Genomic DNA, 144,179 nt, shown 5'->3' on the forward strand with positions numbered 1-144,179 from the left:
AAATTGAGCCCTGTTTTATAAACACAATTGGGACATAAACCCAAAACCTTAAGAATATCAGGATTTGCCCTTAAAATGTTCCAGTTCTTGTTAAAAATTTCCCTGACCTTCCCCAGATGTGTACCATACTGCAATACAACAGCCCTCTAGAATTTACATAGACTCCTTCTGGGTGTTAAGGGAGCTACCCAATAGTGGTTTATAATGATAACCCCCATTGGGAAGTAAACAATCCCTTAATTTCCTGCATACGAGAATCAGGATACCCTCTTTGTGAGAACATATGGCCAATAACATCCATCTCTATACTCATGTCTTCAAATGTAGACGTCATTCTGGCTGCTCTAACCATTTGTCCTTTGATTATACTTTTTTTCTGTTTGAAAGAATGGCAACTAGAAAATTCCAAGTAAGAATTGCTAAAGGTGGGTTTCCTATATATGTTTGACTTAAAATCTTTCCCTGCATTTTTAAAGTATCCATAAAACTAATACCACCGAGATTGCTTTCATATGTAAATTTCATAAAAGAGATGGTCTGATGTAAATAATCCATAACGCACTTTATATCTTGTTCCATACCTCTCCGCAAAAGAAAAATATCGTCCAAAAATCTAAGGTAAAGGTGAATGCTTTCTTTATATGGGCCATTAAACACAAATGAATTCTCCAAGTCAAAAAGAACCATATTTGAAAAAACTGAGGCACAAGAAGCACCCATAGAGAATCCTTTCACCTGCTTATAATATTCGCCTTCAAAAAAATATGAAGTTAGTGTCCAAAATCAGACTCATAAATTCAACAATAAGGTTGATCCAATCATTTTAAAAACCAAAGTAACAGGTGATACTATTATAAAACATATCCAAACCCTCACTACTTGGGTATACACGTGTATAAATCAACGATATCTACTGTCAAAAAAATTAAGTCTTTGTTCCAAATATCAGTTTTTAAACAACTCAAGAAATCCCAAGAATCAATCAACAAATTTGCACCATCTAGCTATCACCACCCCAAAGTGGTACATTTTGGAACCACTCCCTGAAACAATAGGGTGAAATGGTGGATTCACTACCTGCTTGTCTATTTTAGGAATCCCAAATATGGTAATCATAACAGGTTTTTCCACCCTAAGGAGTCCATAAATAAACCTGTCTATCCTCCCATCAATAAGATATTCCTCAATATATGAGTCAACACATTGGTATGCAATATTAATTTCATTAAAGGAAACTGGGAAGTAAGTTTCAGTATCTGCTAGTATCCCCAGCATGATACCATAATAGTCCAACGTATTAAATAGGACTATTCCTCCCACTTCATCAGGTTGCATAATCCTTATAGTCTTGTCATTGCTTAATTTTTGAAGAAGGCTTTATTCCACCTTATTCAAATTAAACTTAGGTCCCCTACTATTTTTAAGCTGGACCTGTAACTGATAAAGATCTTCTACAATTGCCTCCTCAACAACAGACAAAATAGGGTGGAAAGGTGGATTAAAAATACTCTTCGTTCTTAGTTGGTTACCTACTTCTTGCCCTAAAAAGTTATCATCTTTGTTAAAGTATATTGCCAAATTCAATTTCCTAAAATATAATTTTGTCCCTATCAATGTATCAATCAAATCAAAAGTTTTAATAGAGATAAACTTCATTCCCTTACTAAACAAAGAAAAATGTTCCTTGGTTATATTGTAATTAGTGTAACTATATATGTTAAATCCCTTATATGTGTACACATACTTATTAGTAACCATCAATTCATCTTGCTTCATCTGGGCCACCTTACTCCCCCCTGATGATACTGGTGATTTTGAAAATAACTTCTCTGACCTGAGTCCATTGAGTGCCCAGCCCAATGATTGTACCCCTTCTGATTCCATTTGGGAAAATTTTCACTATGATTTGTTTGTCTCGACTGGCCTTTATTATTGTAACCCCCGAGTCTCCGCACCCTATTATTTCCATTGTATTTCAAGTATTCACCCTCATTCTTATACTTTTTCCATGGGTATAGTTGCTTTATTCTTATACTGATTTGTGTCTCTCTCTATCTTCCTACTCTTCTTTGTATATAATTTACCACATTTCTTACTCACAATGTCAAAGTATTTAATATAAAATTATTACCATTGTGCAAACAAGAAATCCCCCTAATGTTCCCATCAGTCTTCTCTGCTTCATTAAGCAATAAACTTATTTTCCTATCATTATGTTTAATCAGCAGTTTCATAAATTCAAAACCACACTTATCAAAAAATAATGAAAATTTGTTAGTCACACAATCATTGATATCTAATCCCAAGGGCATCTTAAAAAAGTGCAAGCCCTTGGGTACTATTTGTAATTCTATATATTTGTTTAGATATGCATTATAAACTTGCAATGATTTTATTTTAAATCATGTTTTACTAAATAAACAGGCCTTCTTAACCCATAATCAACATCACTGGTGCAGTCATTACTAAAAATAAATCCTTCTGAGACAAATTTTTCAAAATTATTCAATCCGGTAGTCAATTTCTCAAGTCTACCCTCCGGATTTTTTATTTCATTACTAATATATCTCTTCTGTCCTGAATTATCCATTAAAACATCCCCATTATTTCTTGTACCTTTATTGGAAGTTCCAACAGCTGCATATGTATTTTTAACTTTGGGTCTGACTTTCGTCACTATAAAACATTTCCAAATCAGTATTCATAATGTTGGAAGCAGTTTGCATTGAATTATTTGTTGAAAAGGCATCACATTACTGAAGAACACTGAGTCCACCTTAGATTTACACATGGATATATGTTTGTGTTCAAGCTGGGTAAGCTACAAAATAATGTTTGGGTTTGCCACAGCTATTGTAAACTTATATCTGCAAAAGGCTGTGCAACATAACTTTACAAGATAAACTTTACAACTAACTATACAGCAGATAAGCAGATACATACAAAGTGAAAATGATTCATACAAAAACACCAGACTGTGCTTACCCATGCATAGGCTGGCCACTTTGTGCATCAGACATAGGTTACCCAAGTAATAATATAAAAATGGGGAGGGCACAGTTTTCATAATTTTCTCAGGTGGAGAAGGAGTATAGGAGTGCATATCTTTCACAGGAAAGTGGGAGTGTGTGTGTGTGCGTGTGTGTGTGTGTGTGTGTGTGTGTGTGTGTGTGTGTGTGTGTGTAAAACTACACAACCTTAGAACATCTGTGCCCCAGCCTGCCAGAGATGCCTCCATACCTCATGCTCTACCTGCATCATCTGTGTCAGGTAACCCTACACCAGAGACTAGTACACTGATACTCACCAATAACAGTGCAAGTGGAATGACAATTATGTCACCTGCCAAGAACTGGCAGGTCTTGTGGGGGTAATCCTGAACAGGGTTGATGCCCTCATTGGCCATACAGAGGGCATGTTCCAGGCACTCATTAAGTCTTGCCCCTGTCCAATGCTACTACCAGGTGCTGAAATAGGATCCAATGATGTCGACTCTCAGGGTGAGGAGTAATCTCCTAATGTGTCAAAGGTGTCAGAGACTGTATCTCTGAACACCCACTTTTACTGCCAAAAGCAGCATTCCCCTCCTGGTTATGCCTATGCCCACCCCTGTCCGATATACAGTTCTCTCCTTACCATTATCTTCCCTCTGTTGGCCTGAGGTCTCCTTCATCACTGTGTTCCATTTCCCTTATTGAATTAACCCACACCATATCAATCATGTCTGTCTTCCATTGCGACCTGCCTTTTCCCTCATACCCAATTCTGACTTTGCTAATATCCTTCCCCAACTTTCCTCTTAAATAAATAAATAAATAAATACATAAATAAATAAATAAATAAATAAATAAAAAGGGCACCTGTCCCACAAAAATTACTCCCACCCATATCTCTCAAATTCTCAGACCTATAACTAACATATAAATAATGGATCCAGTAGTTTATCATAGAAACAGTTGTTATCTGAGGAATCAGTAAATAATTAACTATCTTATTGTACTTCACTAAGATCAGTCCTTAGAACTCTATTAGATCTTGCCATTGGTCATGCAAGTGAACTTAGCATGCATGCATACTGTATAGGCCACCATACCATACTAAAATACAGTAGAGTTAATACTTTCCCTTTAAAGGCCTCTGTGGCTCAATCTGTTCATGATATGATGACTCTGTTCTCAGCACACTGGGTGCAGTATTTTAATCCCTTGAAGGTGGGGCATTGTCATACAATGTTATGTTGTTAGCATAAAACTGTGAGCAATCCTGTGCAATGTTTTAAGTTATTTTTAATGCCTTTCCTATAAGTGCATCAATGGATCAGGAGCTATAAGTAGCACAGGCAGAGTTCATATATGGTCAGGTGTATTTCTGTTTCATTTCTATCTTATGTTAACATGATACACATTTTTAACAACATTTTCCCTGTATGTGATTCTGCAGTATACCTTGTCAATGCTCTGTTTTGGAGAATGTGAGTGACACAGGGATGGGTTTAAAGCCATGCAGGTGTAATCATTTTGTTATGCTAATTATGTGCACCTTTCCCCTGAAGTGAAACATGTATCATCATTGTATACATTCTGTCATGGAATTTTGTACTGTTGAACAAAACTGCAAGTACAGAGTCATCTATCATTGTTGAGTTGAAAAGTTGATAGATATGCTCCTAGCCCAAATCCATCCTTCTCAGTCCTTAGTAGCTCAGCTGTTGTGCTACTCTCTTTGTCCTTCCTCTTTTAAGGTCAGTTCTATATTCCAGCATCCTACATGGTTCAATAACAAATACAACACAGAAAAATAACCAAACTACAGTTATGTGAAGGGCTGTTAAACAATAACTCAGCAAATGTGCTACGTCACATATGTTAAACAATAACTTAGCAAATGTGCTACATGTCACATGTGTGTGTATTTTTAATGACTCACTAACACTCATGCTGCTTCATTGGCTGTCCTTAATAATTCATTGCTACCTTATGTGTCATATCAATGTGAAAATCAGTGATTTATAGCTATTGATGTCTACCATCTTCCTCACCCATCTCCATCCTTACTCAGTCATTATCTCCTCACCTTTTGTCATCCAGTGTACTTGCTGCTCATTTCACATGTATTCTATACCCTTTCAGCCTTTAGTTTTACCAAAAACACATTATCTCACCAGATGCATGGCCAGACAAAAAGTGCTCATAAAACAGGAAAACTAATCTGTCTGTGGTATACATTGCATGATAGTTGACAGAAAGCAACTTGGATGTCCATATTTAAGTGCTGAGAAATGACACTTCTCATCCAATATCAAAAACTGAGAAAAATCCTTTGAACATGCTAAGACTTTGGCATATGTTGCACAACTGAGCTTAACATTAATGTGAGACATCGGGCAACACAGACATAAGGTGACATTAATAGTTATATTGTAACAATTTCCATGTCTGTTTGTAAGTCATAACATGATGTGCACATTGACAATAAATTAGGGGGAAGATTGTAATTCCCTGAACGTTACATGTTGTGTACCAGTATTCAATGTTTTATTCTTACACAGTGCTCTGACATTCCCTTGTAATTTATTTTTTCATACAAGTTTATCGTATGCTCTTCTTTGGAGTCACTTGCTAATGTGCTGGTCTGCAGCATTCTGGTTAGGCAGACAGGGATTCAAATCCATTGCAGACTAAGTTGTATCAGTCTGATAAACAATCTCTACCTTGCAGTAAGTATTTGCAATGTATCTATGGAATACAGGCAAGCATAATACATGCATTTAGCAGGTTGTCATTGATGTATAAATTGTCAAAACAGTAGGAGGTTGAACACATCACTGACAACTTTTTACAAATGTACACTGCATTTACCCTTATTACAAATATTCATTGTAAGCACATCTGTGGTACACATTGCATGGCAGTTGACAGAAAGCAACTTGCTGTCCATTTTTAAGTACTGACTACAGATAACTACTGTTTTTAATATGATGTTCTGGAGAATATAGCCTCCAAAAAGGCAAAAAAAAAGTGACAATGTGTACATCATGTTATGACTTACAAAGAGTCAGATTGTTGTATGTTGGCTCGCATTGATCATTTTTTGGTCTTCTACAGTGTTCTAGTAGTTCTTTGAAATGTGTATTCTTATTACAACCTTACCATGAATTCCTCTGTGGTGTAATTTGTTAAAAAGTGGGTCTATAGAATATTAGCTAAACAGGCAAGGGTTCACATCCATTGCGGTGTAAATTGTAGCAGCTTGACAAATGAGCCTTTCCTTACAGTAAGGGTTTACAGTGCATATGTGCAATATGGACAAATGTAGTGCATGCTTGTAAACAGTTGTCAGTGATGTGTTCATGTCAGTACAGTAGAGGGTGGGTTATGATTCCCTGATTTTTATATGTTGATTACCACTGTTCATTTCATTTTTCCACAGTGTTTTAACTTTTCCTTGAAGTTTGTGTGTTTGATCGCTTGCTTTAAACTTCTTCTGTGAATTCATTTGATAATGCAACCATCTAGGGAGTATTAGCTAGACAAGCCAAGGTACAAATCCATAGAGGTGTACTTTATAGCATGCTGATGAAAAAAAAAAACTTTATAATGTGCCCTGCAAGTATAAAATTAAGTGGGAATATGCATGTGAAAGCTTCCATGGCTCTGCTCAGTCTTCTCATACTGTGATGAGTACAGTGGCATATGCACTTTAATTCTCTGTTGGTTGGTATGATGTTTTCACTGTTCAATTTTTGGTTTTCAACACTATTCTAACAGTTCCCTGAAATGAGAATAATCAGATCCTATCCATGTATGTTGTTCTGTGGCTTCACTTGCTATTGCCCTAGTCTATGGTATATTTTGCCAAAATCAGGGGGTTTGAACCCAGGTAGGTGAATTTATTTTTGTTGCCCTGCTGCTGTTTGTTCTTTTCCCCCTGAAATGTATTTTACAGTCACCTTTTCGAGTGGTTTCATAACATGCCTTTCTAATATGGTGTTCTAGAGAATATATCCCTCCAAAAAGACAGATGTTCAAGCCTTGTAAGGAATATTTTTTTTCCTGCTATTATGTGTTCTGGTCCCCTGAAATGTGTTTTACAGTCATTTGTTCTGCCAGTGCTTGTATAGCATTCCTTGTTAATACCCTTGTCTCAGGTATATTAGTGGCATAGGCAGGGGTTCAGTTCCAATTATGAATGCTTCTCTTTTTATGCTGTCATATGTTCAAGTCCCCTGACAGTAAACAATCCTATCATATATGTGTACATTATGAGAAGGATGTTGGCAGTTTCTGACATGGTATATTTACAGATTATTCTGCCATTGTTGAGCTAGGAAGCTGAGAGATATGGGCTCCTATCCTACCTCCAGTCTGTTAATTTACTCACCTTGTATTATACCCTCTGTTTGCTTCATTTTTCCTTCTCAGTTTGTTCTGCACTCCCAAACTATGTTATAGTGAAAAACAGACACATCACACAGTTGCCAGAATGAGCATATAATTCAAAGTCATCTTTCTGTAGTCATACTTTGCATGAAAGTCAGCATTGAGCAACGTCAGTAGTCTGCAGTAATTACAGAGAAATGGCATTCCACATAGCAAAAAGGAAGGAAAATCGCATACACTTTAGTCTTGCAAATGAGCTAAGCTTTGCTGCACATTCCCTTTTGAAAAAGTACAGCTATTGCTATTATTCACAGTCCTTTGGTAGCTCAGTGTTCTTCTGCAATGATTGTTACCATATCCCTATACTTGTTTGGGGCTTCATATCCCCCTGGATGGTATGCTATTTCATAACATTTCTGTTTGCAGTCTGTACTTGAACTATATTTTCAAGATGTGTGTGATTCAGGGTCGATATTATGTGATCGAACGTTTAGTTAGTCGAATAACTAAGCATTGATTGCTAAACGTACAATGCCGTTGTCCTACATTAAAAAGAAACAATGAAAACAAATGAAGTGTGAGGCTTCATCCCCCACCCCTCCACCCCAACTAAATATACCAAACTCCAAGATTGCTCCACATTGAAAAAAAAGGACAAAATCCATGTAACGGACAAATGACTTGTTTCCCTGAGTGGAAACTGCCCTTCACGGTTTTGGGTCTTCGATGTTTAGTGATCAATGTTTAGTTAATCGATTAACTAAATGTTCAGTCATGTAATACAGACCCATGATTCATGACCCCTTTCACTCTGATTGCAATAGTGGCTTCCCTTGCTAATGCAATGTTGTAGAACACTCAAGTATGGAAGTCATGGGTACGATTCTCTTAAAGACTATTTTTTGGCGGTCCATCTGCAAATCTACTACATTTCTGAAATATATGTGCTTTACAACCTTTGCACTCTGACTGCTCCCCTTGCTAGTATACTGCGGATATACTAGCATGTGGACTGAATTGCTGGAGTGACTCTCCTCAGGTGACATATATTCCCTTTCCAATGGCATTCTCACTATAGCACAGGTCCACTGCTGACATTCTGATGTTGTAAGGACTAGTGCACTTCCATTAGTGGTACTTTCTTTTCCATTGCCCATTTCTCTTTCTATATATTTGCTGCCAGTAATTGCATCAACATTATACAACTATGTGTACACTCATTTCCACTACTGGGGGTGCTGATGCGCTGACATTGTTTTCCTTAACTGTTTGTATTTCAATGTGCTTGCGGGATGGTTTACCATGATCTAGCCATGGGTCTGTGTTATGGATTTAACAATAGGCTCCTCATTGTGCACACTGGCCTGGTCACATGCATATATGATTAGCATTGCTGCTTGATGAACTTTTACTGTAAATGGTGTAGACTTGGTCACAATTGTGGATGCTGCATTTGTGAATCCCCGTGTATGTTTTCAATAAAAGTAATGTCATATGAAAAAATACTTTAAAGGAATCCTTTGTGTCAAAGATGTGAACATGTGTTGAATGTATAACTGCTGGTTGATCTTTTTTTGGTATTTCCTTTTGGTCTTTCCATATCAGTGGTACTATCAAGTCCTGGGACCCCACTTGTACCAACCATATGCCCATTTATATCACAATTATCATCCTCTCTGGGGTTAAAAACTGTTACATAATAAGAGCCATTACATTATGTATGCTAAGTGTGGATTTTTTTATATATCCTCTATCATTTCCCTAATACTATGGCACATACTCATGTATACTCTGCAGGATTAAGATATCTGGTGGAAATGCTGAAGTGATAATCCTTATGTACTTGAACCTCAAGCCTCCAGCAAGACATATTAATGGAGGAGACAGAGGCAAAGAGAGAGAGAGAGAGAGAGAGAGAGACCTAAAATCATCTATTCAGCAGTCTCTCAGTTCTCCCTTTCTGGCTAACCATCCAGAACCTGATATGGGAATTGACTCTAGGCTACTGACAACACTGTGAGATATGTTATTCATTGCTGAGTAGACAAGTGCACAAGAAATATGTCAAGCTTTAAGACCACACCTCAAGGATATGCCTCATTCAGGTTGTGGTGATAATTTACAAAAGTTGATTTCCTGCTTAACACTTCATTGAAGAAGTAGTGAGGAACGTATGAAGCAGACAATGAATTTCAGTTAAAGATTGGTACATTACTATAGGTTTATAGTTTTATAGGTTTATAAGTGAGTACTAGGCTAGCTATCATTGTGAGCCATTTTAAGCCTGGCCAATATCTTTGTTGGTGTTTGAATTAACCTATCCCATTTTGTGTTAGATTGGCCTTACCCATCTCATGGTTTATAATTATATATTATCCCTAATGAGAATAACTCGGTTTATACCATTGGTAATTTGAGGAGACCCATGCATGGGATAAAGCATTTAGGAGCTGCAGATGTTCATTAGCAGTACAGAGGGCAGTTCTGGGATAAATTTTATGTTTCCCATCCATAGATCCAACTTGCTCTTGAATCAAGGCTATATAGTCCACCGGAGTTCAATTAAATGAAATGTTTAAGTTGAGCACCAGGACAGTATCCAAAACCTGTCCTTGTCATTCTGGTTATGAATGGATTCTTTTTTAATGTCAACCCAGAGCTAACACTAAACATGAGGGTCGGGGACAGGATATGGCATTACACAGCTGTAACCCTAATCCTAATTGCCATATTACTTTTAGGGATAGGGTTGTAGTTAGGGTTTAATTTGGCTTGAGGATATGGTCAGATTAAGACTAAGGTGTAATATGCACATAACCATCAGGGATAAAACAAAGCTGTTTAGTTTTGGATTGCTGAGAATCTGGGGTCAAATATAACCCTAACACAGGTGCTGTGAGAATTAAGATTTATTTTTAATTTTTTTTCAGTGAACGAAACAGTTCATCTGCTTAACTATGCCTAAAAAGATGTATGGTTATTTTACACAATCTATAATAGTGCCATCTTTTTTAACCACTGAAATCACTGCACTAAAGGGCTGTGTCATTTGTAAAATGCTGTTAAACAGTCTCAGAAGGTTGTTAACCAATCTCAGATTTTGTTCACTTCCATTCAAACATAGAAAAAAACGAATAAAATTTCAGACAAACATATAAACAGCACTAACAGCCTGATATACGTCACTTATATATCAGTAATGATAGATCACACAGTGCCAACACCCTAACTTACGTCAGTTATATATCACTAAGGACAGGCCTCACAGCATCAAAAGCTTGACTTATGTCATTTATATATCAGTAATGACAGACCTCACAGCACAGACAGCATGACTTATATAAGTTATATATCAGTAACAACAAACCTCACTGCACCAACAACATGACTTATCTAAGTTATATATCGGCAATGATAGACCTCACTATGCCAACAGCATGACTTATGTAAGTTATATATCAGTAATGACAGGCCTCACAGTGCCAAAAACATGATGTTTGTAAGTTATATATCGGTAATGACAGACCTCACTGTGCTAACAGGATGACTTATGTAAGTTATATATCAGTAATGACAGACCTCACAGCACCAACAGGATAACTTATGTAAGTTATATATCAGTAATAAAACCAGTTAGCAAAAACGCTGCAGTACCAGATGAATACCAATCCTTGTTGAAGTCCCAAATGACCACAGCTTGAACAAGCGGTTGTAAATAAACTTTAATCCACACGAATACTGGAACACAAACTGTATTTCACAGGTTTACACAGTCTTAAAACAGCCTTTGAACAGCCTTTAAACAACATGTAGTTCCTCCCTGGTTAAGCGCTTTCATCTGCTACAAAGACAGATTTCATCAGAACCACAAACCTAGTACTCAATAGCTTTTTGTAGTTGTTTTTTGGCGCCAAAAATTCATTAAATATTCATTAATTAAACCTGCATCCCTAACCAATCAATTCTGTAATCTAAAATGATTGATTCTAAATACTCTAAAAATTACTCTAAAAATACATATCTTGTAAATATCATGAAATTGTCTCAAGGAATTGCATAATTAATCAATATGTACATAAAAATGATTAATAAATATATGAATAAATATAGATATAAATATATGTACATAAAGAAGTAATTTAAAAATTATACCTAAAAATATTTATTTATAAAAAATTTTATAAAAAAGGAAAATATATAGAGAGATATATATAAAAAAATATATATGGAAAGATATATATAAAAAATGTATACAAACATACATAGGGAATGTACATAATTCAAAATGTAAGTCCTACAAGTACCTGTACATACTTGCAAAACTGAAAGACTAAATTCATTCCATTAATAAAAATGGTTTGATACTAATATGGTCGTTTAATCCAGGACTACTAGTGGCATCGCAAAACATTTGCCATTTGCTTTCTAATAGTCCCAGAAAACTTTCAGTTACCCTCACAGTTTTGAAATCAATGTGATCTATAATACTAAAGACAAAAGTGTGTTCCTGCCTTTTTCAAAAACATGTTTACTAAAGCTTGTTACAATCTTGTTTTTGATCTTGTAATAGTGCTCATAAATCCTAGTCTTTAATTTTCTTTCAGTCTTCCCAATGTAGTATGCGCTGCAAACAGTGCATAGGGCGATGTAAACTACCCTAGTGGTGTTACAATTTCCTTCTAAACTAACCAATCTGGTCCTACAGGTGTTGTCCAACTTTATTATTGAAGTTTCATTGATAAATTTGCACTGGTTGCATGCCCCACATTTCTTTGTTCCTTTTTTATCCCTTTCTTTTATTTTCCTGACTTTTTTCCTATCCAACATGTTTTTGATGTTACCCGATGTCTTGTAAACATATTTTGGAATAGTTCCCACAATCTTCCCTACATCTTCAGATACAGTTAGAATATTCCAATGTTTCATTAAAATTTCTTTAATTACACTAGTATAAGGACTATACATAATAACACAAATGCTTTTATTGTTGTAATTTGCTTTCTTGTTATTGATAAAAGGTTTTCCTAGCAAAGGTGGATACTTTTTTCCCCATTCTTTTTTAACTAATTTAGTTATGGGAACTAACATAGAAACTGGGTATCCATTGACTATTTAAATAACACCACCAGCTTTTTAAAATTTACTTATAAAGTAGAAAAGGAAGGAATTTCGTATTTAGACACCTATGTTGGTAACAGTAACAATGGTTTTGAATCTAGAATCTTTAGAAAAAACACGTTTTCCAATGATTACTTGTTTTTATGGGAGTAACCACCCACCCCATGTTTTTAAAAATATTTTTAAAGGTCAATGCATACGCGCTGCGCATATGTCTTCCAACAAGACAATTATGGAAAAGGAGTTGGAAAATATTTTTCAAATGTTTGAAATGAGGGGATACCCAGTTTCTATGTTAGTTCCCATAACTAAATTAGTTAAAAAAGAATGGGGAAAAAAGTATCCACCTTTGCTAGGAAAACCTTTTATCAATAACAAGAAAGCAAATTACAACAATAAAAGCATTTGTGTGATTATGTATAGTCCTTATACTAGTGTAATTAAAGAAATTTTAATGAAACATTGGAATATTCTAACTGTATCTGAAGATGTAGGGAAGATTGTGGGAACTATTCCAAAATATGTTTACAAGACATCGGGTAACATCAAAAACATGTTGGATAGGAAAAAAGTCAGGAAAATAAAAGAAAGGGATAAAAAAGGAACAAAGAAATGTGGGGCATGCAACCAGTGCAAATTTATCAATGAAACTTCAATAATAAAGTTGGACAACACCTGTAGGACCAGATTGGTTAGTTTAGAAGGAAATTGTAACACCACTAGGGTAGTTTACATCGCCCTATGCACTGTTTGCAGCGCATACTACATTGGGAAGACTGAAAGAAAATTAAAGACTAGGATTTATGAGCACTATTACAAGATCAAAAAACAAGATTGTAACAACGCGCTTAGTAAACATGTTTTTGAAAAAGGGCAGGAACACACTTTTGTCTTTAGTATTATAGATCACATTGATTTCAAAAACTGTGAGGGTAACTGGAAAGTTTTTCTGGGACTATTAGAAAGCAAATGGCAAATGTTTTGCGATGCCACTAGTAGTCCTGGATTAAACGACCATATTAGTATCAAACCATTTTTATTAATGGAATGAATTTAGTCTCTCAGTTTTGCAAGTATGTACAGGCACTTGTAGGACTTACATTTTGAATCATGTACATTCCCTATGTATGTTTGTATACATTTTTTATATATATCTTTCCATATATATTTTTTTATATATATCTCTCTATATATTTTCCTTTTTTTAAAAATTTTTTTATAAATAAATATTTTTAGGTACAATTTTTAAATCACTTCTTTATGTACATATATTTATATCTATATTTATTCATATATTTATTAATCATTTTTATGTACATATTGATTAATTATGCAATTCCTTGAGACAATTTCATGATATTTACAAGATATGTATTTTTAGAGTAATTTTTAGAGTATTTAGAATCAATCATTTTAGATTACAGAATTGATTGGTTAGGGACGCAGGTTTAATTAATGAATATTTAATGAATTTTTGGCGCCAAAAAACAACTACAAAAAGCTATTGAGTACTAGGTTTGTGGTTCTGATGAAATCTGTCTTTGTAGCAGATGAAAGCGCTTAACCAGGGAGGAACTACATGTTGTTTAAAGGCTGTTCAAAGGCTGTTTTAAGACTGTGTAAACCTGTGAAATACAGTTTGTGTTCCAGTATTCGTGTGGATTAAAGTTTATTTACAACCGCTTGTTCAAGCTGTGGTCATTTGGGACTTCAACAAGGATTGGTATTCATCTGGTATATATCAGTAATGACAGACCTCAGTGCCAACAGCCTGACTTATAAAAGTTATATATGTGTAATTACAGACCTCACAGCATGAGCAGCATGACTAAAATAAGTTATATATCAGTAACGAAAACCTCACAGCACCAACAACATGACTTATGTAAGTTATATATCAGCAATGTCAGAATAACAGTAAAGACAAACTTCACAGCACCATCAGCATGACTTAAGTAAGTTATATATCAGCAATAGCAGACCTCACAGTGCCAACAGGATAACTTATGTAAGTTATATATCAGTAATGACAGACCTCACTGTGCCAACAGGATGACTTATGTAAGTTATATATCAGCAAAGTCAGAATAACAGTAAAAACAAACCTCACAGGAACAGATGCTTGGTGCCAGAGCCATGGGCTCAAGCTCAATGCCAAGAAAAGTTTTGTTATCCCCTTTGGGAAAAAACATGTATCCATGAATTACCATATAGGTGGCAGTACACTAAACACAGAAAGTGTGATAAGAGACTTAGGGACACAGGTGGACAGTGGTCTCACCTTCGATAACCACATCGCCACAACAGTCAGGAAATCCTTCTATGTGGCACACCTCATCACGAAGGGCTTTTCATCCAGAAAAAAGGAGGTCATTGTCCCACTGTACTCATCCCTCATTAGACCCATTATAGAATACAACGCCCCATTTGGTATGTACCTCTCAAGACATCTGCAACAACTGGAAAGGCCTCAGAAATACCTCACTAAAAGAATCACAGGCCTAAAGCAGATGACCTACGCTGACCGCCTTAAAAACTCCAGTTATACTCTGTCGCATATCGCCTACTCAGAGGCGATCTCTGCTTAACATACAAGGCCATGTCAAACCCAGAGCTGTTGGACATGCTACACTTAAAGAAATCCCAATCCCTCAGAGCTACACGCTCCAGGGATCTAAACCTTGTCATTACAATAAACAAAACATGCTGGAGGGATAGGTTCCTGACCCAGAGACTCCCCAGACTCTGGAATAGATTGCCCATACATGTCAAGCAGAGTGCCTCTTTGGACCTCTTCAAGAGGAACCTTGACGATTGGATGGGAGAAAGGAAATTCACCCCAGGGATCACGTCAGTCACCCTGCTAGACAGGGGTCCAGGAAAGTAAATAATGTGGAAAGAAATAGCCAGGGAATTGTTATGGCTAGGCTTGTATAGGCCCTAGGGCTGATAGCCTAGTACCAACCTATGAACCTATGAACCTATTAAGTAAGTTATGTATCAGCAATAGCAGACCTCACAGTGCCAACAGGATAACTTATGTAAGTTATATATCAGTAATGACAGACCTCACAGTACCAACAACATGATGTGTGTAAGTTATATATCAGTAATGACAGACCTCACAGCACCAACAGGATGACTTATGTAAGTTATATATCAGTAATGACAGACCTCAGTGCCAACAGCCTGACTTATAAAAGTTATATATGTGTAATTACAGACCTCACAGCATGAGCAGCATGACCAAAATAAGTTATATATCAGTAACAAAAACCTCACGGCACCAACAACATGACTTATGTAAGTTATATATCAGCAATGTCAGAATAACAGTAAAGATAAACCTCACAGCACCAAAAGCATGACTTAAGTAAGTTATATATCAGCAATAACAGACCTCACAGTGCCAACAAGATAACTTATGTAAGTTATATATCAGTAATGACAGACCTCACTGTGCCAACAGGATGACTTATGTAAGTTATATATCAGCAAAGTCAGAATAACAGTAAAGACAAACCTCACAGCGCCACCAGCATGACTTAAGTAAGTTATATATCAGCAATAACAGACCTCACAGTGCCAACAGGATAACTTATGAAAGTTATATATCAGTAATGACAGACCTCACAGCACCAACAGGATAACTTATGTAAGTTATATATCAGTAATGACAGACATCAGTGCCAAGAGCCTGACTTATAAAAGTTATATATGTGTAATGACAGACCTCACAGCATGAGTAGCATGACTAAAATAAGTTATATATCAGTACCAAAAACCTCACAGCACCAACAACATGACTTATGTAAGTTATATATCAGCAATGTCAGAATAACAGTAAAGACAAACCTCACAGCGCCAACAGCATGACTTAAGTAAGTTATATATCAGCAATAGCAGACCTCATAGTGCCAATAGGATAACTTATGTAAGTTATATATCAGTAATGTCAGGCCTCACAGTGCCAACAACATAATGTGTGTAAGTTATATATCGGTAATGACAGACCTCACTGTGCCAACAGCATGACTTATGTAAGTTATATATCAGTAACGACAGACCTCAGTGCCAACAGCCTGACTTATAAAAGTTATATATGTGTAATTACAGACCTCACAGCACGAGTAGCATGACTAAAATAAGTTATACATCAGTAACAAAAACCTCACAGCACCAACAACATGACTTATGTAAGTTATATATCAGCAATGTCAGAATAACAGTAAAGACAAACCTCACAGCGCCAACAGCATGACTTAAGTAAGTTATATATCAGCAATAGCAGACCTCACAGTGCCAATAGGATAACTTATGTAAGCTATATATCAGTAATGACAGGCCTCACAGTACCAACAACATGATGTGTGTAAGTTATATATCGGTAACGACAGACCTCACTGTGCCAACAGGATGACTTATGTAAGTTATATATCAGTAATGACAGACCTCAGTGCCAACAGCCAGACTTACAAAAGTTATATATGTGTAATTACAGACCTCACAGCACGAGCAGCATGATTAAAATAAGTTATATATCAGTAACGAAAACCTCATAGCACTAATAACATGACTTATGTAAGTTATATATTAGCAATGTCAGAATAACAGTAAAGACAAACTTCACAGCACCAACAGCATGACTTAAGTAAGTTATATATCAACAATAACAGACCTCACAGCACTAGCAACCTGACTTACGTAAGTTATACATCAGTAATGACAGACCTCACAGCACCAAAAGAATGACTTATGCAAGTTATATATCAGTAATTACAAACCTCACAGTGCCAACAGCATGACTTCTGTAAGTTATATATCAGTAATGACAGGCCTCAGAGCACCAGCAAGATGACTTATATAAGTTATGTATCAGTAATGACAGAATAATAGTAATGGCAGGCCTCACAGCACCCACAACATGACTTATGTAAGTTATATATCAGCAATAACAGACTTCACAGCGCTAGCAGCCTGACTTACGTAAGTTATATATCAGTAATGACAGACCTCACAGCACCAACAGGATGACTTATGTAAGTGATATATCAGTAATGACAGGCCTCACATCACCAACAGGATGACTTGACTTATATCAGTAATGACAGGCCTCACATCACCAACAGGATGACTTTTGTAAGTTATATATCAGTAATGACAGGCCTCACATCACCAACAGCATGACTTATGCGTTATATATCTGCAATAACAGACCTCACAGCGATAGTAACCTGACTTATGTAAGTTATATATCAGCAATGCCAGACCTCACAGCACCAACAGGATGACTTATGTAAGTTATATATCAGTAATGACAGGCCTCACATCACCAACAGGATGACTTATGTAAGTTATATATCAGTAATGACAGACCTCACAGCACCAACAACATGACTTATGTAAGTTATGTATCAGTAATGACAGACCTCACAGCGTCAACAGCCTGATTTGTGTAAGTTATGTATTAGTAATAACAAACCTGACCTCACAAACAGCCTGGTTAATCTAAGTCATATATCAGTAATGACAGTCTTCACAGCAGCAACAACATGACTATGTAAGTTATATATCAGTAATGACAGGCCTCACATCACCAACAGAATGACTTATGTAAGTTATATATCAGTAATGATAGGCCTCACAGCACTAACAGGATGACTTATGTAAGTTATATATCAGTAATGACAGACCTCACAGTACCAACAGCATGACTTATGTAAGTTATATATCAGTAATGACAGGCCTCACAGCATCAAAAGCTTGACTTATGTTAGTTATATATCAGTAATGACAGACCTCACAGCACCAACAGAATGACTTATGTAAGTTATATATCAGTAATAACAGACCTCACAACACCAACAGCATGACCTATGTAAGTTATATATCAGTATTAACAGGCCTCACAGCACCAACAGAATGACTTATGTAAATTATATATCAGTAATAACAGACCTCACAGCAACAACAGCATGACTTATGTAAGTTATATATCAGTAATGTCAGAATAACAGTAAAGACAAACCCCAGAGCACCAACGGCTTGACTTAAGTAAGTTATATATCAGCAATAACAGACCTCACAGCGATAGCAGTCTGACTTACGTAAGTTATATATCAGTAATGACAGACCTCACAGCACCAACAGGATGACTTACATAAGTTATATATCAGTAATGACAGAATAACAGCAATGACAGGCCTCACAGCACCAAAAACATGACTTATGTAAGTTATATATCAGCAATAACAGATCCCACAGCACTAGCAGCCTGACTTACATGTTATATATCAGTAATGACAGACCTCACAGCATCAACAGGATGACTTATGTAAGTTATATATCAGTAATGACAGACCTCACAGCACCAACAGGATGACTTATGTAAGTTATATATCAGTAATAACAGACCTCACAGCACCAACAGGATGACTTATAAAAGTTATATATCAGTAATGACAGACCTCAAAGTGCCAACAGCATGAAGTACTTAAGTTATATATCAGTAATATCAGACCTCACAGTGCCAACAGCATGACTTAAGTAAGTTATATATCAGTAATGTCAGAATAACAGTAAAGACAAACCTCACAGCGCCAAAAACATGACATGTAAATTATATATCAGCAATAACAGACCTCACAGCGCTAGCAGCCTGACTTATGTAAGTTATGTATCAGTAATGACAGACCTCACAGCACCAAGAGAATGATGTATGTAAGTTATATATCAGTAATGACAGACTTCACACTGACAAGAGGATGACTTTTGTAAGTTATATATCAATTAGAGAAATCACAGTGCCAACAGCATGACTTATTTAAGTTATATATTAGTAACGATAAACCTCACAGCACCAACAACATGACTTACGTAAGTTATATGTCAGTAATGACAGACCTCAAAGTGCCAACAGCATGAAGTGTGTTAAGTTCTATATCAGTAATATCAGACCTCACAGCACCAACAGGATGACTTATGTAAGTTATATATCAGTGATGACAGACCTCACAGTGCCAACAGCATGACTTATGTGAGTTATATATCAGTAATGACAGACCTCACAGTGCCAACAGCATGACTTATGTAAGTTATATATCAGTAATAACAGACCTCACAGCACCAAGAGGATGACTTATGTAAGTTATATATCAGTAATGACAGCCCTCACATCAACAACAGGATGAATTATGTAAGTTATATATCAGTAATGACAGACCTCACATCACCAACAGCATGACCTATGTAAGTTATATATCAGTAATGACAGGCCTCACATCACCAACAGGATGACTTATGTACATTATATATCAGTAATGACAGACCTCACAGTGCCAACAGCATGACTTATGTAAGTTGTATATCAGTAATGACAAACCTTACCTCACCAACAGGATGACTTATGTAAGTTATATATCAGTAATGACAGACCTCAAAGTGCCAACAGCATGAAGTATTTAAGTTATATATCAGTAATATCAGACCTCACAGCGGCGACAGCCTGAATTATGTAAGTTATATATCAGTAATGACAGGCCCCACAGCACCAACAGGATGACTTATGTAAGTTATGTATCAGTAATGACAGACCTCACAGCGTCATCAGCCTGATTTGTATAAGTTATGTATCAATAATGACAAACATCACCTCACAAACAGCCTGGGTTATCTAAGTCATATATCAGTAATAACAGACCTCACCACAATAACAGCACAACTTTTGTAAGTTATATATCAGTAATGATAGACTTCACAGCGAGAACAGCATGTCTTATGTTAGTTCTGTATCAGTAATGACAGACATCACAGCACCAACAACATGACGTGTGTAAGTTATATATCAGTAATGACAGACCTCAGAGTCCCAAAAGCATGACGTATTTAAGTTATTTATAAGTAATATCAGACCTCACAGTGGTTACAGCATGACTTATTTGAGTTATATATCAGTAATGACAGGCCTCACTGTGCCAGCAGCATGACTTATGTAAGTTAGATATCAGTAATGCCAGAATAACAGTAAAGACAAACCTCACAACACCATCTACATGACTTATGTAAGTTATATATCAGCAATAGCAGACCTCACAGCACTAGCAGCCTGACTTACGTAAGTTATATATCAGTAATGACAGACCTCACAGTACCAACAGGATGACTTATGTAAGTTATATATTAGTAATGATAAACCTCACAGCACCAGCAACATGACTTATGTAAGTTATATGTCAGCAATAACAGACTTCACAGCACTAGCAGCCTGACTTATGTAACTTATATATCAGTAATGACAGGCATCACAGTGCCAACAACATGATGTGTGTAAGTTATATATCAGTAATGACAAGCCTCACAGTGCTGACAGCATGACTCATGTAAGTTATATATCTGTAATGACAGACCTCGGAGTGCCAACAGCATGAAGTATTTAAGTTATGTATCAGTAATATCAGACCTTACAGTGGTGACAGCATGACTTATGTAAGATATATATCAGTAAAGAAAGGCCTCACAGTGCCAACAGTATGAAGTATGTAAGTTATATATCAGTAATGACAGAATATCAGTAATGACAGGCCTCACAGCACCAACAGCATGAACTATGTAAGTTATATGTCAGTAATGACAGACCTCGTAGTGCCAACAGCATGACTTAAGTTATATATCAGTAATGACAGAATATCATTAATGACAGGCCTCAGAGCACCAACAGCATGACCTATGTAAGTTAGATATCAGTAATGACAGACCTCGTAGTGCCAACAGCATGACTTAAGTGATATATCAGTAATGACAAAATATCAGTAATGACAGGCCTCACAGCAGCGACAGCATGACGTGTGTAAGTTATATATCAGTAATATCAGACCTCACAGCATGACTTATGTAAGTTATATATAAGTAATGACAGACCTCAGAGTGTCAATAGCATGAAGTATTTAAGTTATATATCAGTAATATCAAACCTCATAGCGGCGACAGCATGACTTATATAAGTTATATGTTAGTTATGACAGACCTCACCACACCAACAACGTGACTTATGTAAGTTGTATATCAGTAATGACAGCCCTCACTTCACCAGCAGCATGATTTTTGTAAGTTAGATATCAGTAATGACAGGCCTCACAGCATCAACAGCATGAAGTATGTAAGTTATGTATCAGTAATGACAGGCCTCACATCACCAACAGGATGACTTATGTACGTGATATATCAGTAATGACAGACCTCACAGTGCCAACAGCATGACTTATGTAAGTTATATATCAGTAATGACGGACTTCACAGTGCCAACAGGATGACTTATGTAAGTTAGATATCAGTAATGCCTGAATAACAGTAAAGACAAACCTCACAGCGCCAACAACATGACTTATGTAAGTTATATATCAGCAATAACAGACCTCACAGCGCTAGCAGCCTGACTTATATAAGTTATGTATCAGTACTGACAGACCTCACTGCACCAAGAGAATGATGTATGTAAGTTATATATCAGTAATGACAGACTTCACACTGACAAGAGGATGACTTTTGTAAGTTATATATCATTAATTACAGAAATCACAGTGCCAAAAGCATGACTTATGTAAATTATATATCAGTAACGATATACCTCACAGCACCAATAACATGACTTATGTAAGTTATATGTCAGTAATGTCAGACCTCAAAGTGCCAACAGCATGAAGTGTGTAAGTTCTATATTAGTAATATCAGACCTCACAGCACCAACAGGGTGACTTATGTAAGTTATGTATCAGTAATGACAGACCTCACAGCACTAAGAGAATGATGTATGTAAGTTATATATCAGTAATGACATACTTCACATTGACAAGAGGATGACTTTTGTAAGTTATAAATCAATTACAGAAATCACAGTGCCAACAACATGACTTATGTAAGTTATATGTCAGTAATGACAGACCTCAAAGTGCCAACAGCATGAAGTGTGTTAAGTTCTATATCAGTACTATCAGACCTCACAGAACCAACAGGATGACTTATGTAAGTTGTATATCAGTAATGACAGACCTCAAAGTGCCAACAGCATGAAGTATTTAAGTTATATATCAGTAATATCAGACCTCACAGCACTGACAGGATGACTTATGTAAGTTATATATCAGTGATGACAGACCTCACAGTGCCAACAGCATGACTTATGTAAGTTATATATCAGTAAGGACAGACCTCACAGTGCCAACAGCATGACTTATGGAAGTTATATATCAGTAATAACAGACCTCACAGCACCAACAGGATGACTTATGTAAGTTATATATCAGTAATGACAGGCCTCATATCAACAACAGGATGAATTATGTAAGTTATATATCAGTAATGACAGGCCTCACATCACCAACAGCATGACTTATGTAAGTTATATATCAGTAATGACAGGCATCACATTACCAACAGGATGACTTATGTACGTGATATATCAGTAATGACAGACCTCACAGTGCCAACAGCATGACTTATGTAAGTTATATATCAGTAATGACAAACCTTACCTCACCAACATGATGACTTATGTAAGTTATATATCAGTAATGACAGACCTCAAAGTGCCAACAGCATGAAGTATTTAAGTTATATATCAGTGATATCAGACCTAACAGTGGTGACAGCATGAATTATGTAAGTTATATATCAGTAATGACAGGCCCCACAGCACCAACAGGATGACTTATGTAAGTTATATATCAGTAATGACAGGCCTCACTGCGTCAACAGCCTGATTTGTATAAGTTATGTATCAGCAATGACAAACCTCACCTCACAAACAGCCTGGGTTGTCTAAGTCATATATCAGTAATAACAAACCTCACCAAAATTATAAGCACAACTTTTGTAAGTTATATATCAGTAATGATAGACTTCACAGCGAGAATAGCATGTCTTATGTTAGTTCTGTATCAGTAATGACAGACATCACAGCACCAACAACATGACGTGTGTAAGTTATATATCAGTAATGACAGACCTCAGAGTGCCAACAGCATGACGTATTTAAGTTATATATAAGTAATATCAGACCTCACAGTGGTGACAGCATGACTTATTTGAGTTATATATCAGTAATGACAGGCCTCACTGTACCAGCAGCCTGACTTATGTAAGTTAGATATCAGTAATGCCAGAATAACAGTAAAGACAAACCTCACAGCACCAACAACATGACTTATGTAAGTTATATATCAGCAATAACAGATCTCACAGCACTAGCAACCTGACTTACGTAACTTATATATCAGTAATGACAGGCATCACAGTGCCAACAACATGATGTGTGTAAGTTATATATCAGTAATGACAAGCCTTACAGTGCTGACAGCATGACTCATGTAAGTTATATATCTGTAATGACAGACCTCGGAGTGCCAACAGCATGAAGTATTTAAGTTAGATATCAGTAATATCAGACCTTACAGTGGTGACAGCATGACTTATGTAAGATATATATCGGTAAAGAAAGGCCTCACAGTGCCAACAGTATGAAGTATGTAAGTTATATATCAGTAATGACAGAATATCAGTAATGGCAGGCCTCACAGCACCAACAGCATGAATTATGTAAGTTATATATCAGTAATGACAGACCTCGTAGTGCCAACAGCATGACTTAAGTTATATATCAGTAATGACAGAATATCGGTAATGACAGGCCTCAGAGCACCAACAGCATGACCTATATAAGTTAGATATCAGTAATGACAGACCTCGTAGTGCCAACAGCATGACTTAAATGATATATCAGTAATGACAAAATATCAGTAATGACAGGCCTCACAGCAGCAACAGCATGATGTGTGCAAGTTATATATCAGTAATATCAGACCTCACATCATGACTTATGTAAGTTATATATCAGTAATGACAGACCTCAGGGTGTCAATAGCATGAAGTATTTAAGTTATATATCTGTAATATCAGACCTCACAGCGGCGACAGCATGACTTATGTAAGTTATATGTTAGTAATGACAGACCTCACCACACCAACAGCGTGAGTTATGTAAGTTGTATATCAGTAATGACAGTCCTCACTTCACCAGCAGCATTACTTTTGTAAGTTAGATATCAGTAATGACAGACCTTACAGCACCAACAGCATGAAGTATGTAAGTTATATATCAGTAATGACAGACTTCACAGTGCCAACAGGATGACTTATGTAAGTTAGATATCAGTAATGATAGACCTCACAACACCAACAGCGTGACTTACGTAAGTAATGACAGACCTCACCCTGCCAACAGCATGACTTATGTAAGTTGTATATTATTAATGACAGCCCTCACCTCACCAGCAGTATGACTTATGCAAGTTATGTATCAGTAATGTCAGACATCATAGCGCCGAAGGCATGACTTATGTAAATTATATATTAGTAATGACAGATCTCACCACACTAACAGTGTGACTTATGTAAGTTATATATCAGTAATGACAGACCTCACAGTGCCAGCAACATGACTTATGTTAGTTATATATCAGTAATGACAGACCTTTCAGCACCAATAGAAGAAGGAGCAATGCAGAGGGTAAGGGCTCCCTTTTTACTCCAGCTGGAGTAATATTACTGAAACACCTGTAAAATAAGGCCATTGATTTCTCTTTGCCTATGACAGCAAGCAGTGACTTCCTAGTCATGCAGTCTGAAGACTACCTCTGTGGTTACCTTAAAGTATGAAGCAGGTATAAATCTAGGAACTGAGCCATAATGCAAGGTACTGATATATGTACATGTACACAATTTGATCAGAATTCTGGTCTGTGTTCACCAGTTTGTCTGCAGGACATTCAGTGTGGATGTCACTGTTGACACATAAGCATAATTGGAGGTACTTTATCCTGATGTATATCTATAAGATCAGAGGAAATCCCAGGCTGAGCCTCACAGCCAAATAGCTTATCTGTTCTGTAATCTCCTTCAAGGCTGTAGAAGAACCCTGATATTCACAGATATAGCTGTGTACAATAGTCCTACCCATGTCCTTCAATGATGCACAGAATCACATAGTACAACAATGTGCCCTATATGCTTTTTTGCTGCAAATGGGAGTACAGTGCTTCACAGTATAGCAGAGGAAAGGCAGCTTAGTAAGGTATACTATACATATATAGCTACATAGTAAGGTATCATCATCATCATTATCATCACCAGCCCCCTTTTTCCCTTTTTTTTTCTACATGGGGTCAGGGTATTGTGTTAACTGTTGCCAACTCTCTCAGTTCAGTGCAACACTCCTGCCTTCTTCAGCACTCATGCCTGACTGTCTCAGATCTTCTTTCACACAATCCATCCACCAATTTGCTGGATGTCCTCACTTCCTCTTACCTTCTTCCCGTGTGTTCCAAATTTTCCTCACCAGATTGTCTTCTGCTTTTCTGTACATGTCCAAACTACTGTAATCTGTTCTCTTTGATCTTTTCTGCAATTGGAGATACTTTGGCTTATGCTCTGATGTCCTCATTTCTTCATCTGTCCCATAGTGTGCATCCTACCACTCTTCTCAGGCACTTCATTTCCATCACCTCTAGCTTCTTCAACTGTTCTGTCTTTACTGCCCAGCTTCTTTGGCATTCTTCTGTCATAGACTACACCTTACACTCTTTGCCAGTTGGCTGTGATTCCTCTGATTCTAGCTTTGACCTCTTTATTCAGACTACTTTTCTCCTCAACCACCCCTCCCAGATACTTGAAGCTGTTTACCTATTCCACTATCTTCCCTTCTATCTTTATTCTCAGCTTCTTCTGATTTCCCCAATTTGCTGCCATTACCACTGTCTTATATGTGCTTAGTTTCATCCCATGTACCTTCAGTTTTGCATTCCATTCTCCTATCCTTTGCTGAAGTTCTTGTTCAGAGTCTGCCTGTAATGCCACATCGTCTGCATACAGCAACTTTGTTGATCTGTCCCCTCTGATCCTTTTGCTAATGTAGTCCATCACGAGTATGAACAGCAGTGGGCTCAGAGCTGAGCCCTGGTGTACACCCACTCCCACTGGGAACCCTTCTGTGAGGCCGAACACTGTTCATACTTGAGTCATTGGGTCCTTGTACATAGCCTGCACTAATTCTACCAATGTTTCTGGGACTTCAAATCACCACACTAATGTCTCAATAAGGGAAAGAATTTCCCCCAAGGATGGTTAATCCATGTTTTAGAAGCAATTCTCAGCTCTTTGACTGTAATTTCCAGTAGCACTGTTTCTTCCAACAATTTCAAGAATTGTTCAATAGTGGGTTCATGTGATGACTTCCATTTTATTGTTACACACTTCCTTGCTACTGCCATAATCCAAAGAAGATGTAAATCTTTTTTATTCATTTCTATGTTATCATTAACATTCTAAAAAATTAAAGATTTAGTTAGTCGAAAGGAATCAATAAAAATAGCTTGAAGAAATTTATTGATTTCTTCCCCAAATTGTTTGATGTTAACACATTCATATATAATATGTATTCAGTCAGCTTTGCGTCTCAATAAACATCCCCAACAAATAATATCATTAGATGAATTGATTTTGGCTAATTTGTCAGGAGTAATAAATGCTCTATGCAGAAATTTCCATGTGTATATCTTCCATACTTGTGGATTAGATGTTAATTTAATAGAATACAAAATATTAGTTTTACTTTCAATTGATAAATTTGTTGACTGTCCTTTTGTGATGAATTTCCAAAAATTTTGATTGGATTTAGTTTTGCAATTCATTAAAATTTTATATAAATTTGATGTTTGATTTGTCCAATTGTAATTATTATATATAATTTCAAATATAAACTTTATAAGTTTAGGACTAGTTTTAAAGGAAGAACTATTAATTATACTGCATAGATCTTGTGTGCATGATATTATGCTCTGGAGCAGTAACCAATCTGTGTCTGAGATATCATATATAGTTTGTAACTATTGACAGTGTAGTACTCTTTGATTCTTTATAAAATGATGCCAACAAGTAATTTTTTTTGTTTCCCAGTTAGTAAGAGTATTTTTATGAATCTTATTAAAGAAATGTTTTGTAGAGCTAAAAGGCACTAATAGTTCTATCCATAACTTCATATCTGTGTTAGTGTGAATGAATCTTCTGAATAGATTGTAAATGTAATTAATATAATTTAAATTAGTTCGGTTTGTTATATTGTATTAAAGTTGACAGTTAATATATGCTACAGTATATTATTTTGTTCATTTAACATGAGATTTTTTATTAGTTTATTTTCATTTAAAAAAATAATAGTATGAAAAGTTTTTCAGGAAGATGAATAACTGGGATCTTTCCAATTTTAAATGTTCTAAAAATAGAAGCTTTTATGTATGTCTCTATACCTGGAAAGTTTGTTCCTCCCATTTCCCAGAGCCTAATGTGAAGTGTGTAAGCTATCCTATTTCATTTTGGAAAATAAAGAAATTTTAAAAGAATATTATTTATCTCATTTAAAAAAAATATTTGGTATCATAGGAATAGCCTGTGCTATGTAATTTATTTTTGGAAGAAGGATCATTTTATTAATTGCAATTTATCTTCAAATTTCAGGTGCATTTTGTTCCATTTTACTGTTTGTGCTTTTATGGTATTTACAATATTATTATAATTTATGGTTAAAGTTGAATCCAAATTTTCACATAGGGTTACTCCTAGATATTTTATTGAGGGAAACTGTTTACTAATTATATGATTTGTATTTGACAAGTCCCCCTTCCTGTTCAAGAACATGAAATTGGACTTTGTTAAAACAAAGGCCGGAAAAAATAAAACTTATCCACTAGCTTGTCTAATTCTTGTAAAGATTCTTCTGAAACAGATAGGGTGAGTAAAAAGTTATCAGCAAATAACATAATTTTTGAATTAAGTTGTGCATATATATTAATACCTTTTATTTTAGTGTCACTACATATTAATTAATGAACCAAATAACTGCATCGCTAGTGCAAATAAAATGGGAGACATTGGGCAGCCTTGCTTTGTACCTTTAGTTATCTCAATGGCTTCTGAAATAAATGGCCCAAGTTTTATGGAAGCACAATCATCTTTATATATGTTTTTATCAGTGTAATGAAGTGTTGGGGAAATTCATATAATTCTAATGCTCTGAAAAGATAATCCCATCTAAGTGCATCAAAAGCTTTTTCTATGTCTAACTATAAGAGCTTCTTGATTATCTCTATTTAAGAAGTCTATAAGAGATAAAATTCTTTGAATATTATCATGGGTATGTCTATTGTGTATGAAACCTATTTATTTTCATTTATGATATGTGTTAAGGACATTTCAATTCTGTTGACTAATATGGACATAAATATTTTATAATCATTGTTAAGTAATGAAATTGGCCTATAGGAATTACATTGTTTAGGGTCCTTATTTTCCTTTACGATGGGTGTGATTAGAGAATATCTCCATGAAGGTGGTATTATGCTTTGTGATTGCGTTTCATTCAATGCTCAATGAAATAATGATATTGCTGAAGTTGGGAATATTTTATATATTTCATTTATTATTATTCCATCAATTCCTGGGGCCTTATTGCTTTTACTTTTCAATTACTTCATTTTGGGATATTTGTTTTTGAATATCTAATTTTAATTTTTCTGGTATTGCTTTTATTTTGGCAAAATTTGAGTCCATATCTAAGAGATTAAATTGGGTCTTATTATCCCTATAATGTTCAGTGCAATGATATTTAAAAGTATCAAGAATGTCACTTATGTCTGATACTTTTTTATTTTTTAATTTCCCTTCATGTATGATATTTGTGATATTGCTTTCAATAGTTTGCCTTTTAATTCTAATTGCTAAATTATGCATATGTTTAGATGAGGTAGCATAAGAATTAAGTTTCAATTTCTCTATTGCTAACTTAGTTTTATGTGTTAGAATTTCATTATATTTTTTTGTTTAATTCCTCGTTTTTTTATTTGTTGATATTCTGGATTCATTGTTATTTAGTTTTGTGATTTGTTTTTGGATGTAATGTAATTCTTATTCTCATTCTTTTGTTTTGTTCTTAAACCAAGAAAGGATTTTCCCATTCAAGTATGCTTTCAAAGTATCCCATAAAATAATTATGTTTGATTCTTCAGTGTGATTTGTATCTAAAAAATTGAATTTCTGAATCTAGCCAAGGTTTGAATTGCTTTATTTTTGTAATATATGCTGGTATTCTTGTCATAAAGGATAGCTTCTTATAATCCGTTTGTAATTTAAGAATTAATGAGTTGCGATCTGAAATAAGGCATGGAGTTATGGAAAAATCCATTATTTTTGTATTCATTTCCTGGGATATAAATATTTTGTCTATTCTTGTTTGAGTACCATATCTGTAGTCTTGATGAGAGAATAATAATGAATTATTCTCTTTGAATTTATATGCATCAATTACATTTAGATTTTTAGTCCAATTTAAAAGAGCTTTCCCTACAGGGCTAATACAAAGACTTCTTTTGTTTGCGGTCTCTGAATTATCCAAGATACAATTAAAATCCCCTCCTACTATCAGGTATCTCTTATATACTCTGGTGATTAGATCTAAATGTTTTTAACTGTCCCCACCCCTTTTCCTGGAAACCAGTACACATTTGCCAGTGTCCATATTCTATTGTTAAGTTTCATTATTACAATTGCTAAAAGTCCTTCCTCATCTTCATATGTGTATAATATTTGACAGCTAGTTACATTTTTTCTTCATAAGATTAGTGTTCCTCTTGTCTTTTTTTATATAATGAGTGTGATAATATTATGTATTCATTAGGATTCCATATATAATTATTGTTTGTTCTAAAATGGGTTTCTTGAAGGAAATATTACTTGTGCTTTATTTAAGTTCAGATAGCTCAAAAGATTTTACCTTTTCCTTGGGTTATTTAATCCACTGATATTTAGGGTATGGTTGAGTCCATTCCTTTTGATTGTATTTATAAGAAGTTTAGAATTTCATATATGTTTAATACTGTTTTGTGACTTGGAAATTGTGTAACATCTCTGTTGATTTTATTTGTTGTAGAGAGACTGTCTTTTCCAGTTAAAAACATAGTTTATGTCTAAGATCAGGGCAATAAAAAAAAGAAGAAATAAATGATTCAAGAATATATACATAAAACAACCAGGTAATCGAACATTTTGATAATCCCAACCAAAACCATGAAGTGATATAGACTTCTAATCTAATAGACAAAAAATATTCTATCAGATTAACCCTCATATCTACAACAATAAAAAAAAGAATTTGCCATTCTCTGAGCTCCAAATTAAATTTTCTGGAGATATATTAGTTTCAAGTAAAAGTAGCAATGTTTAGATTAGAGTAAGTCGCAAGTTATCTATTATTAAATATAACCAAAGTAAGGAGATTGTATATCTTTTCAAGTGTAATTATTAACTCTTTACAAGTGATGTGCTTCCCCACCTCCTCTCCTCTAAATGTGTCATGATTGACACGCACATCTGGTGGCTTGATTATTTTTATGTTGACTGTGTTATGTGTACTACTGCATAAAGTACATGCCAGTTTTCAGTATTTTTCAGGTAGTATTTTAACCACTATTTTGTGTTGTATAGCTCAGTTTATATATATATATATATATATATATATATATATATATATATATATATATAAGTAGCATTCTGTTTTCCAGTCCACAATATTTATGCAACCACATAACTTCCCTACTCTGTTTTAGATATCAAGCATTTTAGGTAACCTTACAAAAAAAAAATCAAAAACAATTTTTTTTTTCTCATTAATATTTCCTTCCTTCCTGCTTCTTTCACTTTTGTTTTTAGTTTTTTTATTATTTTAAACTATTCATTATCAGCTGTCCTTTTGATCTATGTGATGTTCAACTTGTATTAGTTGAAGTACTTCATATTGTTAGATTCCCTTTAGACATTTTCATTGTTTAATAGCACTCTCCCCATATGACTTTTCTTTTAATTGAAAAAATATTTACATCACCTGACTAAAAGTTACCTATGAAAATCCTTCATTCTATACTTTACCTTGACTATTGACAATTCTGTGTAAAGAAAATGGAGAGTAGAAAAAATATTATTAAAATGAGAAGTTAGTTTTATGTGTTAGAATTTCATTATATTTTTGTTCAGTTCCTCATTTTTTTATTAGTTGAGAGTCTAGATTCATTGTTATTTAGTTTTGTGATTTGTTTTTGGATATTATGTAATTCTGATTTCCATTCTTTCATTTTGTTCTTAAACCATGAAAAGATTTTTCCATTCAAGTATGCTTTCAAAGTATCCCATAAAATAATTATGTTTGATTCTTCAGTGTGATTTGTATCTAAAAAAAATTAATTTCTGAATCTAGCCAAGGTTTGAATTGTTTTATTTTTATAATATACGCTGGTATTCTTGTCGTAAAGGATAACTTCTTATAATCAGTTTGTAATTTAAGAATTAATGAGTTGTGATCTGAAATAAGGCATGGAGTTATGGAAAAATCCATTATTTTTGTATTCAGTTCCTGGTATATAAATATTTTGTCTATTCTTGTTTGAATACCATATCTATAGTCTTGATGAGAGAGTAATAATGGATTATTCTCTTTGAATTTATATACATCAATTAAATTTAGATTTTCAGTCCAGTTTAAAAGAGCTTTCCCTACGGGGCTAATACAAAGACTTCTTTTGTCTGTGGTCTCTGAATTATCCAAGATACAATTAAAATCCCCTCCTACTATCAGGTATCCCTTATATACTCTGGTGATTAGATCTAAATGTTTTAACTGTCTCAACCACTATTCCTGGAAACCAGTACACATTTGCTAGTGTCCATATTCTATTGTTAAATTTCACTATTACAATTGCTAAAAGTCCTTCCTCATCTTCATATTTGTATAATATTTGAGGGTTAGTTACATTTTTTTCTCCATAAGATTAGTGTTCCTCTTGTCTTTTTTTATATAACGAGTGTGATAATTTTATGTATTCATTAGGATTCCATATATGATTATCATTTGTTTTAAAATGGGTTTCTTTAAGTAAATATTACTTGTGCTTTATTTAATTTCAGATAGCTCAAAAGATTTGACCTTTTCCTTGGGTTACTTAATCCATTGATATTTAGAGAAAGTATGGTTGAGTCCATTTCTTTTGATTGTATTTATAAGAAGTTTAGAATTTGATATATCTTTAATGCTGTTTTGTGACTTGGAAATTGTGTAACATCTCTGTTGATTTTATTTGTTGTAGAGAGACTGTCTTTTCCAGTTAAAAACATAGTTTATGTCTAAGATTAAGCCAATAAAAGAAAGAAGAAATAAATGATTCAAGAATATATACATAAAACAACCAGGTAATCGCACATTTTGATAATCCCAACCAAAACCATGAAGTGATATAGACTTCTAATCTGATAGACAAAAAATATTCTATCAGATTAACCCTCATATCTACCAACAATAAAAATGAGAATTTGCCATTCTCTGAGCTCCAAATTAAATTTTCTGGAGATATATTAGTTTCAAGTAAAAGTAGCAATGTTTAGATTAGAGTAAGTCACAAGTTATCTATTATTAAATATAACCAAAGTAAGGAGATTGTATATCTTTTCAAGTGTAATTATTAACTCTTTACAAATGATGTGCTTCCCCCCCCTCCTCTCCTCTAAATGTGGCATGATTAACACGCACATCTGGTGGCTTGATTTTTTTTATGTTGACTGCGTTATGTGTACTACTGCATAAAGTACATGACAGTTTTCAGTATTTTTCAGGTAGTATTTTAACCACTATTTTGTGTTGTATAGCTCAGTTTATATATATATATATATATATATATATATATATATATATATATATATATATATATATTTATTTAACATTTGTTGACCGGGAATGTCCGACTAGGTTCCACAGATCCTGTTTTCAGCGGAGGCCCGGGGAGAAATGCTCCAGAAGCATGTCTTTAGAATATATATATTGCATACTGTCATTTAACCAAGATGTCATTTTATTTCCTTTTAAATTAAAAGTAGCATCATGTTTTCCGGTCCACAATATTTATGCAACCAGATAACTTCCCTACTCCATTTTAGATATCTAGCATTTTAGGTGACCTTACAAAAAAAATCGAAAACAAACAATTTTTTTTCTCATTAATATTTCCTTCCTTCCCTGCTTCTTTCACTTTTGTCTTTAGTTTTTTATTATTTTAAACTATTCATTATCAGCTTTCCTTTTGATCTATTTGATGTTCAACTTGTATTAGTTGAAGTACTTCATATTGTTAAATTCCTCTTAGACATTTTCATTGTGTAACAGCACTCTCCCCATCTGACTTTTAATTGAAAAAATATTTACATCACCTGAGTAAAAGTTACCTATGAAAATCCTTCATTCTATACTTTACCTTGACTGTTGGCAATTTTGCGTAAAGAAAATGGAGAGTAATGAGAAGATAGTATTATATTAATTGTGGAGTTCATTTATTTTATAGACAGTAAATTCAAGCATTGTGCTCATTTAAGAAAACACTAGTTTAGACATTTTGAAGTATATGTGTAGCCTACATGTTAATGTTATGTTTTGTAATCAATACTAATGAATCTGCAATATATTTTGATAAAAAGTATATGACACATGCTGACCTCAAACAGACTTGCTGAATCAAAAATACTAGAAAGGACCCGTGATAATGTTGCATACTAGGATGACTCACCGATGTTGCTTGTACCTCTTGTCTTGAGTTTGAGCAGAGGCTCAGAGAGCATTCATTACCCATGCATAAACAAAAACCTGTGTTGAGGCTTAACCCTGTATGATTAATTATTTTTTGTAAGTTATGTATATAAAACTGTGTGAGAAGACAGTAATAAATTGCAAATACACAAGAGATAGGGATAATAATTTGGGGACAAGTTGTGTCCCCCTATCAGCACAGCTTTAATACTTGAGTGTGTTATAATATTACTGTTTGGAAGCTTCACATAACTCATCTGTTATATGTTATGATGCCTATCAGTAAATCTTCCTTTTTGGAAATCCTTTATTTTTCATAAAAATAGATTACACTACCCAGTGTAGCTGAAAATCATGACTTTGGAAACGGCACTTCATTCCTTAAGTGGGTGCAATATACACATACTTAGCTATGTTTTACTTACTATCTTGAATACTGGATTATTGCACTATAGTATTGGTCCATTTGACAGGTATTTATGATTACTTGGACATTTACTGACAACTCAGTGTAGATGAAAGTTCACAACTAATTCCGGGTTTTGGAATATGTTGTGTATTTCTCATTTGCAACTACAGACAGTTTGCAACTATTATATTTCTTGGATTCGGCAACCAATGAATATTTATGCAGACAAGCAACCAGAATGAGTAATTAGATGGATGGATGGGGCTTACTACTGCACATCTGATGGGTTAACCATCTTCAAAATCGCCCAATGGCTAAGAAGAGAGTTCTACATTAACCAATGATTTCCTACAATATGACTAAAAATAGTTTGTTGTTACTTTAACTATCTGATCATCTAATTGCATTTAAAGATGATGTGTACCACCTTAAAAATCCCTTTGAATACTCAGGAAGTAAAAAAAGGAAGGAAGAGATAGTAAGTGCATTAATAAATATTTCTTATGTTTATCAGCAATAATTTTAATTTCCTCTACCTGCTGGTGACTATTTGCTGTCCTGCCTTAATTAGAAAGACATAAACAGGTAGGACTTCAAAACAGAATATATTTTAGTAGTATCGTAAATTTAACAGTTTCCTGTTTAGCAAGATAGTTCAGATGTTACATATATTATTCGTGACTTATTCATCTTATCCCATTATGAACAGTACACTTCCTGGAATGCTATTCAATCAGCAGTAGAATAATTTGATTGAATGTGTGTGTGAAGTGCTCGTTACTTTTTAACTGCTGAGTAAGTAACGTTCGTGCAGGCTGGTGAATAATCACAGAAGAAAAAAGAAGTTATGTCTTACCATAACGTTCCATCTGTGTTGTAGATCTTTGTTCATTCATTACTATTAGGACTTTGGTTCCATCCTCAGAACTGATACGGATGTTCCCAAACTCGCATCAATCAAAAACTCTCAGCTAAGACCTACCCATAATGCCCCTTTCCTAGTTACTCCGATCGAGTTTGCCCTCCCCTATATAATAGACATAGTAATAGAAAAATAGTAGAAGGTTCTGTCTGAGCAAATACCCTAACCAGGAGTTCCTAACGTCCACCAGGAGTCCAGAAAGGGGGAAGGAGGGCAGGACGTAATGAATGAACAAAGATCTATAACACAGATGGAATGTTATAGTAAGACATAACTTCTTTATCTGATGTTGTAAATCTTTGTTCATTAATTACTATTAGGACCAAGTCACCAGCTACTTGAGTCCTGGGTGGCTCTAAGGAAGGATATTCGTGAGCACCATAGAACCAAAAGATGCTCATCCCCCGGAGACCAAATCCAATTTGTAATGAGAGATAAAGGTATGAGATCTTGCCTAAGTGGCTGTTGTGCAGATATCATCCATAGACGCTCTGGAATGAAATGCTACACAAGTAGCCTTAGATCTGGTAGAATGAGCCTTTATTCTGGAAGGTAAGGATAGCTTATTCTGTTGGTAGATAAAGGTAATGATGTTTCTAAACCAGGAGGATAAAGTCACTATGGAAACAGGTTTATCCAATCTGGGTCCTGCAAAGGCCACAAACAAGTGATATGTTTTCCTGAAAGATTTAGTCCTGTCAAAATAACAATGAAGCTGCCAATGCACATCAAGGGTGTGCAAAAGGTACTCCCCTTTATTAGAATGCTGAGGGAAGAAAACCAGCAGGTCAATAGATTGGTTAATGTAAAATCCAGAAATGACCATGGGCAAGAAAGAAGGGTCAGTACGAAGGGACACCCTATCCATGTGGAAGATCAAGTAAGGTCTCTTGACACTCAAGGCCTGCAGCTCAGATACTCTTCTTGCTGAGGTAAGTGCTACTAGAAGTAAGGTCTTTTTAAAAAAATCACATGAATCAAAGGGCTCAAAAGGATGACCTGTGAGAGACTAAAGTACCAAAGTCAAGTCCCAGGGTTCTAAGGGAGGCTTGACCGGAGGTTTAACATGTAATACTCCTTTCAAAAATGTCTTGCATAGGTGGTGTGACATAATCAAAGAATTATCAAGTCCATTATGAAAATTGTCGATAGCTGCTAAATGTACAGTGATCGCCGATGCTGAGATTCCTGCATGCAAAAGAGTAGTCAGGTATTGTAGGATCTTTTGAATAGGCATAGAGAAAGGGTCTAAGTTCTGATCTTTGGCCCAAATAGAAAACCTAGTTCATTTACTAGAATAAACTTTCCTGGTGGAAGGTTTGTGTGAAGCCAGAAGAATTTCACAAACAAGAGATGGGATGTCAGGCAGCCTGGCAATCATTGGAAGTGGAGGAACCAAGCTGTGAGCTTGAGACTGTGGAGGTTCAGATGAATCAGTCCCTGAGGATGAGATAACAGGCTTGGGAATGATCCAGGATCCATGGGCTGTGAATCAGATGAGGCCATAGAAATGGGAACCAGACTTGACAGGGCCAGTAAGGGGCAATGAGGATCACTTTGCTTCTCAAACTCTGAGATTTCTGTAGAAATTTGGAATGAGGGGAAACAGGGGAAAGGCATACAGAAGACCTGGGGGCCAATCATGTGTTAAAGCATCTCTCGGGGGGGTTCCCCCTGAAGGGGGATCATGGCAAAGTAGCTTCTGCATTTGTAGTTTATAGGGGAAGAAAACAGATCACAGCAAGGCTTGCCCCAGCATTGGAAGATACGATTTGCTGTTACAGGGTTGAGGGACCACTCGTGAGGCATCAGGATGTTTCTGCTCAGGTTGTCTGCAATAAGGTTGGAACTCCCAGGAATGTGTGTAGCTATAAGAAAGTTGTTCGAAGCTATCACCCAGTGCCAAATCCTCATGGCTTTCCAATACAGGGGGTAAGACCTGGTTCCACCTTGCTTGTTGATATACCAGATGACTGACATGTTGTCTGACTGAATTGCAATGGTCCCAGAGGGTAGGGATGCCTGGAAAATTTGCAGTGCTAAGAGAACTGCCCTCAGTTCCAGGACATTAATATGCAAATTGGCCTCCATGGGGGACCAAGTGCCTTGGACCATCTTTCCCTGGAAATGCCCCCCCACCCTAACAGGGAAGTGTCCATGGTCACCATGGCTGTGGGCTGGGGAAGACAGAATGGTCGACACCAAAGATTTATTTGTGGTTTCATCCACAATAGCATTTCTTCCTTGCAACGGTTTGTAAGAAGAATCATGTGGTCGAGTGGATGAGTTAGAAACTACCATTGTGCATAAAGGAGCCACTACAGGACTCTCATGTGCAGCCTCGCCAGTGGTACTAATGTAATGGCAGCCGCCATGGAGCCTAAGAGTTGCAGTACAAGACATACTGGTACATAGGTCTGAGGAAGAAGGTCTTGGATTTGGTGTCTTATTTTCAAAAGCCTGTGAGGGGGGAGAGAAGATTGACAGGATGTTGTGTCAAAGACCGCTCCAATAAATTCCAGTGTCTTCAATGGGGACATTTGAAATTTGTCTTGTTGATTGCAATCCCCAAGCAGTGAGCGAGACCTTGAGTGTAAGAGAGGCTGCGGACTAGGAGATTCCTTGTTGGAGCGGTAAGGAGCCAATCGTCTAGGTACGGAAACACCTGGAATCCTTGTAGTTGAAGATGAGCTACCACAACTGCCATACATTTGGTGAACACTCAGGGGGGGGGCTGTCGATAGACCGAATGGCAGTGCCCTGAACTGGTAGTGATTGGCTCCCAGCCAGAAGCGGAGAAATCTCCGGGAGTGGTGATCCATCTTTATGTGGTAGTATGCATCCCTGAGGTCTATAGAGCACATCCAGTTGTCCCTCCCTAGGAAGGGAAGAATGGACTGTACCGTGACCATCCAGAATTTTTGAGGTTTGATAAATTTGTTCAATAGGCTGAGATCCAGGATTGGTCTCCAGTCCCCTGTCTTTTTTGGCACTAAAGAGAACCTTGAGTAAAACCTGGATCCTGTCTGGTCTGGTGGGACTGGTTGGATGACTCTATTTCTTAGCAGCTTTTCTATTTCTAAGGCTGCTAATTCCCTCTGATTGGGTGGTACATTGGGGATTCATTTGACGTGTCTGGAAATGAAATTGAATGGTATTTGGTAGCCTCGATATTATTCTCTGCACCCAAACATCGGTAGTAATAAGATGCCAGGCTGGTAGGTGCAGAGAAAAATGACCCCCAACTGCTTCTAGAGAAAAGCAATTGGGCTGCTGCTCAGGAGCACTGGTAGGGTCTGCCGGAGTAAGAATCTAGCTCCCTGGTTACGCAGACCCCCTCTACCTCGAAAGGGGTTTCTTCCATATGAGTTCCCCCTGCGCCCCGGGGGGATTGTTCACCACGAGTGTCACAAAAAGATCCTTGGAATTTCTTAAACCACATTTTTCCTCCCTTCTGGTTCCAGGAGTAGGACCTCTGGGGGTTGGAAAAGCATATGCTTACAGCAGACAAGGTCTTTCTGTTTTTCTCACTATGTGCAAGTGTGTCTCGTACTTTGGGTCCAAAAAGTGCAGATTCTTTGACAGGTGCATTGATGAAGGAAGATTTAAAGGGGGCTGCAAAGTCACACAACCGCTTCCAAGCATTACATCTCATGATAATGCCTGATGCGGCAGCTTGAGCTGCCCCTTCAGTGGTATGAGATATCAAATGCATCAAGGAGTTGGAGATGGATCCAAGAGTTGCTAGCTGTGAGGCAACAGTGTCACACACCTCATCAGGCAGTACCCCCACCAAAGAGGAAGACATTTTGAAAATAAGGTCTCTTTGGAGGTGAGTAAAGTGTGCCAGATAGTTCAGCAACCCAATGGCGAAGGTCGCTGAAGCATAGGTCCGCTTTCCTAGTCTGTCCATGAACCAGGACTCCCTGTTCAGACGATGGACAGTGGAACTATCTTCTGCCAGTTCCCTCTTGGTGGCCACCACCACGACCATAAAATCAGCTGTCAACTGTTTGGACCAGTGGGGCTTGTCTTCAGGTGTAGATAAAATTTTGCCTGGACTCCAGGGGACAGGTTCTACTTTGTCCAGGGCCTTCCAGGCATGCTGCACAATGAGCTTAACAAGGTCATCTGCTGGTGGGGTCACCCAGGAAGTAGATGGCCAGGCACGGAAGGCCTGCAAGAACACCGATTCCTCAGAAGAAGGGTTAGAGGACTTCCAGTCTCCTCGCTACTTGAGGATTTCGAGAATGTCTCCGAATGAGATGTCGTGTGGAGGAGACCATGGGGACCCTTCCCCCTCATCACAATCAGTGTCTTCGGTGATAGATTCCTCTGGGAAATCAAGGTGCTTCCTCTTGCACCATTTCTTCTAGGGTGGCTCTCCAGTGGGATCTTCTGAGGAGGACTCTGGAGAAGGGGTTCCCTTCAAAGGGGGGAGGTCTTACAACTGTCGTGCCTGGGGTCTCAAAATAGAGGGTTGGGAGAGGTGCATGCTAGAGGGGGTTCTGATACTTATGTCATTGGTGCTGACTGCGAGCCTGCGGAGTCAAGGACCCTCTCCATCACCTGGACAGTAGGCCCACCCGAGGAGGGATGGGAGCCCAGAATTGGGAAGGACAACCTCAGAACTGGGGTCACACCTCACCCTGAGGAGCCCACCTCCAGGTGAGGAGCTCCAAGAGGACTGGAAGCCATCAAAGCCATGGACATAAATGGCGTCAGCAGGAAAATAGGCACCAGGCTAGGTACCAAGGTATGGACGGTCCAAGCAGTGCCCCGAGAGAGCGTCAGCTTCACTTGAGCCAATGCAGCAAGGGTGGTCGGTGCCAACAGGGGAAAAACTGCTGTCAGAGCTGAGACAGTATGCACCAGAGTGGACATCGGTACTGAGATCTCCAGGATCTGTGTAGAGGCCGGAGGAGGATAAACAGGGGAAGATGTAGTAAAAGATTCTGAGCCAAGAGGGATGGAAGGTCTGGCTGGAATGGGCAATCCTCTAGCTGCCAGAAGCTGGTCCACAACCCGCACTAGTTCTAATTTAGAAAAACTCCTAGTGGATCTAAAGGAGGCTGCTGAAGGAAAATCAGGTCTTTCTAGAAAGAGGATAAACCTGTGCCCCAAAAAAGGGTCTTAAGTTGGAGAGTATCTTGTCCTTGGCAGATATTCGAATTTTGGAGCCAATGAAACTGCCGGCACCGTGGCCTGGGGATGGTGCCGAGGCAGGTACAGTCATAGGAGCCAATGTTGGAACCAAGAAAGGCACCGAAGTCAGTGGTGCCGAGGTTGGAACCAAAATAGGGGTGAATATCATGGACGGCACCGAGAGAGAAGATACAGAGCCAGGTGCCGAAGAGGTCTGCATCAAGGGGGCCAGTGAAGCATGGAGCCGACTTGGTTCCATAACTGATGGAGATGCAGGAACCGAGTGACTCCATTTTTCTTTGTGTTTTTTGGTCTTTGGAGGGGGTGAGACCTCCAACCCAGATAGAGCCTCTGAAAAAGGTGTCATGATTAAACCTTTTAAAATAAGCTTATTTTTATATCTGTTAGTGTACGATTACTAAAACTAGCACAAATGGATTATCTTATAGAAAAAAAAAACAAAATAAGGGAGAGAAAAAGGTGAGAGAATACCAACAATGGTATTTAAAAAATACCACAAGAGGTAAGGAAGGGCCTTTCAAAGGCAGGAGAGAGGGACAGTACCAATAATGGTAGAAATTAAATTAGCAAAGTAAAGGGTAGGGAATAGGATAAGGTTATAGGTGACAGTGAGAAAAGGCTAAAGTAACTAAAAAATAAAAAAAAATTGAAGGCAAACTATCTTAAATATGACAATTTTCTACTTAGCTTTGAGAGAGATGGCTAGCACATCTGATTAGGAATGTGGCAAACAAGATCTGGAGTAGCTAGGAGAGGGGCATTGTGGTTAAGTCTTAGCTGAGAGTTTTTGGCTGGTGCGAGCTTGGAAACGACTGTATCGGTTCTGAGGATGGAACTGAAGTCCTAATAGTAATTAATGAACAAAGATTTACAACATCAGATGTTGTCAATGTACGGCTTCACCAAACCCTTCAATGTTAAACTAAACACAATTTATTTTTTTTTAAACAGAGAAGCCATTAGTTTTAACCAATACAAATGCAAGTAACATGCCAATATTTCAAGTAAAGTCACAGTCAAAGGAAACTTTCTACAATATAATGATCTATTTGGTCAGACATACAGAACAACCAGGACTGTTATATAAATGAATGCTGTTTCATATATATATTATATACATATTATTAGATTAATTGAATTATAACAGATAGTACTTTCTGTATGCAGCTTGTCATTAGTTAATGTCATGCTAATTAACTGACATTTTGCCCAAAATAGCACAACCTTATTTCATTTAGCATAAATAAAATTATTCTATATTAATATTTATTTAAAAGAATTAGTGAAAGGAAAAAAAAGAATTTTGTGATGTGTTATAGACAACAAATAAATTAAAAACACATGCTGTTTGTTTGCCTGGAAATGAAGATTATATCTTAGTTGAATCTTTGAGAGTTTTGTAGGTTTCTTTTTCCTCAAATCAGTCCAAGTATTTTTTTTCAGAAGATCTTTACAAAGTGGTGGTGTTTGACCAGTCCATTTTGTCTGGTACTGTAATTATGTTGCTGTTTTTAATGAATGAAGAAGCTTCCTCATAGTTATTGAAAGTCAATGAATGAAGAAGCTTCCTCATAGGTGTTGAAGGTCCTCATGTCATTTGAACAGAAGATTCAGATTTTTGCAGGATAGACAAGTTGGGCTTTTATTTTGTTTTGCTTGTAAAGTTTCACTAATGGCCAGGGTTTTTTTCCTTAATTCTAACACTCTTGCAGAGTAGTCATTATCAAATCTTATTTGGTTTTGTTTGTATGACAAGGGACTTTTTCTCCAAGCTGATTTTAGGATAAGTTATTTATCCAGATATGATAAAGGTTTTACCACAACTAATCTTGGAGGAGCTTTGGGTGAAAGAAGGTATAGGTTTCCCTATAGCTCTGTGTGCTCTCTCTATACCATTTGATATTCTCTCGTTTAGGTGTAGTACTTCAGGTGACCAGGAATTTTAAAAAGATATAATGTCCTCACCTTCAGATTTCTCTCGGAGACCAAAAATGCTTATGTTTGTTCTCATTTCCCTGTTCTCCAGATCATTAATTTTGTTAATTAACCAGTTATTTTGATGTAGTAAAAATTCAGTTTGATTTTCTTCTTCCTTTAGTCTCCCATCTATATCATTTAATGCAGTTTCCATGTCCAGTATTTTAGTTTGCTGTTGCTGCAAAATTTCCTTGAGGACATTAGTTTGTTTCTGACAGTTTTCTTTGAGGGTTTTCTAAATTGTCTGTAAATATATCCATTTTCAAAGATAGTTCCTGTAGTGTGATTGACATCAGTTGGATCACCTTCTTCAGTGTAGTTTCAGAGTGAGAATTCTTTGATCTGGCCATTTCTGAACAGTTAAAATAATCTCCAGATTATTTTGACAGGAAAATATCTTCAGAAAGTCTTCAAATTTGATGAGATTGTAATTTGGAAGCTCCTTTATAAGGTTCTTCTATTTCTATTTGATAAACTTGATTGTTTCCTGTCTCCTAGTACAATTTTATGGAGCTCAAAAAAGATGCTGCCATCAGTTGACCATCTAGGCTCTGCCCACTAGACTGGCACTTTTTGATAGGCCTCCATATCAAACTAATGAAGATTTGATGCATTTCTATAATTCCGTATCCTTGCTTTTTGAGGAAAGCTGTGATGTTATTGTTGGGGACTTAATTGCTCTTTGTATCAACTGGCTGGACTTGAATGTTAGTAAAGACTTGTTAGGTGAGTTAGTTGATATAAGTATAGGAATGGAATATTTTCAGGTGGTATTATCTCCAAGTAGAGGTGGTAATATACTGGATGCTGTGTGGTTAAAAATTATGAATTTATAGAAAATTGCGCAGTATGTGAGGAACTTATTGGCTCAGATAATTCAAGTATTTCTTGGACATATGACTTTCTCACATCTAATAAATTTATGAATAATCAGGGCTATAGGCATGCTTTTTATAGAGGGGATTATGATAAGGTAATGAGGGAGATATCTGATTGGAATTGGCATAACTCAATTGGTTTTGCTGACATTTAGGAAGGTTTGGTGGAATTTTATGTTTTTTTTATAAGAGCTTATTGACAATTTTGTTCCACAGGTCTCTATGAAACCTAAGGGACATAAGTTTCCGTGGTGGAATGTGACCTTAGAAAAAATTACCTAGAAGGGTTAGGAATTTATCAAAAAGACTGAAGTAAATGTCTGGTAAGAAAAATAAAAATACATTTAGGGAAATGAATTATACATTAAGGAGATTGCTTATGTTAGTAAGGAATAATGGATCTATATTATAATGTCAACATGTTAAAATATCGACTCTGACTTGTTTGACACGAGTATGTCAAACTACAAGGTTACCGAATTGCCAAATCACTGATTTCTTTCCAACGGAAAATGGAAAGAAATTGGTTGGCCAAACATCAACGCCACACAAAAACAAACATATTTAAATGGGGGGGGGGGCTTCGCCCGAGACCACACTACAGTCAGAGAAAGGAGTCAGGGAAAGGGCAGCTGTAAGAAAATGGCCAACCAATTTATTTCTGTTAGAAAGAAATCGGTGATATGACTGTTCGGTAACCTGTAGTTCAACATTTTCATGTCGAACAAGTCAGAGTCGACATTTTAACATGTTGATGTAATGAGATAGACCCAGGAATAACTATAAAAAGAGACTGACAAGTATATAATGTTGAATAAAAATACCTTTTATGATCATTTGAATCAATATAAGAAGAATGGACATTCAGTTGTGGCTATTTTAGTTGGTTGCTGATAAAATCTTATTGTCCAATGTATTTTTGAATCACTTTGTATGTTTGGATAAAAATTCTGTTGAGAGAGTTTAATTGAAGTTATTGGTGAATGCATTCTGCTATTTTTGATAAGTTCTGAAAACTGACTGGAGATAACCAAAAAAAAAAAGTTCTGCTGCAGGCCCTGACAGCATAAATGGTGCATTTTTATCATCAGTTATTAAGGAATATCCCTGTATGAGTTGCCTAATTCAGTATTTAAGGGTGATAGTCATTGTTTGGTTGCAAATTATTGACCAATTAGTCTCACAAGTAATGTGGGTAAATGTTATGAACTGATAATTTTAAACATATTATTGATACTTTGGACCAGAGCTGTTATATTACTCAACATGGTTTTGCAGCTGGTTGGTCTTGCAGTACTAATTTGTTTTCTTTTTATCGTCATTTATGAACATTTTTAGGTGAAGCATTAGTAGCAGAATTTATATATTGGACATGTTGAAAACTTTTGATACAGTGCCACATTTTAAGATTATTTCCTCACTGAAAGGAGGCAGTATTAGTGTATTTGTAGTGTGATGGATTAGCAATTAGTTGTTAGAGGGGAAATGTAAAATAAAAATTGTTAATATACTTTCTGATGAAATGGAGATAACAGCAGGGGTCCCTCAAAGCTCAGTTTGGTCCCAGTTTTATTTGGGATTTTTATGACCAGTTTCCCAGATGATAAAAAATTATGTATGATTAAATATCTGGATGATGTAAAAGTTGGTTCAGTTATCTCTGGTTTATCTGATCAATTGTCTTTCCAGTCATACAACTTATTTAGATGGGCTTCTGAAAATTATATGAAGCTTAATGTCAATAAACCATGTGTTTTACATTTTGGGGAAAAGAACCCTGTTTATCCTTATGCTTTGCACAATGTTATGATTTGTTAGTCTTGTAAAAGACTTGGATATCACAATTAATAACTCTTAAGTTTTCACCCTCACTTGCTTGATATTATCAGAATGTGCGAATGATAAATGAATAATATTTTAGAAGTATAGTTAAAAGATACAGGGAGGTATTACTACCAATTTATGAAACTATACCTAAGACTATTATAGAGTACTGTGGATTTATATGTCTGTTTGATAGAATTCAGTTAGATAGACAGGAAATAATTCAAAGGCATTTTAATAGAAGAATACAAGGAATGCTGAAAAATTCGAAGCCTGACCAAGAAGGGAATGACATGGAGCCATGAAACTTACAAGTTATTCAACATATTCTACCTGAAGTTCTTATCTGCAAGGAATCTCTCTGACTGTTAGTAGGGAACTTAAAGCCATCTTAGAATAGCATAGCTTCTATAAGTGTTAGGACATATTTTTCACAAATCACATATAGAAAGGAGACTCAGGTCACCGTGAATGAAAAGATTTTTGGGGTACATACCCACATGAAAAAAAAATATCACATTTTACAAAATGGAAATGTGTAGAGCATCTGAGTCTAATTTTGGGTGCAAGTGTTCAGACAGAATGGCATGCATTTGTCAAGATCAGGGAGGAGAATTTTTGCAGCAGATAATTTGCAATATCAGACAAACACAAGGCAAGATTTTTGCCAAGGCAAAAATTTAACAGTTCATAAACAAGAACATTTGATGCATCTATGACGGATGTTAATGCTAGGAGCATTAATAATATATACATTTTTGGAAAAATTGCTATGCTCCCACAAGATTGATGTTATTATTGTTTGTGAAACATGGTTAAAGAACAATGACTGAAAGCCAGTTCTGCCGATGTATAAATGCTTTTACTGTAACAGATATTCTAACAAAAAATTAGGTGGATGTGTTATGATAGGGATTAAAGATAGAATGTCTTCTGTGTGGAGACATGCGTGAATGGGCGTACCTTCGTTGAAGGTTGTGCATCAGGGCTGGCAACTCGGCACGTAAAAATCTACTGCTAATCATTAGCAGACCGGAGTTCCACTGTGACGACCCCTAACCGGGAAAAGCCAAAAGTCACAACAACATTAGACCTGTGATTAGTACATGTTCAGTGATAACACCAATACTATGGATTGTGCAACTGTGACAATAAAGACAACCCTGGAACATATAACAATTGGTGGAGTGTATAGACCACCAAATTCAAGTGCTGATGACCTAGAGGAATTCATACATTTCTTGCATGAAAAACAAGAGGGAAGAAAATAGTGACTGGGGACTTAAATTTATCAGAAACAGACTGAAGTAATATTGATCCAACAATATTAGTGAGGACATTATTCAAAACATATGTTCAGGAACAACAATTGGTTCAGATTGTAAAAAAAAAATCTACCAGGGAACATACCATAGTAGACATGGTTTTGCTCTTATTTCATGTAAAGTTTTGCCACCATTGATGTGCAGTGATCATAGGGTTATAAAGGTAAATTTGTTGCTATATAATGCTGCCAAACTAAAATTTAAACCAATGCACAGAAGATTAATTTAAGATTCTATGGAAGCAAAGCATTTATTATGGAAAATTAATTGGAGTGATATGTTCGGTGGAAAAACTACTGGAGGAATGTGAAAAGTTTTAACATTAGAATCTAGGCATGCAACATCAGGGGGATATATTTCCATAAGAACAAGATACTTGATTAAGGTGAGAGACAAAAAAATATAAGAAATAGAAAAGAGGTTGACCTACAAGTTTGAAAACTGAAATAACCAATCTGGGCAAATAAATTAAGCACAGTGTGAGACAAGATCAAGAAAATTTTGAAGAAAATGTATATAAAGATATTGAGCATAACAGGAAACCATTTTATAGATACATATGATATGGGAGGAGTAAAGACATAGAAACTGATAAACTATGTGTAGATTCTAAAATTCATTCTCAGACATAACAGATTTTAGATATATTTACAAAATTTTATGGAAAACATTTTGGTTCCACAAAGGGGGTGATAAGTTGTCCAAGTGACATCCAGGTAACCTCAGACACTGAAATCAAATTAGATTATATTGAAGAAGAACTATTCAAACTGAATCCAAACAATGTACAGGGAGGAGACAGAATTAGTAATAATGACCTGAGAACACTTCAGCAAGAACTTACAGTATCATTATACTTATTATTTGCTAGGTCATATAAGCATGGGGAGATTCCTCAAAATTGGAGACATGCACTTATTAACCCTGTCTTTAAAGGGAAGGGGAGTAGGCAAGCTCATAGTCATACAGACCCTTAAGTCTGCTTTCATGTTGTGGAAAAATAATGGAGAAGGTAATATTGGATAAGTTATTGTCAGAACTGGAAAGGCTGGGACTTGAATCCATATACCATGGGTCCCTATCAGATGATCCTAGTTTTTGGGTCTATATTGGATACTCGAACTTTCAAAAGTTTGAGTGTCATATGATCAACACCATATGGTTGAACTTTTGAAAGTTTGAACGTTTTAACGGAGATCTCCATACAGTGCTGAATGTGAAGATTTCCCTTTTCTGCACTGTAGTGCAATCTCGAAGTTGGTATATTTAAAGAGTGGGGGGTGTAGGGGTGCAGGGGTGCTTGCTTTCCTGCTTAAAACATTCAAGTAGGTTATTTGTGTTTATTTTTTTTTTTATTTTGTATGTTCGAACTTTTAAAAGTTTGATCATATGGTGGTGACCATATGATACTTGAACTTTTAAACATTCAAGCATGTGATATTGACCCTAGTTTTCAGAAACTCAAAATTCACATGGTTAAGACCATATGATCGAGTTTTTTGAAAATCTGATGCTTTTGAATGGAGATAATGGCACAGTGAGGATCGGGAAATTTACCCTTTTCTCCACTGTAGTGCGATCTTGGAGATAATATATATAATTTGCAGGGGATATGGAAGTGCAGCCCCCCACATAGGGGGTGCAAGGGGATTGACTCCATGCAAATACATAAATAAGGTAGATTTTTGTGTTTTTTTTTAAGTTTGAGTTTTCAGAAACTCAATCATATGGTTTCGACCATATGAATTTCGAGTTTCTGAAAACTTGATCTTCTGACATAGACCCATACCAGCATGCATATGTTGAAAATAGATCTATTACCACCTGTAACATGATGTTCCATAACAATTAATAATATCTATGAATGAAAAATTGCCCTGTGATGTCATTTATACAGATTTAACTTCAGCATTTGACAGACTCATACACAAAATAGTGATCAATAAATTAGAACAACTAGGTATAGATGTACTCTTGATAAGTTGGATAGCTCCATGTCTTGCTAATAGAACATGGCAAGTATCATACAGCAATTGGACAGGGGAAATTCTTGGTTACAGTCAGGGTGTCCCACAGGGCTCTGTCCAAGACCCATACTTGTTTAGATTGTGCCTATCTTTTTCATCTGAAATGTTCTACAGTCTGTCTGCAAATGACTTGAAATTGGGTAAAATGAGTACATATGTTATAAATAGGGCATGTCTGCAAAAGAACTTGACTAAATTGACCATTTGGGCACAGGAGAATAATATGCTGATAAATACAACAAAAACTAAGCATATAAGATTTGAGAGAAATAAATTTAAAGGTGAATATTTAATGAAGCACACAATGATTGAAACTGCTGATTCATTTAAGGACTTGGGTATATTGGTAGATCCATTTTTTTAGTTTTTCTAATCATATCAACCAATTCGTTAATGATAGCTATAGAACTAGGTTGTATAAAAAGATTTATAAAGTATAGGAAATCAGAAATTATTAAGTCATCTTTTGTTAATTGCATTAGACACACACTTGACTATGGAATAACAGCATGGAAACCTTATATGTAAACAAGCATGAGCAAACTGGACAGAGTACAGGGGAAATATACCAAGAGCATCCATGGATGTGAAAATGTAAGTTATTATGGAAGACTAAAATGTCTGAACTTGTACTGTGCCTCATACAGTTATTTACGAGGCTGTCTTATTCAGGAATATAGGGCATTTAGAGACAACTACCTCAGGGAATGTTTGGAGTTATTTTGGGTTATCAAAAGGTAGCAGAGAATCATCAGTCAACCTATGCAGAAGATTCTATAGAGCTGAGCAGTGTACTAATTGGTTCTCTGAGAGAACAATTGATGCATGGAATAGACTACCAAATTACATTAGATTAGATCATGCTAGTTTAGATATTTTTAGTATCGGCTTCCCTTTCTGTTTTTACTTTTGGCAACTAATTGTCTCAGTCTGCATTTTAGATTGTCCACATCGGCTGCATCCTCTGACACAGTCAGAAAGTAAAACCCAAAGTCTGCACAGCTGTAAACCAGTCTGCAAACTTCTAACAAAAAGAAAAAAAATCAAAATCAGGTTTTTCAACGCACTTAACTTTGTGCTGATTACCAGCTTAATTTTGGAGATTACTGAGCATGTTCAGTTTTATTAAGGTCCAATTTTTATTGTGACATAGGACTTCTCAAGTGGGTAAATGCCTTTCAACTACCTAGGCTCTAGCATTTTGTCATCCAGTTAAACTGTGCAGTCCATCTGTAATTAAAATTATGTAAATTAAATTTGAATGATTTGATATTGCACTGAAGAAGGATTGTTATCCAAAAGCTTTTCTTTTTATATTTTTAATTAAACCTTTGGCGCTGCTAAGCCGTTGTTTTTCTTTGCATTAAATACTATCAGTATAGATTGCAGAAGGATTAGCTACATTTTGTAAAAAATCTGAGTACTGTGAAAAGAGATGATGCTCAAAGTAAAGGATGTTAGCAGCACATCACAGTTATCAAGTAAAGTTGAAGTCTTAAAGTGCATACAAAAAAACAGCTATGTGTCTAGTTTAATCTTTATATTGGGAACCTCCAAGATTTCAAAAGGGTTGTATTTTAACAGTAAATGCTTGCCAAAAATTTTAGGTGGCCTGAAGAAAGGTTGGACAAACAACTCATTTGGTATATTATAAGGAGTATAGATGATAGTAAGATTGGTGTGCATTTGGAGATAGCCATGTCATCTTGTCATATGGGAATCAGTGAGAAAGGAACTAACATTGCACTAAACAAATGGCGAGAGCTGAATCTACAACATAAAGGTTTTGTCCTGAGTCCGCTGTATGCAATTTGCATTTGATTAGTGGTATTAGCACTGAATAAGATAACCAGAAGAACTTGGAGAGTATTGTTGATGCCAGTGTGCACATTGTGTGTGCGTGTGTGTGTGTGTGTGTGTGTGTGTGTGTGTGTGTGTGTGTGTGTGTGTGTGTGCGCACGTGTGTGTGTGTGTGTGTGTGTGTGTGTGTGTGTGTGTGTGTGTGTGTGTGTGTGTGTGTGTGTGTGTGTGTGTCTGTGTGTGTGTGTGTGTGTGTGTGTGTGTGTGTGTGTGTGTGTGTGTGTGTGTGTGTGTGTGTGTGTGTGTGTGTGTGTGTGTGTGTGTGCGCGCGTGTGTGTGTTTGTTTGCCATTGAGTACATTAAATGGCTCGCATGTTGAATGTTTGTTTGATTGCAGAAAATATCCAAGATGTCTAACTGATCACTTTTTTGGAATGTGGTAATGTTGAATGATTTTAAGAAATGGGATACATGTATTTTTTCTGTGATGGGAAATGGTTACTGGTGTGGTGTCAGAGTATGCAAAAGCAGGGATTTCCTCGGTATAGAGCTTTCTCTTGTTGGTCTTGATGTGATCGTGAAATTGGTATATATATATATATATATATATATATATATATATATATATATATATATATATATATAGAGAGAGAGAGAGAGAGAGAGAGGGAGAGGGTAAGGGCTTACCTTTCTCGTAGAGGGTACAAGAGGACTTGCCCCTCCCCCCCGAAAAAATGCTTTATTTAGGTTGTCTTTTGGTATTTTGGATTCCATGGAGTCAGCTCTTTTTTCAATATTCTGTGGTTCAATTTTGTGTTGTTTTAAGCTTTCCAGGTATAAACATATAAAAATATATTCATGAAGAGAGAGAAATTAAATATATATGGAAAAACTTGTGAGGTAAAGATTTTATGTTTTATGTTTAAAGATGCTGGCAATGTAGGTTGTTACATGTAATCTGAAGTTGAATTTGCAACATTATTTTACTATTCTGATGTTACTGAACATTTGAGAAATTGGTGGTTGTACTATGAATGACAGCAAATAAAGCAGCCATGTCAATGAGTACTTTAAGATATTTGCATCCACTTGAAGTACCACCAACTCAGGCAGGTGAGACCGTGGTTTAGTGTCTTATTCTAAGGATGGTACCTCAGGTAGGCAGCTTCCTCCTTATTGTGCAGTACAGTGTCATTACAAAAAAATGAGTCCAAACACCCAGTGTTTGAAGAGAGACTACAGGTGTTTGATCTACTTGACATGAAAGGCAAGTGTACTGTCTGACACTGGTGTGGAGAAGTCCATACCACCTATAGAATGTTTTCTGTGTTCATACGAAGTTGCTAGGCATACAGTCCAGTAGACCACCAAGGAGCTTAGGCCTGTTACCCAAATGTCCCAGAGTGCTGTCTGAATAAGTGACTAAATCAGTCACATTGAAGGAAAATGGAGCCTGAGGGGATCAGATGCAGGAATATAGGAAGTCGCTCCTTAATAATTTATAACCATAATCCTCTGTTAAAACTGTGAGCCTGTGTATGTGCGAGTGTGTGTGTGTGTGTGTGTGTGTGTGTGTGTGTGTGTGTGTGTGTGTGTGTGTGTGTGTGTGTGTGTGTGTGTGTGAGAGAAAGATTTGTGTGTGTGTGTGTGTGTGTGTGTGTGTGTGTGTGTGTGTGTGTGTGTGTGTGTGTGTGTGTGTGTGTGTGTGTGTGTATGTATATTCCCTGCAACTGCCACCATCTAAAATACCAATGATCAGAAGAACAATTGATCTAAATAGGGAAATGGAGCTTCATAGTCTGGTTTTGGTGAAAAGGACTATGAAAAATGAAAACTGGCTGACAGTGATGCAGGTAATGCCCTACCATTTATGTATTGATCAGGATATTGTACAGCAACAGCTGAAAAATCAATGTATTAGCTAAAGCAGAACTCCTTGAGCTGTAGTCATACAAGTACCTTCAAAAACGTTTTAATGAGTCATTTAGGACAGGCAAGAATAAATATTCATTTAATATGCATGTTGCATAAACACAGCTATTTAAGGTTAAAGGACAGACAAGCATTAGCTAGTGATACTTATATAGCAGACAACTGTATTCAATAGAGAGGCAAAAAGATGTCAGAGTAAGGTACTAGAGGGCAATATTGTGCTATGTAAATTCAAGATATTACTCAGGCAGCATAATTTGATTTTTGATATTTAAGGTAGCATTATTCAGTGTATAAAGAAATTACACAGCCATCTTAACATCCATTGAGAGGTGCTGATTAGACTTGATTGAAATGTCCACAGAGTTTGCAGGGTCAGCATATATCATGTGACAGCAAGTATAAACAAACACTGCATGGGTACTAATTCCATTAGCTACTTATTAATAGCTGCAACATTCTCAGCAAAAAATGGTGTATACCTGGTTTACTAATGTCTGTTAACCAAACAGTTGGAAAACTGACTCAGTACGTTAGGAACAGTAAATGGTCAGCTGCCAGGTCAGAGAATTTCGAAAGACCAGCGATGCACAAAGGGCCTGTGAGTGTTATATTAGTCATCATATTTGTACTGAAGCTGGTGAGAACCAGAATGATAGTTATTATACTGTATTCCTTCTTGGATTTATTATTATTAGTTTTGTTGATGCCAGTGTGCACATTGTGTGTGTGTGTGTGTGTGTGTGTGTGTGTGTGTGTGTGTGTGCGCGCGCACGTGTGTGTGTGTGTGTGTGTGTGTGTGTGTGTGTGTGTGTGTGTGTGTGCGTGTATGCTTGCGCGTGCTTGTGTGTCTGTGTGTGTGTGTGTGTGTGTGTGTGTGTGTGTGTGTGTGTGTGTGTGTGTGTGTGTGTGTGCGCGTGTGTGTGTGTTTGTTTGCCATTGAGTACATTAAATGGCTCGCATGTTGAATGTTTGTTTGATTGCAGAAAATATCCAAGATGTCTAACTGATCACTTTTTTGGAATGTGGTAATGTTGAATGATTTTAAGAAATGGGATACATGTATTTTTTTCTGTGATGGGAAATGGTTACTGGTGTGGTGTCAGAGTATGCAAAAGCAGGGATTTCCTCGGTATAGAGCTTTTCTCTTGCTGGTCTTGATGTGATCGTGAAATTGGTATATATATATATATATATATATATATATATATATATAGAGAGAGAGAGAGAGAGAGAGAGAGAGAGGGAGAGGGTAAGGGCTTACCTTTCTCGTAGAGGGTACAAGAGGACTTGCCCCTCCCCCCCGAAAAAATGCTTTATTTAGGTTGTCTTTTGGTATTTTGGATTCCATGGAGTCAGCTCTTTTTTCAACTTCCACTTCAATGTAGGCTGTTCCTTTGGAAAATTAAATGTTTATAGTGTGGAATATTCTGTTCAATATTTACCTTTTTTATGGCATTTGTTGCCTCACAGTAAGACGCTGTCCGGTTCGATTCTCAGCTAGAGCGTCTTCTGCATGGAGACATGCATGAATGGGCGTACTTTTGTTGAAAGTTGTGCATCAGGCCTGGCAAGCCGGTATGTAAAAATCAACTGCCAATCATTAGCAGACCGGAGTTTCGTTGTGGCGACCCCTAACCGGGAAAAGCTGAAAGACACAAAAAAATGGCATTTTATTTTATTGTAGAATTTATTAACTGGGTAAGTGGTCTGGTTCATAAACTCTTTTCAGTCATGACTTAGATGCAAAACCAAGGCAATGCAGTGTATAAATGCATAGATAACACAGTGAATCTAATCAACAAGCACACCTTTGGGAAATAAATGAAGTATGCAGAGAAATCTCAGTAAGCCACAATGAGAGCATAACAGCCTTCACATAGACAGTGACCAAAAGTTGGGCTTGAACCTTAGAACTTGAAATTGTAATGTAGAGGTCTTTTGACTAAGCCTCCGTGCTGCTCATTAACTGCTTTCTACTTTTCAGTGAAACTCAATTCTTCAGTTTTATCTATTGTGGTTTTTGACATTTGACAGTATGATTAGTTTAGTTTCTTACTTTCATTGTCATTTGCCAAAATGAGTCTTTGATTACCTAAAAATAACAGCAGATCTTCAACACAAAGTAATTAAGGCCCAAAATGTTAGAAGACTGGTAAAATAGATGAAGACAGTAATCAGAACTGTTATAAGAAATTCATGTGCTATAACAGAAATAAATAAGATATATTAGCGTGCAAGTAAACTAATAATGGATAAAGTGTTACCACAAACTATAAAGTACCAAAGGAAAGGAGGGAAACAAGCAGAATGGCACTCATGGAAGCATCAAATACAGAAAAGTATAAAACAACTAAGACAAGAAGTATCACTGTAGAAGAATACAGAAGTGAGAACATATCATCAAAAATCCTTAGAGCGACAGATGTGGAAAAAGCAGCATATGGTATCAAAACAGACCAGGATTCATCACACACTATTTCTAATAATAAACTAAAAATATTATTACAAGCAGAAAACTTAGAGGGTATACAGATAAATATAAAGAAAAAGTGTAAAACAAGCAATTAATTGATGACCCAAAAAGATTTTACAGAAAACTGAAAAACATAGCAAAAAGAATAGAAACTCCAGCTAAAAAGGTACATTTTGAAGAATTATTTATGACAATCCTTTTGAACGTAACAAATATTTCAAATGAATAGAAGAACTAAAAGAAACAGTAAGGAGCAGTAATGTTGGCGATATGAAATAGGATGAAGTACCCTAGAAATTCAGACAAAATTAGGAAAAGCTTTTAAACTTAAAACCTTGGACCCAGGTGCAGTACCTAACTTTTGGCTAAAGGTATTAATATCTCAACACAAAGATTTAGCCCTGAGTAAGAATTATCTATGAATATCTCCAACAGACACCAACTTGGTTAACAACAGTAAAAAGGATACTCCTCCTTAAGAGTGAACCTACAAGCCAACCTAAGAACTATAGACCAATAAACTGACAGCCATCCAGAAAAAAAAACTAAAACATGGCTACAGAGAAAAGGTAACAAAGAAAGTCATATGGACAAAGGATCATATATTATTAAATAGAGCCATAATAGAGAACTATAAAAAGGAGGGATATTATTATGGCATGGATAGATTGTAAAAATAGCATTCAGCAGCATCCCATATTCATGGATAATGGAATGCTTACAGATATATAAGATGATACATTGATCAATGACACTGCAGTGACTATGGAACAGTGGCAAACCACTTTGCAGCTAAGCCATGACAGAGGGCAAATTATTATACCAGGGATAAAAAATCAAAGGGGGATATTCCAGGGTGATTCTTTGTTACTACTGCTGTTTTCTATTGCCCTTAACCTATGAAGCTGTTTGTTTAATATATTAGGTTATGGTTACAGTTTAACTGCCAGAAACTAACCTGGTTTATAGAAATCTCATCTACTTTTTGTGGACTATTAAAAATTGTATGGTTCATCAGATGTGGATCTGAGAGTACAATTACAAATGGTTAAGACTTTCTCAGATGTTATAGGATTGCCATTTGGTCTTTATAAATGTGCAAAAACAATATTTATAAAAGGAAAGCTGTAGAAACAAGAAAATATCAGCCTGGAAAGGAACGTGATATAAAGGAACTTGAGCAGAAAGGAGTGCATAAATATTTGGGAATAGGTGAATGGTTGGCAATAAAACATGAACAAATGAGAACAAAGCTTAGTAAGGAATCCTTCAGAAGACTGAAGCTAATTTGAAAACAGTCTTTAACATCTGGAAATAAAGTCCAGCCTATAAATTACCTTGCTCTTCCTATTCTAGTTTACAGCTTTGGTTTGATTGACTGGTCCCAAAATGTATCGACTCAATTGGACAAAAAATGTTTCCTGCTTATCAATGTACATATACAAAACAAGGGACACCGGGATTATGTTCCTCAGTCTGAAGAAGGTATGGGTACCCTTGCAGTTGATTTCATGTACAGATATGCATTTGTGGGACTACATATGTATTTGCTGATCTCATCAGATCCAAACATGCTTAACATTATAAAGCATGAAGAGAAGAAGTCTAAAATGACTGTGCCACTCAGTTTAACAGAAGTATTTTGGAAAAAAGTTGGAATAGATATCAAAACAGAAGTAGATAGGAATCAGATGGCAACTTAAAGTGCCTAAAAGCAAAACATAAATATAAAGAAAAAGACCAGAAGAGAAGGAAAGAAAAGTGGAAAGTCCACAAATATAGTGGCAAATATAGAGATCATCTGGAACAGACCCCTGGATTTACTAATCTTCAGTGCAGGACTAGTCTAGTCCTGCATGGAAGTGGCCATTTAGGAGGAAGATGGCAGCGCACCATGCATATTAATGAAGGCGCGCTGCCTGAATTCCTAATCCTACAAGGAGCGTGTACGAGTGTAGGGGCCGTGTCTGAGAGCAGAGCTCTCAGAATAAATATGCCCCTGCAAAGTAGAACAGCAGAAAGTGTAAATAAATGAGCGAGACTGCTCATAGGTGTCCGCATTTCCCCACCAACAGTCCCCCAAGTGTACAACAGCAACAGGACATAAAAATAAAAAGAAGAAACCCCTTTATTTTTTTTAAAACTCTGAGCACAGCTAACCATGGGTGCACGGGTGTGCCCATCGCTTAGCTATGGTTAAAGCAGCTTAAAAGCCTGAAGAGGATAACAAGGAAGATATATGCAAATGAAGCAACACAGCAATAGTGTAGTGGGCAGAGCATCTGCCTAATGAGCAGGCATTCACGGTTCGAGTCCCACTGCAACATATACCATTTTCCATGTGAAATCTGTATATAAACATTTATTTACATTTTATTACTGTATAACCTACTAAATAACATTTAAATGTGAACTGGAGTACTGCATTAAATGCACATTTGAAGCGTAAGTACCATAATGAATAAGTCAGCAGTAAGCAGGCGTAAGCACAGATAAGCAGTAGTAAGCATATGTAAGCACTAGTAAGCATGTGCAAGTGCGTTTGCACGGGGTGAAGCACTGCCGACACAGATTAAGCAAAGGAGAAGCTAACTGGGTGTAAGACACTGTGACCAGAAGTCAGCAGTGCTTACCTCTGCACAAACCCCCTTACAACTCCTTGAAAGTGCCTTAAGTACACTGTATTCAATGGCCGGTGTTCTGCTCAGCAACAAAACAAACAGCTTCCTCAAGACCGGAACCAAGGACCATGTACATCCATACACGAAACGATTTACCATTAAGCCATACCATAGATGCAGAAATTGTATGATGTCATAAACATAACCCCAGCCCAGTCATGCAACAGTACAGAGAATGTATACCTACAGCTAAATGGGCATGTGTGTGCAAATATGTCACTATCTAAATGGATACAACATATCTATAGATGTAGTCACATATATATACATATATATAAATATCCAGAGATATATACATATATACATATATATATATATATATATATATATATATATATATATATATACAAATATAAGAACAGATATGCATGCAAATGCTGATAACTACACATATATATGTCAACATCTATATGTCCACATATACACATCAAGTGACATATGTACGCAGATATATGTCTCCGTAGGTATATTCTGGCATAGTTAGAAATATGTAAGCAAATATATATACTCACAGAGGTATATATGGCCAGATATCTGTAGATACCAATGGTAAATGAACAGAAACATATATGTCCACATGCACTGTCAATGGGCCTGAGAGGCCCCAAACAATATACGTCACATATAAATTTGCATACCCCTCCGCCCAGCCAAACACGTCCGCCCTGCAATACACTACCAAGCTCATAGTATTGTATGTCTGTCATTGAACTAGGGAATTAAATTATCCCTCTGTTATGTTTCACATGTTGACATCACATACCCCTCTCCCCCACCCACTAGGCGGGCCGAGCAGTACAGGCCCATCCAATCAAGGCCATCTCCAACCCATACATGTATAACCCACAGTTCTGCTTCCCCCCACCCCCAGCACACATGCAGGCACCATCCCTACCCTGATTACCATCCAGTAGCTACTACACCACCACACATTGCCCCACCATCCCCCTTGGGACCCATCCTGTATGATGTCCTGACCCAAGTATCCTAGGTGTGGCACACGCCGTAGGCCATGCACATAGCCAGGGGTACCTATGTAACCCTGGGTGTAGACGAAGGTTGAATACCCAATGTTTGCGTTGTCCCACATGGGATGAATGTATTCCTGGTACTAACAATAGATGTCATGTGTGACTCTGTGTACACTAACGGATTTAGTTGTAGGTATCGCAAAGTATACGTGTAACACATGAAACACAGTATCCAGTAATACCAGTCAACATTACAGGATATGTAGCTAAATATTTAGAGGTATATGTGTTTGTATAAATACCCATAACTATATAGATATATACCTCCCCCTCTCTGTAGTACAAATGTATATATACATAGATAGACATATAAGTAAATACCCACATATACATATATACATATGCAGACACCCATACTTCCACATGTCATTAGATATATATACAGCAATATATATTTATATATGTATGCAGATATATATTTATATATATATATATATATATATATATATATATATATATATATATATATATATATATATGTGTGTGTGTGTGTGTGTGTGTGTGTGTGTGTGTGTGTGTGTGTAGATATACACAGATATATAGCTATGATAAGATACAGCACTTAAGAATGACATATACTCACAGGCCATGCCAATGGAGGTGAGGGGCCCAAGCAACAAACGTGTAACACGTAGCATGTACCCCCCCTGCCTAGCTGGACAGGGGAACCATACAAACAAGTAATCACAAAATTAGTCGCCAACAAACACCTTAATAAAAAACGCTGTAAGGTACCAATGAAGGCTGTCCTCCTTGTTCACGTACACAAATCCAAACACTTCTTAGTGATAATCCAAAATATGATGACCAGGTTACATCTTAACAGATTTTATTGCAAAACAAACAAAATAAAACAGATTTAGTGCTTTCATCTCCTAATGCAGAGACTTCATCAGAATCTGATCTAAGTCTATTTGGATGTAACCTGGCCATCGTATTTTGGATTATCACTAAGAAGTGTTTAGATTTTTGTATGTGAACAAGGAGGACAGCCTTCATTGGTACTTTACAGCGTTTTTTATTAAAACATACAAACAAACCCACAAACAATGCAAATAATCCACTGCTCCCCAAACCACAGGCAGGATACAACCGGGGGGGGGACGCAGTGGACCTGAGAAGTCTAATCTTGGAACAGAGACAGGAGCATCCCTTGCGGGACACCACAACAATTGTCTTGTTATCGGAGGAAGCCCGTGCGATGACCTATTAAGTCGGGGCATGTACGTTCCTGGACTACAAGGGTGGGAAAGCCAGATGACCCATGGGTCGAGACAATGTACGAGATGGGTCCCATGAAGTGGAGAGTGAGCAGTGTGTAGTGGTGTGTTTAGACCCAACCTGCACCCAGAGTAAGGATGAGTGCTGTAGAGGAGGTGCGGGTGGGGGAACTATGGGTATGTAAATATGGGTCTAGGCATGCAGGTGTTTGCTGGAGTGGGTCTATTCAGACCACCCCAGGGATGTAAGCAATAGTGCTCATTGGGCAGAGCCACCACCTGAAGAGCAGCCACTCCCGCTATGAGTCCTACTGCAGCACAGTCTATTTTACATGGCAAAGTACGGTATAACCAGATGTATTGTTGCAAATCCCACTAAATAAGACCAAAGAACACATGGTCGCAACAACCCACTGTAGGCATGTAAGCCGAACTATGTGGCATCACAAGGTATTACTGTTGTCCCCACCCCCACCCGGGGGTGTGAGTATCCAAACCTACCTCCAAATGTAGTGTATATACATAGCTGTTGCTGGAGAAGAAATGGCCACCTATGGACCTTCCCGTCAGCCTACCTGCACTTCCCTGGAAATTCCCTCTACTATCTGGCCCTCTGTGTGCCCCATTAACACCACTTACCTATCGACCCCTGTGCCATTACTACTACTGTTCATAGTCACAGGTAGGTGTCACCCTCTTCCCCAACTATATTGGCAGAATCTGGAACCCCCTACCCACGTGAATTACCTCAGCTGTCCCACACTATACATGTAAATAACACATGAAGGAACACCCCAAGCACACTTGGAGCAGCACATGCTCACCACCTGGTGAACAGCCCCCCAACTAACACTCCATACCACTACACCAACTAGTGAAACCGACATCTCCTGTCCTGTCTGCATACAAATCCCAACATCCTGCATACCTTCCCTATTTCTCCAACACCAATCATACCAACGACCTACTATACAGTTACAATGCCCCCCTCTACCGACCTACCTGCTCTTTCACTATTCACTTCTACTCTAACACACAGGTATGGCATAACTAAACCTAACCTGAATACCTGAGTGTAAGCTATCCAGAACCATTAAACTGGAATCACAGTTCACCTTAAACTGACCTATGTCAACAGTCATACCTGACATGTAAACCTGACCTTTGCATGTATAATACCGATATGTTAATGTGAACTAAGCAGAAAGAATGTGGTATGTAGCTATGTTAAGTTTGTTACTCTCTATGAATGTGTACACCTCAGTACTATGTGTAATGTGTAGCTGGGGATTACTGTGGAGCTTCACTCCCCAGGCCACCGCTGACAATGGTGAAGCATCCAGTCAGATTGTCCTGGACAACAAATGTGAACTAAATACATGAAGTAGCGCTGGAGTATGCTGCAGCAAGTGGGACTACACTTGTTTGGGAGGCGGTAAGAAATGCCCACACTGGTTAAGTAATGTGGAGGCCAGCCAAGTGTAAGAAGCCGTAGCCGGAGGTCAGAAGATCTGAGCTGATCTGAGCCTCATGCACATCAGTGGATACCTGCCTACACTTCCACTATAGTGCCTTAGGCCCTCTGTAGCCAACAGCTCTCTTCGTACCCAATAACAAGGTAATCTGCACTCCTGGGTTCCAACCCCCCCCCACCATGCACACTATAGTCAAAGTGAGTTACCTCTAAGGCATGGCAGATACACATTCAGCTGCTATCACAAACATATCATCCAGCACAGTTATTCAACAGTATAGGAAATGTATGTAGGTATGTAGATAAATACCAGCAAACGTGCACATCGCTCAAACACAGTATTCTGAGCAGTCTATGTGTATCAATAAACAGTGCCTGTCCAAACATACTGTGAGAACAGTAGTCTTGCATAATACTGAAGAGAAGAATGAATAACGGTGCATGCCGTGGGGGCATGTGGGCGTGCTTCATGCACAGAATGTCACACCTGGGGAGTTGGTTCCGCAGAAACGGGAGATGAGCCTGACCCATTGTGTGAGCAAACCTCTGCTTCCTGAACCCCTGGCAGGATGCTACCAGTGGAAGAAACAGTGTTGACCAGCAAAGTCTACCCATGACACCACAACAGGTCTGTCCCTAACAGCATGAACCAAACCTTGTGGGTCACATAGGTGTTTCCACTAGTATCATAGGAGGATCAAGGGAAGGCTTGAACATATGCGGACTAAACAGATGAAGAGCCTGCTGAAGCTTGGGATGAGACAGTATAATGGAGGAGTACCGAGACGTGCAGAGAGGGAAATGTGTGGAGGTGTGGTATGGTTGGGCTAGCAACTGGGGAATGGATGAATGCTGTGTATATTAAGCATGGGGGCTGGGGAAAGGGAGCATGGGTATGACATTAAGGTAGAAATATGCAAATTAAGTAGAACTGCAAAAGTGTAGTGGGCAGAGCATCCGACCAATGAGCAGGCATTCCTGGTTCGGGTCCCACTGTAGCACAGTCTATTTTACACAGAAAAGCACATTATGAACAATATTTTTGTTGCAAGACCCACGAAATAGCAGAAATATATGAACTGGAGTACCATAAGATATGCACAAATGTGACGTATCAGTGTCAGATGGAATAAGGCACTAGTAGGCAGGTTTAAGCTCAAATAAGCAGTAGTAAGCATATATAAGCACTAGTAAGCATGTTTAAGTGTGTTTGCGCGGGGGTAAGCATTACCTACACAGAATAAGCAAAGTAGAAGCTAACCGAGTGTTAGAAACTGTAACCGGAGGTTAGCAGTGCTTAGCTCCGTGCAAACCCCTGCACACCCGCGTACAACTGCTTTAATGTGCCGTAATCACTCTGTACCCAATGGCCCATGTTCTGGCCAGCAACAAAATAAACAACTCCTGCAGGACTTGAACCAAGGACCCTGCACACCATAGACAAAGGGATTTACCTCTAAGCCATGACAGATACAAATAAAGTAGATGTTGTCAGATACATATCATCCAGTCCAGTCACACAACAGCACAGAGAATGTATACCTACAACTAGATGGACGTGTGTGTGCAAATATATTACTATCTAAATGGATACAACATATCTATAGTTGTAGAAACACACACAAACACACATATATATATATATATATATATAAAAGAATTATCCAGAGATATATACACACACACACACATATATATATATATATGTATATATATATATACAAATATATGCACAGATATACATGCAAATGCCAACAACTACACATATATATGTCAACATCTATATGTCCATATATACACAGAAAGTTACATGTATGTATGCAGATATATGTCTCCGTAGGTAAATACGGACATAGAAATATGTCAACAAATATATATACCCACAGAGGTATATACGGCCAGACATCTGTAGATAGCAATGGTAGATTAACAGACACATATATGTCCACATGCACCGTGAATGGGCTTGACAGGCCCCAAACAATATATGTCATGTATGAAGTGGCATACCCCTCGCCCAGCCAAACACATTCACCATGCAATACACTACCACGTTCATTGTATTGTACGTGTGTCATGAAATAGGGATTTAAATTAGCCCTCTGTAATGTTTCACATGTTGACATCACATTCCCCCTCTCCCCCACCCACTAGGTAGGCCGAGCAGTACAGGCCCATCCAACCAAGGCCATCCCCGACCCATACATACATTACCCACTGTTCCACTCCCCCTCCCCACCCACTGCACACATGCAACCACCATCCCTACCCTGGTTACCGGCCCGTAGCTACTAAACCACCACACATAGCCTGCCTCCACACCCCCTCCCTCAGGACCATGGTTTGCAACAAGGGCGTGTCAGAGAACTAAATGAGGAATGGCTGTGATGCCTTATAAATACAAAAGCTGAACAGTCCTTTTTATACGATCTGAGGAAGGCTTATTTGCCGAAAGCGCTTATCGGAAGACTGAGGACTGCTTATTTTATGTTATATTCTGTTTATTAAAGTTTTGATCTTACTATTAACTTTTACTGCCGTGGTGGACATCAGGAGTTTTTAGTAGTGTTTACCCCCAAATGTAGGGTATATACACAGCTGTCACTGTAGAAGAAATGGCCATCTGTGGACCTTCCTGTCAGCCGTCCTGTGCATCCCTGGACATGTCCCTACTATCAGCCCCTCTGTGTGGCCTAATAACACCACTTACCTATTGACCCCTGTTTCATTCGTAGTAATGTTTACAGTCACAAGTAGGTGACACCCTCCACACAACTATATTGGCAGAATCTGGAACCCCCAACCCAGGTGTATTACTGCAGCTGTCCCAGACTACACATGTAAATAACACATGAAGGGAAACCTCAAGCACACTTGGATCACCACCTGCTCACCACCTGGCAAAGTCCACCCCCCCCCAACACTCCATACCCCTGCACCAACTACTGACACTGACACCTCCTGTCCTGCCTCACATACATATCCTAACACCCTGCAAACCTGCACTACTGCTCCCCCATCAATCAGTCGAATGGCCTACTATACAGTTAAAATGTCCCCCTTCCACCTACCCACCTACACCTTCACTATTCACATCTACTCTACAACACAGTATGGCATAACTAAACCTAACCTGAATACCTGAGTGTAACCTATCCAGAAATGCTGAACTGGAATCCCACTTAACCTTACACTGACCTTCGTGAACAGTCATACCTGATATGTACACCTGACTTAAGCATGTATAATACCGACATGTACATGAAGTAGCGCGAGGGTATGCAGCAGCAAGTGGGAGTACACCTTTTTGGGTGGTGGTAAGCAATGCCCACACTGGTTAAGCAATGTGGAGGCCAACCCAGTGTAAGACACCATAATTGGAGGTCAGCAAGTCTGAGCCTAGCGCACAACAGCGCATACCCACCTGCACTTCCCCTGCAGTGCCTTAGGCACACTGTAGCCCACAGCCCTCATCGTGGCCAGTAACAACATAATCAGTACTCCCAGGTCCTCCCCCCTGCACACTATAGTCCAAGTGAGTTGCCACAAAGGCATGGCAGATATACAATCAGCTGCTGTTATCACAAACATATCATCTGGCACAGTCAGTCAACAATATAGGAAATGTATGTAAGTATGTACATTAATACCAGCAAACATGTGCACAGTGCTCAGTCACAGTATTCCGAGCAGTCTATGAGTATCAATGAACAGTGCCTGTCCACGCATACTGTGAGAACAGTAGTCTTGTATAATAATGAAGAGAAGAATGGAAAATGAGGCATGCCATGGGGGCATGTTTCATCCACAGAAGCAGGAGATGAGGCTGGTCTGGTGTGTGAGCAAACTGCTGCTTCTCAAAACCCTGGCAGGATGCTACCAGTGGGAGAAACTGTGTAGACCAGCAAAGTCTACACATGACACAACAACAGGTCCGTCTCTGCCGGGACGCACCAGACTTTGTGGGTCAGAATGATTTTTCCATTAGTATCGGATGTGGATGAAGGGAAGGCTCGAACGCACATGAACTAAACGGATGAAGAGCCTGCAGAAGGTTGCATCGAGGCAGTAATATGGAGGAGTACCGAGATGTGCAGAGAGGGAAATGTGTGGAGGTGTGATATGGCAGAGCTAGCAACTGGAGAATGGATGGATGCTGTGTACGTGGAGCTCGGGGGCCGGGGAAAGGGAGCATGGGTATGGCATTAAGGTAGAAATATGCAAATTATGCAGAACTGCAATAGTGTAGTGGGCAGAGCATCCCCCTAACGTGCATGCATTCTCGGTTCGAGTCCCACTGCAGCACATTCTATTTAACTTGTTAAATCGGTATAACAACATCGTTTTGCTGTATAACCTACTAAATGACATTTGCACTTGAACAGGTGTACTGAATAACACATAGCCCACTCACTATTCAAAGGACATGAGATGACACACAGATATGTATACACAGACAACCATTAATGGTGTATTTTACAATAATGTATGCCATTACCAACAGCACATAGATCTGGACTTATTTAATCAGTGAGGAATGCAAGGCCCACACAGAAAAGTAGATGCAGACAGTGCGGATATATAACATACTATGCTGTCTAGACCAGGCCCGTCAATTCGTACAACTGTGGACAAAGGATTTGTCATCAAGATAGGTAGCAATAAACAATAACAGATGTAGTTCAGCAGCCGCCAGTTACACCCTGTAGTCAAGGCCTAGGGGGACATTTATTACCTGTGATAATGTCTATGTATCTGTCACATGTATGGACCCTGACCAACAAATGTCGTGGGAATCCATGATATGACTGGGATGATAGCAGGAATGTTAGCAGTATATTATGATAGGCCAATACCGAACAACCCCTAACCGTATCACAGCAGGACAAAGCCAGCCATATATGTGGAGGACAGAGGCAGGAACACAGGGCCATACTCGTAATATTGCTGTTACACACCCTGCAAATTGCTGGTGTTACAGGATTCATTGCAACATACCCTTATGCAGGAATAACACATCAGGAACACAACTGGATGTAGCCATATACTGATAGCATGCAACAGACAGATTGCCGGGGATATATCTAGGACAAGACCTGTGTGATGCACAGGCAAAAGCAAACAGACAATCCACTGGCCATCATGTGGATAGGCCCACTGTTGAGAGCTATGCAGACAGACTGCATTCCATCCTAAACTACTATGTACATGCAAACACTGCAAGACCAGCAATATACAAAGCACATAACAACACTACTAACTCTGTCTGTAGGTCTGGAACTTCTTAAGATTGTTTAGTTGTCCCGTGTCTGCAAGCCCCACTGTAATAGGTACTGCAACCTGCCGTCTGTAACACTGCTGCCCACATACAGGAAGGATGTCCTCCAAACTGTTAAGGTGAAGGGACAACGCCCACATGAGTAAGCAATTTATAGTACTGGGTTGCCATGATGATGGTTAACAGAATCACTACACAGCAGGCTGCATGCAATCAGCAACTGTTGCACACTGATTGGTGCAGAGCCCATCACCTGATCATGTGCATCACCTACAAAAGCCATGCTGAAATCCATTCAAACCAACTCATTCACTCTATTGGAGAGGGAGGGAGACAGAGAGAGAGAGAAAAAAAAAACTTATAAAATGGAACTCACACAGTGGGAAACAAATAACTAAAGGCCACAACCGGGAAGGCGTCACACCCGTCCAAACAATAAAAGGTATGTAAAACATAACTATATGTAATTTAATGTAGTATGTGGTATAGATTAATAGGATATATGATGTAGAATGTTTGATAAGTGCCATCTGTAGTTGTCCCTGTACTGATGTCCCGCTGAACAACTGCTCTGGACAATACTGTCTGTCCCTGTAAGCAGTGGGACATACCCACCAACTGTGCAGATCAGCAATGAATGACAAAGATGTCAGCCATAATATCTGTGTATGTTATGTTAGTGTGGACAATAGCTTTTGGTGAATGTACTGCCATCATGATAGACACATGGGTGTCAGAGCACACCACTTGCAGGACAGTCATGTGAATGTGTAATGTAGCATGCACAAATGCCATAGGTGTATAATAGGCATACCAGCAATCTCACACCATAGTTACCACCCTAATGTTAGGCTGTGTTCACATGTGACACCTGTCTGTGTTGCAGGAAGGCAGAACAGTGCAGCTGTGAATGAAAGATGGTTACAGAATGCAGACCAGATGTCTGTATGCACTCCACATATCTGTGTGATACAGAATTTGACGTGTATGTGTACAGATACAGACACTCATATAGACATAGGTATATCAACAACGTACAACATATATCTACACATATATGTACATTGATGTATATTCATACACATATATATAGTGGCACTGACAATGGCATGCAGGTAAAATAGTCTGTATCAGGCCAGCAAAGATAAGTGTGCCTAGAGAGCATGGCTACAAACACATAGTACAAAGCGTGGCACAATACAATATATCTCCCAATGGTAGGTAAGCAGCTGACATAATAACTGCAGTCTGTGAATGGTTTGTTGTAGCTGATATGGTGGGGGGAGACATATATGTGTATTAAGAACTATGGTAACCCTGCTGTATTGGTGGCTTAGACCTGTTTCTATCCTTATGTCTTCCAGGAAACATGTCCTATAGTTGTCTTCCTGCATACAGCACCGCTGAAACAGCGATCATTATTGACCACCTGGTACAGCACTACATACTACTTTTTGGCCAGACAGCCCATGACCAGCAGGAGAGGACCGCCCTGGGGAATGAGCTAGTCCACAGGGTCAATGATGTTGGACTGCATAACTGCAGCTATGACCAGGTCCGGCATCATTGCACCGACCTTTTTCACCATGTACGTCGGCATGCAGCTGCTGTAAGGGGGGACCACCTCACAACGGGGGGGGGGGCAACCCACCCATTCACCCTTCACCCGTGTGGAGGAGCCTCTCAGGAGCCTTGTGGCACCTGTCTGCCTGCAGCATCAACACCTGGCAGGGCACATATTGGATGTGGGTGCCAATAACACACCAGCTGAGGAGCATGCAGGTAAGACCCCAGGGCACATTGGTACCCCACTCGTGTGTATGCATCTGCATCTGTACAGGTACATCATGAAAAACTGAGATGTCATATACATAGTCTGCTGCTTTGTAGTAGTAGTAATAAACAGTTGTGTATAAGCTGTAATATTGTGTAATTCTACTGTTGATGTAACGTAATGCTGAATTCACCTGTTATGAATGCCACAGCTGTGGCCACTGACATCAGCTTTCTCGCACTCCTATGTAGGTCCCTCCAGGATACCACCATGGCAGCAGCCCGTAGCCGGTGAGTATGGTTCGTGCTCATGCATGATGATAAACTGGCCATGTAATAGCTATGGGATATCCCCGATGCACATGTCTAACACATCTACCAATACTGCATGTTGTTCACATTCACGTTTTGTTGCTGAGAAATGCACTGCATCACAGTAGAGACCATGCTGGGGTATCAGAAGGGTACAACAGACACATGCAAGATAACTGACATCCTGTCAATGTGCAATGTGTCCACAGGGATGTGATATGTGGCAAGACACATGGCCTACAGTAGGGACATGTGTGACTCAATACCACCATGGCTGCAGCTGCACACAATCTGGTTAAGTAAATGTTGCAGATGTAACCCTGACCCCACAACACTCATGACCGCAGTGTGTCCACTCCAAGGGATGTGCACATGAGTAGACCTTACAACCATGCAGAGGTCTGGGACTTGTGTAGGGTACCCCTCACAGCCATGGTAAGGTTTGCTGATTGTCAGTGTAATAGTCATGTACTGGTCATACATGCACTGCTGATGTTGTGATCTGTAACACAGACATCAGGCATCCACAACTGACAGCTGTTCACATATCATCCCAGGTATGTGTTGCTCCAACACATAGGGGCTGTGAGCATTGGAGCTGACATAACCAACACAGTATTACAGATGCATCAATGGTTTCTACACCTGCGAGGTATGGTGCACAGTACAAGGCAGGGTGCAGAACAGGTCCACAGTAACACTTTGTACATGGGCGCAGTGTTAACACAGGGAAGGGCCATCACCTACAAACAAAGCCCATGCCTCACACACATGTATACTGTTGCTAGCATGATGTCACTATAGTTGCACTGCATGCTGTTGAGCTCCATATGTAATGCATGTTGACAGAAGGCTAATGGGAGGACTGTGTGTATAGATGTTGTGCAACTCCACATGTAGGAGTGTGGTGTGTGTGTGTGTGTGTGTGTGTGTGTGTGTGTGTGTGTGTGTGTGTGTGTGTGTGTGTGTGTCTTGGTTGTGTTTGTAAGTGCAATCTAGTGGAGTGTGGATGATGCATGTCAGATGTGTGTGTGTGTGTGTGTGTGTGTGTGTGTGTGTGTGTGTGTGTCCATGTATGCACAGGCAATAGTGAGATTGACCACATGGTGGTACTTCCCCTTGGGAATGTGCTGTACATGGAGTGCGACATGGGACATCAGGACAACCTGTCAGGAATGTGAACACAGGACAGCTGATAGCATAACAAGGTCTGTAGCATGGAGCATGCATTGGGAGGTGTGGTACATACCAGGTATACACATCATATTGCCAGCAGTAGATAGGTAACCGGCTACCCACATATGCAGCACTACAAATGCAATGGGGAATTACCACAGCACATCAGTGAGTGTATCCAGGTAGTACTGTTGTCCATATGATGGGTCGCTTGTGCAGCAGATGTGGCATGGACTGAGCAAGACTGTAGTATGAGGCTCTGGTGTGTGACATGTGTAGTGAATGAAGCAGCCCCAACCATATAGGGGTGTCATACACCATTACTGCCCATACACAGGCTAATACAGGGTGACAGCAGTGAGGCCATGTACAACTTACTCCACCCAGGTCAGGGAGGCGATGGAGTAACAGGTCAGGTGTGCTAACCACACATGTAGACATAGAGAGGAATGATATGTTAATGGGCTGTAGTGATGCGTGTATATTAGCAAGTGCCATGCAGGATGGGGAACATATGTAACTGACTGTGAGACTGTCTGTAAACTCAGGGAAAATGTGGTAGTAAGGTGGCTGTCAGTGTGAGTGTGGGCACTGTTATGCACTGCTGTACAGGTCTTAACATGTGTATTTGTTTTCCCCACAGGTGACGAGGTGGGTCAGGGTCCCTCCTGCATGCAAACTGAGGTAGGTGTCCCTACAGACACCAATGATAATGAAGGTACAGGTGAAACACAGGTGAGGTTGTCAGAGGCTGACACTGTGCCAACATGTGTTATCACCCTCCTAGCCACCCCAAGCCTGCACACAGTTACAGTGCCCCTACAAACCCCATCACATGTGGCCATAGCAGAGGGACAGTTGGCACTTGGTGGCGATGACCAGAAAAATGTGGTGTCCATGCCAACTGTGCCAGGTCGCAGTCGGCATAGCCAGATGTCTGGAAGGCCACCACATTGGCAGATGTACCTTGGTGTTTGTGGGAGGACAGCAGGTCATCATGCCCCTGGCAGAGGCACCACAACTGGTACCACCAGCAGCATGTTTCAGGTCATAATGGAGGCACAGGCATGTATGGAAATGCACTCCAGACAGGTCCTGAGGCTGCAGAGGTCTGCTTTTGCAGCTGTAAGTGGCAACCTCCATGAACTTGCTGGTGCCTTCCGTGAATATACCGAGGTTATGGATAGACAGTGGGGTGAGATGGTTGGCCTCCTTGACTGTGGTATGTCTGTGCTAGAACATGTGGTGGGAGTGGTGCGATGGCCGTGTGGATGTAGGCCAGGGACACCAGCAGCTGGCGGTCAATGTGGACGTGCCAGGACCCACAGCCACTCCTATAGTGGCAGTACCAGCCCCAGCACACTACAGGGGCTGCTGTCCACACCACACTACAGCAGGCCTCATGCACGTGGCCCTGGTCAGGCCCAGATGGGACATGGTTCCAGCAGACATATGTCATCATCAGGGGAGAGTAGCACCTCAAGGTCTGTACCTGCATGTGCCCATTGAACCCCTGGCAGGCACAGTCAGCATGTCCGTGGCCAGAGGCACTAAACTGTACAACCTGCCAGGTATGGTCTGCAGCTGTCCAACATTACCCGTATAGGGCAGCCACATGGCAGAACTATGTGCATGCATGCCCACACACTATACAACCACACCTAGGGCGACCCCATACCGACACACACCACATCACCATGCCCCAATCAAGGAACCACACCCCTCACCCACACACATGGTGACACATGCTTGGACCACCCTCTGCCTCTGGCACACCTGCAACACACCCTGTGCATATGATGATACATGTGCCACATCCCTGCCATCCATAACATCGATGCAGGGACAGGCTAACATGGTTCTGATGCACACCATGACTGTGATAGACTGCTGCAATGTACTGCAGTGTAGAATGTAGTCAGGGCTAATGTGCACTGCATACATGTTAGGTAGTGTAGCCATGCAGCTATGATGCATCTCAGCTGTTGGTAACACCAATTGATATCCCCATACTGTCACCCATTTGTGCTGTAGGCATAGATGTGTCAGCAGGAGGATTGTCCGCAGTCATATTCCACAGGGGTATGTCAGTGTGGTGACACCATGGCTGTGACATATGTGGTGTACAGTGGCACACATGCCACAGGTATGTATAACAGTTATTGGCCAAACAAATATGACTGGTGGCCTGCTGGTACAGGTATAATCTGCACCCTTATGTCAACCCATCCACATACACACACATCCTTACTTGGCGATACTGTGTCTATACCCCAACCAGGGTATGTAGTGCTACTGAACTGTGTAGCTGTCATTGCACACACAACCATCTATAGAGTGAGGTGTGTACCAGGTCATGTGCTACATACAGACCATCCACAGACACGTACAATATGTTAATGGGGGTGTAACATTTGTATATGGTGACTACATAGTGTGTCATACCATCGTATACACATCGACTGACACATAACAGGTAGACACACATCTTACAGATTTGGTTGTATAGTTGCTAACTAACTAGTCCATGTGTCCAATGTGTTACAGGTCGGCTGCACACAGCACATGTGTAACTGGCCTGTATCCTGTTATCTGTTACCTGTATGGGTGATGGTGACATTGGCCACCTGAGAGTGGTATGTGGGCCATATACCAGGTGTACCATGGTGTAAAGACAGTGTACACAGCACCCACATTCCCCACTGGATATTGTACACACTAGAACCCATCTTGATACTCTGACATACCCACTATCACACATTGGCCATGACTCAAAAACAACCCATTGCATATCACAACAGTGGTACCACAGGGATATGCATGGGATGCACATGCCACAGGCATAGTAGGGTGTTGCATTGTGTTGCCACACCTATGGGTGACAACAACAATATCCATACTACTGTGTGGCAATGTGTATCGTAATAGCAGTATGTGGACTTGGACTGGTGTACCCTACAGATATGCACACATGCATACACACACACACACACACACACACACACACACACACACACACACACACACACACACACACACACGTGGCAGACCTCAATGGGATTCCCATGCCTACTGACCTATTGGTGCAACACTGTTGTGCTGGTACTGCAAGGCACATATAGCTGTTAGGGAGCAGAGTGTAACAGGCTACATGTTACTTTAATAGGGTTGAAAGGCACCACACACTATACGAGTTGTACAAGTAGGCATCCCCCCCAGACAAACACGTCCTCCCTGCAATACACTACCAAGTGTTGGAGATCCCATAACCAGGGCCAGTGGCAACATGGGCACACAATGTTACCTGTACTACATCCCACCTGTATGATGTCAGGCTGTTATTGGTAACATATCATGCAGCACACTCTGTCTCCTATGGGGAATATATTATGTGGAAGCCATCAACATTACCAGGCTTCAGATACACAGACACAGATATGCAGATACAGGTATACATATTTATGGAAAAAAAAAAAATATATATATATATATATATATATATATATATATATATATATATTTCTATATGTATGTACATATACATGTGACTACACATACACATGCAGTTATATGTACAGCACAATACATAAGTGGTAGGTGCGCACAATATGGAACAGCCACTATGCCTACAGTTGACCCCTGAATGACTGGACACTGTATGTGCCACCCATACAAATGACAATTGTTGCCTGTAACATGCTCCCACAGAGAGGTCATAGGGGAAACAACACCCACAGGTTTACAGACATTGTGTACTATTACAGTTCTACATGCCATGCCATATAGCTGTTCAGACACTGACAGCTATAGCAACGGAGTGATGTTACAGTGGACCAGCTACACTCATACAGTAGACTGGAAAGGTTCACAGCTGTTGCTGTTCAGGCCAGGCCATTCACATTGTACAATAGGAAAGACACAGGATACCTAACAATTGACAGTATGTAATCCAGGTGTGTAGTTCAGCAGCCTCTATCTACACACTTTACAAACACAGTAGGTGGTATAGACGTCTTATGACCACATGGGTTGTAACTGCTACATAACATAGCATAACTGACACCATCACGAGCACACCATCACACAGAACAGTTTGTATGGCAGGGGGCAGTAGTCCTGCAGTACCCAGGTCCATGTCAGTAATGTGTATATTGTGATGATTGGGGAGAGATGGGCAAAGGCTGCCAGCCTAGTCAAATAGAATTTGATATATAATTCTGGCATTTGTAAATAAATGTAAAATGCAGGCATGTTTTCTTGAGTGTAAAAGATTACTGTGAAATGTGGAACTGCAAAATATGTGACAACATTGCACTCTACTGGCCCAGTGAAGCATGTTGTGATCCTTTCATATTAGAATTCGGCTTCAGTGTGGCTGAATGAAGGTTTCATGCCCATTTTTTCAAGACTAAAGTTTATGACCAGAATTTAGATGTGGAATGTGCTTTATTGCTCTAGTTTCTGCTAGAATGTATGTGTGAAATGCCTTTTATTGTAAGTTTCTGAGTAGGTATTAGATTGCTAAATAATGCAGTTTGTGGCCTGAGAACTCAGACCAGGTGTGAAGATGATGCAGTATGAATACTGGGAAAACCTAAGTGTCAAAAATGATGTAATTTGGGAAGGGCCTTAGAGACATGGTTGTTAGTAATGTTTAAATACTATTTCTCACAAGAGACTGGAAGCATTTTAACTTTGGACTTCCAACTTATCATCACTCTGCCTTATGCTCACATGTACATTTTAGCACTGTGATTCCTTGTAGGAATAGTTAAAGCTAGTAAAGATTAATTGGGTATTTTTCTTTGAAATCAGACCTGTCCTACTGTATTATTTTAAGTTTCTGTGTGATCTCTGAACTCTTAGATATCTCTGTGGTGTAGTAGTTTTGTCTTGTGTTTTAATTATTTATTATTAAATATTTTTAAAACCTTCTACCCGTGGCTGATTTGTGTAGAGATAAGCTCTAGAGTACATTGCATATTTATAGAGGTTATTGTAATAGGCCACTCTAAAGTAAGCCTTGACTGTTAGTCATACTACCTTGAAATAATATTGCACAGTAATAACTGGACACCCTTTTAAGGGCCTTTTAGTAGCTGATATTATTAACTGGGTGGTGGCAGTAATTACTACTGTATAGTCTGGGTAAAGGGGCACAGCTGGAGAATCTGTGTCAGCCTTTCACAGGAGTGTCTGTGAAGTTGTATAAATACTTATCTCAAAGTGTGTGCATGTTGTGTCAGCTACTTGGCAGGGACACGAAGCACTGGTTGGACAGAGAGGGTACTGGAGGTTTTAGCTTGTCCAGTTAAGCTGAGACCTGGACCCAATAGCTGTGCCAGTGGGTGTCTTATTGGGGACCTGGTGAGCAAGGGAGCAACCAGCCTCAGACTGACTGTGATCTCTGTGTACACTTAAGGGAAATTGTACTTTACTGTGTGTATTAGTTATCCTTTCCTCTTCTATGAGACGACCTCCCTGGTGCTAGTGGTGAGGATTGAGGCTCCTTGATTGCTGGGCCAGGGCACGGTCATCACATATATAAGTGAAGTATATGGTATTGTACATCCAGATACCTTAAGGCAGCTCAGCCCTGATACTCCCACATTTTGCAGCAGCCTAGGTCTTTTCTGGTGCTCCCCTCCTTGACTCAGGGCCATATACCACTGTTACATACACTGGGCTCTGCAGTGCATGAGGGCACACAAGTATTGTGTAGGTGCCGCCCATACATATATGGCCCCAGCCCCACCATATGTGTGGGGGTTACAATGGCAGTGGACTGATGGCAGACATGGCAGTGTGTTATACTCCCAGCCCACTATGGATCAACCACTGACATCATGACATATGTGCACTGCTTGGTATGTAGGTGATGGACAGAAGCTGGAATACAAGCACACATGTGGACAACTGTTGCCATACACTACGCAAGGTGCAGGTGTTACAGGATAGTCTGTAACATACCCTTAGTCAGGGAATTGCTGGTATGGATGGTCATGGATGTAGCCATGTACTGGTAACATGCAACACACACACTGCCAGTGTATTATCTGACGCAAGACCTGTGTGGTGGACAGACAAGACATGACAGGCACAGCTCTGGCCAGCATGAGGGTAGGTCCACAATTGTGTGCTATGCAGATGGATTGCATTCCATGGCAAACTAGTATGTACACCCACACCCTGTAACACCAGTACTGTACAAAGCATAACACAACTCCACTCGCAGTCTGTCTGTACTTCCTGATCCTCCTACAAATATGTGGCTGCCCTGAGTGTGCTGATTCTTCTGTGTGGGGTATTGATACATGCTGTCGGTAGCACTGCTTCCAACACACAGGATGGATGCCCTTCACACAGGAGATGTAACGGGACCGCGCACACATGATGTGGGAATCTATAGTGGGTGATTGCTGTGACAGTGTTAATTGGGTGTAATACACATGTGTAATTGTATATCTGGCTATTTGGATATGTATATGTACATATATTCCCACCATAGTTCCTGGACATGAAGTGTAGGCCAACCCCAGCCCGTATGTTCCCAATGTCATAGTTGCAGAGGATGTCAGGTATCTATAGCAGGTATACTAGTAGACTATTGCTACTGTCATTGTGATTGTCTTCACAGACATGGTGTGTGTGGCAGGTCACTTCTGCTCATAACATGTGTGCCATTGGTTACTGAACGACATTCAAAGGACATCAGTGTGCAGTACTGCTGCTAGCAAGTAATGCCACTGTGGACTGCAGCAGAGATATTGGCCAATATATGTGGGGGTCTGGCATAGTCTGTACAGTCCAGAGGTATACACATAAGCCCTTAGTGCTACACGTGTACCATGTCTGACAATATGGATATGGATGGCCATGTAGATGGGTATAACACATAACGACTGGTATATAATGTCCACCATAGGTCATGCATTCACACACCCCTGCCTGGCTCGTAATGGTATGACCGCTGGTACAGGGGTGCCATGGCCACATACTACGTAATATGTATTTACATACATCTGCACTGCATCCTCTGCCCTGTCTGACATACATGAATGTTAGGGGTGGTTCAGCAGCAGGACATCTGGCTAGTATCTGCACATGACATCCCACTGGGTAGGTACACTCAGCTGCTAGGCATGTCACAATGCACTGTGCAGGCTGCAGGCAGACTGGTTCAACACTAGCCTACACCTCCCAAGGGGGAATGCACATGTAACTGCATATAAAGCAGGCTCCACAGGCATGTCACAGCACAGGGTAAGATACACCTGCGTGACAGTGCATATCCACAACCAATGTGAACACAGCCACAGCCACATATGGTTAGCTAGCATGGTATTACAGTATATGGACTATGTGTTTGACACCATCCTCATATATGCCACTCATAGACTGACCTTACATATACTGGCCTGCTGCACAGTTTGGTCTGGTGGCTGCCAGTGGTATGGAACACATGTGTTTATGGCCCTATAAACATGTATGCCACTGCAGTACCATACAGTGGGGCAGCATGTGACATCTGATAGTAGGGGAACTAGAACAATGTCATCTACCACAGTCTGTACACAGGCTGAGGTACATATCAACACTACACACACTGTTGACATTCACCGTAGGTACACAGACCTCAGTACTGTACGGACATCCACAGAATGTGCAGGTAATGTAATGTAATGTAACCCCCACTGTACATAACATGTATAGCAGTCAGATACATCAGTGACTTGTTCTCATATATGATGCCACAAATTATGGTGTACAGCACATATGCACCACTTCATGCATGACATATGTACAAAGGTTGACAGAGGTGTGGCTGGGAGCATATACACAGGGCCAATATTGACATGTTGCTGTGATAACCACATACATTTACTGTTGTTACAGGGTTTTTGCAACATATGTCCTTTGAGGGATATGACGTCTGTGACTACCACAGCTTTCTCCATCTACTGACTGCAGTCCTCACACTACCTTCAGCAGTCGACAGCTAGATGCTCCGTGGGTGACACATGCAACCATGGACACAACCCTGCCCAAGCTGCAGATGACCCTGCAAAAATGCAGTATAGTGGCACTTACAGTCTGTAGTCAGGCCTGGCACACCCACCTCCTGTTTGTTGTACTGTTTCCACAGTGTATGCTGTTAAGAGGTACACCGCAATCCATCTGAGATGCTGTTTGGCACACGACAGATCTATTTCCTGCTCACAGTGGATGAAAAGGGCAAACACCACCATGATGTTCCTAGGTAATGGAGTATGTTTCCATACAATTGGCTATGGGGATGTTACCACAGCTGTTTCACATGCAATCAGCTAGGGGAGGGCTGCGATTCATGCAGAGGCCATCAGCATTACTTGCATTACACATGCTGCTGCCTAAGCAAAGCAGATGTAGGTCTCCACGTCCACCTGAGAGGGGGTGTGGTACACAGAGGCTAATACGTGCCAGGGAGGGGTGGGAGGGTAAAACTGAAGCATGATTGTGTCACACACCTAGCAGCACAGGGTATCAACCCCCTGACAACTATGTAGTGCTAGCACAGTTCGCTGCAATTATTGGATGTGCCACATGGGTTACCTGTTGTGGAGCACTCAGAACATATATGTGATGGTGAGTGACATCTGCAACAGGGATAGAGTAGCTGTATGGTAGGTGACATACGCATGCTTGTCGGCATGAACAGGTACCAGTGTCAGCACAGCCACCCTCTCACAAGGACACACACATTGACACATGTGGCAGGGCCAGGTGTACAGCTCATTGTTTGTGGGATTGCCACATCACATCACTGCGCAGGTATCCCATGCACCACACAGGTCATATGGCAGCTGTAAAGGTGAAGGGTATGGGAAGGTGTCTGACATCAGACAGCATGCTGCAGTATGCCCATGGGGGTTGTAGGGAGTGTGCATGTGAACAATTGCAGCATGCAACACACAAACAAACACACAGGGTGCCACTACTGACATGCATGGGTGCATGCCTGCACAGGTGTGTGGTGTTTGACTTCACCAGACAGCTGTCCAAGGCTAGGCAATGGGTATACATTGGCATCAGGCCACATAATGATGGTCTGCATTGTGGCTCAGGAATGTGGTGTCTGCATTTGCCCACGCAGGTGGGTATTGTATCCCCCAATCCGGTCACCTGGGTGACTACTGTGTGTGGGCAATGCTGTGCATTGCTTGCCATGTCTGTGTTCCTTCGTCCATGACATGGATGGCATCTGGAATGTGCACACCTTCCACATGCATATACAGTGACATGTGGAACTGTACCTGGGGTGTCCGGCCCATGTTATGAACACAGATTATCATCAGATGTGCCAATCCTGGCCACCTGTGGCGATAGCTGGTAATGGCCAGCAGCTTTACCCTGCACCTACATGGTGTGCATGCTATTAGCATTCCTTGGTGTCAGTGGCATCTGTCCATACAGGCATGTTGTCAGGCATGGTATGTCCATTGTGGGTCACATGTGATGGCACCACAGGTGGTGCAGTTGTCCATTGGGGAACACGGGGCAGGTACACTGTCTGCACGTATGTGCATATTGGACAGATGGACTGGGTGTCATGCCCTCTGTGGCCTACCACTGTCACTCCATAGTCATTATCAGTAGCCAATATGCAGTGTACTACCAACATATTGGCTGTTACCTAGGCATGTGTGTGTGTATGACACATGGGGTGAGAGTGTGCTCTGGGTAATACTGGAGTTGCTAACTGTGATTGCCTGGCCTTGATGTCACATATCTGGGTATGGCTCTGCACCCTGGCCTCTCAGCCATATCACATATGTTATCATTGTACAGTGGACATTGTGATATATAGTATGGGCACCATATAAGAAATATGCAAAACCTGCTCCACATTGGCCACAGGTGTCACACAGTCACAACCACCTCTACACAGGATTCAGGTTACAAACACACACTCACACACCCACACACACTTGTCATGTTTGGTAGTAGAACCCCTACCTAAGTAGTGTATTACACTACGCAGTTATAGTACACGCTATGGATATTACTAGAGTAGTCCTTGCCCAAAAGTATATTCACACTGACTGACATCAGCAGGATTGCCAAAGTAAGGCTTTGAAATGACTGCAAGAGACTAGTCTAAAATGCATTGTTCCATACACAGACAGTGACACACACAATACATCCGGAACTGCCATGTGTGGGGATGGAACTCAACCACGCTTCTAATTCACAATATAGCAGTATGCAGTTACAGGATGTGCTACGGTGATTACTGGTCTACAACCTTCCCAGAGGTGTATTTCTAGGTGCGTGACATCAGCAGCCTTGCCAAAGTTGGGTATGTGAAATGTAAGGGGTGCGAGTACCCTAAAAGCATTGCTCTCTACACAGTCAGACATGCATGCATACACACACAGTTGGCAGGTCGGGGGCTAGAACTACCAACTAACTCCTTAATCACAATATGGCCATACGATGTTATGGGACGTGCTACAGATATTACTGGGCTACGATCACCCCAGAGATGTATTTCAAGTTGCGTGACATCAGCAGCCTTGCCAAAGGTGGGTATTAGACTTGTAAGAGGTGTAAGTAGCCTAAAAAGCATTGCATCTACACAGTCAGTGACAGACAGACATGCACAGTTGCCACGTCTGGGGTTTGACCTTCTACCTAACTACATTATCACACTACAGCAGTACGCAGTTGCAGCATGCACTCGGGAGATTACTGGGTTACAGCTTTCCCAGGGGAGTATTTCTAAGTGGGTGACATCAGCAGCCTTGCCAAAGTTGGGTATGTGAAATGTAAGGGGTGTGACTACCCTAAAAGCATTGCTCTCTACACAGTCAGACACGCACGCATACACACACAGTTGGCAGGTCGGAAGCTGGAACTCCCAACTAACTCCTTAATCACACTATGGCCATACGATGTTACGGGACATGCTATGGAGATTACTGGGCTACGATAGTCCAGAGGTGTATTTCAAGTTGCGTGACATCAGCAGCCTTGCCAAAGGAGGGTATTCGACTTGTAAGGGGTGTGAGTAGCCTAAAAAGCATTGCTCTATACATAGTCAGTGACAGACAGACACACATATGCACACACAGACTCATACACGCACAGTTGCCATGGCTGGGGTTTGACCTCCTACTTAACTACATTATCATACTACAGCAGTATGCAGTTACAGCATGCGCTACAGAGATTACTGGGTTACAGCTTTCCCAGGGGAGTATTTCTAGGTGGGTGACATCAGCAGCCTTGCCAAAGTTGGGTATGTGAAATGTAAGGGGTGTGACTACCCTAAAAGCATTGCTCTCTACACAGTCAGACACGCACGCATACACACACAGTTGGCAGGTCGGAAGCTGGAACTCCCAACTAACTCCTTAATCACACCATGGCCATACGATGTTACGGGACATGCTATGGAGATTACTGGGCTACGATAGTCCAGAGGTGTATTTCAAGTTGCGTGACATCAGCAGCCTTGCCAAAGGAGGGTATTCAGCTTGTAAGGGGTGTGAGTAGCCTAAAAAGCATTGCTCTATACATAGTCAGTGACAGACAGACACACATATGCACACACAGACTCATACATGCACAGTTTCCATGGCTGGGGTTTGACCTCCTACTTAACTACATTATCATACTACAGCAGTATGCAGTTACAGCATGCGCTACAGAGATTACTGGGTTACAGCTTTCCCAGGGGAGTATTTCTAGGTGGGTGACATCAGCAGCCTTGCCAAAGTTGGGTATATGAAATGCAAGGGGTGTGAGTCCCTAAAACATTGTTCTCTACACAGTCAATGAGAGACAAACACACCCATGAACAGTGACACACACTCACAGTTGCCATGTTTGAGGTTAGAACTCTTACCTAACTAGTCTATCACACTACAGCAGTACACAGTTATGAGACATGCCACAGAGATTACTGGCCTACAACTTTCCTAAAGGTGTATTTCCCATTGGATAATCTCAGCAGGCTTGTCAGGGTACTGCTATGGGGTGGCCAGTGTGTGCATGACCCATACACCATTCATGTAGGGGTGACACGCCACAGGTGGCAACATACGGTGTCATATGTCACAGGTGCATGTATAAGGCAACTAGCTGACTATGTCCTTGTACAGCCATGTTGCACAGCTGGCACATGGACCACATAGTCTGTGGTGCTGACAGGTACTGGTCGCTAGTAATTGCAGTGTGTGACATCTGCAACTGATGTGTTTGGGGCCCTTTGGCTGTGTGCTCAGTGGGACAGGCATGAATGGCTCCTTGTCACAGTCACCTTCTTCCACACATCAATATCCATCGACCTTTGGCATATTATGGTGTGTTGTCCTTACATATATGGCTGTATTCCTATCCACTCTGTGTGCAAGGCATGAGTGGTGCATACTGACATTTGTCTGCACTAACTATTGCAATGACTGGATATGTCTGGTTCACTGGTGTTTGCATACATGACCTTCATGTGTTTAAGTGTGCAAGCATGCCCAGTATAACCTTTCAGTATGTTGATGACTGACATTGCCTTCATTTCTCTAAGTGTGTGATCATGCCCAGTAAGGCCATCTGTTATGCATGTGTGGAGCATGTCCAGTGGTTTGTACTGCACAGCTGAACTTTGTGTTGTACACTGACAGGTAGCATGTTGTGTCTGCAGGGTATCCACCGATCATTTGGCATTGACTGTTGCAACATGTCTGCATAGCGGGGGGTACACCTGACTATTTCTTTGTTTCTACACAGGATTGGTGGGGGGTGCACCTGACTGTTACTATATTTCTATGTGGGGTGGGGGGGCACACCTGACAGTTGAATAAATTTGCTAGGACTATACTGGTATGTCCTGTAGCCCATTTCAAGTCTGTAGTCCTACCTATCGTGCTGGCTACACCATACTGGTGTACTTCTGTTCTTATCTTTTGATTGCATACACATTAGTCTCTGACTTCCTAGCCATCACAACTGACATCCCACTATCTGGCCTGCTGTAGTCTGTCCGTGTAGGCCTGGGTGGGGGTCACCCATACCCCTCATTCAGAGGCCATAGTGCGGTATTTGTTTGTGTTTGTCCTGCTGGCTGTGACTGTTGTTGGGTATGTGACCCCCCCCTCCTGACTGGCATGTGTGAGTCCCTTATCTTGTGGGTGTCCCAGTACTGCAGGTGTTGCTGCAGGGCTGCCTATGTTGGATGCACATAGCACACTGCCTACACATGGTTAGGCACAGGTAGTGTAATGTTTGGCATACCTTTTACTGTATGTGAGAGTCAGAGAGAGGTGCTATTTCCTGGGTCCCTCCCATGTCAGTGTATGTGCTATGCATTGTCTCTTTGCCAGGGCCAGGGCATACTGGGCATGCTTCCTTCTGCCTACTGGGGTAGGCTCAGGTTGTTCCTCCTCCAAGTCACTCTGTGCCTGTGCAGGCCTTGGCATTGGTGGGGGGCTTTGTGGCCCTGCCCCTTGCTGCTCCTGCTGCAGCTGTTTCCACAGGATCATATTGTGTAGCATGGCACATACAAGGATGATTTGGGTACATGTAGTTGGTGAGTACTGCAAGGCTCCACCAGATGTGTCCAGGTACCAGAACTTTGACTTGAGCATCCCAAACACATGCTCCATTATGATTCTTGGTTGTGCGTGTGCCTCAATATGGAGTTCTTGTTCAGGTGTGTGTGCGTTTCTGATGGGTGTGATCAGCCACGGCTCCAGTGCGTATCCAGCATCCCCCACTAGGTGACCATGTGTGATGTCCCCATTGGCAAATTTCTGGTACAGCTGCGTCAGATGACAGATGTGGGAATCGTGATAACTTCCAGGGTAGCCAGCACACACATCCAGTATAATGCCCTGGGCATTGCACATGACCTGGCAGTTGATGGAGGGGAAGCCCTTGTGGTTGATGTAGACTCTACCCTGCTCACTGGGTGGTGTTTTGATGCATATGTGCATGCAGTCTATTGCACCCACTTCCTCAGGGTATTTTGTTATTTGCTGGAAGAGACGCATACTGCCGGCCAACACCTCACGGGTGAGGGGGGAATATATGTGCTCACTGACATGTGCTGCCATGGCATCCAGGAACTGGTGGAGTACCCTGGATGCTGATGCCTGTGAGATCCCCATCATATCCCCAGTTGGCCTTTGGAAGGTACCTGTAGCTAGTATTCTTAGGCCTTCTCATACCGTTGTTTCCACTGGGATGAGTTCCCCTCTGTTAGTTCTGTGTGTCAAGCATGGCTGCCACATCTCAACAATCTGCTGTAGTAGGTCCCTGTCCACCCTATAGCACTCCACTATCTCCAGCTCATGTAGCCCTTGGTAGGTTACCCTGGGTCTGTACACTCTTCTCTGTCTCCTCACTGTGGGTTGGTCTTCAGCATTCCCATCCTCACCACCTTCAGCCTCTTCCACAAGTTGTATGATAGCTATTGCAGCCCCTAACATTTTGCTGTTGTGAGTGTTAAAAGTTCCCCGCTTGTGTACACTGGTGGTGTAGGGTGTGGGAAAAACTGGAGGGGTAAGTGTTTGCATAGTTTATAGTGGCGTTCTAGGCTGGGCTGGTATGCTACCTGTGTAATTGCTGATTCTGATATGTTTCACCTGGCAGCAAACCTAGTACTCCTTGATTAACTTCCTACTGCTGCTTTCCCTTCCCATTGCCCTTCTGATTCATCCTGGAGGCATCTCATGCAATCAGTGTACTGCAATGTGCACACTGCTGCTATTTCCTGGGTTAACTTTCTTTATCTTCCTGTAGATCCCGTTGCGCGGTGCGCACACCCGCTTACACTTTGTCATATGTGCTGGGCAGGTTTAGACACACCTCCTGGCTTTGCTGTGCAAAGCTGGATGCAACCCCAAGCCACAGGGCTCCACTCCACTGACAGTATGCCTGACACTTCCACACATGATGTCACCTACCTCCTAGTCTTGCACTCAGCTATTCATACTCATACATTGTTGGGACCTGTCTCACATGCTGGGGAAAACCGGGATTCACTATCCTTCCCCTCATTTGCATAGAATTGCCTGCTAATGCATGGTTACATGTGTCACACTGTGCCTCCCCCTTTAGCAACCACTACTCATCGGCCAGGTTGTCTTTTGCCTGCCATTGACTTGCTTGGTGGAATACTGATTTTAGTTAGACTGTTTTTTTTTTAGGTTTATGTTCTTATTTCCCCACCGGTCTCATTTGCACACAGCTGCCCTGTGCTTCAGCGGCCGTGATCGGCAGACATATCATAAAAGTTGTATTTTGTACATTTGGCATTGTTTGCAATGCCAATGGCCTTTTACTTGGCCATTGGCATGCTTCCTTAATGATATTCAACCTTTATTTGGAGCTGTCATAGTTCCATTTTGGAGTTTGCAGTCCCATACTCGGTTACTAACCGAGTACATTTCTGCATATTACGCTAGTCCTGCACGCCCTGATTCCTGCTTCCTGGATGGCAGATTTACCTCATTTGCATGGTTTTCACCTGCAAATGGGGTGATTTGCATACAGGGGCTGGGGACATGCAGCACTAGTGCTACAGCTCTTGCGCACATCAGACGTGCACGTACATGGATCGCTTGGCTGCCATATTGGCAAAATTTCATCTTACACTAATCATGCACACCGTGCAAGCTTTTGAGAATCTGGGGGAGACTCATGTTGACCAAGAATTAGCACAGGAATGGTTAAGATGAGATTAACTGAAAGCAAAATATGAAAGGCTAATAATGGTGGTCCAAGACATATACACTGATTTACAAGGTCCACTGAAAAAGTGAGCGAAACAGACAAATGCAGGGTCTGTGAAACAGGAGTGGAAACAATTACAGATCTCAGTGATGGGTGTGATACACTCATGGGTGAGTGTCTTTATACTGAAAAGCTCTTGCTCTGGGGATTGTACAAACACTACAATATAGAAGCAGCTGAGAAGCATAAGTAAAAAGAAGCACAATGCATTATCAATGATGATCGAGTTTATACCACATGGGCTCACCCATTACCATCATTTCAAAAAATAGATGCAAGAAAACCAGATATAGTAGTCCAAGAAAAAAAAACAGACAAAAGTAGCATTGATCATGGAAATTGCTATACTTAGTGATTATAGTGTCTTACATACCGAGAAACACATATTTTAAATTACCTGAATTTGCAAGAAGAAATGACAGTGATTCAGAAGAAAGATGCTCAGACAGTTCCAGTGATATCTGGAACAACAAGTTTAGTAAAAAAAGAATTTACAGTTGTACTTAACTATGTTACCAATACATGTAACCCTTACATACTACAGAAAGAGGCAATTATGGGCACAATGCAGGTGCTGAGTATGGCTTGCTTGGCTAACAGGAAAGGGTGAAGCAGTATTCATTTTGTGAACTTAAATCTTACTCTGACTTAGGAATTAAGTCCACTCCCATCATGTTATTAGGAAATCCAAAACACTTGAAGAAACTAAACCAAGACAAGTATATTTTATTCCATTTTTGATGCGTCTAACCATTTATTTTATTGTTTCTTTAAAGTTATTATTTATAATTTTATTTAGGTCAGCTGAGATATCAGGTAGAGTGACCAAATGTAGTTCCAAAAATGAAATAGCAAAGGACCAATGAAGCATACAACCAAATGAAGTAGAATCTAATTGATTTTTTAAAAACACAATTTTTTGAGCAAAACGGTTCTTTCACAATGTGAATGTATCAACAGATAAACATTAACTCACTGTATAGTAAAATTCATCACATCTATTCCTAGATATTTGATTTCTGATTTGCCCCAAAGGAATCTGAATTTCTTAATTTTTTGTTAATTTAATGTTTTGATGTATTAAAATTATTTCTGTTCTGTTTACATTGAATTTCATTCTGGATACTTCATAAAACATTCTAATTGAAGTATAAATCTCTTGTATAGGTTGATTTATATCAATTAGTGTCAGTAAAATATCATCATCAGAAAGTTAAATTTTGGACTGATGTTCCTCAGAAATCCTGAAACTTTCAATTTTTAGATTATTTCTTACATAACTGGCAAAGGAATTCATAATCAGGAAAAACATCAAGGGTGACAATGGACATCCTTGTTTTGTTCCTTTATTAATATGTATACTTGTAAGAGTAAACACCCTCAGGGAGATTCAATAAGCTCTACACTGTCATTTTTTACCATGTGTGCATCATGGTAGCAACAAGCTCTAGATTCAGTAACACCATGCATAGGCGCGCACCCTCGCACACACAAGGTAAACACTGTGGCATGCTAATTATTGCATAAGCAGCTGAATTGCATGCTAATCAACCAATCCAACACAGTGGAGCTATTCAACAAGCTATAAAGCATCTGTGTAGACTCTATGCTGCTTTTTCCTATGAATTCCAAAACTTTTGGAGTACAGCCATGGCAAGGAGTCTACACGGATAGAATATTAGGGGCTGATGCTGCGTTAATTCATTTGTATGTTCTACAGGCTGAAGCCAGTGTTATTGCTGCTGCTGCTAATAGAACTAGGCTGAGAAGGAGAAGAGTTTTCAGACCCCATTTAACTTTTCACAACCTACATGACATGGAAATTGTAGAGTGCTACAGTGTGGATAGGGACACATTGCAGAAACTCTGCGACCTATGCTATTCTCAACTCGGAGCCAGAGCCAGTGGAGACAAAGGTATGTGTAGCCATTAGAATCTTAGCTACAGGTACCTTTCAGAGACCAACAGGAGACATGCTGGGGATGTCACAGATATCAGCATCCAGGATCTTCCACCAATTCCTGAATGCAATGCTTCAAAATGCCATTGACCACATATATTTTCCTTGTAGTTCTGAGGAGAGGGCCAGATATATGCAGGAGTTCTATCATGTAGCACACTACCCTGAAGTACTGGGTGCCATAGATTGCACATATATAGAAAGGAAAGCACCACCCGGGGGACAGGGTAGACTTTACATAAATAGGAAGAGCTACCACTCTATCAACTGCCAAGTTGTTTGTAATGTCAAGGGAATCATCTTGAATGTGTGTTATGGCAACTATGGTAGTTACCATGACTCACATGTCTGGCACACCTCCCAACTGTACCTGATGTTCACTAGGGGGGATATCCTGAGGAAACAGTTTCAGAAGGATCAGCAAGAAGTAGGGGCACACATCCCATTTCCAAGGCAAAGGTCATCATAGCCACAGGCAGATAAGGAGTCAGAGGGGAACTACCAGCTACTGTTCTGGGTATAGGCAGATTTAGACATGCTTATTATGCACTTGCATTGGCTAAGAGACAACACATAGCACACTCACTCATCACCTAGGGGCCTAAAACTTTCCTCCCACTCACATACATATAATAACACTGATGCCAGGCAACTCACACAACCGTTACCTCTCCATGTATTGGCTATGTGCTGCTTGCACCAAACAGATTCATCTCTGAACTAAAACTGTGGAAACTGCTGCATTTACAGGGTAAGTCCTGAACCTGGACTGTATTGTTTAATAATATGAATGTGTGGCATATCCTTGTATTTCATTAGTTGGTATGGTAAGCAAGTAAAAGGTGGGAGATTTGTACAGAAATGACCTTAACATGTGACAGCAGAGACTTATTTGACTTATATGTGTCCATTACTAAGTAGTAGGCCTCAGGCATCAAAGATTCACACAGTCAAACCTCTCAAAAGTAATCTTGATCACTACATGCCCTCAGTTTAGCACCATAAGTTTGAACTGGCAAATCATTAAAGAGAGAAGTTAGGAAGTGATGATACACATTGCTGTTTCTGACTTCACAATCATCACAAGATCATTCACTATAAAGCTGGGACATTTTGATGCTATCAACTGTCTAACATTCCAAGGTGGCCAATATAAGTCAAAGGTACAATTACCAGTTAAATACCACAAATGCAGATATACTAAGCATTAAGTTAGCTATGCACTTGAGCATCAGACACAAAGCTTATGTATCCTTGAATCCAAAAGATAGGAAACAGGGATATGGCACAGTTATCATCACTTCACAGAGTGTTGTTTGGGAGGTCAAGAGGCCTAGGCTGACACAAACGGTTGGTGAGTGTGTGTGAGTAAGAAAGAGAAGTAGACAGACATTTGGATAAACCAACAAATTGCTAGTGAGACAAAATGAGTAACTGTTTTATGTATGTGTGTGTCTATAGGGGTCCTCCACGTGAAACTGGTGTGTGACTGCCTGCATGAACACAGCCAAGCTCTGTGCTGGCTGTACATCATGGTATGTTGGACAAGTGTGAGCCATGTATGGTAAAAGTGGCAGTACATCATTGTCATCCCCAACCATGAGAACTGGCTCTGCCAGGAGTTGCACTAGTACATCCATGCCCACAATCAGATGCACTGCTGCTACCTGAACAGTACTGATGTCTGCTGAATATGCTCCCTTCATGGGGACGCCCAGGACCATGTCCCCATGGCTGGGCCTGTCTGGGTGTGGACAGCAGACTCACTGACAGAGCAATGGAAGTACTGCCACTATGGTGGTGTGATCGTTCATGGCCACATTGGCTGACAGTAGATGATGTGGCTGACCTATGATTACGAGGATGTTGTTCCCCTCCCAGCAGTTATTCTATCACAGACAATACTTATTCCATGACAGGCACCCCTTTTTCCACCACAGACACCTCTTATTCCAATGTATCATGCATACAATCCATTTAATCGGCAACATGGTAGAGGCAGTCACTCATATCAGCCTGTGCCACATCTACAACCTTGAGCATTTGTTGGGAGTAGCTATGGGGATGTGCCTGTGCCTCCATGAGGGCCCTAAACATACAATGAGTGGCACGAGAAGAGACACCTGCACCAGGTGGAGCAGGGACACCAAACCCCCCTCTGAGCACCCTTATCAGCCCCCCTGCATGATACCTCATCTACACTTTGACTATGGCCAGAGTCAACAGGCAATGAAGCTGCAGTAGCCACAATTCCTTGATCAGTGGTCTTACCCTCCACCTGTTGAATAGTTGAGGGCTCACTGGAATGGGTAGATGTAGGCCTACTGCCTGTGTCCCATGGGAATGTGTGAATGGCTGTATGTCAACCTCAATGTCAGATTCAACCTCTGTACCTCCTGATTGTGCCTCAGTTTAGGCACCATCATCATCAGAGTCTGATGATATACTGACATCAGATGGTAGAGGGTCCACACTCTCACTGTCATGATCACCTGTCATAAAAAGCAACAGACTCAGGGAAAATGAATACCTACACCACTATAGTGCAATATATGCTAACAAAGTAACAGTGCTGCCACTATTACCAATAGTACAGCAATACACACAACAGACCTGACATCAACAGCACATATTACATATCTCTGTAAACTGCTCAGCAGTACTGACATAAAAATGATTGGCTTACCAACTGTAGATGAGATTCTCCTCTGCAATCAAGATGGTCCTGGAAGAAGTTAAACAAGAGGTAAGTGCAACATCATCACAATTAACAGTAACATAATAACATAGGGGGTACTACTTGTACCCCTTTATATGTCCATTAACTGTATTTTCAACAAGAACGTGGCTGTCAACTCCAACCTAAGCTAATAACTGTAGAAATCTTCAACACCCCCCTCAAAAAAAATCCATGTGACACAGAAATAACTTATTGATTTCAATAATTTTACTATATAACAGTATTCAACTGGTGAGATATCACAGCCTACCTAGAAGCTTATCCTGGGATGTTCTTGCTCTCTGAAACTGTTGCTCAGACATCCAGGACATGCTGTACTGTACTCTCCTGGGAGTTGTCTGGATCCCTGATATTGGCCATGAACTCTTCACTGGGTGTTAGTGGTGGTTCCCTAGGAGGCCTTCCCTTGGTAACCATCTGGTAATGACTCACTGCAGCTGTTCTCCTTTGTGCAGATGTGGTCATGTCAGTGGTCCTGTGGCATACCTGCTCATATGTCCTGCAATAGCCACCCATGGCATTCAGATCAACTGTCAGTTGCTAAATTTGCATCCTATGTGCCATATCTCCCTGTCCCCTTTCCAGCAAAAAAACATCATGTTGCCTAAAGGCATCCACTATGACCTGGTTCTCAGCACCTGTGAAGCGGGGGTCTCTGAAGATTGACACACCTGGGTGGTGTACTCCTAGGTGTCCTAAAAGACAACAGAAGGATAATACTCATAAGTATAACATAACTACAAAATAATTGTTTCCAGATAAAAGAAAAAGGTAGCCACTCAGTATTATCCCCTGGAGAAACACACAACAGTCTACAGATGTGAAATGCAAACAGCAGGCAGGATACAACACAAGGAGAGTAACAAGAGAAACATATCCTGTTTGTGCCATAACAGTAACTCACCCCACCCACAAAGGAACAGTCTATTCTTGTTTGTGCCATAACAATAACTCACCTTTGTTCCTCCCTAAAAGAACAGGAAATGATACATTTTGCTAACAAATCATCTTTGAAATACTAAAAGTGCTGTCAAAGGAACTGTCCCTGAAACATTTGTCACTATTTCCATGTTTTGACAATCATGTATACCCCTGAAATGATATGACAAACATGTCCATGCCATCAGTACACTTCTAACTAATGCATACAGATAAAAGTGTAAAAGCCTTTGCGTCAGATTTTTCTTAAATATATTCCAGCATATGGAGTATGTAGTTGACAAAATGGAAGCAAACCTTCTTAGGTCCAGTGCTCCTCTATACAGATATATCCTGAAGAAATAGTGCATGTGTAGTCTTCCCAACATAAACAAGTCTCCTCACCATCAGTTTGCTTGCTAAAGGGTTGCCTTTTATTTGTTGTAGATTCAGGGTTGTTTGTATGCTGAATATGCAAATGAGGTGGAAAATCATTAGAGTTGCTGAATCACAAATACTTGGATCTATGTAGGAGATGTAAACATAGTGCAGGCACTCCCTTAGGTGTTTGGTTTTAATGGATTGCATCTGTGAACGATTGGTGGTTGGGAGAAGGAAGACACAACAACATTGCAGCCTGCCTTACTTCCACTGAGTGTGTCAGGTTAGATCTACAAAGTGTTAGATGTAAGGTTGGAAATGTAAGTAAGCAGCACACAATTCACATGTTGTGTTCTTTAACATCCAACCTGCCCTTCATTTGTTGGCAAGTGCATATGATATAATTTCCGCTTAATATCCTCACACATTTTACAACCAATGATATAGAATGACTTACACACTGCATGCCCCCAGATTACTGTTCAGATAAATGAAGAAAGGCCAACAATCACAGAAATGTAAGACAGAGCTGTATATTTTCAAGCAATAATCATAACAGGTTGTGTGATCACAAGGTGCACTACATACAAAACTAATAAATGTCCAATAATTCTTATATGGTTTGATATCACTGTAGATGTTGTTGCAGTTGTTTGTGTGCAGACTGAGTTCACTCTTTTGCTGCAAAGCTCTTTGTGTGGCAAAGAGGGATAAGGCACCCATCCTGTGTCCTGAAGGTGCATTGGAGTGAGAGTTCAAATCCAGATCTATGTAGACATGTCTGACGTGAGCCATCGTTTTCTTGTGTGGATGTCATACATTGATTTTCCTCATTTCAACTACTTGCCCCTTTTTTTCTCCTTTTCTGTCTTTGTCTAATTTTCTTTTGTGGGGTTCGGTATTTGCATGATGTGGTGCTTAGCACAATCACAGGAATGGAGAAAATGAATGGCAGGTTTGACCATGCTTATCTCATTTGCATGAAGCATGGCAGTGCACAAACTGGATAACTGGACCCCTCCCCCCCCAGGAACCAGACAGGATCCGGATAGCTAAAAATAGAAACCAAATACATTCAATTAATGATAATGGCCATCACACAAACCCACTAAGCTGCATTGCATGTCAGTTAGCGAGACCTTAAGAATGATTTGTAAAATAGGGAATGTAGTGTAACTAGTTCTATGGCAGCAGGTGTAAGGGTAGGGCTGGCTGGAGTGCTAGTACAAGGTGTGCAACTTTTTTTTTACTGTTATGACATTGCATTTCATAACAATGAACTGAAATATACACAAGTGTTCTTTCAACCTTCTTGTGGCATCTGATGTAAGTGTAGGACTGCCATACACATGGTCCTATGTTTCAATACAGGATATTCCATACACTTTTACTGTTGTTCTACTTCCCATTGTAGTCACTCTACCTGATAACACTTGACATAGTGGAACTGATATTAATTATATCTGTGAGGGCTGAAACACTAATATTGTGTCAGTTATTTATTTATTTATCCATGTAGTTTCACATTTATTATTAGATATATGACTGTGGGTATACTGTGTACTATATTCCTGTAAGTATAATTCTGGTATCTGGTCTGGCATGACCTTCACATTTGCCTAACACACATACACAACTGCCTGTACATCTAATAACCTTGAAATTGCAACTGCAATTATGTAGTGCATCACTGCTTGGCACTGTTGCGCACAGCTTACCATTGCGCGAACATGGTGCTTGGGGTGCGCACTGTGAGCGCCACATTTGCATGAAGGTATATGGAACACAACAGTTTCAAACAGTGTGTGTACTCCTAGTAAGTGTGATAATTGGAATTGGCAGGAACACATCAGTCTCCATTGCTCTAGATGTGTGGCAGACGTGGTAGACATTTGTGGGGAAGGGACCAGGTTTAGGGCAAAAAGATATTGTGTCCAGGTGTCCAAGATTTTTATTGAACTCCTTATTAAGAACCACAGTGACAGGTTTCTGCAGGGGTACGATTCTGGCTCCCAGTATAAGTCAGAGACTTAGAATAGATTAGCCCGGGCTATATCCAATGCCACCGGTATCCTACACACTAGAGAGGAATATAGACATAATTATAATGAGCTACAGAGGAGGAAGAAGGACACACTTGACCACTGGATCAATGAATTTAGACACAGGATGTCCCACACCTGTGTAAGTATCATCTACAAAGAGTACTTGTAAGACTTAGAAAGCTGAATATAGGCAAGACTGGTATTCATAATGGTCTTCTGTTCTGTTCTGTTTTTTCCACAGTTGCCAGTGACTGTGAATGCAATTTATGAACCCATGTCGCTAGATTGGCAAGGATGAGGGAAGCATGTATACGATATGTTCCATTTTGAAGGGGATTGTCCCTTGAAGGAAGCTTGGCTTTCACATGATTCCTGTTTTTAAATTTTATTGTCTGTTTGAAGAAGGTGCAAATGTATTTAAATGGTTTTGTGTTTTAAGTTTGCTTAATCTGAAGAAGTTTTTTACTAAAAGATGAAAGCGCACATTAGATTTTTTTTTCTGTCCTAAGCAGGTTCTTTTGTGAGTCACTGTTTCTGCAGTTTGTCTTTGGTTCAGTGACATTCATGAGCAAAGTATGTAGTACGTATACAGCAGACGAGTATTGTTGTTGTAGCAATAAAAGTTAAAGATAGCTTTTTTGGTATTTCATACAGTTTTATCAAATTTGAGCATGCATATGTCAACTGTAAAAGCAAGTATGCATGTATTAGTCTGTGGCACAAACCAAGACTACAATATTAGACTTTAGTCAGAGATTGTGGGTTCATATACCACAATTCCCAACTATACAATACTGTTAATTCTTCAATAATATTTAAATTACATTAAAACCTCTATACCAGTGACACAAATGCTCTGTAATCTGTATAATTGGAACATGCATATTTTCAATATATCCACAAGTTAAACATTTCTTGCTGCAATATGTAGTATAGTGTGCATCTGTTAGGAAGTGGTTGTCTTAAATGTAAAAGTTAAGATAATAGAGTCAAATAATTGTATTATGCATTGTATGTCACATATGAAGGTACTAATCTTATCTCTTTTTTCTTTCACCCCAACCCTTATCTCTTTTTTATTTTATTTTTATTTTATTTCATATTATTTATAAAAATATTTTGTGTAATTTTGTATTTTATTTTATGAATATTTTATTTTATGTTCTTTTATTTTATTGTCAAACTAATTTTTATTTTATTTTATTTTTTTATTTTCTTTTTTAATTTTATTATGTGTCATCAAAATGTGTTAATGTCACCCATTTGTACCACATCACTAAATGCTTCACAGCACAGTGGGGTAGGTGTCCCACAGGATCCACCTCTCCCCTTCCACCAGCTCCAGAACTGTTTTCCAGCATGTCTTGCAGGCAACCTGGCAGCCTTGCCTCTGTTGCTCCTGCACTACCTGCCCCCTCAAGTAGTCCTGCCCTGGAGGCTGGTCCAGTGGTACTCTCCAGAAGCAGTGACACAGGTGGTGATTTTGTCATCTGCACTGAGTTTCCAGGGATGGTGCATATGGATGTCTGCCGCACTGTTGGTGCATGTCTACACTGGCTGGGGAGGCTGTTCTCCCTAATTTTGCAAAGTACTAGGAGGATGAGAAGGAGATGTCAAGCACTCCAGCCAGCACTCTCAAAGTTGGAGACTGCACCTGCACCACTAGCCACTTACCATTAAAATACCACAAGGATCTGTGCTGGGCCCTCAACTGTTTGCAAACTACTTCCCTGAAATGCAGCTAATGGTTGATGGCCTGTGGTTTACCAAGTTTGTAGATGACTGGTAACTGGATGCACTAATACAGAGTCCCCCAATGATGGTAACATATTATGGAAGGAGCTGCCACACACAAATGATTGGTGTCAAACTCACAGACTGAAGCTTAAAGCATACAATGCCTTATTGTCTCCTTTGGAAGTGAAGTACCCCTGTTAATTATGGTATAAGTAGCACCATTCTAAGCTCAAACACAGTGTTGTGAGACTTGGGAACTTGTTGATAGCAATCTACACTTTCATCACTATGTGTCCATAGTGGTGACATGCACATTCTGCATTGTACACATCATGGATATGGACATCACATCCAAGACCAGGCTGGTCATATCTCTGCTGTACTCTACCCCTATCAGACCACTAATTGAGTATAATGCTCCCTTTGGTCTGTACCTCACCAGACACATGCAGCAATTAGTGAAAACACAGGGTTGTACCTGGGAGACTCAAGGGCCTCCAAACATGACACACATGGAAAGACTGAAATACCTGTCACTGTACTCAGTATCATGCAGGCTGCTGAGAGGTGACCTATGCCTGCCTTACAGAGCAGTCTCAGACCCTGCTCTACTGCACATGCTGAAATCTGCAAATCAAATGGACAAGAATAGCTTGGCCCAGGGTTCTCAACCTAGCCTGTGACATAAACAGAACATGCTGGGGAGACAGATATATCCCCCAATGACTCACAATCCCCTGTAGTAGGCGCCCACTGCATGCAAAGCAGTGCTGCTCAATGGCATTGTTCAAGCACAACCTTGACTACTGGTTGGGTGACTGTAAAGTCACCTCTGGGGTGGTGTCTATGAACAGGGTTGGTTGGTGTTGCTCACAAAATACCTGTGCTAACAATGGCCATCCAGCTATGCTCAATATGGTTCTTGTGTTTTTTGCACATCTAGACATCTAAACACCTTAGGCCATTAGGCTAGTAGCCTCCTAATAACATATGAAGCTGTGAGCCTATGCAGGCCTGCCAACATTTTGTCTCCCATGGCCTGCTGATCTCATCCACTATAAGTTCACCTACACTCTTATAAAAGTGATACTTGTGCTGTGGTGCTTGCATAAAGTACTGTGTTCTGTACTCTGTGTATTTAGATAGGCAGGGGTTCTGTTCTCACTGCAGGCAACTAGGTGTGTGTGTGTGTGTGTGTGTGTGTGTGTGTGTGTGTGTGTGTGTGTGTGTGTGTGTGTGTGTGTGTGTGTGTGTCTAGACAGAAGAGTAGAAGTGTCTGTCCTACAGTTACTGCTTAAATGCTCTGGATTGACAGTATTTTGATACTTGCACATGCCTACACATCTATTTAATGCAGGCCTCCCAACCTTTAGTCTCACACATGGCCTGCTGATGTCATCTACTATAAGTTGACCTGCAGTCTTATATAAATCAAACTTGTGTCATGGTGCTTGCATAAAGTACTGTGTTCTGTAGTCTGTGTACTTATATAGGTAGGGATACTATTCTCAATGCAGCCAAGTGTGTGTGTGTGTGTGTGTGTGTGTGTGTGTGTGTGTGTGTGTGTGTGTGTGTGTGTGTGTGTGTGTGTGTGTGTGTGTGTGTGTGTGTGTGTGTGTGTGTGTATGTGTGTGTGTGTGTGTATGTGTATGTGTGTGTGAGCTCTTGTTTGACATTACAGAGAGCATTTTACACCAGTATGTGGGGCACTTTTATCTTCTCCTCAACAGACACTGCTGATATCATCAGTGCTATAAAGTGTTGTCTAACACACTCTAAGTCAGACTTGTGGCATTGCACTTGCATAAAGCACTGAGTTCTATAGTCTATGTACTTACATGGGTAGGGGGTCTATTCTCCCTGCAGTCAACAGGGTGTGTGTGTGTGTGTGTGTGTGTGTGTGTGTGTGTGTGTGTGTGTGTGTGTGTGTGTGCATGTGTGCGAGCTTTTTAGAGAACGTTTAACACCAGCATGTGGGACACTGTTATTTTCTCCTCAACAGACACTGCTGATGTCATCAGCTATATCAGATTTTTGGATATGCTGTACTCTGACTAGGACAGGGTCAGACTCTGGCCTAGAGGCCAGGCAAACATCACCTCATCCTGTAACAGACAGACAGATTACAGTGACATGGCTTTAGCTCTATCCGCATACATCATGGCATGGTTTGTAGGCCCTGTATTTTCTTGATGAGTTCCCCCTGTGGCCTCTTCAGCTGCTGCATGTGTCTGGTGAGGTACATGCAAAAGAGAGCATCATGTTCTATAACTGCTCTGATGTGTTTTGACTACAGTGCTGCCATACAGTCCTAGGATCTGCATATGATGGCATGATGTATGAGGGTTAATATCACATAATCAAACTTCCAAAATATTGAACACCATAAGCTCGAACTTGGAAGTTCGAAATGTGATAACATTAAAAGCTCAGAACAGCGCATTTTTTCCCAGGAAAAAAAATTCTCTGTTCCGAGAAACACACGCACAACACTAGCACACCAAAAACTATTTATAACATGGGGGGCTTTACCCCCCCTACACCCTTGACATGGAGGACTGTGCCCCCACACCCCCCTATTTAAATATACCAACTCCGAGATCACACCACAGTGGAGGAAATAGCGAAGCCATGGAAACGGCTCACCAGATTCTTGCCCTGGGAAAGAATTTGATGTTCCGTGGCTTCGATATTGTCAGTGTTCGAGGTTTCAGATTTGATGTAATAACGTTCAAAGTTTTGAGGCTTCAATGTTATGATATAAACCCATGTATGATGTGCACAATGTAGGCTTTCAATACCAATGTGGACACTTGGTGGTCAAAGTTCAGACTGCTATCTACATGTGTTCCCAGTGCTGGCATCACTGGGTATCAGCATAACAGGCCTTTTGTCAATGCTGTGATTAACATGGAATTCCACTTTTCAGATGGACAGCATAAAAAAGACATTTCTGCATTTAGTTGCAGATCATGTGCCTTTGTCCCCATTCATTTGTCTGTGTTAGCTCCTCCTGTACTATGTTATCATCATTAGTGGAATCAAAGATTGTACCCAATATGCAAAAATCAGTAAACATGGTAAGGCAATGTCCATATACTTTAGCCTGAACTGCCAAGAAATCGAGTCCAAACAGTGAAGGGCCAAACACAGCTCCATGTGGTTTGCCAGTGGTGACAGCTCTACTGTACAGGCTGATTCAGCAACTTTCAAAGTGTGTGTTTTGCTGGTGATCCAATTGGTTATCCATCTACTGACATAAGGGTTAATCCCCATCTGGAGGGTTTCTCAATGATACGTGCAGGGGGATTGTGTCAAACCCATAGGCCAGATCATGATACACAGTATGCACTGTCATACCTTCATCCAGGCCTATCAAATGGAAGTAATGGCCTTTGACATCACGGATCACCTATGGCATGACTCAGTGCATACACTTTCCTGATATGGTGGAATACGCACTTCTAAGAATACACATTTCAACACACCCTCCACATGGGCTATATTCCCATACGTGGGTGTAGATCAACATGCATCCATCTAAGTAGAGGGGAAAGCACCCGATGCATTCATGCATGCATAGAGACATCCTGACTCTCCTCGACTGTGTTGGACCAACATGTGATAATGGACCTCTTCTACATGTGCACTAGTCATATTTTGGAATTGTGCAACAGACCTGTGTGAGTTGTTAATGGTGCGTAATGTCTGTTAAATCTGACAGATGTCCTCAAATAGGTCATTGAGGGCATGCATGATGACAACAGTATCATCTTGTGGAACTTGACCAGGTCAAGGCATTTGACACAAACCCACACTGAGGTATTGACTCAACACTGTCATATGTGACCATAAACAGCTATATCACCAAATGGGTAGACCGGTGTATCACATACATGGCATCTTGCTATGTTGAAATGTGTGATGTGACCTATATCTCAGGTCCAGTGATCAGATCCATACATCAAGGCTGTCTGCTAGACCCTTTCCTGTCCATTAGTTAAGTGAGTCATGGACATCACAAATCACACACCTGCTTGAAGGACTATAGAATGTGGGCAATCATTGACTCCAGCTGTGATATTAGTATAATACAGATACTAGCAATACATAACAAACACTGCTGCCACCGGCATGACAACATGTGCATTGCAAGACATATGGGGGGATTTATTTATTCAGGTAACAAACACACCACCCGAGTATAATGTGGATATCACACCCTATAATCAGACCAATAGGTATGTGACCCATGTGCTGGGGTAGATGGTAAGTGGTACTTCCACCAGCATGTGGTCACAGTGCTGAGTACACCCTTGAATGTAACACAAGTATTGGGTAAGTGAAAGACATCCACATCAGAGGCCATAATACCTTCATGGTTCTCAGCCTTCATCACACTAATAACTGTGTACAATGCATCCTTCTTCATGCACCTCCCGACACATCTTCCCAGTGATGTGTAATGAAATTATACCATCTTTGTCACAGTGGGCTGTCAGCTTATTGGCCATACCTAGATATTCTTTCTGTGAAATATACATGACTGTCTGATGGTAACAAACACCAATCAAGCTGTTACATCAGATGCATGCGTGCTACCTGTTCTGCTTATGCAAACATTACATACATAAGTATTTGACAACATTAATGACATGTATATCGTTTATGACAATGTGGATTGTACCATATATATATATATATATATATATATATATATATATATATATATATATATATATATATCTATATACATACATATGCCATACTCACAAGGCAACTAGCCTGCATTGCCCATGCTGTCACATACAGGTACAGCAGTGTCCCTCCTAACAGCTCCAGCAGATGTTACAGTGCGAGTGTCGATGCATCAAAATAGATGTTCAAGTGTGTATATGCAGACTCATCTCTTATCACTGTAAAATCACATATGTTATGTTAGAGGCATGAGATTACTGGTAGTATTATTCTGATATTGTCCATGATTGTGGCTGGTTCTTGTAATGTTTTCCATGAGCCTTTACATGTGCCCACTTGGTGGAGACCTCTGCTGAGAGTGCACTCATATTCAGGCATATCAGCTCACAACAGCTTCACAATATGCACCCTACCAAAACTGAATGTCAGATTCCTGATAAATGCCCTCTGCATTATTCATGTCAGAATGCTTATCTCACACAGACATCCTCACCATTGTTATGTCACCTTATGTGACAGTCCTATAAAACACATTTTCACTGTACAGTCCTACTGTACCATATAGATATGTGATTGGTGTTGCTGCTACAACCATCTTCCATTGACAAAGGCTCCTCTACTGTACATTAGGTAGTTTCACCTGTCCTTTTTCCTTGTGTTCATTCCTACAATTCATGTGTGTGTCCCTATTCAATACACACACTTCTCTTGAGTGTTCATTTTACATGGCACTCCATGTCCCGCTACAGATCATTTACACAGCTTCAGCACACAATACAATGAATGGGTTATCACAAAACTCTGCATTGTAGGTACGCTGTCCTGTACTGTGTTTGGACCATATTCTTCATATTCATACCTCTCAAATGTCCATATGTTCCTAGGATGTCCAGATGCATTCCTTATCAAATTTGTGCCTTCTGCCATATCACTGGGATGATCTCAGGACTGATGTGAGTCAATATTACATACATTTGAGTTCATACCACTCAACTGTCCTGATTTGTGCAGAATGTCCACTTTTTGTCTCATATTTTTAACATTTTGGTTTTCTGGCAAATAATTGGGATGTCATATGTCCCTACTACTTGCCGTGCACAACTGTGTAAACATTTAAACTCAATGTAGGCTTCGTGCAGAGCCAACACAGAATTTATTGACTCCTGTGGCCTATTTTTACACATGATTTGGAATCAATGTATAAACCTTTAATTATATGCAATGTTCCAGGCTATCTTAAAAGTGTTAAATAGAAAATTTCAGGTAACTGTATCAAATATTTTTTCTAAATGAATGCTATTTTTGCAAGATCCCTCTTGTTTAAATTATGTAATTATTTATCTTGTATTGTCATATGTTAGTCTTTTAATTATACATTTAGTTTGATCCTTATTAATTAATATTTCCATTGCTTTGTTTAACATATTTGCTAAAACTGATGTGACAATTTTATAATCTATATTCAGTAGAGAATAGGTATGTATGATGGGATTTTCTCTTTGCCTTGTTTCAAATAGAGGAAATTAAAGAGTTTTTCCAGGATGGGTGAACTTGCTTAGAGGTTTGAATTAAAAGAAATGCTTTATAAGTTAATTATATAGGTTCATAGGTTCATAGGTTCATACTAGGCTATCTGCCCTAGGGCATTTATAAGCCTAGCCAGAGTGTGTTTGGCTTTCACCACCCATTTTAAATTAATTTTGCTATGCCTTTTTTTTGAGGTTAGTATACTGTGCCTCTGTCTAACAGTGACACCGAAGTGATAGCTGGGGTAAACCTACGATCTCCCATCCACTCATCAAGATTCCTCTTGAAGAGAGTCAATGTGGGACTCTGCCTAACCTGGACTGGGATTTTATTCCAGAGTGAAGGGAGCCTCTGGGTTATGAATCTGTCCCTCCAGCATGTCCTATTTATTTCAGTGCTGAGGTTCAAGTCTCTCAAGTAGCTCGATGGGATTTGGATTTTCTGAGGTGCAGCATGTCCATTAATTCCGGGTTGGACATGGCTTTATACATCAGGCACAGATCGCCTCTGAGCAGGCGGTATGCTACTGAGTAGAGCTGGAGTTTCTTTAACTGGGCAGCATATGGCATCTGTTTGAGCCCTTTGATCCTCTTGGTGAGGTACTTTTGGGGTCTTTCCAGTTGCTGCAGGTGTCTGGTAAGGTACATCCCAAAAGGGGCATTGTACTCAATTATGGGCCTGATGAGGGATGAGTAAAGAGGTACGATGACCTCCCCTGATCTAGATGTGAATCCCTTCATGATTAGGTGGGCTATATAAAATGTTTTTCTAACCACTTTGGCCACGTGGCTGTCAAATGAGAGATTGCTATCAACTTGGGTCCACCTATGTGGTAATTTGTGGGCACTTTGTTTTTGCCAAAGGGGATGACTATACCCTTTTTGGCGTTTAGCTTGAGGCCATGGCTCTGGCACCAGTTGTCTGTTTCTATGAGGCCCTTTTGGAGGATGCTTGTGTCAGCTGGAGAGTTGATTATGGCGCCCAGTTTGCAGTCATCTGTGAACCTGGTCAGCCACAGTCCTTCCGTGTTGGTCTGTACTGCCGAGAAATATATACCGAACAAGAGAGGTCCCAGGACTGAGCCTTGTGGGATGCCACTTGTAACTGGTTTGGAGTCTGACATGGCTCCAGCAATTCTAACCATGTGGGTTCTGTCCTTGAGTCAGTTTGCAACCCATCTAGTGACATAGGGGTTTATATTTAAGCTGGTGAGCTTATCTATAATGCCTGAGTGGGGTATTGTATCGAAGGCTTTGCGAGGTCCAGGTAGGCTGTGTGGACCACCTTCCCTCGTCAATGGCCTTGGTGACTGTTTCAAAGAAATCGACCAGGTTTAAGAGGCAGGATCTGCCCTTAACAAAGCCAAACTGGGTAGGATCCAGTGTCTGTAGGTCCCCAATATCTTTATTTATGAGGTCCATGATGATCCTTTCCATAGCTTTGCAGACCAAGCTAGTCAGGCTTATGGGGTGATAGTTTCCAGGATCCGTTGAGGCACCACCTTTGTGGAGAGGGACCACTGTTGCTGTATGCCACTCTTTGGGTACATATCCTGTAGTAAGGCTAAGATTGAACAGTAGTTTTATGTTTGGGTTTAGCTCTTCTTGGAGTTCATGTAGGACGCAGCCGGGACACCATCTGGTCCCATTGATGCTGTGTTTTTGCTTTGGAGAGGGCGGCTCTTACCTGAGCATCTGAGATGTCAGGGGCAGCACTCTGTTGGGATAGGTATTTGCCCTTTCGCTGGGGCGAGGCGGGAGAAGTTTACACTGAACCTGTCAGCTAGGATGTTGGCAATGTCTGTGGGCTCGGTGTATTTTTGTCATTTTGGACTAATTCTGAGCATATCTGGGAATTCCCACCCAGGTTCCTAACATAACTAAAGAAAGCCTTGTGATTATCCTTAGTGTCCTGTGCAATTTTTCTCTCGAAGCTGGCCTTAGACGATTTTATGAGTGCCTGTAGTTTTTTGCTAATACTGATCAGAGATGCCTTCCCTTTTTGGGATTTTGCTCTATCATGTAGTAGCTTCCTCCTTCTATTGTATAGTTTGTTTATGGCTGGGGTCCACCAGACAGGACGCCTGCCTTTGGAGGATTGGTTCTTGGTTTTATTTGGGATTGCATGATCCATGCATTCCTGAAGGTGTTCATAGAATGTGTTTATAAAGGATTCTGTGGTCTGGGCAGATTTTCCACAGGCCCGGGCTTTGAAGGATTTTGCCTCGGTTTTGAGGTGTGAAATTTGCTTTAGAGAAGTTTTCACTGTGGTTTTCTGGGCAGGGGTGGGGTCAGGATGTGAATATCCAGTGAGATTAGTTTATGGTCTGATCTTACCAGTGAGGGATACACTTCTGGTCTGGAGCATAGTGTCCCCATGTTGGTGATGATCAGGTCCAGTATGTTTTCCCTCTTGTGGGAGTGGTAACAAGTTGTTCCATAGCATTTGAGTTTATAAATTCTAGGAACCTTTGGGCTAGGGTGTTGGAGCTAGAGTAATGCTCCCAGTCTATGTTTGGGTAGTTGAAGTCACCCAATATAATGGTGTTTGGAGAGACCTTCATATTTTCTAGTATTCTCAGGAAGGCCAAGTGGGGTTCCTGTGTTTGGGAGGGTGGTCTGTAGCAGGCTATAAACTGGAAGGCAGTTTTACCCACAGTTAGTTGCACATGGATAGTCTCTGATGCTTCGTGCTGTGCCACCAACCTGGAGATGTGGGTATCTTTGTGAATATTGATACTCCCTCCTTTTGTGGTTCGGTCCAAGTTTTGGGGCGAAAAGCATGGTATGAGGTATAACCTGGTAGTGCTGGGGTGCTCTCGAGCCTTGAACCAGGTTTCTGTTACTGCACAGATATCGATGTTCTCCATGCTAAGGAGAGTTTCAAGTGCATCTTGAGGTTTAGACTTTTGGCGTTGAGTAGCATTACTCTTAGTTTCTTATCCCTTGTGATACCTATGGAGGTGGGTTTGTCTTTTGAGCCTTGCTTAAAAAAGGCAATATGGGGGTAGCAAGAGCCTTTGCCAATATCCGAAAGCCCAGGGGTGACAGGTGCAAGCCATCCCTAGCGAAGCATCGTGGCTTGTCGAGCATGTCATCCCAGGCTGACAGGCATTGGATCCCCTTTGAATGACACCAACACTTAAGCCAATTGTTGAAATTGATCATCTTGTCTTCATATTGTGGTATCATTCTTGGTGAGGGTAAGATGCTACTCAAGGTCAGGGTCATACCGGCCTGGGCTTCATGCTCAGAGAGCTCCTCTATGTCTCTTTTCATGTAGTCCAGGGAGGTACGTCTCAGGTCATTCACACCAGCATAGACAATGACTGAGTCATATTTGTACTTGCCTTGGAGTGACCTGAGTGCTTGTGTTATGTGGCGGATCCTAGCCCGACAGGCAGCTCACCGTGACCTTCTCCTTGTTCAGCCTGGTGAGCGAGACGTCAGTGTGCCTGACAATAGAGTCACCTATTACAAGTGTATCAGGTGTGTTGTTTAGCCTTAAGGGCTGTGACTGTTCGCACACTGGCTTTGTGAGCTATGTGTTGCACGTGTTTTGTTTTGGGGTAGCAGTTGCTTGGGTGTCTGCTTTGGAGGTCTCTGCTGCTTAGGTAGATTTTTATTTAGAGCCTCCGAGTATGTTTTTGTGTGTTTATGTGTTTGGTTTGTTGTCGTGGTAGGTCTATGTGAGACTGGAATTGTAGTGAGTGTGGTTTCCTTCTCCTCCTGACTGGTTACGCCAGTACTGAGTTGAGAGAGCTTAGCCTCCAGTTTGGCTATATGGTTGCATCTCTCACATGTGTTGGAATTTGTTGGGAGGAGGAGAAGGTTGTCTGTATACATGAGGCAGTTGTAACATTGCCTCAAGATTCCCAGATTCACCAGCTGGACCGGAGAGGAGATTGACAACTGACCTTTGGACATGCTAGAATAGTATTGGGAATTCCTTTATAATTGAAAAAAGGGCCAATGGGGAACAAGGTACTCAAGGGGAGTTTGTGAGTGTGTAGTGCTTTTAATTTTTTAGAGCTGACTTATATAATTGCTTTAGTGAGCAAGTGCCAGGTAACTTAAATGCAATGTGCTACAGGTAACTTAAATGCAAAAACGACAAACAGTAACTTTCTTTCAAGTGAAACAAGGAAATAAGTACAGTAAGCAATGCAGATATCACTAGGGATCCATAGAATTGCTAAAGGCCGCGTTTTAGGTGGAATTAGCATTTCAGGGAAATAAACAAACAACAAGCATACAAATAAAGCTAGATTCAGCAGGCCTGGATCTAGTCTATGCTACAGCAAACAAGGTGTACCAATTTCAGTAAGAAACAGTTAGAATATGCAGGCACTATAAGCCTCTAACCAGAAATTCCCTGCTCAGAAGGGCAGAGTCCAGCCTCTCATCCCACAAGAGTGCAGACCGCAATCCTTCTTAACGTAAAATAACTGGCCTGAAGCCCAAGTGCTTAAACCAGAACTAATACACTTTTAGAATAACAGACACTGAGCTCTCAATCAGCAGTTCCCAACTTAGAAGGATGTAAGCTACCTGTCCTGTCACCACAGTGCAGGCCACAAACCTTCCTAATGTAAAACAACTGGTCTGAAGCCCAAGTGCTTAATCCAAAAGACTTAGAAATGATAGCTACACTTTAATCAAGTTACTACCAGCAGTAATAAATACAACTGAATACTTTAAAGAATGCCTGGATTAGTGCTCAAGTTATACAAACAAAGCTAGATTCAGTAGTAGTATTTAAAGAGAAATTTTTATATATTTATGGAATGATACTATCCCGAATTGGTGCTTTCCCTAATTTAATTTTTTTTTGATATTTTAATATTCCCGATTTACTATCACTTTATTTTAAGTATTTGTTGCCATTTAAATATTGTTCTTGAAGTAATTGCATCTAAGGGATTAATTAAAAGAATCATTATTTGTATTATCTGACATGTTATTGTAGTCACAAAATAGTTTCATGAATTCTTCTAAAGCAGTACTTTCTTCACCGAGGATGGGTATGTAATTGCTTTACATGAGTTTTTTCTTAGTAACAATTTTACTCCTGGTATCTAATTTATGCAAGCCTTTTGATATCATTTTTATTTTTTTCTAAGGATTTCTTTGTTTTGTAAGATAAGAAATTTTGGTAATTTTCACCAAGCTACTTCACACACACACACACACACACACACACACACACACACACACACACACACACACACACACACACACACACACACACTAGTTTTGTTTTATCTTCCTGGAGGTTTTTTTTCATAATTTCTGCTAATTCTAGATCTCAAGATCTACATTTTCTGTGGTACCAAGACCTCATTTTATCACTTATGTGATTTTTAATAGAATCCCATAAAACAGTGGCCGGGATTCACTAATCCTCTGTGTAAGATTAAATAAGTCTTACTCGGAAACTGCAGCCTAAGAGGATGACGTCAGCATGCCATGCATATTCATGAGGGCATGCTGACTCAACTCTAAGGCTAACACGGAGAGTGCACGAGTGCAGGGGGTGTGTCAGACTGCCGAGCAGTCCAAAAATCCACGCCCCTGCAAGTCCCTCAATCTGCAAATGTCAACTGAAATGAGCGAGTCTGCTCAAATGTGTACATACCCAACACTACACTCCCCCACATTCTAAATCCCTGTACAATTCTAAAATGTAAAACTTTCCTTTTTTTTTATTATTCCCGATATAGCTGCCCGTATTTGCACGTGTTTGTGCGTGTTTGCCCATTGCTTAGCTACAGTTAGCAGTTTAGAGATCGAAGAGGATAATAAGAAACTTATATGCAAATTAAGCCAAACAGCAATAGCATAGTGGTAGAGCCTTTGCACAAAGGGGAGGCATTCCCGGTTCGAGTCCCACCACTCCCCTTTCTATTTTCTGTAGGAAACCGGTATAAAAAAATAATTCCTGACATTTATCTTTTAAATTTTAGTAAAAAGCATTGAAATGTCCTATGTAGTAGTGAATGATATTTTATATATATATAAGAAGGTGAATTGGTTATGCATACTGATGAATGCATAAGTAACATATCTTAAGCAATGTGAAGCACTGCTAAGCAAAGTTTACCAGTATTAAGCACATTTAAGTATAAATGCTCATAGCTTAGTACTGCTTTAACTAGCGCAATGGCTTTGCACGAAGCTGCGCATCATGCCAACTAGCGCAAACAAAACATGTTTGCACGTAGCTGTGCACCGTGCTAACTAGTGCAATGTTGGGCAACGTCGGGCAACACTGGGCAACGTCAAGCAACGTTGAGCAACATCGAGCAACGTAGAGCAATGTTGGGCAAAGTTGAGCAAAGTCGGCTAAACACAGCCACACCCCCTAGCCGGTCTGGCCAGTAGTAAAATAAAAAACAATGACAGGCCTCGAACCCGGGATACTGTGCACCATAATCACGGTATTGAACCAATAAGCCATGACAGCTTTTGATATTCATGCACTGTCAACACACATATACATATTAATGAAAATTTACCCAGTGCTAAGCAGGTGTGCTTTCAGCTGAGAATTTTCAAAATCGGCCAATCACAAATAAGTGCAGGAAATGAGGCATATTTAAGCTCCATAGGTGGGAATACTTGCCATAACTGGTTGTAGCTCCCATCTGCAGGCAGCATGGCTGGTGTTGGAGAGGGCTCTCGCTTCTGAGCACAACGGTGGGGCATTGAGGAGTCAAAAGTGATGGTTTGGCTCCTTGTCCATAATCATGATGCCAGACTCCTGCAGGGCCAGTTCCAGGGCACTGAATATAAAGCGGAAGCCTGGAACTGTCTTGCACATGATCTCACCAGTGCCACAGGCGTCCCTCGGACTGGTGAGCAGGTCAGACACCACTACTCATACTTGAAGAGATGCAAGGAGGACCAAGTGAACCAGTGGATACAGGAGGCATGTGGGATGGGAAATGCCCCACTACTGAGTAGGTAGCCATGGAATGAATTATGTAAGAATTGCTATCATAGTCTATATTATGGATAAGTATGTCTCAATATCACTTCATTTACTTCACAGCTGCAGGTGTCCATGCTGCGAATCAGCAAGCCTATGCAGATAAGCTGCTAAGGCTGCACCACCAGGCAGGTTAGTAATTATTCTGCATGTATTGTTATATAAAATAAGTGAGATAGCCTGAAAAAAAGTGTTGTAGCCAAATAATAAAGGTATAATAAGTCTTGAATAACATCTCTACATGTACTGTTATATAAAATACATGAGAGAGCCTGAAAAAGAGTGTTGTAACCCATTAATAAAGGTATAATATGTCTTGAATGAGTCTTCTGCATGCACTGATATATCAAATAAATGAGAGAACCTCTAGAAAAGTGTGTAATGTAATTAATAAAGGTATAATTCCTGGAGTGTGTCCCTGTCACTTTCTTCGAAATGTTGTTCTACTCTTGCATTATAGAAATAGTACTGTTGTATTAAGTATTGTCAACCCACACTTGGGTAGGCCCATAGAAAGTGGATGAAGGGAGTGCCAGTAGTTGTTAAGCATATATACAGTCCTCAACTGTTGGTTCATGGCTGGCATGTATAGGTAAATCTGGCACATGAGTAGCTTGTTATTGTGCTTCCCAGAAATGTCAGTGTGCTACTAGAAATGCAGGGGGCTGTTAAAATATAACTGATAATGTCACCTGAACACATCCAGATATGTAGATACATAAATATAAATAAAATATATAAATACGTAGCAGTAGCATCTGCATCCTGGACAGTTTGTATGTTAGATACAGGTCAGGTATATAAGGAACTAGCAAAACCCATTTCACAATTTAACTGACATTGCCTAGTGTAATAAGACATGTAGGGTATATATACCTGCAGTCAATAGGAATGCAGTGTAAACTATAAGTACATATAAGTTGTTCATGGAGGTATCTTTTTACACTCTACTGAATGTGCATAAATAATACATTTCCACACCTCAATGGGTATGTCTAATCTCAAAACATTTGTTGGGACATATGCCCTATTGGGTTATAAATATCTGCATTTACTTTGATGCATGTGCCCTGTTCAAATACCACAATCTTGGTGGCCTGTTGCCACCAATCAATCCTGCATGCTGTTGGAATGTCCACTGTTGTTCTATATATGCATGTGTTATGCTTGCTGTTCAACTGTTGGAACTCTGGTGTATGGGGTTAATGGGAATATTACTGCATGCTGTTACAACTAATTTGGAATGCTGTTGGCTGTTACCAACCCATATTGTCATTAAATCCTCCTAAACATAGAACGTATGGGAAGGCCGGTCCCAGAGGACCCACCTGTCCCACCTCAGCTGGCGATGGCACCTGGCACCAGTAGATCTGGTGCCCAGCCTGGGACCTCCTCCTCCATTGGCCATGTGCTACCTTTGGGTGGAAGCACTGCAGGGGATGGGGCTCGTCCCCCCCTGCAAGCGTGGATGGAGGAGGGCCACCTATCACCCTCCAAACGGTCCGGGCTGTGGTGCGTAGGGAGATCGAGTGTTCAGTCGCTGATCCTCTACGCCAGCTTGAGGCACATGTGGCGCGACTCATGGATGAGCCTGCTCCTCCTACACAGCCCCCAGCACAGCCACCCTCTGGGCTGTGAAGGTACAGTGGTGACTGCCCATGGGTGGGGATCTCAGTTCCACTGTTGCCATCTGTGGGCTCATGGGCTTGCGATTTCCAAACATCCTTCCCCGTCAATGTTGTTCACCCACCACATGTGTCATATTCCACCCCTGTATGCATCTTGTTTGTCTTGTCTGTTTACCTCCCCAACCTACCTCCCCAAATATACCTACTTCCCCTATCCCACATTCCGCTCTCACCTGAAAAAAAAAAAAGGGCAATCTGCACCCAAAAAAAATTACGCCCCATACATAGCTGCCCATTTTGCACACATGTCCGATGGACATATAAACTGAAATTTAATTGGCAGTACAACATACTTTGTTGTCCTCACCCCTCTCTCAGAGGTGGAAGGTTTCAAATTTCCCTCCAAATTACTAGCATATGCACAGCTGTTGCTGTTAAAGAAATGGGCAGCTATGGATCTTCCCTACACCCACCCTGCACATCCCAAGCTGTTTTCCCTACTGTCTTTCCCTCTTTGTGCCCCTTTTTCACCACTTTCCTATCTCCCCATTTTCTTTTCTTTCAAAGAAATGAGCGTGGGGGTTAGCGGGAGTAAGCACTTTTAAGCAGTAGTTAGCGGGTTTGCACGAGTGTGCGCTTGTGTGCGCTTAGCTAAGTATTGCTAAGCTTTGTGCAAAACTGCGCAAACCCGCTTACAACTGCTTAAAAGTGCCTTAGTCACCCTGCATGTGAGGGTCCTTGTTCTGCTCAGCAGCAAAATAAAACACCACTGTCAGTCTCGAACCCCCGACCTTGGACACACTAGACTACATGAAGTATCACTAAGCCACAGTAGATATACAGCAGGTTGTTGTTGAAATATATATCATGCATCAGAATGAGTGAATGTAAAAGGAAGATAGGAATGCCATAACACAAAACCTGTTCTGTGTAACTTTACCAGCAGTTGTTGTGGAATTGCATTACATGACTGTGATAATAGAACCAGACATTCTAGCAGTAAATAATGTTACAGCAGCACTTTACAACCCCAACACAGTATCATAGTAGGACAATCCCCACCCAAATGTACAAAATACCTGTGTGTTCAAGGTCCAGCAAGGATGAAGGTAGGCATACTCAATACTGGAATTGTCCAGTTTTCATGAGCATCCTGTGCTAATGTCAACAATAAAAATGCACCAACTGTACAGAAGTGAGTACATTAATATTCACAGTATAGCAGTTCACAAACAGTTCATGTGCCAAATTAATAAATCTCGATAACTACGTATTTATGGCAGCTAAATGTATAAGTAAAAAAGAAACTACATACTCCCATGTATCTTGTGTTAGCATTTGTAGGGGTGAGTACAATTCTACACTGACAACTGTGTACTGGAAGTGGCAACATTCAGGTCTGAGTACAACATTCAAATCACTGGCTACACCCCTAGCTTCAGATATAAGAAGTATACCAACCTTCTGACTTACACAACTGTGTCCACAGCAAACAAGCATGGGCCCCACTTTGGAAAACTGAAAGGGCTACACCTACCTGACCTAGCAATTTATAGCACTGGGTTGCTATGACAGTGAGTACTGCAATTACCACACAGCAGGCTGCATGCAATTACCAAATGGTGGCCACCAATTGGTGCAGAGGCCATCACATGCACATGTGCAGATACCTATAAAAGCAGGCTGTACTTGCTGTCCACACATGCAATCATTTCATTGCAACTACGGAGAGAGAGAGAGAGAGAGAGAGAGAGAGAGACCGAGCAAGAGAGAGAGAGACAGACAGACAGACACCAACAGCTACAACAAGAGCAACAGCAACAGAAAAAAAGATATTAAAAAATATATATTAACAAAAAAAAAAATAAAAAAATATATATATTTAAAAAAAATTATACAAAACACATGGAACTGACAAATACAAACACATACAAAGGAAAGGTATGTAACAGATATGTATTTACTGGCATGTAGTAGATGTTTTTGAAGAGTACTCTACATACTTTGAATCATCCATATGTGGCAGCAGTACGTATCCATGCACAGATGCCTTCCATAACTACTGCCATGGAGAAATCAGTGTGCAGCTGTGTGCAGTGGGATATGACTGTGACATATGTAGTTCAGCATTAAATGTAAAACATCTGATCCATGTTATCTGTGTTCTGCACAGTAGCGTGTACAATGTCTGTTTGGGGGAGTAGTGCATACAGTTATATAAACATGGATGTAACAGAGTAACAAATGCATGATAGTCATATTAACGTGTAGCTTAGCATTGGCAACAGCTGTACCAGGCTAGTATGCTAATCTAGCATTTGCAGCTATATATACACCCTCTAATATTACTGTGTGCTCACATGTGACACCTGTTCATGTTGCAGCAAGGCCCAACAGGTCAGCCATGAGGTCCACGGACTTACAACAGTGTGGACCATGTGTGTGTATGCATACGGAGAGATCAGTCTGTGTCAGATATATTAGCATCTGTACATGTGCATAGAGCAAGGGATGTACTGCAACTGCTTGTGAAGGGTGGACATATATATATATATATATATATATATATATATATATATATATATATATATATATATATGTTGGTGAAGGTTGTTATGTGCATATTTCTACGTAGGTTGTAGTGTGCGGCAAACAAGACAGCATACAGTGCTGGTATATGACATGTGGTGGTTAAACGCTCTGGGTATGATTTGTCAGGTTTGCAGTGTTGCAGCCAGTGAGGCCTGCTAAAGCTACATGGGCTGAGAACACCTTCAATGCATTCTGCACAACACTGTGCAATATTATTACATAACTGTATACCTCACAATCTTCGCATAATTGATATTCCCACCATGGAAGGTGGACTGTATATGTGCCTATATGTATATCTATATGTACACCAATAGATGTTAATATGTATGTGTATATATACATACATATGTATATATATATATATATATATATATATATATATATATATATATATATATATATATATATATATATATATATATATATATATATATATATATATACACACACATATACAGAGAGAGAGGTTCATATTTACTGCGACAGATGCCTGGTGACAAAGCCATGGACTCAAGCTCAGTGTTGAAACTGCATTGGCATCCCTTCTGGCAAAACCTCCGTACCCATGAACTACCACATAGGTGGTAGTCTACTTTGTACCAAAAGTGTGATAAGAGACCATGGGACACAGATGGGCAGTAGTCTCCCCTTTGATAATCACAGTGCCACACTAGTCATGTAATCTGTCTACGTTGCACACCTCCTCACAAAGGGTGTATCATCCAGGGAAATATAGGTCAGTGTTCCCCTCTACTCATCATACATAAAACCCATTATAGAGTACAATGCCCCATGTGGTATGTACCTCACAAGATATCTACAGCAACTGGAAAGGCCACAGACATACCTCACAAAGAGTAATACCAGCCTCAAACAGATGCCCTATGCAGACCGTCTCACAAAACCACAGCTAGACTGTGTTGCATACCGCCTACCCAGAGGTGAACTCTGCCTAACATACAAAGCTATGTTAAACCCAGAGCTGTTGGACATGCTCCATGTAAACAGATCACAATCCCTACCAGCTACACGCTCTAGAGACCTAAACCTTGTCACCTCAATAGACAGAACATGCTGGAGGGATAGATTCTTATCTCAGAGACATCCCAGACTCTGGAACAAACCACCTATCAATAGCAAATCAAGCTCCTCATTAGCAGTCATCATGAATAATCCTGATGATTGGATGGGAGATAGGAAATGCACACCAGGAATCACCTCTGTGGCTCTGCTGGACAGGGGCACGTGAAATTAGATTACATGTGTGTCAAAGGTCAGAGTAGCGTATGGCTAGGCTTATACAGGCAGTAGGGCCAATAGCCTATTACCTACCTATGAACCGATACACACCCACATGTACTTGTTGCAATAATTGCTATGTGAGGTTCACTGAGTGTGATGGTGAAAGTGTTGGTGAATGTGTCGAGGTTCTGTCAATGTGTGATAGCTTAGTGGGAAACTGTTTCCGTCATGCTATTTTGTGTCCTAGCTTTGATCCCAGCAAAAGATGTGTATGCTATTGCTAGGCAGAAAAAGCAGTATGGCATATGGTCTGACTTAGTCCCTTGGTGTGGACTGGGTTGTGCCATTGTAGGCTAAAGCAGTACATGTATGCTTATTGATTGGTATTGCTGGTGAATCCAAATCCCATATGAACTGTAGTACTATCTGAAGCTGTTTACCTAAACAGCACAGTATGGTGTATGTCCACATTGCTTGGAAACACTGTTATGTGTGTTCCCTGTAGTCTTCACAGATTACATATCTCAGGCATAATGTTTTGTAAGTACTGACACACAGTACTGTATGGTACACAGGTAAAGCTCATCTTGGTTGTCATACCTTTGTGTCTTGTATGTATGTGTGATGTGTGTGTGGGTATGCCTGTAACATGCCCTTGGTCATATGTGTGTTACAGGATATAAATGCGTATCTAGCAACATGTATAGTCTAGTACAGCAGTATGCCACCTATACTAACGAATGTGAACATATGCTTGGCAGGGGTTTGCCACCAGCAACTAGTGTGGTATACCCATAATACTGTAACTGGACTTTACAATCATTGCAATGGATGACATATTTCATTATGCATTAGCTTGATATATACCTCCTGTGGTTAGTTGGTGCATTGTGTCGCATACAGTGTGACATGTACTGTTGTATAGTCTTACGTACTGGTTTCTCTTTGTTGCTGTGCAGAACATGGTTTGATATATAAAGCATGCCAGGCACTGTCAGGCAGTTGTGGTATGAGCACTGATATGTGGTATTGAAAGTGTGTATCCTCTGACAGCCAATAGGTTGCTATATATGGCAGTTCAGTGATATCTGTACTTTAGAATGTTAAGTGTGCCACATGACTTGCTCACACATATTGTTTCATTGTCTTCCAGGGTCATGGCTCACCATCGCAATCCGACATACAGCCCAGCTGAGGATGAGCAGATCACAACCAGCTTGGTTCAGCACTACGCCCTGCTGTTCTCAAGAACCAGCCCGGACCAGCAGGAGCGGATTGCACTGTGGCAAGATGTTTTCCGTTGGGTGAATGACATAGGCATGCATAACCGGACATATGAGTAGGTACGCCATCACTGCAGTGATTTACTTAGACATGTCCGGCAGCATGTGTCTGATGTCTGTAGACAACAGCTTGCCACCCCCGCTCACCAGAGTGGAGGAGCTGCTCCTCAACCTGGTGGCTCCTAGCCAACAACAACAACAACAAACATGTATCATCATGGAGGCCAGAGCCACCCAGTGAGTTGGCACAGAGCATGCAGGTAACATGGCATATCTGTAGACCACTGTTACCTCTATTGGTAGATCATGCATGTTTGAGATGTGTACTGTGTAGTTAGAAGATGTGGAGCCTGGTGTTGTGCAATACTGATAATTTGGAACATAATCTGTAGGCCTGTGACTGTCAACCGTTGTACTACTGTAAGATAGCAAACCCATAGTAGCAATGCCACAGTTGTTGCCACTGACAAACTGTCTCATATCCTTGTAGGTCCCTCTGGTGTGACAGCAAGGCAGCAGACCCATGCTGGTGAGTGTGTTCTACATTTAATATTGCATGATATATGTGCATGTCATAGGTGAGGTGTAGGACATGTACACGTAACACACCTACGCATAATGCATTCTGTGCATGTTTGCTGTGAGACTATGCACATCCCAGTAATATGTGTAGCTGCCTCAAACACATGCTATACAAAGAGCATCCCACACAATTGTGGAAAAACTGTAGTGGACATTGGATAGGCAGAGTCGATACACATGTACACAACATACACAACATTGTCATACGCAGTACACGTTAATATGCTACACATGGCGTATTCAGACACCCACTGTAAGGTCACACTCCAGTATCCAAATGTGATCCACACAGCACCCATAATATACCTGAGGGGTAGGGGACTATCATGGGGCTGTGCGACACTCTGCAACACATACCACATTCATGTTAGGCAATGCTTCCTATTGGGCACCTTACAAACCCATGTAACAACTGGTTGTGAAATGGTGAATGTAGCCATGGTACTGCAGTTCAGGTACAGCATGCTAGGTGCCGGGCTGGCACACATTAGTAGCCTTGAGTGACCACATGATGCTGCATGATGCTGGCTCATGGTGCTACACCCCATCCAGTTACAGTAACCACAGTACTACACATAGCATGCATTGCTATGCACCTCACTGTTGTGTGTGTGCAAACATATGCACCTATACACAATATGCATAGCAATCACCATTTGTACAAAGTGACACATATATGTCTTGTAATGCTATGGAGTGTATAGGTCACATGACACACATTGGGTATGTGTGATGTTTAATGTTGCAATTGTGTTGTAGCATGCCATGTCATGGCTGGCACTGGCATGTACACAATATGTCCTACACTCACCATAACCACTGTACAATGGCTATGTTGAGCAATGGTATTCCATCAGGTATACATGCACCACTCATCCTGTGTGTATACATAGCATGCATGTGCTAAACCTGTGCCCACAATTATCTGCTAAAGACACAGATGCTCTAATCAGAAATGGATATCTATGTGACACACAGATACACATGCAGCCATGGTATGTATACCTGTGAGTGATGGTGCACAGGACATTGCAGAGCTTTCAATACTTGCACAGCAATGTTGTGTCCATGTACACATTGTGTTCCAGGGTGAGGCCAATCACTGAACAACAACACACATGCATCAGAGCCATGTATACTGTTATTAGCAAGGGCTGTCTACACCCGCACTGCATGCTGTTGAGCAACACACGCCCTGCTTGCTGACACATGTGATATGACTGGCTTGTGATACTTTACCCCACCATCAACCGCTATTGAGTATGTTCTGAATTGCTGGTGGTGTGTGTGTGTGTCTGTTTAAGTGAGGTGTGTATTTGTGTGCATGTGTGCATGTGTGCATGTGTTCATGTGTGCATGTGTGCATGTGTTCATGTGTGCATGTGTTCATGTGTTCATGTGTGCATGTGTGCATGTGTTCATGTGTGCATGTGTTCATGTGTGCATGTGTGCATGTTTTCATGTGTTCATGTGTTCATGTGTGCATGTGTTCATGTGTGCATGTGTTCCGACATCATGTACAGGTAGTAAAGTGTGTTTCCTGTCTTCCTCTCACAGGTGCTGAGGTTGGGCTGGTTCACTGCAGCAGGGAACATGATGTCACCGAGCAAAATAGTGATGATGAGGATAGGTGTGTTGAGGCACAGGCATGTTTGCCAGGGTCTGTCATTGGGCCACCAATCGACAGAACACAAGTTTCCACCCCATCCATGCACACAGTCATACTGCCAATACATCCATCACCAATGCCCTTAGCTAAGAGACAGTGTACAGTCAGCATTGGCCAGGACAGTGTGGTATCTATGGCACATGCATCCCAACACAGCAGCCATACCCAGATGTCTGAAAGGATACCACATAGGCAGATGTCCAGGGGTTCTCGTTGGAGCACTGCTTCTCATTATGCCCCTGGAAGACGTGCCACAGGTCTTACAACTTCACGCATGATCCAGGCTGTCATGGAGGCACAGGCATGTATGGAATGGTACACCAGACAGGGACTAAGGGCACAGAGGGCACATAACATCGCTGTTATTGGCAGTATCCGGGATGTGGATGTCCAGTGTGATTACTTTATGATCTGATATTACCAGTGAGGGGTTTATCTCTGTTGCGGTACACTGGTACCCCATGTTGGTGATGATCAGGTGATGATCAGGTCCAGTATGTTGTCACCTCTAGTGGGCATGGTGACCAGCTGTTCCAGGGTGTTAGAGGTTTAAACTCTAGGAAACATTGGGCAAAGGACGTTCACGAGTAATTATCCCACTCAATGTTTAGATAGTTGTAATCTCCTCATATAATGGTGTTTGATAGGACCTTTGTATTTTCCACTGTTCTCACGACTACTGAGTGCGGTTCATGAGACAAGGCAGGTGATCTGTAGCAGGCTATAATCTGATAAGCAGCTTTGCCCAATTTTAGTTGCACTTGCATGGTCTCCAAGGCCTCATGCTGTGCCACTAACCTGTAGGTGTGGGTATCCATAAGGTAAATGGATACACCCTTTCCTTTGGTATTTCACTCATGGTTTTGGGTCCAAAGATCAGAGGGAATGTGAGTGTTTTACGTGGAGCATGTCCAACAGCTCTGTGTTTGACATAGCTTTGTATCTTAGGCAGAGAACACCTATGAGTAGGCGATATGCAAGGGAGTACGGCTGGAGCATTTTGAGATGGTCTGTGTATGGCATGTATTTCAGGTCGCTAATGCTCTTTGTGAGGTATTGCTGCAAGCTTTCCAGTTGTTGTAGTTGTCTTGTGAGGCACATAGCAAAAGGGGCATTGTACTCTATTATGGTTCTAGTGAGTGATGAGTAGAGGGGAACAATGTCCTCTTTATTCTGCATGAGATACCTTCTGTGATGTGGTGTGCCACATAGGAGGATTTCCTGACTACTGTGGGGATGTGATTATCACAGTTGTGTCCACTGTCCACCTGTGACCCAAGGTCTCTTGTCACACTTTCAGTGTTAAGTATACTACCACCTATGTTGTAGTTCATGGCTACAGAGTTTTTAACAAAGGGGATGACAATGCACATTTTGGCATTGAGCTTGAGCCCATGGCTTTGACAACAGCCATCTGTCTCAGTGATTCCCTTTTATAGGATGTCCACATCTTTAGTGTTTACAATTATGGCTCCTGGTTTGCAGTCATCTGGAAACTTCAGTAGCCACAGACCTTCCATGTTAAAGTTTACTTCAGGGAAGTAGATACTACACAGGACAAGACCCAGGACTGGACCCTGTGGTACTGCACTCACCACTGGTCCAAAGTCATACATGGAGTCTGCTACTTTCACAGTGTGTGTTCTGTCAGTAAGCCTGTTGGCAACCCATCTTGTGACATAGCAATTTATACCTCGTTTAGTGGGTTTATCTATATTTACAGAGTGTGGTGTGGTGTTGTAAGCCGTGACAGGATCTACATAGGCTGTGCGAACCACCTTACCCTTGTCTACAGTTCTGGTGACTGCTTCAATGTCATCTATCAGGTTTAGGAGACATGATCTGCATTTTACAAACCCAACATGGTTGTGGTCCAGGATTTGGGGATTACAACTGTATTTTTTATAAGTTGTATGATGATACATTCCATGGCCTTGAAGGGCAGGCTCATCAGGCTAATGGGGCACTAGTTCCTGGGGTCCATGGTATCTCCACCCTTGTGTAGTGGGATAACCATCGCTGTGCACCATTCAGCTGGCACAAAGCCTGAGGTGCGGCTATGACTGAACATGGTACATCAGTGTGGTACCTGTTCATTCTGCGGTTTGTGTAGAACACAGCCTGGGAGGTTATCTGGTCCCATGGCTGCTGTGATACTGGCTTTGGAGAGTGTTTTTTACCTATGCAGCCATGATGACAGCAACTTTGCAGTCTTCCTTTATAGTGATGTGCTCTTTCATGGGTGAGATGGGGGTAAAGTTAACACTGATCCTATCTGCCAGGATGTTGGCAATATCAGTTGGGTCTGTATATTTAATGCCATTAAGCTGTAACTCAGAACAGATTTGAGTGTTGCCATGACATGGACCTGTCTGTTGTGCAGAGATCTCCTGAGTAGACAATATGCAACAGAGTACAGATTGGGTTAAATTCAGTCGTGTTGCATGGGGCAATGGTTTGCTGCCAGTAATCCTCTTGTTGAGGTACTTCAGTGGTCTTTCTAGCTGCTGACGGTGCCTAGTCGGATTCATTGCAAGTGTGTTGTGGTACTCTCTGATGGGTCTGATGACTGATGACTAGAGGGAACCTCCTTTGACCTATATGCACAGACCTTGGCAGGTTGTGTGAACACATAGCATGATTTTCTGAGCACTTTGTGAATGTTTTTCTGGAAGTAGAGATGACTAACCACATTTTTCCATAGATTCCTTATTATCACCTCCATATTTAGCCTAAGTGTGTTAGCATACCCAGTATGACCTTTCAGTATGTTGTTGCCTGACATTTGCTTCATTTATTTGTGTGTGAGCATGCCCAGTATGACCTTTCAGTGTGATGCTGAATGAAATCCACTACATTTGTTGAAGTGTGTGAGTACGGCTGATTTAGACATTTATACTATATGTGTGTGGAAAATCAAGTTGTATTTTTACAGCAGGGCTCACCTTTGTGTCATAAATCAATAGGGATCATGCTGTGCCTGCAGGGTTTCCATGAGACACTTTGCATAGACTTATCAACATTTCTACATACGGGGGGACAGCTATTCTTTGTACATTTCTACCCGGGGGCACACCTGATTGTTACTGTGGGTGTACATAGGATGAGGGGTTCACCTGACACTTATACACATTTGATAGGCCTGCACTGCTATGCAAGGTACTCCATTTCAGTCTGTACTGTTGCCTATTATACTGGTTTGAGGCATACTACTGTACTACAGATCTTAGCGTCCACTGTCACATATATTAGATAGTGACTTCATAGCCTACCCAACCCACATCACACCGCCTGGCCTGCTGTTCTCTGTCTACATAGGCCTGTGGGGGAGGTTACCCATATGCCTCTTTAGGGGCATGCTACAGCATTTCTTTGTGTTTGCATTTGTGTACAATTGTCCTGCTGTGGCTGTGGCTGTGCCAGTGTAATGCTGTCATGGCTTAGTGGTTCAGTACTGTGACTATAGTGCACAGTATCCTGGGTTCAAGCCCTGTCACTGCTTTTTATTTTCATGCTGGTCAGACCAGACTGCTTAAAGAACAGTAAAGCAGATATGAGTATGTTTACCTGACTTTGCTCGACTTTGCCAGACCTTGCCCAAAATTGCTCAACGTTGCCAACGTTGCGCTAGTTAGCGTGGGCAATTTTGTTTACATATACTAAATACTGGTAAAAGCACTGCTTTATATTGCTTAAAACATGGCAATTATGCCTCAGGTGGTGCTGCAGGGCTGCCTATGTTGGATGCACATAGCACACTCCCTGTACATGTGTGGAAACAGGTAGTGTCAAGTTAGGCATCCCTTTTATTTTATGTGCGAGTCAGAGAGAGGGATCATTTCCAGGGTTCCTACTGAGCCAGTGTATGTGCTATACGTTGCCTCTTTGCCAAGGCCAAGGCATACTGGGCACTCCTCCTTCTGCCTACTGGGGCAGGTTCAGGTTGTTCCTCCTCCGAGTCACGCTGTGCCTGTGCAGGCCTTGGCAATGGTGGGGGGCTGTTTGGCCCTGCCCCATGCTGTTCCTGCTGCAGCTGTTTTCGCAGGATCATATTGTGTAGCATGGCACATAGCATGACAATTTGGGTACATGTAGTTGGTGAGTACTGCAAGGCTCCACCAGATGTGTCCAGGCACCGGAACCGTGACTTGAGCATCCCAAACACATGCTCGATTACATTTCGTGTTTGTGCATGTGCCTCATTATGGAGTTCTTGTTCAGGTGTGTGTGCATTTCTGATGGGTGTCATCAGCCACGGCTCCAGTGCGTATCCAGCATCCCCCACTAGGTGACCATCAGGGATGTCCCCACTGACAAATGTCTGGTACAGCTGTGTCAGATGCCAGATATGGGAATCGTGGTAGCTTCCAGGGCAGCCAGCACACACATTCAGTATTATTCCCTGGGCATCGCACACAACCTGGCAGTTGATGGAGTGGAAGCCCTTGCGGTTGATGTAGACCCTACCCCACTCACCAGCTGGTGCTTTGATGTGTATGTGCATGCAGTCAATTGCACCCACAACCTCAAGGTATTCTACTATTTGCTGGAAGAGGCGCATATTGCTGGCCAATACCTCATGGGAATTGGGGAAATATACATGATCACTGACATGTGCTGACATGGCATTCAGGAACTGGTGCAGTACCCTGGATGCTGATGCCTGTGAAATCCCCATCATATCACCAGTTGGTCTCTGGAAGGTACCTGTTGCTAGTATTCTTAGGCCGACACATACCTTGGTTTCCACTGGGATGGGTTTTCCTCTGTTGGTTCTGTGTGTGAGGCGTGGCCTGCACAGCTCAACAATTTGCTGCAGGAGGTCTCTGTCCACTCTATAGCGCTCCACTATCTCCAGCTAATGTAACTCCTGGTAGGTTACCCTGGGTCTGTACACCCTACTCCGTCTCCTCACTGTGGGTTGCTCAGCAGCATTCGCAATGGCACCACCCTCAGCATCTTGCACATGTTGCCTTATAATAGCAATGGCAGCCCCTAACATTTTTTTGTCTCAGTTAAGCTTTTTAAGTTTTCACTTCTGTTTGTAGACTGCAGTGTTGCAGTGCTACTGAGAAAAACATGGGGGAATGTTGTTTGCAGAGTTTTAAGTGCTGGGCTGGACTAGTGTACTGCCTGTGTAATTGGCTGATTCTGATTGATTTCACCTGGCAGCTCTGCTAGTTCTCCTTGCTTAACTTCCTACTACTTCTTTTCCTTCCTTTTCCCTTTCTGTTTCCACAGGGGGCAGCGCCACGCAAACAAGCGCAAACACGCAAACACGAGCACACACGCATGCACACAGGCTTACATGGGTGCACACATGCGCACACAGGCTTAGACGGGTTTACAGGCATGCACATGTGTGAACACAGTGTAAGCATCTTTGCAAGAAACTTTGGTGATATCCACGGTGTACACCTTCGGTTTCTGGGTTTCAGTTAAGACAACTGTAGACACGCCTCTTCCAGTCCTGAGTAACTCACAGCAAACACATGCCACTGTGCTCCAATAACCTTACAGTCTTTGATACATACCCCCTCATGATGTCACCTATCGTCTACTCTACTACTCCCCTAATCCTACACTTACACTCTAAGGACATGGTTCACATGGCAGGGAAAATTCCTTATCCTCATTTGCATAGGATTGCCTACTAATGCTTGGTTACATCTCTCAAACTGAGCTTCCCCCATTAGCAACCACTACTCAGTAGCCATGTTGTCTTCAGCCTGCCATTCACCTGCATGGCAGAGGAATATTTTTAATAAAATGCCTATTTTTGGCTTTTTTGTTTTTATTTTCGGGTTTTTATAGCACCGCACATTTGTGTGGCGCTGCGCTATGCTTAAACATTGGAGATCGGGGAAAAAAATATTATTTTTAATATTTTTCAACAGATTAAAATGCCAATGGCCTTATATTTGGCCATTGGCATGCTTACTCAACTGGATGCATCCTTTATTTGGAGCTGTCATAGCTCCGTTTTGCTATTTGCAAAACGGTACTCCATTACCAACGGAGTACATTTCTGCAAATAACTCTACTCTTACTCGGACAGGTTAGTGTTTCCTGGATCGCAAATTTACCTAATTTGCATAGCTTTCAGCAGCAAATGAGGTAATTTGCATAACATAACACTGTCCATGCAAGAGTAGTTTTAGGAGCTCTCATGCACGCCCCTGCCGGCTGTTGCTGGATCGCTTGGCAGACATATTGGATGTCTGGAGTCTTACTCTACTCTTAGACTCCGTGCAAGTCTTCATGAATCCAGCCCAGTATCATTAACATCTCTGTTGTCAGTGAGGGATATAAACTTGTTGATTTATTTGATTACAGTTTCTTTAAAAATTTCTAATTTGTACATGTATAATGGAATTGCTTTATTATGTTGACATTATTTTATGTTATCACTTTTCATAATATATATACATTTTATCAGTTATGGTCTGTGTTCCATAGACATATGAGTACTGTATAAGAAATAATCAGCCTTTAATTATATACTCAATTGTGTATTTAACATTTAGTTTATCAATCCAGTTTTTAATGCCTTAGTGGAATGGTAATCTTGACTTTTTTTCTTTTTAATGCTATGTAATTAATTCATTATACAGTTAAAATCACCAGATAGCATGAGGCTACCTTTAAGATTTACCCCTAAATTTTAGGGTATTGTTTTGCTACTGTTGCATTTTTTTACTTGGAATCCAATAAAAATTAACTGAGGTGTATGTTTTGTTTTGATAGGGAATATTAGCCATTGATAACATGTCTCTATTACCAGTTGTTTTGCTTAAAAGTTTTGGCTTAACAGTATTTTTCTACAAAGTATTACTGCAACTCTTCTCATTAAATGATGTTGAAGCTATCACATCATAGTCTTTCCCCTGGATTCTCAAAAGCTTGCACGGTGTGCAAGATCGGTGCAGGATCTCAAGCAGGCAATATGTCTGCCGTGCAATCAAGGAACAGCTTGCAGGGGTGTGCACGAGAGCTCCTGCACTATTCCTGCACGGATTAAGCCCTTGTATGCAAGTCACTCAATTTTCAGGAGAAATCCATGCAAATGAGGTGAATTTGTGATCCAGAAAGCTAGCAACCATCCGTGCAGTACTAGTGCAATCAGCAGAAATGTATTCGGTTAGTAACCGAGTACATTTCTGCAAAGTCCAAAATGGAGCTATGGCAGCTCCAAATAAAGGCTGCATATCATGTAGTAAACATGCCAATGGCCAAGTATAAGGCCACTGGCATTGCAAACAATACAAAAAATAAAAAAAATCAACTTTTATATATTTTTTTGCCGATCTCGGCTGTTTAAGCATAGGGCAGTGGCACACAAACAGGATCGGGGGGAATAACAAAATGAACCTAAATTAAGCATTCTAACTAAAATCAGTATTCTGCCATGCATGTCAATGGCAGGCAGAAGACAACCTGGCCAGTGAGTAGTGGTTGCTAAGGGGGGAGGCTCAGTGTGAGACACGTAGATATGCATTAGCAGGCAATCCTATGCAAATGAGGGGAAGGATAGTGCATCCCAGTTTACCCGAGCATGTGAGTCAGGTCCCAACAGTTTAAGAGTAGGAATAGCTTGGTGCAAGCCTAGGAGGTAGGTGACATCATGGGGAGGGTATGTCAGGTGTACTGTAAGCGGATTGCAGCCCTGTGGCTCAGGTCTGCTCCTAGCTTAGCAGAGCTTAGCTAGGGGGTGTGTCTAAACCTGCCTAGCAGTCTTTACAAAGCCTAAGCAGGTGTGTGTGCCGTGCACCAGGTTGTTCAGGAAGAAAAAACAGGTTAAACCAGGAAATAGCAGCAGTGTGCACAACTGAGTATTCTGTTTGCACGGCGCTCCCCCAGGCTGAAACAGGAAGGCAATGGAAAGGGAAAACAGCAGTAGGAAGGTAATCAAGGAGTACTAGCTTAACTGGTAGATGAAAGGTATCAGAACCAGCCAATTACACAGGCTGCAGACCAGCCCAGCCCAGAGCACTACTATAAACTATGCAAACACCTACCCCTCTGGTTTTTCCCACACTCAACACCACCGGTGTAAACAAGCAGGGAACTTTTAACACTCCCAACAGCAAAATGTTAGGGGCTGCAATAGCTATCATACAACAACTTGTGGAAGAGGCTGAAGGTGGTGAGGATGTGAATGCTGCTGAGCAACCCACAGTGAGGAGATGGAGGAAAAATGTACAAACCCAGGGTAACCTACCAAGGGCTACATGAGCTGGAGATAGTGGAGTGCTATAGGGTGGACAGGGACCTTTTACAGCAAATTGTTGAGCTGTGCCGGCCACGCCTCACATGCAGAACTAACAGAGGGGAACCCATCCCAGTGGATACCAAGGTATGTGTAGGCCTAAGAATACTAGCTATAGGTACCTTCCAAAGGCCTGCTGGTGATATCACAGGCATCAGCATCCAGGGTACTCCACCAATTCCTGGATGCCATGTCAGCACATGTCGGTGAGCACGTGTATTTCCCCAACACCCGTGAGGTGTTGGCCAGCAATATGCAACTGTTCCACCAAATAGCAGAATACCCTGAGGTAGTGGGTGCTATAGACTGCACGCACATATGCATCAAAGCACCACCCAGTGAGCAGGGTAGGGTCTGCAGCAACTGCCAGGTCATATGCGATGCTCAGGGCATAATAATGAACGTGTGTGCTGGCTGCCCTGGAAGCTATCACGATTCTCACATCTGGCATCTGACACAGCTGTACCAGAGATTTGCCAATGGGGAAATCCCACACGGTCACCTAGTGGGGGATGCTGAATACGTACTGGAGCCGTGGCTGATGACACCCATTAGAAATGCACACACACCTGAACAAGAACTCCATAATGAGGCACACGCAAAAACAAGAATCAAAATAGAGCGTGTGTTTGGGATGCTCAAGTCATGGTTCCAGTGCCTGGACACATCCGGTGGAGCCTTGCAGTACTCACCAGCTACATGTACCCAAATTGTCCTTGTATGTGCCATGCTACACAATATGATTCTGCAGAAACAACTGCAGCAGGAACAGCACGAGGCAGGGCCACACAGCCCCCCACCATTGTCAAGGCCTGCACAGGCACAGAGTGATTTGGAGGAGGAACAACCTGAGCCTGCCCCAGTAGGCAGAAGGAGGCATGCCCAGTATACCCTGGCCTTGGCAAAGAGGCAACGCATAGCACATACACTGACAAGGGAGGCACCCACTCTGACTCTCACATACAGTAAAAGGGATACCAAACATTACACTACCAGTGCCTAACCATGTGTAGGGAGTATACTATGTGAATCTGACATGGGCAGCCCTGCAGCACCACCTTCAATACTAGGGCATGCACTAGGTAAGTGACTCACACATGCCAGTCAGGGGGGTCACATACCCAACAACAGTCACAGCCAGCAGGACAGGCGTAGACAAACACAAACAAATGCTGTACTATGGCCTCTGAATGAGGCCTATGGGTAACCCCCCCAGGCCTACACAGACAGACTAGAGCAGGCCAGGCAGTGGTATGTCACTTGTGAAGTCTAGGATGTCAGACACTAATATGTAGGTAATTCAAATTTAAGATCTGTAGTACACTGGTATGTCTCTAGCCAGAATGATAGGTAAGACTACAGATTGAAATGGAGTACCCAACATACCAATGCAGTCCTAGCAAATGTGTACAAGTGTTAGGTGTGCCCCTCCATCCTACGTAGACCTATAGTAACAATCAGGTGTGCCCCCACAATCCTGTGTAGAAATGTAGAAATAGTCAGGTGTGCCCTCTCCCCATCCCACATACAAATATAGTAACAGTCAGGTGTGCCCCCCAATCCTGTGTAGAAATGTAGAAACAGTCAGGTGTGCCCTCCCGCTATGCAGAAATGTAGTAACAGTCAATTCCAAATGATCGATGGATACCCTGCAGAGACAGCATGCTACCCGTCGGTTTACAACACAAAGGTCAGCACTGCAATACAAACTACCTGGACTTGACTCACACATGCAATACAGACGGCCATACTGGGCATGCTCATACACTTCGAGAAATGAAGGCAATGTAAGTCAACAACATACTGAAAGGTCATACTGGGCATGCTCCTACACTTAAACACATGAAGGCCATGTCTGCAAATACCAGTGGACCAGACATATCTGGCAGTTGCTGTTGTTAGTGCAGACACTTGTCAGTATGCACCACTCATGCCTTGCACACACAGTGGATAGGAATACAGACATATATGTAAGGACAACATACTATAATAAGACAAAGGTAGACGGACATAGATGTGTGGAAGAGGGTGACTGTGACAAGGAGCCATCCAGGCCTGTCCCACCCATCACACAGCCAAAGGGCCCCAAACACATGAGGTGCAGATGTCACTCACTGCAGATACTAGCCATCAGTATCTGTCAGCATTACAGACTATGTGGTGCACGTGCCAGCTGTGCAATATGACTGTACAAGGAAGTAGTCATCTAGCAACTGTATACACGTACCTGTGAAATATGACCCTGTGTGTGCCTGTATGTGGCATTTCAACCCCTAGATGAATGGGTAATGGTGCATGCACACACACTGCCCTCCCCATTGCCCTACTATGACACGCCTGCTGAGGTCATCTAATGTGAAATACACCTTTGGGAGAGTTATAGCCCAGTAATCTCTGTGGTGTATCCCATAACTGTGTACTGCTGTAGTGTAATAAGCTAGTTAGGTAGGAGTTTGAATCCCAGACTCAGCAACTGTGTTTGTGTACATGTCTGTTTGACTGTGTAGAGAGTAATGCTTTTTAGGGGAGTCACACTCCCAACAATTTAAATGCTCAACCTTGGCAAGGCTGCTGATGTCATCCACCTAGAAATACACCTCTGGGAAGACTGTAGGCCAGTAATCTCTATAACGTGTCTTGTAACTGCGTACTGCTGTTGTGTGTTAAAATAGGTAGGTGTTCTAATCCCAGACATGACAAGTGTGTCACTCTGACTGTGTAGAGAGCAATGCTTTTTTAGGGTACTCACACTCCCTATAATTCATATACCTAACTTTGGCAAGGCTGCTGATGTTATCCACCTAGTAATACACCTCTGGGAAGCTGTAGCCCAGTAATCTCTGTAGCGTGTCCTGTAACTGCATACAGCTGTAGTCTGATAAACTAGTTAGGTAGGAGTACTTTTCCCAGACATGGCAACTGCATGTGTGTGTGTGTGTGTGTGTGTGTGTGTGTGTGTGTGTGTGTGTGTGTGTGTGTGTGTGTGTGTGTGTGTGTGTGTGTGTGTGTGTCCATCTGTCTGTGTAGAGAGTAATGTTTTTTAGACTAGTCACACTCCCTACAATTCAAATGCTCAACCTTTGCAAGGCTGCTGATGCCATCAACATAGTAATACACCTCTGGGAAGCTGTAGTCCAGTAATCTCCATAGCGCATCCTGTAACTGCGTACCGCTATAGTATGATAAACTAGTTAGGTAGGAGTACTATTCCCAGACATGGCAACTGCGTGTGTGTCCATCTGTCTGCATTGAGAGCAATGCTTTTTAGGCTAGTCACACTTCCTACAATCCAAATGATCAACCTTTGCGAGACTGCTGATGTCACCCACCTAGTAATACACCTCTGGGAAGCTGTAGCTCAGTAATCTCTATAGCACGTCCTGCAACTGCGTACCACTGTAGTGTGACAGACTAGTTAGGTAGGAGTACTATTCCCAGACATGGCAACTGTGAGTGTGTCTGTCTGTCTGTGTAGAGAGCAACGCCTTTTAGGCTAGTTACACTCCCTACAATTTAAATGCTCAGCCTTTGCAAGGCTGCTGATGTCCTTCACCTAGTAATACACCTTTGGGAAGCTATAGCCCAGAAATCTCTTTAGAGTGTCCTGTAACTGCGTACTGCTGTAGTGTGATAAACTAGTTAAGTAAGAGTTTTATCCCCAGGCATGGCAAGTATGGATGTATGTGTGTTTGTGTGTGTGTGTGTGTGTGTGTGTGTGTTCCTTTGTCAGTGTAGGGAGCAATGCTTTTGAGTCCATTCACAGACACTACAACCTCCAATGGTCCACTTTGACAAGTGTCAAAAAGTAAAGTCACAACAACGAGTAAGAATCACACTCCGACTTTATTCTTGTACATACATAAAATAACCAACGACTTAGTGCTTTCGCCAATAATTTTGCTTCTTCAGAGTCATTGGACCACAAAGTCTGACCATTTAAATAATCCCTTCAATTAACTTTAAGCCAATCATAAATCTTGAATTAAAAATCCCATACCTACAGTTCTAAATGTTGCCTAAAACACAATAATGAACAACAATATACACAACATTTAACTCATAATTGTGTAATATTTAAAAATATGTGTAAAAAACATATATATGTTTATACATTACTAAAATCTTGAAACATAAAAAGCTGCGGCTGAAATTCATCGAACTTATTGTTAAACAACCGTTTTTTGATCAAGGCTTTAACCTTAAAGGGACAGATTTATCATAAATAAATGTGTATTAAGAAATGGGAACCAAACTGTGAATCCTTCATATGGTTTTATGACTATAAAATTTTCCTCTATACTTCATATACAGGAATCAAATACTTTAATGAAATATCCATAAACGGAATAATTGTATATTGTGTGTTATATATTATCACCTTACTTCAAAGAGAAGGAGAAGGAGAAAAAGAAAAAGTAATAAATTAAAAATCAAGGAATAATATTTGCTCTATTCTTGAGTATTGAAATAAATGATACTCCCTCATTTAAACCTGGTGGTTTTGTAGCGTTGAGCCTCAATTGCCATTTCAGCTCTTTAGTTTCAACCAACAGTTTGTCAAGTGTGCCGGTGTCATCAACTGTGAAATACACCTTTGGGGAAGAGATAAGTCAGTAATCACTGTGGTGCATGCCATAACTGTGTACTGCTGTAGTGTGATAAACTAGTTAAGTAGGAGTTCTATTCCCAGACATGGCACATGTGGATGTGTGTGTGTGTGTGTGTGTGTGTGTGTGTGTGTGTGTGTGTGAGTTCCTTTGTCAGTGTTGAAGGCAATGCTTTTGAGTCCATTCACAGACACTACAACCTCCAATGGTCCATCTGACAAGTGTGCCGATGCCATCAACTGTGAAATGCACCTTTAGGGAAGGGATAGGCCAGTAATCTCCATGGCTCATGCTGTAACTGTGTACTGCTGTAGTGTGATAAACTAGTTAAGTAGGAATTCTAACTCCACCCATGGCAACTGTGTGTGTGTGTGTGTGTGTGTGTGTGTGTGTGTGTGTGTGTGTGTGTGTGTGTGTGTGTGTCTGACTCTGTCTGTGTAGAAGGCTATGCTTTTTAGAGTAGGCACACCCCCTACAATTTAAATTCTCTACCTTGGTAAGGCTGCTGATGTCATCCATCCCAAAATACATCTCTGGGAAGGTTGAAGCCTAGTAATCTCTGTAGCATGTGCCATAAATGTGTACTACTATAATGTGATTTAGAACTCTGGTGGGGTTCTATACCCACCCATGGCAGTTCTGGATGTTTTGTGTGTGTTTCAATGTCTGTGTAGGGAGCTATGCATTTCTGGCTAGTCACACTCAGTACATTTCAAATGCCATACTTTGGCAACCCGCTGATGTCAGCCAATGTGTTATACACCTTTGGGGAAAGAGCCCTCCAGTAACCCCTGTGGTGCGTCCTATAACAGCGCCATGCTGTAGTGTGTTATAGATGTCTGTTAGGGGTTCTATACCCACACATGTCAGTTGTGGATGTTTTGTGTGTGTTCCACTGTCTGTGTAGGGAGCAATGCATTTTAGGTTAGTCACACTCAGTACATGTCAAATGCCCTACTTTGGCAATCCTGCTGATGCCAGCCAATGTGATATACACCTTTGGTGAAGGAGTACTGCAGTAATCACCGTGGCACATACTATAACTGCGTAGTGCTGTAGTATAATAAACTAGTTAGGTCGGAGTTCTACTCCCGAACATGACAGGTGTGTGCGTGTGTGTTTGTACCTCGTATCCTGTGTGGAGGGGGTGTACATGTGTGACATCTGTGCCCAATGTATAGCGAGTTTTGCAAATTTCTTATACAGTGGCCCTAGTACATATCACAATGTCCACTGTACAGGGATAACAGCTGTGAAATAGCCGAGAGGCTGGGGTGCATATCCATACCCATACATGTGACATCAAGGCCAGGCAATCACAGTTAGCAACCCCAGTATTACCCATAACAAGCTTTCAACCCATATCTCATACACACACACACACACACACACACACACACACACACACACACACACACACACACACACACACACACACACACACACATGCCAAGGCAACAGCCAATATGTGTGTAGTACACTGCATATTGGTGACTGATAGTAACTATGGTGTGAATGCAGTGGCCTACAGAGGGCATGGCACCCTCTCCATCAGTACAATAGGCACATAATTGCAGACAGTGCACCTTCAGTATGTTTCCCACTGGATACCTGCAACAACTGTGATTCCATCAAATGTGATCCACAAAGGACATACCATGCCTTACACACATGCCCTGTATGGACAGATGCCACTGACAGCAGGGAATACCTGTAGCATGCTATCAATGTAGGTGCAGGGTCAACCTGCTGTCCATTACCTGGCCCCGCCACATAAGGGTGGGAATGTAACATCTGATGATAACATTCTGTGTACACAACATGGGCCAGACAAACCAGGTACACTTCCACATGCCACTGTACATGAATGTGGGATGTGTGCACATCCCAAACACCATCCATGTCATGGCGTATAGAACACATACATGGCAAGCATTGCACAGCACTGGCCATGCACATTAGTAACCCAGGTGACTGGATGGTGAATACTATACCCACTTGTGTGGGTTATTCCAGACACTACACCCCGTAACCATAATGCAAACTATTCTCATGTGGCCTGATCCCAAGGTATGCCCCTCACCTAGCCTTGTACAGCCATCTGGCACCATCAACCACTACACACCTGTGAAGCAATGCACACATGCACACCGGTACTAGCACCCTGTGTCTGTGTGTGTGGTGTATGATGCTTCCAACCACATTCACACCCAGTACCACTCCCATTGGCATACTGAAGCATGCTCTCTAATGTCAGACACTGTCACATACCCTTTGACCATAGAATCCCAGGATAACCCCTGTGGGCCAATTGATACCTATGCATTACTGTATTGTGGCAAAGTAAATGGTTAGGAAGTGTATTCGTTATCCTGCTATGTGTGGCAATGTGTATGAGTCCCTTAGAGACTGTGACTGTGTTGACACTGACACCTGTTCATGTTGTCAGGCTCATGTGCTACACCTGTTGTATCACAAGAGTGTTGCAGATGTCACTCACCAGCACATATACATCTGGATAGCTCACCAATATGTAAGCTATGTGGCGCATGCAATAACTGCATACATGTGATAGCTATGCATAGTCAGTCAGGTGTTTGAAACCCTGTACTGGTAGGTGTGTGACACAAACATGCTTAGGTTTTACTCACCCACACCTTCCCTGACATACTTTGTCTCTGTTTGTTCCTTTCACACCCTCTCCGGTGGATGTGGGATGTACACCTGCTTTGCTAGGCAACACCTTGTTTTTTTAAGCGATGGTCATGATCAGCTGATGGCCTCTGCACCAATTGCAGTCCTCCTCTAGCTGAGTGCATGTGGAACAGCTGTGGTAACATTCCCATAGCCAATTGCATGGAAACACACTCCAGTATCTAGGAATATCATGTTGGTGTTGACCCTTTACATCCACTGTGGGCAGGAACTAGATCTGTTGTTTGGCGAACAGCATCTCAGATGGATTGGGGCTTTACCTCTAACAACATACACTGTGGAAACAGGGCAACACACAGGGGGGGATGTGTCTGACCTGACTACAGACTGTAAGTGCTGCTATACTGCATGTGGAGTAATGTTGGTTTAACATTGTGTGTGTGGATATGGCTGTACTACATGTTGTAATACCTGCCATGTCAGTTCTATGTTTATGTGGAATCTGCATCTGCAGGGATGTCTGTAGACTGGGCAGTATGTTGTGCCCTTGGTGTCATGTGTTATCCACAGAGCACATATCTGTGAACCGCAGAAAGTAGTGTGAGGATTGCAGTCTGTAGATGGCGAAAGCTATGAGTTACTGACTTCATATCCCTCATAGGACACATGTTGCAACAAACCCTGTCACAACAGTACATGTATGAGGTTATCACAGCAACATGTCAATATTGGCCCTGTGTATGTGCTTCCAGCCAGAACTCTGTCAACCTTTGTACATATGTCCTGCATTAAGAGGTGCATATATGGTGTACACCCTCATTAGTGTCATCATATCTGATAGCAAGCCAGTGAGATATCAGATTGCTACACGTTATATACAGTATGGGTAATATTTGATGACATTACCAGGACATTCTGTGTTTTTTGTACAGTACTGAGGTCTGTGTAACTATGGTGAATGTCAACAATGTGTGTATTGTTAATATGTTCTTTAGCCTGTGTACAGACTGTGGTAGATGTCATTGTTATAAGTCCTGTCCTATCTGATCTTACATGCTGCTCCACTGTATGTTACCGTATTAGTTTACATGTTTGTAGGGCCATACACACACATGTCCCATACCACAGACAGACAGCAACTGTGTAGCAGCCCAGTATATGTAGGGTTAGTCTGTGAGTGGCTCATATGAGGATGGTGTTGAACAGATAGTTCCATATACTGTACTCTTATGCTAGCTTACCATATGTGGCTGTGGCTGTGTTCACACTGGATATGGTTATGCACCTTCACACAGGTGTATCATACCCTGTGCTGTGGCATTCCTGCAGAGTGTGCTATATATGCAGGTACATGTGCATTCCCTCATAGAAGATGTTGGCCATTGTTGATCCAGTCTGCCTGTAGCCTGCACAGTGCATTGTTACATGTCTATCAGCTTAGTGTACTTATCCAGTGAGATGTCATGTGGAGATATTTGCTGGATGTACTGCTGCCAGGTCTCCCTTAACAGTCATGTATGTCAGATAGAGCAGTGGGATGCTGTACAGATGTATGTCAATATCTAGTGGGTAGTATGTGGCCATGGCACCCCTGTACCGGCGGTTATTATGTTTCAGGCCAGACAGGGGTGTGAATGCATAACCTATGGTGGCATATATATACCAGTCATTATGGGTTATACCCATATACATGGCTGTTAACATCCATATTGTCATGCATGGTACACATGTTTAGCACTAATGGGTTCTGTGTATACCTCTGGACTGTAAACAGTGTTTCAGAATGTCCACATATATTGGCCAATATCTGTGCTGTAGTCCACAGGGGCATTACGTGCTAGCAGTGGTACTCTACTAGAATGTCCTTAGGATGTCTGTCAGTAGCCAATGGCACACATGTGGAAAGCAGATGTGACCTCCCACACACACCATGTCTGTTAAGACAATCCCAATTACAGTAGCAATAGTCTACCAATATACCTGCTATACACACCTGACATCCACTTTCACTATGACATTGGGACTACAGGGGCTGTGGTTGGCCTACACTCCATGTCCAGGACATATAGTGAGAATATCTGTACATATAATCATCTAGATATATATATATATATATATATATATATATATATATATATATATATATATACATATACATATCGACATATATAGATGGATATGTATATGTACATAGATATACATATACACACTCAGATAGATACATATAAAGAGCAATATATGTCTACACATATACAGATAGTGATATATATGCACATATACGTATGGATATCTAAAGATATATCGACAGTAGTAGGTATATCGGTATAGATATGTATGCACATATAGTCATAGATATATATATATATATATATATATATATATATATTTATTTTTATTTTACATTTGTTGACCGGGCTAGTCTAGCTGGATACATGTCCATTTTCAGTAGAGGCCCGGGGAGATAAGCTCCAACAGTCATTACAAGTTTAGAGAGAAGGTAATACAAGATTAAAATTTTTAAACAGAGCTAGTTAATACACAAATATGATAGGAGCAAAAACAAAAAGTATAATCATACGATGTTTTAAAATAAAAATAAAAATACAAAAAAAGGTTTTGTTTTTTTTTTTTTTTGTTATTTTGGATTACAAAAGTCATTCATTGTATATATGATAGCATATATCTGCATAGATGTTATGTAGAGGGAGAGCTATCAGGATATAAGGAGAAGATAAAGAACGAATCATGTAAGAAGAAAGGAGAGAGAGGAAGACGGAAAGTTAATCTGGGTTGGTGCAGGAACAAAGCCAGTGTTTATTAAGATGTGTTTTCAGTTGCTTTTTAAAAAGTGGTAGAGAGGATAAGGATGAGATATCAGAGGGGAGTTTGTTCCATATTTTTCCAACAGAGTTGGAAAAGAGGGAGTCACCTGCAGAGTTTTTGGGTTTGGGAATATTAATCAGTAGTTTGTTAGAAGAACGTAGATGTTTCAGGTTATTGTATGGTGAAATGAGGTTAGAAAGTATTGGTATTTTAGTTGGGTAGTATAGAATCTTGTGAGCTATTAAGAGCTGTTGAAGTATAAGCTGGTTAGGAAGTTCAAGCCAACCTAGTTGTCTTAGGTTCAGGCAGTGGTGAGTTCTAAATGGGGACTGTAGCAAATCGAGCAATATTATAGTAAGATGTAGCTAGTTTCTTAAGGTTGTTTTTGGAGAGATTAGTGCAAATGGGGGAAGCATATAGAAGAGTAGAGATTAGGTGAGATCTGGCTAATGTGGTCCTTGCTATGGGTGTAAGGAAGGGTTTGATTCTGTAAAGGGATCCTATTTTTTTATTAACTAATTTTAATGTACTGTTGATATGAGCGTCAAAGCTGAGATTATTGTCAATAGTTATCCCTAATAATTTTGTAGTGGAATCTGGAAAAATAACAGTACTATCAGTTGAAGTGAGAGTGACGTTTAGTGGGGTAGATTTACGGGTAGGTGAGAACAATAACAGTTTGGTTTTTTTAGGGTTGAGGAGTAGGCAATGGTCTAAGAACCACTGTTCAACAGAGGTAAAAGCTTTTTGGGTAAGAGACTGGAGTTCAGTTTGAGAGGTAGCAGTACAGATTATAGTCAAATCATCTGCATATTGTATGCAGGTAGTGTTTGGGATAGCTGATTGGAGGTCGTTAATAAAGATAGAAAATAGAAGGGGGCCAAGGATAGAACCTTGAGGTACACATAAAGAGAAAGGAGATTAGATAGTGAGTTTTTCCAGAGTACTGCCTGCTGACAGTTTTCAAGGTAAGATGTAAACCAAGTTAAGGAAGGAGGATCAAGTGAGAGAGATTTTAGTATGTGTAGAAGAAGTTTGTGGTTAACCATGTCGAGAGCTTTAGATAAGTCGATGAAGACTGAAGAGGATAGATTATTATTGTTACGGTTATAGTTGATGGACTTGGTAAAGGAGAGTAAAGCAGCGGTGGTACTGTGGGAAGGTCTAAATCCATGCTGACAGTTAGCAAGTAGGTTGTTATGGAGAAGGTGGTTAAGTAGTTGTTTATGAATACATTTTTCCATGATTTTAGCTATAGGTGATAGAAGTGCTACGGGGCGAACGTTTGAGTAATCGTTAGAGTTTCCCCCTTTGTGTAGAGGGATGATGTGAGATATCTTCCAGATAGAAGGGAAGATTCCTTCATTTATAGACCTATTTATCAGAATAGAAATGGGATAGGCAATAGCTTTGGCTCCTATTTGCAAGAATTCTGCAGGAAGTTTATCTACAGAGGGGGTGGTAGGTTTTAATTTTTGGAGCAGTGATAAGATAAAGGAGGTAGAAACATGTTGTAGGCGAAGGGAGGAAGGTGAATTTAAAGTAGGTGAGAGCAGCTTTGAGGTGTCGGGAGATAGGTGACTAGCAAGAGTTTGGATAGTATTAGTGAAGAAAGAATTAAAGTCATTGGCTATCTGTGTGGGATTCTCTGAGTTAGAGTCCTGAGGGTTAGGTGTAATAGACTGGCCTGGGGATAAAAGATTATTAATACTGGCCCAGAAATTTTTAGGTTCCTTTTTGGAGGTTTGTTGTAATCGAAGGTAATAGTTTTTTTTGTCTGTTAGAATGGCTTTTTTTGTACTGTTTTTAAGCTCTCTGAAGTTCTGGCGGTCAGTTAGATTCTTAGTGGCATACCATTTAGCCCAAGATTTGTTTCTGAGAATGATTTTTTGCCTAGTATTATTGGTCAACCAGGGTGCTGCCTTAGCTTTGGTTCTAATAATACGACTTGGGGCATGATGATCCAGGATAGATAAGAATGTAGAATTGAAGTATTCTACTGCTTCATTAAGTGGGAGATATTTTAGTGGGGACCAATTATATTGTATTAATTCAGCTTGAAAGAGCAACAGAGTGAGAGAGACCAGCTGAAAAGTATCAGCTACTGCTGTTCACAGGAAGGTAAGTAGGTTATTGGATAGAAAAACTGTATAAAGTATTACTTTATGTAAGAACAAGGAAAAAACAATTATAGAGGAGTTTTTATCCCTTGGCTGGTTAAGGTTAGGGGGGAGGGTTACATTAGGATTCAGAGAGTATGAAAGAGATTTAGGAGGCTATTGGGTAGTTACAGGCAGATAGAGGTAATGTTAGACATTAGGGTTCAAAAAAGATACAGGCTGTAGGAAGTATGAGTACTGTCACCTAGAGTAGAAAGGAAGGATAGCAGCTAGAGAAGGAATAAGATAGGGGAGCCTATTTAAGTAAGTCCTTTTTAGAATAAGCTACCTGGAGTTAATTGACTAGAAATTAGAGAATGCAGGTGGAGAGGGGGTGGTACCGGACTGCGGTAGGCTGCTGATTCAAACACACAGAAGGACAAGCCAACATAGATAGGTATTCTTGGATTAATAAGTCTAGTACAAGGCTACATACATTCAAATGTGAACATGAATGGGGTCCAAACAGTAGTTGTATTCCTTGAATGGCCCAGACTAGCAGGTAGGTCTGTCCTGGAAAATCAGCAGAGGTGGAAAATCAGCAGAGGTTTTGCAAGAGTGAATTCTTAGAGTCCCGGTGCAGAGAGGGACCTTCAGGTGTGCAGTACTGGAGAAGAGAGTAAAAACATACAAGTTAGGTGATAAAACAAAGAGAAAATATGAGCAAATAGAGTAGAAGGAAAGAGTGGAGGGAGACAAGAGTGATGAGCAATGGAGGAGTGGAAGAATGTGACTTGATGTATGTAGGATAAGTTGAGGGAGAGTTAGAGTAAAGTAGAAGAAGTGAGAGAAAAACAACATAAAAAAGGTAGGCTATAGGAGTATGCAGGGGTAGGCAAGGAGGAACGCAGTTATCTAAATCTTACTTCATTAAAGTCAGTACACACAATCCACAATCACAAACCATAAACCAGCTAAATGTTGAGTAAGAGGAGTACAATCTACAAAAATGGAGAACGTCAGTTTAGGCAAACAATATAAGCAGAGGTATGTAGCATATACCAAAAAACTGCATAAATTATCTAATCACAATTTTCAGATATCCCATGAAGTATAAGTAAAAAAGACAGCTTCAATTCAGAGAGACTGTGCAAGTAGTGAGAAGAGTTAAACGTAGTATATAACTAAAACAGTATAACTACATCTAGGCACTATATAATAACTGTAACATTATATTTAACTAAACAAAACTGTATAGCTCTGTCTAGGAAATATTGTAAGTTAGCAATTAATTATGGAACTGTTGAACCTTATTAAGGCACTATGTAAAAAATAAACCAGGAAGAGCCAACTAGGCAACACAGTTTCAGCAATTAGTATATAACGATGAAGAAAAGATAAGCTAACAAACAATAGTTCTGGTGAGGTAGAATAGATAATTTCAGTACTTAGTGAGTCTAACACTTAAAGTGGAAGTATATAGAGCCGAAGCCTTAATGGGGTTAAAGTAAATACCAGACAAGTATACTATATTTATTAGATGTCGTTCTTATAGGGGCCACCATTTACTATGCATTGGCGGCCAATAGATATTCATTGGCAGATCTAAAGCTAGATACTGTATCTAGGTATGGGGTCAGATAAGAGCAGTTAAGGCAGGCACATAATCTGCATAGAATTAAACTCACACTGTAATATAGTGAACAATTGGAGAACCAGACAATGGCAGTCGTTGCAATATATGGTCGTACAACCGCTCGCCAGAGGGGATGACCCTATACTGTAAGGAATCAGCCACTGGTCTCTGTCTTATCCTCACCGAAGTTGGCGTACTTAGAGAGTGGAGAATGGTGACCTCATGAGCTCAACAATGTAAGCCACTGATGGTTAGGTGATGGGACCAGCCTCATAGAAAGGAGCGGCAGGCTTATGAAAGTGTTTCAATTGCTGCCTGTAAGGTTGTGTTCTTTGTAGGAGGGAAGTGCAGGCTTAGGTGTGCAATGACTGTGGGGAGGCATTGTTTAGCCGATTAGAGCACATCCAAACAATAATAAGCTTCAGGTTGGAAGGAAGTCAATTAAAAAATAAAAGTGAGGGCTTGAGAGAGCTATGTATTCATGCTAAAGAGGTGGCATTCTTATAAGCAGAGGAACGATGTCTATAGAGCATCCGTTCAAACGCCTTAGAAGTACCAACATAATTAGGCATATCTGTACACATAGGATGGGCATACATATATAGCTATATACACACACACACACACACACACACACACACACACACACACACATATATATATATATATATATATATATATATATATATATATATATATATGTACATATACTTATACCTATATATACAGATATGTATAGATACATATATGTATAGATATGTATACATATGTACATATGAAGAGGTGTACACATGCCCATATATATGTAGTACTATACAGATGTGTATACAGACATATGTATGTGTATACCTGTGTATGTATATGTAGACATCTATACACCTATATGTATGCAACCATATACCTATCATGAGTAAACATTATGGTTGCGTATACCCTCCCACATGTATCTCACCGTATGTGCTATGTGTACATTATGATAAAATAACAAATGTGATGCAACAATCATATTAATGACAAGGACTACTCAATCTAGGACGTAAAGGCAAGGATTCAATACCACTTAATTTGGGTAATGACAGCTATATTGGTAAAACAACAGCTGTCCCCACAGTGGTCATGGCATAGTGGTCATGTGCTGTGACTTAAGTGTAAAGGGCCCTGAGTTCATGACCTGCAAGGCTGCTCATTTTGTTGCTGTGCAGAACAAGATCTGTTGAATATAGAGTGGTTAAGGCAGTGTTGGTGCAATGTAGGACACACATGTCAGTATCATGACATTGCTAGGTAGTGGTCTAGTCCCAGTGTTGGGAAGTAACAGAGTGTGCGTGTGTATGTGGATGAGTCTACATCAGGTTGCTGGGTATACACACCTCAGCGGGCCACCTGTCCATGTGGCACAAGCAGTACCCTTTATAGTAACCTGTGAAATGTGTTCAATTGTACCCCAGATATGTCGCTGCCATGGTATCAGTACAGTGACATACCCCATTGTACAATATGACTACAGACCATCCTTATACTGACACATGTACACCTACAACACAATTGCATATCAGTTTAGAGACCACAACCAAGCAGTGTTACTAACAGCTAGAAGGCATCATTGCTGGAAAGCTACACTACCTGCCACATATGCACCACAATCTACACCCTACAACATGTTACGCTGCAGGACTGTGGTACACTGGTGTACAGTCACTGTGTGCATCAGAACCATATCAGCCTGTCCCTGTATCAATGGTATGGATGACAGGGATGGGGCACAGGTATCATCATATGCACAGGGCATCCTTGTGCTGACACATGTACACCTATAACACAACTGCATAGCAGTTTAGAGACCACAACCAAGCAATGCTACTAACAGCTAGAAGGCATCATTGCTGGACAGCTACACTACCTGCCAGATATGCCTCACACTCTACACCCTACAACATGTTACACTGCAGGACTGTGGTACACTGGTGTACAGTCACCATGTGCATCAGAACCATATCAACCTGTCCCTGCATCGATGGTATGGATGACAGGGATGGGGCACAGGTATCATCATATGCACAGCGTGTGGTGTTGGCTTGCCAGAAGTCAGGGGTGGGCCATACATTTGACACCATGTGTGTGGATGAGGGATGTACACTGGGGAGCTGGCTGAGGTGATGTGGTGTGTGTAGGTATAAGGGTGCCCTAGGTGTGTTTGCATAGTGTGTGGGTATGCCTGCACACAGTTCTGCCATGTGGCTGCCCTACACAGGTGTTTATAGACAGCTGCAGACCATACCTGGCAGGGTGTGCAGTTCACTGCCTCTGGCCATGGACACATGGACTTTGCCTGCCAGCGGTTCTGTGGGCACGTGCAGGTATAGGCATTGAAGTGCTACTCTTACCTGCTGATAACATTTCTCCGCTGGTACCACATCCCTCCTGGGACTGGCCAGGACCATGTGCATGTGGCCTGCTGTGGTGTGCTATGGGCAGCACACACCCCTGCACTGCCGAGGCTGCTACTGCCACTATAGGAACTCCTTGGTGTCCTAGCACACCCACATTGAGTGCCAGCTGTTGGTGTTGCTGGCCCACATCCATGCGGGCGTCGCCACATCCCCACCACATGTTGAAGCATAGACACACCACGGCTGATGAAGGCCATCATCTCATCTTGCCATCTATCCGCTTGCACTTTAGAAGTATGGATGGCAGCAGCCACTTCATGGAGGTTGTCACCTACAGATGTGAGTACAGCCCTCTGCAGCCTAAGGCCCTGTCTGGTGTAATGCTTAATACGTGCCTGCGCCACCATTACAACCTGGAACATGCTTCTGCTGGTTGCAGCTATGTTGCATGTGCCAGGGGCATGATCTCCAGCAGCCCTACCATGAGCACCCTGGGACATCTGCCTATGTGGCAGGCTGCTGGACATCTGGCTATGCCTGCTGCAACTGGACACAGTAGGCATGGTTACCACACTTTCCCGTGCACTGCTACTGAACACCAGCTGTCCCTCTGCTATGGCTACTGGTGCTGGGGTATGTGTAGGCACTGTAACTGTGTGTGGGGGGTGGGGTGGCTAAAAGGAGGATGCTAAATGTTGGCACAGTGTCAGCCCCTGACAACCCCACCTGTGCCTCACCATTATCATCATCATCATTATCATCATCATCATCATCATCAGTGTCTGTATGGATACCTACATCAGATTGGGTGCAGGAGGGACTCTGACCCACCTCGCCATCTGTGGAGGAAAACAATAACCACACTTTAAAACCTTTACAGCATTGTTTAACAGCACGCACACACACACACACACACACACACACACACACACACACACACACACACACACACACACACACACACACACACACATCTATGTACTACCTACCTGTCCATGGATTTACAGACAGCCCCACATATATGTCCATGTGTTACCCCATCCTGCATCACACTTGCTAACATACACACATTGCTACCACTCATTAACATCACAGTCCTCATGCCCACACAAGCGGCCACAACACAAGGCTTGCTGCTACATTACCTGCCTGACCTATGTGTAGTGGAGTAACATGGCCTCAATGCTGTCATTCAGTATGCACCGTCTGTATGGCCAGAATAATGTGCATAGCCCCTATATGTGTGGGCTACTATGTTGTACCCCTAATAGCTCCCACTGGTGTGTCATGTGTAAGCAATGCTCAGTACATGCCGGATTTGCTGCTCCACTGGCCCATCATGTGTCAGCTGTAATATGTGGATACACTCCCTGGTGTTGAGTATTAATTCCCCAATGCATCTGTAAAGCTGTATATGTGGGCTGTAGGTGACCTCTCCACTGACAGCAATGTTAAGTGTGTACCTGGGGTCTACCTTCCCTCTGGATGCCTGATCCAAGCTACAAGCCATATTATACTATTTGCTGTCCTGTGACAGGTATTTCTGGTGTGCAATGTGGCACTCCATGTCCATGTACTGCACAGTCCCAAAGGGTGGTGTAGCCATATGAACACCCCACAATCACACATGTGAATACATGGCCACACACACAAACACAAACATGCACACACATCATACATGCATCTACCTCCCACTACTTCACCAGAGTGACCCTGCAGGCAAATTAACTAACCACCTGGATGCACACACACACACACACACACACACACACACACACACACACACACACACACACACACACACACACACACACACACACACACAAATACATACAGGTGAGGTTGCACAATGATCATACACACAGTCCTCCAATTATCCATCTGCCAAAATGCAGAACATGTGGTACAGAACAGCATGCAGTTCAGCTATACTCGCACCATGCTAGCAGTGGTATACATGTGTATGATGCATGTGCTGTGACTAGGTGATGCCCCTTCTCCTGGATACCTCTGCACCCATGTACACATTATT

This window comes from Protopterus annectens, chromosome 6.part0, assembly GCF_019279795.1.
Source record: "Protopterus annectens isolate FY-2018-M chromosome 6.part0, PAN1.0, whole genome shotgun sequence".
Taxonomy (NCBI): Eukaryota; Metazoa; Chordata; order Ceratodontiformes; family Protopteridae; genus Protopterus; species Protopterus annectens.